The 144179-nt window shown below is 38.4% G+C and overlaps 2 protein-coding genes and 1 pseudogene across 3 annotated transcripts; 1 reads left to right on the top strand and 2 right to left on the bottom strand.

Moving 5' to 3' along the window:
- Nucleotides 1-39777: 39777 nt before the first annotated feature.
- On the bottom strand, nucleotides 39778-93826 carry TRMT11 (tRNA methyltransferase 11 homolog). Of its 2 annotated transcripts, XM_008007146.3 has the most exons (13): nucleotides 93709-93826; nucleotides 85496-85561; nucleotides 83268-83341; nucleotides 80988-81069; nucleotides 80807-80899; nucleotides 80440-80574; nucleotides 79527-79683; nucleotides 70713-70793; nucleotides 67779-67943; nucleotides 66389-66461; nucleotides 66140-66271; nucleotides 57616-57736; nucleotides 39778-40349 (listed from the first exon to the last, which is right to left on the bottom strand). In XM_008007146.3, exons 1-13 carry the CDS (start codon nucleotides 93778-93780, stop codon nucleotides 40218-40220), a joined length of 1383 nt encoding a protein of 460 aa, XP_008005337.3. In that variant the 5' UTR covers nucleotides 93781-93826; the 3' UTR covers nucleotides 39778-40217. The 2 variants fall into 2 exon arrangements, with proteins under 2 accessions (XP_008005337.3, XP_072878543.1); XM_073022442.1 differs by lacking the exons at nucleotides 80988-81069; nucleotides 85496-85561; nucleotides 93709-93826 and having other exon boundaries at nucleotides 83268-83281.
- Nucleotides 93827-100023: 6197 nt separating this feature from the next.
- On the bottom strand, nucleotides 100024-128150 carry HINT3 (histidine triad nucleotide binding protein 3). The gene is made up of 5 exons (XM_008007148.3): nucleotides 127775-128150; nucleotides 113373-113490; nucleotides 107551-107620; nucleotides 104920-105046; nucleotides 100024-102213 (listed from the first exon to the last, which is right to left on the bottom strand). Exons 1-5 carry the CDS (start codon nucleotides 127973-127975, stop codon nucleotides 102181-102183), a joined length of 549 nt encoding a protein of 182 aa, XP_008005339.1. The 5' UTR covers nucleotides 127976-128150; the 3' UTR covers nucleotides 100024-102180.
- Nucleotides 128151-134091: 5941 nt separating this feature from the next.
- Nucleotides 134092-134433, top strand: LOC140713215 (small integral membrane protein 26-like; annotated as a pseudogene).
- The last annotated feature ends 9746 nt before the right edge of the window (nucleotides 134434-144179 follow it).

Here is a 144179-nt window from a genome sequence, read left to right as displayed (position 1 = left end):
TTGAGGAATCGCCACATTGTCTTCCACAATGGTTGAACTAGTTTACAGTTCCACCAACAGTGTAAAAGTGTTCCTATTTCTCCACATCCTCTCCAGCACCTGTTGTTCCCTGACTTTTTAATGATCATCATTCTAACTGGTGTGAGATTGTATCTCATTGTAGTTTTGATTTGCCTTTCTCTGATGTCCAGTGATGATGAGCATTTTTTCATGTGTCTGTTGGCTGCATAAATGTCTTCTTTAGAGAAGTGTATGTTCATAGTTTTCATCCACTTTTTGATGGGGTTGTTTGATTTTTTTATTGTAAATTTGTTTAAGTTCCTTGTAGATTCTGGATATTAGCCCTTTGTCAGATGGGTAGATTGCAAAAATTTTCTCCCATTCTGTAGGCTGCCTGTTCACTCTGATGGTAGTTTCTTTTGTTATGCAGAAGTTCTTTAGTTTAATAAGATCCCATTTGTCAATTCCGGATTTTGTTGCCATTGCTTTTGGTATTTTAGACATGAAGTCCTTGCCCATGCCTATTTCCTGAATAGTATTGCCTAGGTTTTCTTGTAGGGTTTTTATGGATTTAGGTCTAACATTTAAGTATTTAATCCATCTTGATTTAATTTTTGTATAAGGTGTAAGGAAGGGATCCAGTTTCAGCTAGCCAGTCTTCCCAGTACCATTTATTAAATAGGAATCCTTTCCCCATTTCTTGTTTTTGTCAGGTTTGTCAAAGATCAGATGGTTGTAGGTGTGTGGTATTATTTCTGAGGCCTCTGTTCTTTTCCATTGGTCTATATATCTGTTTTGGTACCAGTACCATGCTGTTTTGGTTACTGTAGCCTTGTAGTATAGTCTGAAGTCAGGTAGCATGATGTCTCCAGCTTTGTTCTTTTGACTTAGGATTGTCTTGGCAATGCAGGCTCGTTTCTGGTTCCATATGAACTTTAAAGTAGTTTTTTCCAATTCTGTGAAGAAAGTCATTGGTAACTTAATGGAGATGGCATTGAATCTATAAATTACCTTGGGCAGTATGGCCATTTTCACGATATTGATTCTTCCTATCCATGAGCATGGAATGTTCTTCCATTTGTGTGCGTCCTGCTTTATTTCATTGAGCAGTGGTCTGTAGTTCTCCTTGAAGAGGTCCTTCACCTCCCTTGTATGTTTGATTCCTAGGTATTTTATTCTCTTTGAAGCAATTGTGAATGGGAGTTCACTCATGATTTTGCTCTCTGCCTGTTATTGGTGTATAGGAGTGCTTGTGATTTTTGCACATTGATTTTGTATCCTGAGACTTTGCTGAAGTTGCTTATCAGCTTAAGGAGATTTTGGGCTGAGATGATGGGGTTTTCTAAATATACAATCATGTCATCTGCTAACAGGGACAAACTGACTTCCACTTTTCCTAATTGAATACCGTTTTTTCTTTCTCCAGCTTCATTTCCCTGGCCAGAACTTCCAACACTATGTTGAGTAGGAGTGGTGAGAGAGGGCATCCCTGTCTTGTGCCAGTTTTCAAAGGGAATGCTTCCAGTTTTTACCCATTCAGTATGATATTGGCTTTGGGCTTGTCATAAATAGCTCATATTATTTTGAGATACGTCCCATCAATACCAAATTTATTGAGAGTTTTTAGCATGAAGGGCTGTTGAATTTTGTCAAAGGTCTTTTCTGCATCTATTAAGGTAATCATGTAGTTTTTGTCTTTGGTTCTGTTTGTATGCTGGATTACGTTTATTGATTTGCGAATGTTGAACCAGCCTTGCATCCCAGGGATGAAGCCCACTTGATCATGGTGGATAAGCTTTTTGATGTGCTGCTGGTTTTGGTTTGCCAGTATTTTATTGAGGATTTTTGCATCAAAGTTCATCAGGAACATTGGTCTAAAATTCTCTTTTTTTGTTGTGTCTCTGCCAGGCTTTGGTATCAGGATGATGCTGGCCTCATAAAATGAGTTAGGGAGGATTCCCTCTTTTTCAATTCAATGGAATACTTTCAGAAGGAATGGTACCAGCTCCTCTTTGTAGCTCTGGTTGAATTCGGCTGTGAATCTGTCTGGCCCTGGGTGTTTTTTGGTTGGTAGGCTATTAATTATTGCCTCAATTTCAGAGCCTGTCATTGGTCTTTTCAGGGATTCAACTTCTTCCTGGTTTAGTCTTGGGAGTGTGTATGTGTCCAGGAATTTATCCATTTCTTCTAGATTTTCTAGTTTATTTGCGTAGATGTGCTTATAGTATTCTCTGATGGTAGTTTGTATTTCTGTGGGATTGGTGGTGATATCCCCTTTATCATTTTTTATTGCATCTATTTGATTCTTCTCTCTTTTCTTTATTAATCTTGCTAGTGGTCTATCAATTTTGTTGATATTTTCAAAAACCAGCTCCTGGATTCATTGATTTTGTGAAGGGTTTTCTGTGTCTCTATCTCCTTCATTTCTGCTCTCATCTTAGTTATTCCTTGCCTTCTGCTAGTTTTTTAATTTGATTGCTCTTGCTTCTCTAGTTCTTTTAATTGTGATGTTAGGGTGTCAAATTTAGATCTTTCCTGCTTTCTGTTGTGGGTATGTAGTGCTCTAAATTTCCCTCTACACAGTGCTTTAAATGTGTCCCAGAGATTCTGGTATGTTGTGTCTTTGTTCTCATTGGTTTCAAAGAACATCTTTATTTCTGCCTTCATTTTGTTGTGTACCCAGGAGTTATTCAGGAGCAGGTTGTTAAATTTCCATGCAGTTGAGCGATTTTGAGTGAGTTTCTTAATCCTGAGTTCTAGTTTGATTGCACTGTGGTCTTAGAGACAGTTTGTTATAATTTCTGTTCTTTTACATTTGCTGAGGAGTGCTTTACTTCCAACTATATGGTCAGTTTTGGAATAAGTGAGATGTGGTGCTCAGAAGAAACGTATATTCTGTTGATTTGGGGTGCAGAGTTCAGTAGATGTCTATTAGGTCTGCTTGCTGCAGAGCTGAGTTCAATTCCTGGATATCCTTGTTAACTTTCCATCTCATTGATCTGTCTAATGTTGACCGTGGGTGTTAAAGTCTCCCATTATTATTGTGTGGGAGTCTAAGTCTCTTTTTAGTTCTCCAAGGACTTGCTTTATGAATCTGGGTGCTCCTGTATTGAGTGCATATATATTTAGGCTAGTTAGCTCTTCTTGTTGGATTGATCCCTTTACGATTATGTAATGGCCTTCTTTGTCTCTTTTGATCTTTGTTGGTTTAAAGACTGTTTTATCAGAGACTAGGATTTCAACCCCTGCTTTTTTTTTTGTTTTCCATTTGCTTGGTAGATCTTCCTCCATCCCTTTATTTTGAACCTATGTGTATCTCTGCACGTGAGATGGGTCTCCTGAATGTAGCACAATGATGGGTCTTGACTCTTTATCCAATTTGCCAGTCTGTGTCTTTTAATTGGAGCATTTAGCCCATTTACATTTAAGGTTAATATTGTTATGTGTGAATTTTATCCTGTCATTATTATGTTAGCTGGTTATTTTGCTTGTTAGTTGATGCAGTTTCTTCCTAGCATTGATGGTCTTTACAATTTGGCATGTTTTTGCAGTGGTTGGTACCAGTTGTTCCTCTCCACTTTTAGTGCTTCCTTCAGGAACTCTTGTAAGGCAGGCCTGGTGGTGACAAAATCTCTCAACATTTTCTTTGTCTGTAAAGGATTTTATTTCTCCTTCACTTATGAAGCTTAGTTTGGCTGGATATGAAATTCTGGGTTGAAAATTCTTTTCTTTAAGAATGTTGAATATTGGCCCCCACTCTCTTCTGGTTTGAGTTTCTGCCGAGAGATCCGCTGTTAGTCTGATGGGCTTCCCTTTGTGGGTAACCCGACCTTTCTCTCTGGCTGCCCTTAACATTTTTTCCTTCATTTCAACTTTGGTTAATCTGACAATTATGTGTCTTGGAGTTACTCTTCTCCAGCAGTATCTTTGTGGCGTTCTCTGTATTTCCTGAATTTGAATGTTGGCCTGCCTTGCTAGGTTGGGGAAGTTCTCCTGAATAATATCCTGATGCCATTCTCCCTGTCACTTTCAGGTATGCCCATCAGACATAGATTTGGTCTTTTTACATAGTCCCATATTTCTTGGAGACTTTGTTCATTTCTTTTTACTCTTTTTTCTCTAAACTTCTCGCTTCATTTCATTCATTTGATCTTCAATCACTGATACCCTTTCTTCCACTTGATCAAATCGGCTACTGAAGCTTGTGCATGCATCACGTCGTTCTTGTGCCATGGTTTTCAGCTACATCAGGTCATTTAAGGACTTCTCTACACTGTTTATTCAGTTAGCCATTCATCTAATCTTTTTTCAAGGTTTTTAGCTTCTTTGCGATGGGTTGGAACACCCTCCTTTAGCTCGGAGAAGTTTGTTTTTACCGATCATCTGAAGCCTTCTTCTCTCAACTCATCAAAGTCATTCTTCTTCCAGTTTTGTTCCGTTGCTAGCAAGGAGCTGCGTTCCTTTGGAGGAGAAGAGGTTCTCTGATTTTTAGAATTTTCAGCTTTTCTACTCTGGTTTCTCCCCATCTTTGTGGTTTTATCTACCTTTGGTCTTTGATGATGGTGACATACAGATGGGGTTTTGGTGTGGATGCCCTTTCTGTTTGTTAGTTTTCCTTCTAACAGTCAGAACCCTCAGCTGCAGGTCTGTTCGAGTTTGCCAGAGGTCCACTCCAGACCCTGTTTGCCTGGGTATCACCAGCAGAGGCTGTAGAACAGCAAATATTGCAGAACAGCAGATGTTGTTGCCTGATCCTTCCTCTGGAAACTTCGTCTCAGAGAGGCACCTGACTGTATGAGGTGTCAGTCAACCCCTACTAGGAGGTGTCTCCCAGTTAGGTCCTCAGGGGTCAGGGACCCACTTGAGGAGGCAGTCTGTCTGTTCTCAGATCTCAAACTCCTTGCTGAGAGAACCACTACTCTCTTCAAAGCTGTCAGACAGGGACGTTTAAGTCTGCAGAAGTTTCTGCTGCCTTTTGTTCAGCTATGGCCTGCCCCCAGAGGTGGGGTCTACAGAAGCAGGTAGGCCTCCTTGAGCTGTGGTGGGCTCCACCCAGTTTGAGCTTCCCATCTGCTTTGTTTACCTACTCAAGCCTCAGCAATGGTGGGTGCCCCTCCCCCAGCATTGCTGCCACCCTGCAGTTCAATCTCAGACTGCTGTGCTAGCAGTGAGCAAGGCTCCATGGGCATAGGACCCTCTTAGTCAGGCGTAGGATATAATCTGCTGGTGTGCTATTTGCTAAGGCCGTTGGAAAAGTGCAGTATTAGGGTGGGAGTGTCCCAATTTCCCAGGCACCATCTGTCACAGCTTCCCTTTGCTAGGAAAGGGAATTCCCTGACCCCTTGCATTTCCCAGATGAGGCAATGCCCCACCCTGCTCCATGGGCTGCACCCACTGTCTGACAAGCCCCAGTGAGATGAACCTGGTACCTCAGTGGGAAATGCAGAAATCATCTGTCTTCTGCGTCGCTCACGCTGGGAGCTGCAGACTGGAGCTGTTCCTATTCAGCCATCTTGGAACCTCCTAGCCTCCCTTGTTTTAAAAGGATTTCTGGGTAGTTTATGAAACATACGAAACAAAGAAGAATGGTATAAATTAAGAGTAACAGAAGAATGGTGTAAATTAAGAGTAAGTGATAAGAGAGGCATACTATTTAAAGCAAAACACAGGTACAACAGAGTTTACATACTATTATGCCAATTTATTTATAACTCTTTTATTCTTTCTTGTTTTTTAATACAAAGTCTCACTCTGTTGCCCAAGTTAAAGTGCCACAGTGCAATGTCAGCTCACTGCAGCCTCAACCACCTGGGCTCAGCCTCGTGGGTAGCTGGGACTACAGGTGCACACCACCATACCTGTATGCCAATTTACTTAAATAGAGAGATGCATATATGCATAGAAGACTGTAAAAATATTCTGGATTTGTTTGGTTTGGTTTTTGCTTTTGCTTTTTTATAGCTTCCAAATATTCTAAGATAAATATGCATTATTTTACAACCAGAAAGTCTTTTTTATAAAGTAGGTGAGAAAGGAATAGGAACATATGTGCACACATACAAAGGCAAAAATCTCAAAACCATATTCTATAAAGTTAGATACACTTTTGATAGATAAGTCACAAATATAGTCCACACTGCCTAACAGCTACTGTAAAAGAGAAACTTGATTAGCTATGTGTTTCATATTGTTCACTATTAAAAGAAATTATTTGTTAAGGAGAAATACTGATATTCCTAATATTAATATCCAAAATAATCTCCTGGAGTGATATGGTTTGGCTATGCCCCCACTCGGATCTCATCAGGAATTGTAGTTTCCATAATCCCCACGTGTCATGGGAGGGACCTGGTGGGAGGTCATTTAGTCATGGAGGTGGTTACCATCATGCTGTTCTCGTGATAGTGAGTGAGTTCTCACGAGATCTGATGGTTTTATAAGGGGCTTTACCCCCTTTGCTGGGCACTTCTCCGTGCTGCCACCATGAGAAGAAGGAGGTGTTTGCTTCCCCTTCTGCCACGATTGTAAGTTTTTTGAGGCCTCCCCAGCCATGCTGAACTGTAAGTCAATTAAACATATTTCCTTTATAAATTATCCAGGCTTGGGTATGTCTTTATTTGCAGTGTGAGAACAGACTAATACACAGAGTCCTCCCTAAGACAATGAAAAATAATATAACATAAGAATAATAAAAGTATCTTGGCTTACTATATAACTAGTCAACTTTTTGATATCCAGAGACTGTAATAGAAGACTAAAAAAAAAACTGGGAACAATTTTATGTTCATGTCACATGAATTGTTTGTTTACTAGGTAAAATCCCTGACACTTAAAAATTGAAAATGGAATTATCAATATGTATTTGGCATGCTGCATTCAATGATTCAGACTGTATTTTCCAAGAGAAGAGAATTCAGTAGTCTCTCTCTTTTTGGTAGTCTCTGATTGTAGTAGTCATAAGGAGAGCACTCATTCTCCTGGGCTCAGGGTGGACAATGCTCCCTTTGTAGTGGTACTCAACTTGGGCTCAGTGTATGTGCTAAGCTGCATGTCCAATCGCATGTGACACCTAGCCATCGATACCTACAGGAAAAATGCCTTCCACAGGGCATTGAGATAGAAAGTTGCTCCTAGAAATCTTGGTCAGGGGATCACTAAAACTCAAGTAGGATCTTCCATAATCTGAATCCCAAATAGTCTATCATCTCATGTAACTTTTGTGAAGATTAAAGAAGACAAATATTTGTTTTCCAACTCTGTTGAAATCCTAAGACACACTGCTATGGACTGAATGTTTTTGTCCCCCAACCAAAATCCATATCTTAAAGTCTATATTCCAAATGTGATGGTATTTGGGAGGTAATTAGATCATGAGGGTGCAACATTCATGAATGGAATTAGTGTCCTCATAAGAAGAAACGTAAGAGAGAAGATTTCTGCTCTCTGCCATGTGAGGACACAATAAGACACATCTGCAAGACAGGAAGTGGGTTGTCACCATAAACCAGATTTACTGGCACCTAGATCTTGGACTTTCCAGCCTCAGAACTGTGAGAAATAAATTTGTGTTATTTAAGCTACCCAGTATGTGATATTCTGTTATAGCAGCCTGAATTGAACTAAGATACTCATATAAAATGTAATTGTTCTGATTATTTTTATATACTCAATATACGCTATTTTACAGATGCATTCTTGGTATCAAGTTTAAGTTGCAATATTTCAACTCAGTAAGCATTTTTTGAACACCTACCATACTCAAGACATTCTGTTAAGTGCTGTTGAATCCAAAGATAGGAACACAAGCATGGGATTTGCAGAAATAACAGGGATTTCCTTTCATAATACAAGTGCTGAAAGAAAATATCAAGCCACAATATGCTGTGCTCAATGTTGGGGCTTTTACATTCATATGAGGATCAGACTCAGAAGCATGTGTTCTATGACCTTATGCTAAAGGGCAGCATTAGTTCAACTTCAGAGCTCCCCAGAAATAGAAAATTCCCACCAACATTTCAGGAAAAGCATATCCTACTCAAACTGGAAGGAACACTGAGTAAATATTTTTATCAGCTGGGATCCTAGTAGATGCTGTTGACTGTATCACAATGGTTCTCAGTGGTTTCTAAACCTGCTCTGAACTGGGTGCAAGTGATTCGAGGAGACAGAGCCACGAAGTGCTCAATCACACAGCTGGTTAGCACTGAGCTTAGATTGAAGTCAGACTCTCAAAATTTGGTGGCAGAGGCATCAGCATCATCTGAGAACTTGTCAGAAATGCAAATCTCTGGCTCCATCCAAGACCTATTAACTCTGATACTCTGAGCTGGGGCATAGCTATCTGTGTTGTAAAAAACTCTCCAGATGATTCTGATCCATGTTTAAGTTTGAGTATCATTGATATACCATGACATGGAAGAGATTTTAACTGAGACTTGATTTTCTGAAACTGTTCTGACAGTACAACTCAACGCTAAAGGACAATTATAGTGTGACTTCTAATCCCACATTCTTCCTCCCAATTCTTGGAAGAGTTCACTTTAGCTTCTGAGGAAAAAAAAAAAGCAAAAGCAAACCCATTTACTCTCTCACTGATCATCATGCCAGCTTTTATTCTTAGATCCAGGCCTGCATTGAATTATCTAAAAAGATCTCAAAGATCTTTAATATTCCACCAACACATGGGAAAATAAACCACTGACAATGTGTCAATGCCTTTTTTTTTTTTTTGCTTTGCTTTTCTCTGATTGAATCTGATTGAGTTACTGAAAACAATTTATAGCTTTTATAATCCCAAGCTCTGTGGACTTACAGGAGATCTACTAAAAATGTTATAAGCTCAAAGCAATTTGGTAAACAAAAAAAAAAGAATAAAAAGAATTCAAGTTAGGACATGAATGCCAATGGCCCAAGTGGTTTATGATTAAAACATGACGTCGACTTTTCATGCTTTTTACAGCTAATTAGAAAGATTTATCAGCATCCAAAAGAAGCACCCCCATCCCCCGAGGAAACAGGGCTGCACGCAGTGATTAATGATAACCAGTTTTCACTGAGAATGGAAAACTACTGCACTCCAAAGGCTCATGTGTAGAAGGAGAAGAACTGTTACTTCTGAAGGAAAGAATTGATCAGAGTTGAGGGCGTAAGAAGGACGTATGTGACGCTCACTTGCTCCCTTCTTCCACATGTTCTTCATGACCAGCTCAGGTCCCATCAACTCTGAAAAGCCTCCCTCACTGGCCTTTTCTTTCCTTCTCTTACAATCAAAATTACTGTGGCCTTCCAGGCACAGTGTGATGCTGAATTAGCGTAGCGGTTGGAAGTCAGACCCGTCTGACTCTTCACTTGGTAAGTGTGTGCTGTTAGGTAAGCTCTTAATCTCTCTAAACTTCAGTTTCCCCATCTGTAAAAATATAGTGAATACTACTACTAACATCATAGAATTATTATTTTCAGAATTAAATGAGATAACTTATGTAAGTTGCTTGGCACATTGTTGCAGTAAATGCTGAAAACATCGTGCTATTATATTGTCATTATTGCTCACATTTGGTTTATGTAGGATGGTGTCACTAACTAGATGTATGTTTCTGGAGAATAAGCAGTGGCTCTGTGACTTTTTGATAGGAAAGAAAGGCAAAAGAAGAGAGGGAAGGAGAGAAACCATTCAAAACTCTCCCACTAACTGGATGATTCCTGGAATTCTGCTTGTAGAGTTTTATTTCTTCATTTCGGGTTTCTGATCTCATGAGTCTATCTGATTTTGCAAACATTTCTCCCTTAGGATGAATGTAAAATCTGAGAGTCATTTTTATTCAAATTTGGAGAAAGAGAAATGTGTGAGAGTACCAGGTATATGGGAGGGGACAAAAAGAAAGACAATAAGAGAAGAGGGTGTCTGTGCTGCAAAGTCAAGTCTGGCACACTGCTGAAGTTCTCTGAACGCTCACCACTCACAGCAAACTGGAAACCACTATAGGAACCAACTTGTCTCTTGATGCTGATATGGGAGTCCCAGAGAGAAAGCCGAAAAGTGAAAATTCCTTGGTTCTCTGATGGGAAGCACACTTCAAGCACTGTCTCCAGATACTTATCTCTTTCCTGCATTTAGTTTCTATCCAGAGAAATCAGAAAAGGAAAGGTAGCCCGTGGCTACTACTTAATGTGTCATTTGTATGTTTGGTTTTATTTTGATTCATGTCATTCTGCTTTCACAGGACCCTCTAACTGCTCCAAACTCTCCCCGGGCGACCAGTTGGAAAGTAGCCATATCTTAACTCTTCTATTTGACCCTTCAAAAGTAAGGGTGATTTTAAAGGACATTTCTGCTGACAGATTCTCATTTGTTTCAATAAACCTAGAAAAAAAGAAAAAAAAAAAACCTTCATCTACAGAAACCAAAGGTATCACTACTGTCAACCTCTCACATATGTCCACTGTTACTGCCTTCAAAAACAAAACGAAAAGTGTTCCTTCAAAGTCTCCAATAACCAGAGAAGAGGATGCCTCTGAAGACTGGCAAGTCCCAGATGACAGGGTCTGGAAACAGAGACACTCTGCTGGCAGCAGCAACTGGAGAGGCGCCAACACAATGCTGTTAACAAAGGGGAGTTAGGATAACATGCAGCTTCTCAGTTTGATGACTGTTTCCAAGTGTATGGCTCGGACAAGGGTCTGACAGCAAAACCAGGCATAATTCAGTATTGGAGTTTTGTTGTTTTGTTTGAGAAGTTGACTTCATATAAAAAAAAAAAAAAAAGCAAGAAAGAAAAAAAGAAAAGAAAACTAGATAGAAATCAGAGACACCAGAATGATTATTGCTTTGGGGATATTTTCAGAATTTGCCCAGAAACAGTAAAGAGAATGCAAGGCACAATCAATAGACATTTGTTCTGGTGGTGTTCACAGCTTTGTCTCCTTGGCATCATGGACAACACGGCAAAGCCAAAAGAATCTCCTTTCCCTGATCACAAACTCCAAAGCCATTGGTCTACTGCTGCTGTAGCATGTGGTCCAACATTTATAGCCTGGTTCAGCTGTGTGCTTAGTCAAGCACAGCCTTACAGGTGGTTAGGGCAAAGCCAGAGAAGGGGATGAGGTCAGATATTTACTGAGCATCTTCTGTGGCTTGATATTGTTTGGGGCTCTTAGATATCCTTCATTCCTTCAATCATCATGGAACCAAAATGATTGGATTTCCTCAGCTTCAAGGTGTATATCTAGGTACCCTAACTTATAAAGACTCCAAGTTCTGACTTTCCAAATTAGCAGACTCTTGGCTTTGCCCAGACACATGCCTTCTCATGTATCCAAGAATCCCCAGATATCCTGATTCACCTGAATTAGTTGTGGCCTATCGGATAGGGCAGAAACACAGATGGTTCTCAAGCCTGGACAACTCCACAACCGCTGGCCCAAAGGTTAGTTCCTACAGAAACCAATGCCAGAGTGCTGTTACAACCATCATTTCTAGAGTGCACCTGAACTTGGTAGACCTGGCATATCGTAACTCACTAAGTAAGAAGAAATAATCTTTTTGAGATTCACTTAGTAAAAATGGAAAGAAAAAAAGATGGATACAGAAAGTCAAAATTCTAATGTATTTTTGTGAGACTTGGTTTTAAAATTTATAGAAAAATGCAAAGAGTTAAGAATAGTCAATATGCTCTTGAATGAAAAGGAAAAATAAGAAAAGGTAGGATGACTTGCTTAGACAGATATCAAATATCAAATCACATCTAAAGTTACAACGATTAAAACAATGTGGTATTGGCACAAATATGTACTATTATATTGATGGAATAAGAAACAAAGCCTTAAAACAGACCCATGCATAAACTGATACTGATTTATGCCAAAGATAACACTGCCAAGCAGTGGGGCATGGATGATGTTGACATCCCTATCTCACACCACACACTAAAATCACCTCCAAATGAACCACAGATCTAAACAAACCTGAAAGGCAAAAATAACAAACTTCCTAGAAGATAACATAGGAGATTATATATAACTTAATGATCTGAGTCAAGAGAATACAGTATTTCTTAAAAAAAACACAGAAAGCTTCTCACTGTAAAGGAAAAATAATGTTTAACTGCCACAAAAATGAAAACTTCTACTTATCAGACAGTATTATTAAGTGAGTAAGAAGCTATAATACAAGTAAAAGAAAGGCTCATATGCAGAATATTTTTAAAAAACTCTTATGAAACAATAAAAAATGATGGACAATCCAACAGAAAAATGAGCCAAAGACTTTAAAAGATACATCACATAAGAAGAAATCCAAATGATCTGTACACATGGGAAGAGGTTCTCATCCTCATTAGGAGTCAGAAAAATAAAAATTATAAGCAGTAAGTGATGATTACACAATTCTGTGGATATGCTAAAAACTAACATGCTAAAGAGCTGTACATTTCAAATGCGTGAATTGTATGGCATGGAAACAATATCTTATCCAAGCTATTATTCTTAAAAAACACAAGCAAAAGTAGTTTACACCTACTCAAATGAATAAAATTTAAGGATTGTGTCAGTGAGAATGTGGAGCAATTCAAACTCTTAACCACTCCTGATGGGAGTGTAAATTGGTATAACCACTTTGGAAAATAATTTGGCAAAATCCGTTAAAGTAGAAAATAGAGATACTTTATGATCTAACAAGTAAATTCTGAGATATCAACCCAACCAAATGCATATATACGTTCACCAGGAAACATGTAAAAGAATGTTTACAGCAATATTATTCATGGATGCCAAAAACTAGAGAACTGTAAATGTCCATCATCCCTAAAATGGATAAAAATCTTAAGCTACAGTATAGTCACACAGTAAAATCCCACACAACAAAGAACATGAACAAACTTCAGCTAGAAGCAACAATATAAATAACTCTTCAAAATTGTTGAGCAAAATAAGCAGCCAAAATCTGTTTGAAGACGCCATCTTAAGTGGTAAAACTATACAGGTAAGCAATGAAGGATTATCTAAAAGTCAAGATATTGCTTACCCGTAGAAGGCACAGAGGTGATTCTGAAGTAGAACTTTGGCAATACTGTGTTCCATTTCTTGATCTAAGTGGTGATTACATGAGGTTAACTTTGTGACAATTTATTGAGCAATAGACACATTTTATGCATTTTACTGGCAAAACAACTTTTGTTTTGTTTTGTTTTTGAGACGGAGTTTCACTCTGTCACCCAAGTTGGAGTGCAATGGCACGATCTCAGCAGCAATTATCCTGCCTCAGCCTCCTGAATAGCTGTGATTACAGGCACACACCACCACAGCTGGCTAACTTTTGTATTTTTATTAGAGACAGGGTTGCACCATGTTGGTCAGGCTGGTCTCGAACTCCTGACTTCATGATTCGCCTGCCTCAGCCTACAAAAGTGCTGGGATTACAGACGTGAGCTTCCTTGCCCGGCCCTTTTTTTTTTTTTCTTTTTTTTTTTTTTTATTAGTCATGAATGAAGTTGGTCAGTTGCCCAGCATTGCAGCCATTAAGCAATTCACCCTTGTTTTTCACTGTGGCTAAAAACCAGACACCAAGGTCCTGGCTGGCTGGGTGGATGGCACTGCCCCAAGCCTCATCATCAATTAGCCATGTGACTTGTCCACTGCCCAGCCCTCAGGACAAGTCTAACAATTCACCTACGGCTTACTAGCATCCCTAGGCAAACGAATGGAGTATTCTGACTGCAGGATTGTAACTCAGTCCATGTTACAGACTATATAATTGTGTCTCCCCAAAATTTATGTTAAAACCCCAGCCCCAAAGGGATGGTTTCAGAGGTGCAGCTTTTGAGAGTTAATTAGGTTTAAATGAGATCATGAGGGTGGGGCACCCATGATAGGATTAGTGTCCCTATGAGAAGAGAAACAGGTTAGAGCTCCCTCTCCCATCTCCCCTCTCGACCTACATACATGCACCAAGAAAGGCCATATGAGGACATAACAAAGAGTGCTCTTCCCAAGAACTCAGCCATGCTGGCACAGTGATCTTGCACATCCAGCTTCTAGAACTGTGAGGAATGGGTGTTTGTCATTTACGTCACTTAGTCCATAGTATTCTGTTACGGCAGCCTAAACTGACTGACAGTTCATGTAAGGCCACACCCAAAGGGCCTGGACTTGTGATTCACTCACAGCCAGGCACAGACAGAATGAGTTACTCACAGCCAGGCACAGACAGGATGAGTTCTAACCCCACAGCATCCAGCCACACCCTGGCCTACAGGCAGAGGTCAGCTTTCGTCCCGGCCCTCAAAGTGAGTTTCTTCCAGAGGGCTTCCTTGTTCCCCTACTTTCACAATCCAGCTTTAATCATTGCTCCCTCCAACCATCAAACAAGGGAAACGGTGGTGTGCCTTTCCCTAAGAAGCCTCTGCTCCCATGTAAATGCAAATAGCTATGCAGGCACCCAGGACATTCCCAACTTTGTCTAGCAGCATTTGAGCTCCGTTTTTCTATAGTCTGAGCATCTGTCTCAGCAACTGTCCTTTTATGATCATGATAAATTCATGATAGGTACTATTATTTTCATTGTACATGTGAAGGACAACTTCAGTCTACAGTCATACCACCCTGAACGCTGCCAATCTCATCTGAAGGACAATGTTAGAGAAACACAGCAACTTGCCCAATACTATACAGCTAAAGAATAATAATAATAGAATTTCTGTTATTAATATTATATCTATTGAGTACTTGCTATGTATCAGGCACTGTCTTAAACACTTCGCAAGTATTCATTTTATAATTCTTCCCACAATCCTAGGAGATAAGTACTTCTATTACTCCCGTTTCACAATTAAGCAAATTGAGGCACAGAGAAACTGTCATTTTCTCAAGATCGTAATAATTAATGAATGAAGGAGTCAATAAATGAACCAAGGTTGCTTAACCACAAACTTTAGCCGATGGTTCCCCAGAATTAAAGGGTAGGTTATTGGGTATGGAAGTTTGAAATCTCCAGATGTACCAAAAGCAGGTCACTACCAGTGAGTGAAACACAAACAGGGGGGTATCGTACATGCTGCCTGAAGGCGTGGTTCTCTGTGGTCGCCTCTCAGCTGCCACTCCAGCCCTGCCTTGTCGTCGTGGCAGGAGTTCTCTAGCAGTGGACCCGTGATAGAAAAACAAGATTATTTGACCAATTATCTTCTCTCCTTTACACTACTCTAGCTAACATTTTCCCTTTTTAGTAGGTAGACTTGTCGGACTATGTACCTAACAATAAAAGAAAAAATTTCATACTCAGTTCTCTGGGGTTTTTAGCTCTCCTTTTCATAGGCAAATGGTTCACATTTTGTGAGTGAGATATTATCCAGTGGTTTCTATCTTTAGAAACGACCCTTCCCTCTTCTTTCTCCTTCTGTATTGTCTCAGTCCTCTCATGTGAGAGGTGGCTCTATACACCTCTGCTGATAAGGACTCAGCTGTGAATGGAAATGCTCCTAGACTCAAAGCAGGATCACCAGCTCGGCCTGGGGAATCAGCTAAAGTAAAAGCAGTTCTGTTCTAGTATTAAGTAATTACAGCTAATTATAATTTTTAATGATCCTTGCTCCACACCAGAAGGTTCTAACTAAACAAACATAAAACAAGTCTGCTCAACAAATGATTAAGAGGTGGAACATAAGACAAAAACCACCTCTGGGTGGAGCAAATTATCACAGATTTTTAAAGTAAACATTGACCTTAGGATAAATCTGCAGCCTAAGAGCTGGCTCCTTCCTCTTCTGTGAACCTGGGCCTAACTTACATGAATCTTTTTGGCCCGCAGAAACCGTGTGTCTGACCTGGTATTTGATCTCAAAATAGAATTTGCACTTTATGGTTTGGGAGTTTTGATCTTGCCATAAATTGTCATGGTTATTAAATACAGTTTCAAAATTGTCTCTAATCTTTCATGGTTTTTTTTTTTTAAATCTTGGAGGCAAATTAATTTTTTCCTGTGAGACTGCCCTTCCAGCTTCAGAATGCAAGTCAGTCAGGAAATGTGATCTAATAGCTCCTGCCTTGCTTACCCCTACACAGCCTCAATCCAGGAGCCCACTGCTCTTGGCTACCCTGGCAGCTGTGTATTATATTTGTTGGAATCTTATTTTGAGAATAGAAGGTACTAATCCTTCTGGAGCTGTTTACAAGGACTTAAAGGGGTCCACAGAGCTGCGGTTTAATCCAGGGCATCAGTCAGCTCACAGGCAGATTTTCAGAGACACCCGGGCTGCCCTCAGACACACCAGAGGTCAAGGGTCACAAATTGTTGCCTGGGCCCTTTCTCCCTCCCCGCCACGCCCACCTTGGCTCATGAGTCAGCACCAACAGTCAGACCTCACCACCATCTTCTCCCTCCCTCCCCCAATGCCCACAAGCCCACCATTCTCCTAACTTCTTCTCGCCAAAGGTTGCCAACCTCTAGCTCCTTCTAATCCACTGACTGAAGGAACCCTGCAATGGCAGCTTCAGGAATGTAAGATGCCAAATCATATTGTAGGACACAACCACATCAGTGACATGGCCTTGCTCCTCCTGTGGTCCTTTCTCGGCCCACCTCCCTGTTTTGATCCAACATCCCATGCCTCACTCTTACTCCTAGATCTCCGACCCCAGTTCCACCCTGAAGACATATTTCAAGCCTCAGACCCAGAAGGCTCGGAGCCTCCCTGATTTCTACCCTGGGCTGTAAAAGCTTTTGCTCACCGATTGTTTATTTTTCCTTGGCTCAGAGTGATTTACAAAGTCATTAGGAATGACAACTTCTGTCTAGAGACCCTTGCCTCTCAAAGCATGGCCCATGAATCAGCAGCAGCTGGCTTCACCTCCAAGCATGATGGAAACAGAGAATCTCAGGCTTCACCTCAGACCCATCTGTAGTTTCACAAGATCCCCAGGGGATTCGTCTGCACATTAACATTTGAGAAGCTCTGGTCTAGAAAGCAGAAATGTCTGTGGTAACACGAAGTTTAATTTATCCTTTTAAAAAAAAAATCTCCAACTGTAAGATCTCTTTACAAAATCAAACAGAACGGTTACAGAAATGTTTTCTTAATTTAAGTTCCATTGAATTTGGTTAATTAAAAATAAAAGCTAATAAGACTTTTCTACATTCTTAGGGAAATTTAGTCTTTCTGTACTACTCTGCATGGTACAACATGGTATGGTCTGGATAGCTAAACCTTAACATATCTTCTCATATTAACTGATGCACAAAGCCCACTGAGTCTTTAGTTTATTTTTAACCAAAAATAGCCTTTTCTTTTTTTCATGTTAAAAAAGCAAAATGTATCTGATAGTAAAATCATAAAATACATATCACTAGAATGAAATAAACAAGTCAATAAAATAAAATAAACAAAACTACCCAGAGATAACTATAAGACATTGGAATACTTTCACTTATATGTAACATTATTATAAATAGATTATAAAATGTGATTGCATGATATATACCCTTTATTATTTATTTATTATGAAACACATCCAGTAAATATTAATTTATATTGTTTAATGGTTGAAGAGTACTGATGATACAGGATATTAAATCAGCCAGTGTTTCACCAGAATCCATTGCCATCCTTTCCCAAAGGTATTTTGAAAATAGGATAGGAGCTATATGTTAGTTGTTCTTGAGGCTTGATTCAATTTATTTTTTATAAGGCAGTATTATTTATTCATTTAACAAATTTGTATCAGCTTCAGTCCTTCATGCTCACTAATAAAAAATAAACACATTTATGGGAAAGATGTGTGAATTTTTATGCAGCTCTATGAATGATAAAGCTAAAAACCTGTCAACTAAGTAATATCTTTTGACAGTCATTAAGTGGATTGGCCTGTATTAACATTGCTGTTTTCCATATGATAGATTGATAAGTTATTCATGTGTTCTTTTTTGTTTTGGGGCCAATTTTCAACTCACTTAGATGTTCTAAGAGCACCTGAAGACCCAAGTCCTAGGTTTAAAAGCTAAAACAAAACCACACCAAAGTTAAGTTTGAAGTTGCCACAAAAGTGTGCTACCCATATCCTGATGATTATTAATCAATATTAGTCTTTTCACAGATATATACATATTACAATAAAGTACCTCAAGGTAAAGGAGAAAACCTGTAAATAAAATCTGAACAATCACAAAGTGTAAAGTTGTAGTGATTCAAAAGTGCCCTCCCTCTGCCTTAAGAACAAAATTGGTATTTTTCCACAACATGAACTATATTTCGATTCCTTTGCTCAGCTAGGATTCTTTGGTTTGAATCAACAGAATGAGATCCTGGCTATCTCAGGCAAATAAAAATGAAAAATATTGGCCAGGCATGGTGGCTCACACCTGTAATTGCAGTACTTTGGGAGACCAAGGTGGATGGATCTCTTGAGGCCAGGAGTTAGAGACAGGTCTGGGCAACATAGTAAAACCTCATCTCTCCCAAAAAAAATAGAAAATACAAAAATTAGTCAAATGTGGCAGCATGCACCTGTAGTCCCAGCTATTCAAGAGACTGAGGTGGGATCCCTTGAGCTAAGGAAGTGGAGGTTGCAATGAGTTGTGATGACGCCACTGCCCTCCAGCCTGGGTGAGGGAGGGAGATCCTATCTCAAAACTGAAAAAGACTGGATATAGGGTAGCATAAAGGAAAAGCTGAAGAGCCAGGTCTTGGGCAGGATGGTCATCTGGAAGCTCTGGGATCGAGCAGGAAATGGTCCTTTCAGCTAGTATGACAGAGCAGATGAGCTTCAGTCTCATCAGAGGGTGTCCAGTTGATCTCACTGTGGAGGGGCCATCAGAGGAGAGAGGACTGTATGTGACAGCTCCACCAGCCTGCAGGCTTCTGACGAGGAAGGTGCCATTACCAAATGAAGGAGAAATAGGTATCTGGGCAGATAACAGCAACAGTCAGTATTTTCTAATGTCAGATTGAACTGTTTACAGGTATTAATAGAAAAAAAAAAAAAATTGACTGATCCTTAGTTCATTCTGAGAACTGTCACGCAAGTAGAAAGTAAGGAAGCCTGCGAATTTAAAACAACAATTTACTGAGAGGCATGATAAATGATTTCAGAGAAAGTAGGACATTTTACTTTAAATAAACAAATAATTCACCTAAATAACACAAGTTTAAGAACTATATTAATGACTTTATCTTCTTCTATTTATATTAATGACTATCTTCTTCTCCGCCAGCAGACAACAGCTGCAGCATGTGTGGTATCTTGTTTTGAGTTGGGAACCATATTTCCCAGATTGCAACATCCATAGAAATCACCCAGGCATCTTGTTAAAATAAAGGTCCTGCTTTGGCAGGTCTGACATGGGGCCTGAGATCCTGCATTCCTAACAAGTTCTGGGGCTTCCGATGTGCTGGTCCATAGCCAACACTTTGAATAGCCAAGTACAGGAGTACTGAGACTCTGTAGGGATCCGTGATTCTCCCCTTCTGTTATGCGGGCCCTCTTTTAGCCACTGTACTTCTCACCAGCACTTCCAGTTCCTAGAAACCACTTGCCTGTTGGCAACTCTTAGAAAGATTTGGTGGGAAAGGAAGTTGAAACTGCCCACTCCAATAAGTTTTGTGGATTTCACTCATGCCAGTGATCCCATGTCCCCAAGCTCAGAAACTACATAAACAATCCTTTTGTTCTCTGATCTGAAAGCAAACAACAAGTAGTCTACGTTGTGTTCTCAAAATGCTGCAAGACTCAGAAATCTAATATAGTGACTTACCCCAAGCCCTTCAAATGGGGCACTGTTCTGTCATCAGGGTTGGGGGATTCATTTCCCAATCAAAAGAAAAAAGAAGAAACTTTGAAATTCAGCTATTGTGTGCCTTCTGGACAGAGCCCAGGCCTTGTCCTCACCTCCAGCAGTGACTAGCCACATCCTGTGAGCAGGGCCAACCCAGACTCTCTGGGTGCTGTGACGCCCTTTGATCTGCATTGTGTCACAGACACACTGAGTGATGGAGCCATTCGTGAATGGACTATTCTCTCTGGAGAGAGGGCAGCGTCAACAGGGCTCTTAGACTACACTTGGTCTGAGTTGCCTGAAGGAGAGGTGGGGGTACTTCACGGCCCCTCTGGTCTTTCACTTCTCTGGTGGACAGCTTGAGCCAAAGAGCCCGTGATAAGATAAAATTTAAAGAGAAACAGCGGATGTCAGATTCTGAGGCTAAACATTATTTTTAGAGACTGTAATAGAGTAGCTAACACTTATGAGAAAACATTCCTCAATGTTGACATTTGAGATCTTGACCTAAAATTCTGAATTGAAAAAGTCTAATAAAAATCCTGCAACCAGGCCCACTGCATGAAGAAAGGAAGAATAAAACAGAACCTGCTCATGAAGAGGAAAAGTTCCTGGGCTTTTCAGGTAAATCCATGGAGTTTAAATACTCTTTCTCTGGTCTTTGATGGTTCTTGACAGTTCATGTTCACTAGAATGCTGGAGCATGGCAGACTAGTGACAACATCATGGTCTGCAGAAACAGTTCTTGCCCACATTTCCATTGACCATGACTTTTATCCTTCTTTTCCTCCAGATAAATTTTCTGAGTATTTCCTCAGAGCTCTTTTTGGACATGGCAACATGCAGTTCCATGCCAATGAAAGCCTCAGGGTTTTGTGAAGGAGGATTTAATTTCATTCAACCAGACACTATGATTAGACATTGAGATGAATGGGCCAGGGTCTTTATCCTAGGAAAATGTACTTACTGTCTAGAGGAGACGAAAGCTAATTGCTATTGATAGTCGAGTAAAATGGTCAGAAGCACAGATCTCATCAGTTGGATGTAGGTTCAAATCCCACCTCCATATTACTCACTATTAAACAGCTCAAGTTGCTTTAAGCTTTGTGAATTTCCATTTCTTCATCTACAAAATTGATATAATAATCCCTAGGACATAAAATGGTTATGAAGATTAAAGGTCACATAAAATGTACTTATCACACAATGTCAGATACTTAGCATTTACTAGTAATTATTAATATAAGGACTACAGCTAAGTGAGTCTCTCACTCACAGCCTTTGCCTTGTGTCCATGAACTGCTTTTCTTGCTATTCATGTTTTTGTCCTGTTTATAAAAGCTGCCACAGATACTCCTTTTAGCCAAATAATGCCCAGTCCAAAATATATCAGGAGAGTAAGGAGGACCACCCTGAATAGTGTGATTTGCTCTTGGCATGCACCAACTCTGGGATCTTTCAGGGTCCAAAATCTTAGAGAGGATGGAAACTCCGAAATTAGTAACTAACCCAATTTATAGTAAAGCTATTATTTGTTCCAACTCCTGGGCATCGACAGGGAGACTACGTGTCCCAATAAAGAGTAGAGGTAGGCTGGGTGCAGTGGCTCATGCCTGTTATCCAAGCACTTTGGGAGGCCAAGACAGGTAGATCACTTGAGGCCAGGATTTTGAGACCAGCCTGGGTAACACAGCAAGAACCTGTCTCTTCAAAACAAAAAAGAGAGAGATAAGTAGAGAGACAGAGAGAGAGAAGAGGTGCAAGGAACAATTCATTCTTCAATTCAGTCTCCAGGGGAATACAAGAGAATAACCTCAAAACTCAAGGCAGGCTCTTAGGGCTCTCTGAGGTATAATAACACAATCTGGCCAGTTCAGTCATCTCTGTGGGCCCTATCCTTTTGAAATACCACTGGGGTTTTATGTGTCCAGGAATTTATCCATTTCTTCTACATTTTGTAGTTTATTTGCATAGAGATGCTTATAGTATTCTCAGATGGTAGTTTGTATTTCTGTGGGATCAGTGGTGATATCCTCTTTATCATTTTTTATTGTGTCTATTTGATTCTTCTCTCTTTTCGTCTTATTAGTCTGGCTAGTGATCTATTTTGTTAATGTTTTCCAAAAAACAGCTCCTGGATTCACTGATTTTTTGAAGGGTTTTTCGTGTCCCTATCTCCTTCAGTTCTTACACTGTTGGTGGTAGTGTAAATTAGTTCAACCATTGTGGAAGACAATGTGGCGATTCCTCAAGGATCTAGAACTAGAAATACCAGCAATTCCATTACTGGGTATATACCCAAAGGATTATAAATCATTCTACTATAAAGACACATGCACATATGTTTATTGTAGCACTGTTCACAATAGCAAAGACTTGGAACAAACCCAAATGCCCATCAATGACAGACTGGATAAAGGAAATGTGGCACATACACAGCATGGAATACTATGCAGCCACAAAAAAGGAAGAGTTCATGTCCTTTGCAGGGACATGGATGAAGCTGGAAATCGTCATTCTCAGCAAACTAACACAGGAACAGAAAATCAAACACCGTATGTTCTCACTCATAAGTGGGAGATGAACAATAAGAACACATGGACACAGGGAGGGGAACAGCACACACTGGGGCCTGTCAGGGGGGTGGGGGACTAGGGGAGGGATAGCATTAGGAGAAATACCTAAAGTAGATGTCAGGTTGATGGGTACAACAAACCACTATGGCACGTGTATACCTATGTAATAATGCTGCACATTCTGTACATGTATCCTGGAACTTATATAATTGAAAAAAGAAAGAAAGAAAGAAAAAAAGAAATACCCCTGGGGAGATGGAGCTCTCTAGCTAAGCCCTTCGATCTTTGCCAGCCCTTTAGCAAAGCTGCTCTAATAGAAAGACTCTGAAGACCAAGGCAATGAAGAGGTTATCTCTTAGGCCATTAGGTCTTGACCTAGGTTCCTTGAGCCCCAGTGCTGTCAAAATGCTAAAACCAACTCACAGGCGGATGCTGGGTTTGACAGCAGTGGGGTAGATGACACATTTTCTGTGTTTTCCTGAAGACTAATTACTGCCTAGGCAGAAGCATTTTAACTATTTTAATGGTTTCCAAACATATTACAAAGCTCCTGGTCTCAGTGAATTTTAAGCAACTTACTTAACCAAGCCTGTTTGGTTCATTGGACAGAACGATTTCTCCTTAAATTACAGAATTACAGTATTCAGAGCTCTGATTTGTATTCTACACTGACCAAAAAGCCACTAATCCCTTCCAATCAATGGGGTACTCGAAGTTTCTCTAGACATCCCCTAATAGGGCAGCTAATAGAATCAGTGCCTCCACCCACATATCCCACCATAATTCATCAACATCGATTCTTCAAAAAGTACTGGTTTTTCCCTAATACAGGAGATAAGTAGCTCAAAGATAACCTAAGACATAAGAATTCAATTCAATTCCTGGCATCAGAAAATCAAGACAACCATAGACACCATCAGATTACTTCTTGCCACAGAGGACTGGGTGAGAGGAAAGAGGAAGAGAGGAGAGTTGCAAAGGCTTGCCAACTGTGAACACTCTCCCAGAAATCCTGCAGCTTTGCTCAGGCTGCCTTGTAAAAGAAAGATAATGCTCAAGACAGGTTTATTATTTGTTGAGACTCTGCAAATAAATAATCGTCACTTAAAAAAGGAAGAAACATACAAAAGACATAGGCTTAGGGTTCCTTTTATAAAATTGCACCAGAGTTCGCTGAACAGAAGGACATTGATCCCTTCCATAATTACTGCACCAAGAAAGCCTCAGTGGGCCCAACCCAGAGCTCCTATCTCACTAGACACAGCTTTGGGGCCAGGTGCAGGCACACAGAAGTGAAAGCCACGTTATCACCATTCTTCACTTCCTATCTTCTGTGGATAAAGAAGGGCTCCAGCCCTTAGCTATCAGGCCAGTTCCCCTTCACACATGCACATTTAACTGCACATCAGAGTCTGCATTCCTTCCCAAGCAAAACTTCCTCTGAAGTAAATGGCAAACTTTGCCTCAAGGAGGATGGTGACATCAGTCCTGAAGTAATAGCCTTACAGCAGTCTGTATTTTCTCCCAACTCTCACGCCTGGCCCATATCTTTACTTGATGGGAAACCACTCTACAAACAAGAAAGGAGTTGAGTAGCCCAGGAAATAAGCTTCAGCTGACCCCAAAGGTGGTTGATCAGGAGGCTGCAAAGGAGGTCACATTCTTTGCTTAGGTATGCACCTAAGAGAGGCTACCGCTTCTGGCTAGGTGATGGGAGAATTCAAGAGAGGATCTGAAAACTGGCAGAAAATAAATCTACCTTTTATCCTTCCCTATTGGCCCAATAACCTCCCCACATCTCAGCAGTGGAAGTTTTGAAATCAAATAAAAGCTCTTCTTGGGCAACATCTTGAACAATTTGACTCCTTACCATGATTCAACTCCTCCCCTAACGGATTTAGTTTTAGGCTCTGTGTTTTCTCTTCCTTAGTCTTTATAACCCTTATAAACTTTTCTAAATGCATTCATACAAATCATCCCAACAGTTCTCATTCCAAGAGAGATAGCTAAGGAAAGGTTATTATTCTTATGTTAACAGTGCGAAATAAGACACTGATGAATTCAGAGCTGTCCTGGGAGGGCTGGGATGGGCCGTCTTACTCCTGGTTCTTTGCTTTTGCCATTGTTCCACATGGGTGCTTCACTGGTGGCTTCACATTGGGACTTTCTTGTATTGTTTGACGTTGAGTTAAGCCATCTGTGACAGTGATTGTCTCAAGGCAGGGAGCTGGTGTCCGAGGGACCCACAGGAAGGAGAAGAAGAAAGAGGGAAACTTTTCTTTGGGTATATGCTTTTGAGCTGTTTTGAATTTTAAACCATGTAAATTTATTGCTTATTCAAAAATTTGAAATAAAAAGCTTTAAAAAATGGACTGTAGAACTTTATAGAACACTGAGGAAGCATGAAAAAGATGGCTGTAGAACTTTATGGGAGGAAACATAAACACTTAAAGAAACGGGTTTCGTCATACAAAGAAATCATAAATACTAAAGGGAAAAAACGTCAATTCCTTTATGATCAGATGTTGCACCCCACAAAACCTCTCCTGCCCTTCCCAATCTCACCCAGTACCTCATCCAGAAAACAGTGTATTGAGTCGTATAGTCTTGTTTTCTGTGTAATTTTTTTTTAAGTGCCAGAATTTGGGACTCAGAATAAATATGGCTTCTTAACAATTTAACAAAAATTAGTTTAACCAAGAACTGTGTACAACTTTTCAACATAAGACACGTATCTTTTATTCATCCGATGTTCATGGTGGTTGCTGGCTGGCATAAGCCAGGCACACAGTAAATGGCGAAGGAGAAGTAGGCAGGGAGTGTTAGAGAAAACCAGGCGGGCCACAAGCAAGGGCTAGCCTTTCCTCTCATCCTCATTAGTAATGGGTTTTTAAAAGGTCATCAAGGCCAGGCACAGTGGCTCATGCCTGTAATTGTAGCACTTTGGGAGGCAGAGGCAAGGGGATCAGTTCAGCCCAGGAGTTCACCATCAGCCTGGACAACATGGAGAAACTCTATCTCTACAAAACATATAAAAATTAGACGAGTGAAGTGGCATGTGCCTATAGTCCCAGCTTCTCAGGAGGCTGAGGTGGGAGGACTGCTTAAACCCAGGAGGTTGCGGCTGCAGTGAGCCAAGATTGCACCACTGCACTACCACCTGGGCTATAGAGCCAGACCCTCTCTCAAAAAACAACAATGTTCGTAAGCATATGGTGACTCAAAAAGGTTGGTTGCTCTTGGTAAGCATCTTCAAGGAAAGATGGGAAAGAGAAGTGTTGGGAGTTCTGAGCTGTTTTCTTTTGGGGGGCACCCTGTGTCTTAGAAGACAGCACAGTGGGCTCCAAGGTGAAATTCTGAAATGGGCAACAGTGCTTGAGTCACAAACCATTTTTTATTTACGACAGATTCCTTGAGGTTGATCAGTAAAATATCCTTTATGTATATCACCAGATTTTAAAATCATGACACTTCAACAGCTCATTTATCTTGGAGTGGAGAAGCAGCTCCCTGAAACTGTGTTTGTATTTTGCCTTGGAGATAAGGACAAACATGAGCTGGCAACCCACAATCTTTATTTTCATCAGCTTGCTCTTCTGCAGGCCTACACCGTCAGCACTGTGTGAAGAGCGAAATCAATAAAAATCATCTCCCTCTGTGCAGGAGGCCAACAGGAGACTGTTTCTTGGCTCTGGAGCAAGGATCTGTCAGTCAGGGTCAGGGAGGTTTCTGCTGTATTTATCTGGGAAATCTCTTACCATAGTGTAACTGGGCACCTAAGGGGACTCGATAGATGCGGAAATGGAAGATTTGTGGTGGCAGTGCCTTAATTCAGGCAGCCTCAGCTATGTAACCTACCCAACTCAGAAGAGAGCATTAACTGAGACCTAGAACCAAGGCAGAAACAGACCCTGGAGCAAAGGCAAAGCCACAAACTCCTCCTCCACAGGCACCCTTTTTCAAGGAACTCAAGCACTTCAGCCAAGGACACCATTCTGAAAGAAATTCAAACTTCCCAAAGAGCCTTGGCATTACCAAAGGGGAGAGAAGGTCACAGGGAGTGGGCTTCTCCAGGATCAAGTGCAGATTCTGCAGCAGGGCGTACGAGTCCTTTAGGATCTGGCTCTCCTGACCTGCCCAGCTTCATTTCTCCTCTTCGGCTAACACATTTAGCTCCTGGCACAGTAACTACTTGAACCGTTACCCAAATATGCTCTTCCAGTGCTATTCCCTCTGCCTGGAATACCCCTTCCCAACCTCACCCCCTGACATGATCAAGCAACTTCCACTTCTTTAGGGTTTTACTTAGACGTCATCTTCTCTCAGACTTCTTCCTTGACCCAGTCCTCTCTCACACGTGTTTTTAAATGTAGGTTTTATTATTATTCAGGTATGGTGAGATCAATAGATCAGAAGATAATTGTCACTGAAAAGACAGTTTGTCCCTTGAAGCTCCCAAGGGAAGAGGGTACACCACGCCATGCAGGGCCATGTGGGGAAGCACCAGGGTTGTTCAGGAGGTAGAGGGGAGGGGAAAATGTGGACAAGAGCCTTTGTTGTGGTTTCCAGAGAAAGGAACAGGTGAGGCAGGATAAGCAGGCATAGGATTAGCCAGTTTGAATAATTTCAGCAGGCTCTGGAGTATAGCGGTTTTTCCTAAGTTACCTGATACCTGGCCCGAAAGTGATTAGGTCTGAGAAATAGTGACCCAAAGCGTGAAAGCTGTATAAAAGAGGAAACAGAGTGAGTGGACTCTGGACTGGTTAGTTTGTATAAAAGACACACTTGAAGGAAGGTGAAACCTTTATCTCTAGGAATTGACTGGTTCTGTTCTCTCCAGGATCAACAAAGTCCCAGATGTCAAAATATCAGAAACACATGGTTAATATACTATGACTGTTAGAAGTGGCTAGGTGCTCCTCTTAGACTCACCCTGGGCTTGCCCTGTGGAAAAACGGATCACACTATTTTAATTGACTACTTACCTCTTTGTTTCATACCACCGCCATCCTCCAGACCATGAGCTCATTGAGGACAGGACTACGTCTTGTTCCTTGATGAGAGGCAAAAAAGCACATAGAGATGAACTTGATAGACTTCAAGGTCTAGCCCTAGGTTCCAATGCATCAGGTGACATCCCCTGCCATAGAAGCAAGTCTTCTGGGCCATTTACCCCAGCAGAAATGGGTCAGGTCTTCCCCAGAAACCTGATTCTTCACATAGCACCATGCTGCCCTTCTCATTTCCTTAGGAATCCACTTAGGATCATGAAAGATCTTCTCTTTGGGTTCAGAAAGCCAGACTGGAGGCAAAAACATGGTTCTTCTGTTTTCAGGTTCTTGGTCTGTTTCTCCAAAACTAAGAAAGAAAACAAGCTAACAAATGCAAGATCAAAAACTAAATCTTTGTTCATTTATTTTGGTCCAAAAGATAAGACTGTATATTTAAATGTCATAAGACCTCATGACTTTCCTGGCAGCATTTCTGTGTGAAGCTTTTAACCAGTCAGTTGAATCTAAATTAGTACGAGCTTCAGAAAAGGCTTTCGGCTGGTCCACAGCTGGAAAGACATTGTCATGAGCTCCGCCAAATGCATAAGGATATATAAAGAGGGGGGCAGAGGGAAATTGGGATTTTTTTTTTTTTTTTGGCCAGGTATTTTTTAATAAATTAAAAAACAAATGAAACCTCAGATTTAATTAAAATTTTCCCCATATTCTGGCTGACTCTGTAATTTTATGATGCTGCCCGAAAGCTATTATGTAGTTACTTAATAAGAGAAAGGAAGGGGAAGTATTTTTAATTTTAAAGGATGAGAGGAGAGGAAAACCCTTTGGGTTATTCTTTTTCTGTGTCCAGAGCCCAAACAGTGGTGGCCTGTGTATTTCTTTAGCAGGTTTTTCTTAGCGACAACTAACAACAGCTTACAGTTTCTTTATGTCCTCACTCTGCAATGTAACACACTAATTTATACAGCAAAGGTAGCACGTCCACCCATCCAGTTCAGGCAGAAGCACATCACCCAAAGCCAGTGTTGTTCTCAGCAGCTTCAGGTGGCACAATGGAGAAATTTCATCTCATTAATTCTAGTATAAATTTCTTGTAATAAACTTAGAATTGCCTGATTCAGTCTCAAGAGTATCGGGTCATGTCAATGCTCTTTGCCACATATATATATCACGCTGGGGGGAAAATGGCACAGAAGGAATCTTAGAGCTGTACAATGTATCTTGACTCAGTGGGGTTTTTTTGTTTGTTTGTTTTTGTTTTGTTTTTTTTTTTTGTCCCATACAGGGATCTTCCGCTTCTCGCGTAAGTAATCATTGCCTGACTTTGCTCTTGGATACGCAAAAGCCTGCTATGCAGTTCTTCATGCTTGTACCATAGGCTCCTCTTGTTCAGGATGTCCAAACCTAAACTCATCCTTTTCCCATTATCATCTATTTCAGTTTGCACCCACCCAGTGCCCTAGTTGGAATCTCAGATATCATCCCTGACTCCTCATCTGGTTCTCAACTACCAGGACCTACCTGCTCACTCACCTTCTAAATATTTCTCCATTCAATCCCTACCACCACCGCTGTCTAACCTGGATGACCACATCAATCTTCTGATCAGCATTCCAGATTGTATTCATATCTCCCTCCATTCCAAGCCACTATAATCACAGTGATGCCTGACCAAGTCTGATAATATAGTGTCCCCAGCAAAAATTCAGGGTAGGGGGAGTGGGTAGTATGCCCAAGGTAATCAAACAGAAATGCAAATCCCTTCCTGCCTTACTCTCTGACTTTACATTGTCGATCCTCAGTGCACACTTCAGTGACCATGAACTGCATGCGGTTTCCCCACATACCATGCTCTCTATTCCTTTGCTCTGTCCTCTACCTCTCTATTCCTTTGCTATGTCCTCCCGGATCTTTCCCCCGCTTAACCTGGCTAACTACTACCTACCCTTCAAAACTCATTTCAGGGATGTGCTGTAGGGATGTCCCTGTGTAATTATTCATTAAACTGCACTTATGCTTTATGCACTCTTTGCTGTAAATAATGTATCTCACAATAAAGTTATTAAACCCGATATAAAAACTTCAAAAGGCAATTCAGGAAACACCTCCTCTTGGAACAACCTCCCACATCCCCAGACCCAGGGCAGGCTGGATTCCTTGCCTGCATGTTCCCACAGGGCCCCCTATATCTCACTGCACTTGATGCCTTGCTAGGATTATTTATCTCTACAACTACTGAAGGTTCCAAGCTTCTTCAGGGTAGGGATTATCATTTCTTATCTTTGACCCTGTAGTGCCTAGCATATCAATGTGGACAAAATATCTGTTGAATGAATGAATAGATGAGTATCGTGTCTTCCATCTGTCTCTGTGGTCTATTCCCACTGTTGGTTCAGATTCTCACGTGGACTATTTATTTACCTCCTGACCTATGTCAAGCACATCCTGCATTCCATTGCCAAAATCACGTTTTTTGTTTTTGAGACCACATCTTACTCTGTTGCCCACACTGGAGTACAGTGGCACAATCATAGTTTACTGTAACCTCGAACTCCTGGGATCAAGTGATCGTCCCACCTCAACCTCCTGAGTAGCTAGCACTACAGGCATGTGCCACCACACCTGGCCAATTTTATTTTTGTAATTACAGGGCCTCACTATGTTGCCCAGGCTGGTCTCATAATCCTGGCCCCAAGTGATCCTCCTGCCTCAGCCTCTCAAAGCTCTGAGGATACAGGTGTGAGCCACTGCAACCAACACCCCAAATCACCTTTCTGAAATCAGTCCCTATTCTCAAATCTTTAGTCCCATGACAACTTTCTACTGTCTATTTTTTTTTTTTTTTTTTTTTTTTTTTTTTTTGAGATGAAATCTTGCTCTGTTGTCCAGGCTGGAGTGCAGTGGTGCAATCTCGGCTCACTGCAACCTCCGCCTCCCAGATTCAAGCGATTCTCCTGCCTCAGCCTCCCCAGTAACTGGGACTACAGGCGTGTGCCACCACACCCAGCTAATTTTTGTATTTTTAGCAGAGACGGTGTTTCACTATGTTGGCCAGGCTAGTCTCAAACTCCTGACCTCAAGTGATGTGCCTACCTCCACCTCCCAAAGTGCTGGAATTACAGGCATGATGAGCCACCATGTCCAGTCTGTCTATAATTATTAATACAATTTCTTTAGACTGACATTCAAGGTCTTTAGCAACATGACCCCAGCCTACTTTCTTCAAAGTCCTCTCCCACCATCATACACATGAACCCTTCCCTCTAGTCTAGTTAGTACCTATCATCTTCTGAACTTGACTCATGCATTCTCACATCTGAACTTTCCTCACACTATTCACACACAACCCCAATCTGAAATGTTCTTCTTTCCTCTCTCCACTTAACTGAATTTTTAAAAAGTGTGTAATGTTCTGGCTTAAGCACCACACCTTCTGTGAAATCTTTATTAAATATTCTACTCTGAAGAAAATTCTCATCCTTCCAAACTCCATTGAGGCTTCTCCTGGGTACTTAATTCATTCTGCCTTGTGTTAACTATCTTTTTATGTGTAGGTCTCATCACCCCAACCAGTCTGTAAATTCCTTTGTCATTATTTAAATCCATGCATGAAACTCCCACAGACATCAACCAATCACCAAGACAAGTCTTAGAACATGTATTACAGGAAAAATAGAGTAACACATACAACTAATACAGAGGAACAACAAATGACATTAAAATAGAAAAAAAATTAACACTCTTGGAATCTATAGAAAAATGTAAAGAGAAAGAAAATTGAAGATAATAGGTCAACTAGAATATTTACTTGCCTGCTTCAACATCAATAATAAAGCATACTAGGTAAAGTGATCCTTTTCAACCGATTGTTACAACTCTCTCGGGTGCTGGTTTTGGAAAATCTTCTCGGCCTGAGACTCAAACTATTAATCACCAATTGTCTGAATTAAAACCATCAATTAAAAGATTTACGCATCCCACAAAGGACAGAAGACTGCCCTGTTGAGAGGTAACTTTTGAGCAATGTGCTGAGCCTTTCTGTGAAGGTTTGGCAAAGGGTTGCCAGAGAAAATACAGAACAAATGTAGAGCAAATTTCCAAAGCTCACAAATTCCAGATGCCTGTGGATGGTAGGAAGTATGGAAAGTCTGTCAAATGTCTTGACTGTAGCCCATGACCGAGTGGCTTTAGCAATAAAAGGTGTATCGTTGTCATATGAAATGATCCAGAAAGCCAAACACATGACAAAGATTAGTTTCAAGGGCCAAAGTGGTGTGGCTGGAGTCAAATGATTGCACTGGAACAGCAACCCTGTAACCTGAGAAAGTGTCAATAGCATTGATGAACAACCAGTAGCTCTAAAGAGGGGTGGCGGAAGGTCTGAGGTAATCAATCTGCCAGGAGCAGTGGAGACAACACCCCATGCAGTGTGTGCTTCCTTACCAAGAGGCAACAAGGTCAACTTTTGGCAGGAGTCACAAGTCTAGCACCAAATGGTAGCCTTTGCATCAGAAACATCGAGTACTTTACTTATACCCTGTCTATAACAGTGGATGTGTTGCCATGTCCAGTACAATAAGGGATCCAGGCAGCAATGATGGCAATTGGGGTGGTGCTAGCTAACCGAGTGATTCTAGCTGGTCTCTTCAGAGAATGAGACTTTACAATGGATGTCAATATGAATGACCCCAACAGTTCTATTAGCCACCACAATTTGTTTTCACTGTTTGAAGTCCCTAAAGAAGGATGTCTTCAATTTGCAAATCTGTAGTTTTCCAAGTGGCAGATCAAACCATAGGTCTTTAGCAACAACCTAACAGTCAGTAAAAACATTACAAGGCTCCTCAAGGAGGGTATTGGTCAGAGCTTTGAGAATGGCCTTGAATTCTACTTAATGACCAGATCAACTACATCCATTTTCAGTTCTGCTACCTGGCACTGAGGTTGAACAGCCATAGCAGTCCATTGAAATGGCACTGATTTTCAGCTAGCCAATCTGTCAGTGAAAAAAGCAACAGGCATTTCGAGGCATCTCCTAAATGCCACCTAAATATATTTTTAAATCCCCTACATGTAACCTTTATGAAATGAGGGTGCTGAGCCAGGGGCTTTGTTTCAGGCAATGGAATAGGCAATAAAGTTTTCCCCAAAGGATTAGCTGCCACTTTTTCATGTAAATCCAAGATGCCATTGGGGCTAGGTCTGTTGCATTAATGATTATTGCATATAACGATTTTCTATGACAAGCAAGGCTAGTTGGACCCTTTCCACTTTAGTAGTCATGAGGTCTGTTTGATCTACTCCAAAAAGGGAACGGCAGACTGGATGGCTCAAGTGTTCAGTTTTGATAGAAGCCCAGTAGTGAAACAGGAGAGTTGCCTGACTCCTTCATGGAACTTGCGACAGGGGTATGGCTCAAACCCCTTATGGGAAGGGGAGCACGCAGACAGGCAGATGCAGGAGCTGGGGCGAGTGCTTTTGGGCTCCAGCCCCACAGTAGCATCTAGGGGTGTGTTACAATTAATGGTCTTTTAGCAGTTGCCGTCTGTGGACAGCTAAGTGTTAAACCAGCTCAGTGGAGAGTCAGGGTGACAGTCTTTTACACCCTGCCCTCTTGATACCCAGGTCCTTGTCCAGCATGCAAGAAGAATCAGGTCACACACAAACTTGAAGGATGGTGAATGTGGGGCTTTAATTGAGTGGTGGAGGTGGCTGTCAGTGGGGTGGATGGGGAGCTGTAAAGGGGATGGAGTGGGAAGATGATCTTCCCCTGGAGTTCAGCCATCCTGCAAAAATCTTCTCTCCAATCGTCTCCAGCCAAACTCCTCTTGACGTTCAGATGCTGCTTCTCTTCTTCTCTGCCACTCTTCTGCTTGTGGAGCCTGGAGTTTAGGGTTTATATGGGTACAGGATAAGGGGGAATGGCAGGCCAAAAGGCAACATTTGGGCACAAAAACAGGAATGCCTGTTCCCAATTAGGGCCGCGGGTTTCCGGGCTTGAGGGTGGGGCCTTTGTCAGGGCACTGCCCTCTTCTACCCAGAATTTCCCTGCCCTCTGTCCATATCAGTAGTAGCTAATACTTAGTTGTTTTTCAGAAGGCATGTACCTTGCCAGCCATGTCAAGGAGTCCAGGCATCCAAAACTCCAAGGGCATCTCTGGATGAAGGGTGTCTCCTTTTACCAGGGTCTCCAATCAGCAAAGTAATCAGTTACGGGATATTCTGTAGCTCAAAGGTATCATTAGGTTTGTGTAGCCTCAAAGATACCAGTACCTATCTAAACGGGGCTCTTTCTTGTTGGGCTCTAGCACTTATGGGGCAGAAAAGTTCAAGCATATAACATGTCATTTTCTGCTATACATTCAGATGCAAAAAGAACAGTGCATTGAATTGGTTCAACACGCTATACCCACAAAGTCATGTTAACTTTCCTTTCCTATTATGAACTTTGCCCAAACCCTATCAGTTGAAACTGAGTGGACCCTTCCCCCGCAGGACTGTGTAAGATGGTGAACTGGGCACCTGTGTTTAACACAGCCATAAAAGTGTGCACCCCTTTCTCCTATAAAGTCCCCCAGCATATTCAGATGGGTACTTGTGGTGGTTGGTCCTCCTTTGAGATAAGAAGTCCTGGGCCCCATCCCTAACCATCTTTCTCCTTAAAGCAGCTGAGGTCAGGTTAGAAGGTGAGGGAGAAACGAGGGAACATGGGGTTGGGGTGGGAGGTTCCATGCCAGTATGCAAGGCTTTACATCTACTTTTAGTATTGAGTAGTATAGCAGCTGCTTGGAGCTCAAATAAATGAAATTCCAATGATTTTGGTCCCCAAAACAAAGCAAAATCTGACAATGTTTTGGCACTGGGGAGCCTTTGACTCAGCAACCATGGACACATGGTCTTCAGACTGAAGCCACTGGGTTTGTGTCCTTTACCTGACTCTAGCTTGACTTACATTGACATTTTTCTTTTTTTAGGAGTTCATCTCAATTAACAGCATCTTCACCATTACCAAGAAATATCTCTTAAGTTCTGGCCTAGTTTTAACATAAAAGGTAGAGCACTTTTCCAAGGTTGGGGGGCCAACTGCAAGAATTTATCTAGAATTCTCTGGGTCAGTTTTTCGTTCTTCAGTAGGTCACCTTCATCAGCATAGTAAACTCAATTCAGGGCAGTAAAAGATCAAATACTAGTTAATGCCTCTCTATCCTTTCTAACAGGAGTTTGTCTCAGGGATGTATCCCTGAGATGCCAACGCTCTCTGAAAGCAACCAAGACCCACCGGAAACAAAAATCCTTTATTTTCTCTGAATGGATGTTAAGTCTGGCATGACAGACTGCCAGGAAGAGCTGAGCCATAAAATAGGCCCCTTGTTGCCCTTGTTCCTTAACAACCATGATGTGCCCTGTCACCATATGTCCCAAGCAAAACAACCAAAGTTCTAATGATTCACCTATTGTCTAAGGAGGTACACCCTTCAGCCCACCCAGGATATATCTTAGTACTAATTTTTACAGTGGGGTGGACTTGAAGCTAACTGGCAAACTAGTGAGGAAACACCTCTCCCCATGCCCAGAAAAGGGTCAGCAAAAAACAAGAAACCATTTGGGTAGCTATCACTGGACCTACTTTCTGATACTTGGCCTGCAACCACTGTCCCATTTGCTCCTCATTAACAGGCAATGAAGTTGAGGACCATGTATCATCAGGTTGATCATGAAATTTGGTCAACATGCTTGCTAACAATTACTAAGGACTTCCTATGAATCCTATTAATGAGCCCCAAAGCCCTCCTCCTCTTCCAGAAAGCTATGTGTCTGTCAGCATCCCATCCTCATGACCAAAAACCATCAAGAACTGTGAAGGGTCTGAGATTTTGCTCTATTGCAAGCGCCTGCCATATTCATCGATACTGTTAAAAGACATACCCGTAGGTCACATACAAAGAACTTTATTACTTATGGTACAGTAAGCAGGGCATGATAATCCTTTTTTTTTTTTTTTTTTTTTTTTTTGAGATGGAGTCTCGCTCTGTCACCCAGGCTGGAGTACAGTGGTGTAATCTCAGCTCACTGCAATCTCCACCTTCCAGGTTCAAGCAATTCTCACGTCTCAGCCTCCGGAGTAGCTGGGATTACAGGCGTGTACCACACCACGCCTGGGTAATTTTTGTATTTTTAGTAGAGATGGGGTTTTGCCATGTTGGCCAGGCTGATCTCGAACTCCTGACCTCAGGTGATCCATCTGCCTCGGCCTCCCAAAGTGCTGGGATTACAGGCATGAACCAGTGCCTGCCCTGATAATCAGCATTTTAAAAATCAGTTATTCCTTATACCCAAGTGCCAGAAGAGTGACCAGATTAGACCCAGATAGGTGCCTGCACTTACAGTAGGTTTTATTACAAAGAAGAAATCTTAAGCTTAGGGAACCCAATCTTTTATAATGGGCAGTAAGCATGCCTTTACTCTGAAGGGAAGACACTATCTTCCGAGGTTGTACATAAACTTAAACCTCTGCTCTGGAAGTTAAAAGGGAGGGGGAGACAGGGGAGAGAAAGACACTATATCTTCCAAGATTGTTCACTATACAAATATCCTCAAAAAGACAGTACAAGATACAAGAAGTCTGTGCCTTCCTTAGAAAGACATATAGAAATGCAAGAGATCTATGGAGAATTGCTTCTCAATTGGTATAAATTGTAGAAAAATGGAAAAATGCAAAGGCCATTTTGCTCTTTGTGCAGAATTCACTCCAACTTGTGGTGAGATACTCCAAGATTTATACACAAACATTAGGGGACTCTTAAAGATTTTTAAAACTCACCAATAACAACTCTGCCCATCTTGACCCACTTCCCCAACTTACAACACATTACTTTGGCAGTCCATCAAAGCACAACTCCAATATCATAAGTACCATTTACATTTTCAATTTTAATTTTCTCCTCAGCCTTTTCCTTTTCTTTTAATTTGACTAACTTCACACATAAGCCCAGCTAATCTTTACTGCTGCACATTAGCCAAAATGGAGTTCTTCCGATAAATCCTCAGGAGAGCGCCAGGGAAGCTTGATTAAAGGAGAGATTTTTAAAGTCATAGAGGTCAAAACAGGTTCCTTTTGAGGCAATTCATTTTGGCATGACTGCAACATGATTATCTTAGTAAGAACTTTCAAATTTTAAAACAAAAATATACTAACCACATCCTAATATCACAAGAAATAGGGCTAACAGTTACATAAGGGAAGCTGACTTATCTTAACATTCATCTGCTAAGCCCTATATTGTTCCATGACCCAGGCTTAAGAGACTGCCATTACAATTAAACCTCCATCCCCCAAAGAGCCCTGTCTACAACGGCTTATAAAGGAAAGGACAAGAGCCAAATTCCAGGTTGGCCTCAGTTATGTCTAAATGTCAACTTGCTTATCCCACACAGTGAAACATATGAACATTGTAAGGCAGATCTCTTTTGAGGGAAAAGGGTCAGATTCCCTAGTTTTTCACCCCAAAGGATAGACAGGAATGTGCTGGTCTCTATGATTCTGTGACCAGATAGAATCACAGTATGTTTACCATTCCATTATAATTCTTTACACTCTAGATGTTATGCTCTCAAACCACTCTGTTTTAGAGAAGATCTCAATGTTTTAGTAAAGTACAAACACCATCAGTCTGCTGTTATTGTCTCCATGTGTATGTTCTGGATTAAGGCACTTTTTTTTGTTTGGATTACAAACCACATTACTTGATAAATATCTGAGAAAAATGGGAGTGGGTGAGTTGGAAATCAAAGTAGATTTCACTTATTCTATGAATACAATCCTTCTAAGAACAAAGATTCTTGCAAGTGTTTAGTTTTCTAAATAACTTTATAATGGAACAGAACCATAACCCAGCAAAAAGAGCCAAGGTTCTTATTTTGGTATAATTTATTCTGTTTTGGTCAAGCAGGTCAACAATAAGGTCATCAATTGCCTTGGCAACACTTACCTCCATTTCCACCACTGCAATGCATTAATGAGTTTATTTATGCCTTGCTTTATCTACGAAGCATTTTTTTCCTATTAGAACTATTAACATGAGCTTAGTTCCACTGTGCTTTTTCAAGGGAGATTTATTACAATGGGATGGAAAATAAGATCATTTCCCAAAAAAGTCACCTTCAGTTTTCAACAGAGAAACATTATGTTTTATTCCATATCTCTTTGGATAAGGAATATTTGATAATATTTCCAGCATAAGATGTCAGCAGTTCTTCTAACACCAAACGACTAAGAACTTTTATTCAAGAACCAGAGTTGCTTATATTGGCATCTATGTAACACAACCTCAACATCTAATTTCCCGGTGTTGAAAAAAAGTCAAATCCCTGCTTCTTTAATTTACGAGTATAAAACATATTACCTTAAAAGCTATTTCTATGTCTCAAACTTTTAAAGCACAATTCCAACCCAATAAAATAAACACACCCACTACAATGCCTCCTGTGATGTTAACACATACTCTACTTTCCCCTACGAAACTTGAAATAAGGTTATTGTTGTTTTGTTTTGTTTTTACTTATAATTGCCAGTCTTCTTAAATATGTAGGGAATCTCAATATTTGAGTGAGTTTTCTCAACAAGGAAATAGTGGCAATACTGACTTACCTCCCAGAGCTTAAACAGTTTGAAAATATTTTATTGCTCAATCCTTGTATTTAAAGAGTTAGTCATAAGGAAGTCAGTGGCAAGCTGGCCCAAAGCTGGGTCACCCTGGGCAGGAAGTGGCTTTAAAAAGTTTAAAATCTGCTGGCCACTTCGTCTAAACACAAAGACCACCTACTCCACTATTCCCTCCCAGCTATCACAGCAAAAAGTACTCACCAGAATAGACAGGAAGAAGGCACTTCTGAGGAAACACCACCAAGGTAACCGTCTGGATTTTATGGATATTTAATATACGCCAGGAACAAAATTACAGATTTTGTCATATTATAAACATTAAAATAGGCCAGTCCACAGACCACCTGGAATTCCTTCACAGATTATACTGTAAATCCAGACTACAGGACCATCTGAAATGCAGGCAATTTGCTAGGTGATATTGTTGCTGTAAGCACATGAGGAATACAGTGGTAACATAGAAAACCAGAACAATCCGGGAAATGATCTGCTGTAACTTACGCTGAAAGTAATAAGATCCTAACGCCAAAAAATAAAACTCTCTCTTTAAGAGGGCTTGAGACCTATGCTCTAAAACCAAAATTAGTTTGGAAGTAACCAGGTTTCTTTTTTATTTATAAGTACCAACTAAACAGATTATACTCTGAGCCTAGTGACATTTCAGGAATGGGAAAGTGAACTTCCTGATTAATAAGAAAATAAGCCTCATAATAGGAATTATAGTTTAGAAGACCTCAATTAGTAATAACAAATAATTTCAAATATTTTTTAAAGTGCTGGATAATTTTTAAGGATAATGTGACTAAAATTAATATTGCAACTTCCCAGAACTATTTGGACTAATTTATGTGACCACCCAAAAAAGGGGCTAAACTAAAATCTCATATTCCAAATTGAGTCAGTGACGAAGTTTCAAACTCACCCCCCATGTAATCTCGAAACATTTTAAATAAGATGGTTTATAACAGAAATACTGAAAATAAATCATCCTTGAATACTTTTAGATTTCCCCCCAGTGTACCACAAATCACATCCAGAAACCCAAACAAAATAATCAGTGAAATGTTTGAGATCTGCTGCTGAAATCCCGAGCTGCAAGACAAGAAAAGGAGAAAGACCAAAGCAGATAGCCTGATGTCTCTTTACTTGGGCAGCACTGAGCTTTCAGAGGTCCTAAGTAGTGCACATTAATACTCTGAGTCCATAAAAGTCAGCAGTAACACTAAAATAATAATAATAATAAATAATATAGGCTCTGGTTAGAGAGAGAAGATCCGTTTACTGCCACCCTGCTGAGGTACATTTGACCACCAAAGGCAAGAAAGCTATTAGCATCCTGAATTAATGGGTATAGTGGTTTTCAAGCAAGATATTTTCATGATGGACACAATGTGGACTCAGCAAAGTTTCTCCTTCAAGAAAAATATAGCTTCTATTTCAAAGGGCACTGATTAGGCTTAATACTATTAGGGAACCATCAAGCATTTGTGTTGTTGTTACTGCTTTTAACTATCAGTTACTTTCTAAACCAAAAATTGTGGGTAGTCAACTTGACCAACAGTCACTGGTTAGGAATGCAGGAGCAAATCCAAGGTACAAAAGAGCTTCGAATGTAGACAGGCCTTAAGGAGCTTGGAATCTTTTTAGGTTGTCAGGTCTTAGCCTTTCTTATCATCACTATTAGCACTGTTATTACTTCCTTGTCTGGAATTTCTAAATAAAAATTTATTTCCTTCATCACATCCCCCCTGAAGACAACTAGATATGACACAATTTCAGAAATTCTCAATATGGTTTATTAGTGGCAATGTAAATCAATGACCATCAAAAACCAAATAAACATATCTACCAAATGAATACATTCTTAATTACTATTAATTGCTTATAATATATCCAGCAGATGTTTTAAAAGTCAACAATATTAACTCCCTTTGTAGATTAATTGTAAAAAAATAACTGTTTTGAGTCCATCTCCATCAGTACTTGGAAGTACAAATATACATTAAATAAGATTATAAAGACTGTAATACATACAACAAAAAAGTCTATAAAACAAAGATAACTTTAAAAGCATTGCCCAATTTACTTTGTAGCTTTTCTATATAAAATATTTTAAAACAGTACATATTTTCTGGATCATACATGAAAGTTCACATCCAGATGTCTTTCTAAATCAAATTCTTACTCTCTCTTTATTGTCAAAATCTTAATTTTCATTCCTGGGTGGATTTTTCTTCCTTGGCAATTCTTTTTGTTACCCCACTAAAATATTTCTCACGGAAGGAATTATGACCTTGGTATGGCAGAAAATGATCACTTAGCAGATGTGAATACTGGTCCCGATTCTGTTTGGTTGGAAAACACAAAATGTAAAAATTATTTCTTTAGTTAGCTTATACCAAAGCAGTTGTTTACCTTAAGCAAAATCTCACTCTCTAGTGCTATTTATTTTCCTTCACTACTTGAATTAGAAATATACCATCACTTTACATCCTTATCATGCTTGGATATCCAAAGTGTTTTCATTTACCTCATGAAAGCCTCACAAAAGCCCTCCGAACAGAGGACAAATTTCTTTCTTTCTTTCTTTCTTTTACCTCAGGGCAAAAAGAATGGTTCCAGGTAACAAAGTCAAGGCTATAACTTTCTTCTGATTCCAAGTTCAGCACATGCTGAAGTCATCTGTGCCTATGGATAAAAATTACTAAACAAGGAAGCTTCTACTCAAGAAAAAGTTGGGAACCAACAAAATAATACATTTGTGTGAGGTCATACAGACACACAAAATTGTCTGGGGGTATTTCCATATTCAGTTAATGAAATAAACAATTCATGGAAACTTTAAGTGAACATAGTAGATGAAGATACAGGCTAAACAAGAGATTTCCACACTTGTAGACTTCACAGACAAGTAAGGACTACTGCTCAGACTGACATCTAATGGTAATATCAACCTGGGTGAAAATGTCAAACATATTTTGGCTTAGAAAATTGAGGTTCCTGGCAGGAAACACTGGCTTCTCATCCAACTATAAAAAATATCTAATTAGACATAAAATCTCATTTCCCATGTACTTCTATAAATTCATATTCAATTACACCTAGATTAATGTGATTTTGAAGACAAGTGTGGAGACTTAAATGGAAAATATGATTTTTTATCCTGATTTCAGTATCAAAATGGTAGCTAAAAATATAAAAATATATCTGGAATATAACAATCCTCAAAATATTTGTTCATTTTTGCAAAAATATTTTTGCCTGTATAAAATGAGTACCTGCATTTTTCCATCATACCTAGCATTAATAAAAATCCAGGTTTAGCCAAAATAATGTTGGCACGTTTGTTCATTCAGAAACTATTTTTGCCATATGTGTTTTTAAAATCACACCAAAAACTCAATTATTACAAATTAAACATGCCCAGATTTCCTGATTCATCAAACAGAAATAGGTAGCTACTGAAATTGTATGGCACCTAAGTATATTACAGTTCCAAATTCCTGCAAGCACATGAAAACATGTCAAAGGTTACTATTAATAACTTCAGGCTACATACAATCCCCAAAAAGATCAATTTTAGAGCGTCAACGTGTAGGTATACAACTAAAGATGCCAAATGAAAGGTAACATTTGCTGGGTGTTTTGTATGGACCAAAAACAATACTACATGCTTTATATGTACTACCTAATAAAACTTGTCAGTTCTAAGAAATAAGTAAAAGATTAGTACCATTTTACAGATGAGGAATTATTTAAGAGTACAGGCCCAAGATAATACACCTGGTAAGTGGCGGAGCTAGGCTCTGAACACAGATCTGTTTGACTCTAAAGACTGCACCCTTAACTACAAGGTAATGAGGTTTTCTCCAAAAGAGCTACATTTTTCCCCAACTTATGAAGCAGAAGGAGCTCTGAGAATATAGGTGATGGACTGAGGCCATGACAGCTGAGCTGCCCACCAAGAAAGGAGTAGAACTGGATAAGAGGTCTTACTAATGAAGGCCTATTAACTAAGGATATATTTCAATGGCACAGACTTTTCATATCAAGAGGAGGTATAAGAACCACAGGGAAGCTGAAGGATAACAAAACCCTGAAAGAACAGGTGACTCCACAGATGGACTCAAGTCTGGTCCACATAATCAGGACTGTGCCAGGACAACAGCAACACAGAACAATGTTCCACCATTTAATGTCAACTACTTCAACTTTTATCAAAAGTCCTACTGAAGTCCATCAATTATTCCTCCAGGTATTCGAAATCTGTCCTTATGTCAGTAAGATCACTAAGAAAACTTGACCACCTCCTGAGCTATGTTAGCTTAATCCTGGCAGAAGATTTTTCTTTGGTTTTATTTTAAAGCTATGTCCAGTTGCTGTCATCTTTTTGGCTACTATGTTGATCCTCACAATTCTTGGCATTGTTCCCCATCCAGTCATCAAAATCAGAAACCTGGGTCAAATCCCTCTTCTCAGATTTGGTCAGTCCTAAAATCTTAGCTTGTATATCCTAAACATCTCAAATCCACTTCTCTCCACTCATATCTCCAATATTTAATCTAGGCCTCCCTCATCCTTGCCTCTTTTCCCTAAATGGCCAGCTGCCCTGCCTTCAGCGGTTCCTTCTCTAGTGTATTCTCCATACTGAGACCAAATCTAATTTATTAAAATGCAAATTTAATATGCCAACCACTTGGCTAAAATCTAATAAGTTCAAATTGTCCATAATTCTCAGACTTTTCCCTTGATATTTGGTACTTACATTCAATTACCTATCACTTTGCAGAATGACATCTCACTTTCTTCTGTACAAGGGGAATCAGAATACAGTCAGGCAATAAAGGACTTCCCTGCTCTGCCCTTGTGTCCACTACTCTCATGGCCCCTCTAGGCCATGCAAGATCACCTCCCTCTCCCCCTTGAACTGCCTGTGGATTACTTCATGGAATATTCTATAACTGCAGTAGTAAGGAGACTAAGGTAGGACAGAAACATGACTCCAGCAAACTGACCCAGGCTCAGTTACTAGCATACCTAGCTGACCTAAGCTGTGGTTATGCAGCTCACAAGAGGGAGGCAGAAGACAAAGCCCAAAGCACAACGGAAGATGGGCTTCCTCCATGGACCAAAGGAAGGGCTTAATAAAATAGTTTGTCTTTGACCAGAGGGATAGAAATAGGGCAACTATTGGTAATAAAGTCAGAGAATATAAAGATCAGAGTCAGAGACTGGGAATGAACAGCAAAAGCCTGAAAAATCCAAAAGTAATGATTAAAATGTATGCTAACAATTATTGAGAAAACATTTACTACTTAAGACATTCTTTATTGTAATAGTTTAGACCTCTCAGAATAAAGGCAAAATAAGCCCTTAAAAGACCATCTGTTCTATTCAGTGCTATGGGGACACAGTGGCAAAGACATACATGCTACTGAAGAAGCTGGGAAAGATCATTACCCTTAGAAATGCAACTCCTTGGGGGGAAATCCTATTTTCTTATTTCCCAGGTAGTAGAGCAGAATCAGTGTGAAGTGTATGTTTGCGTTCTGTGCTAAAATGCCCCCTTTCTAGAAGACCAAATGACTCCTGATTGCAAAACACAATATCATTTATAACAGAAACTCTGGAAAACCCAAAAGCTCCAAATCCCTTATGCAGCCAGAGACTTGGCAGGCGCCAGTCTATTACCCAGCAGCACAAGTCCTGCTTCTAGTAAGACATTCCAAGGACTTTGGCTACTGTTTTCACTCCAGTGGAAAGACCATAGTTCATAAAACGTTTCTCACAAAACACTCAGTATGTCTATGGTCCAACACATGTCACATATAATCATACATATAAATACCACATACCTATGAACAATACACATTTAAAATACACCCAGACCATATGAAATAAACTATACACAGCATTCAGAACTTATATTACCTTAATGCTAAAAAAAAAATGGCAAACTCATTTTTGTTTTCTCTTTTCTCTCTACCTCTCTTTCATCCTATCTTCAGTTTAGTTTGCCAGGGCTTACATCTGAGATGATGATACTCAACTCCACATATTTTTCATCACCTTTTCATGACTCTTCTCTATTCACATTCCCTGCACATCTCAACCAGGAATATCTGCAAGCTTTTTTTTCAGCACAGTATCTCAAAGGCCAAAGTGCTTACTTAAAAGGAGAAGAGTATCCTCAGCAAATACAATCTTTGATCTCCCCCATTAACTCAAGTTCACCCCAGTGTTTGACTTTTGGTTTTGCTAACATTTCCAAATCTGTCTACCACTATTCATTGTGATATCATCTACGTATTATAAAACCCGCGTTCTGCCAATGTTTAGTAAGCAAAACATATTTGATGGAAAAATAAAAACACACAAGAATTAGGAAATGGCAAGAGAGAAGATTATGGTGATAAAACGACTACACTTTCCAAATTTCTTAACCACTGGTAGTAATTAAGATGATATGAATAAAATATTAAGACTATTGATTATACTATTATCATTTTTTATAATCAGAAGAGTTTCTGTAGGTAAATTTGTGTTAGCCATAAATGGCTACATAAGGAAGATACACAGCATTCAGCCCTATCATTGATCCTTTTAAGACAATCAGCAATCGTAAACATTGTAAGAAATATACAAGTTATGATGCAAGAAAGGAAGATACATTTCCTACCAACTATGTGTTAATTATTTAATTTTCTGTATCTTTTTGCAGAAGAGTATCATCTAAATTTTGCAGATAGGGACACAAGGAGGCTAAAGAGTTTAAACAATCTACCACAAATCACACAGCTGGTAAGTAGCATTGCCAGAATTGTAGCCTAAATCAGACTTCAAAACTCATGTTTTTCCCATTATGATTCTCTTTTTTTTTTTCAGTAGAAATTACATCAAAACAATGGCTAAAGAGTTAATTTCCCACATGGCAGATTAGTGGGTCATTCAAAATAGAGTTTGACATTTAGAGGACATTCCTCACTGAACAGCAACATTATGGTAGCACATATTTCAGATCTAAACTTTTAGGCAGGACTCCTTTAACCACTGTCCCACCCAGCCAATTTCCTGCCCTATCAGTACTGCTAATTCTAAACATAAACCACTCGAGGAATTTTAACACACTTGCCAAAGAAACCAAAGGCAGGCTTACAAATCGGTAGTTTACTTTTATGTGTACACTACCCTCTACTGGCTGGAGCATAGTAACCCTTCTTTGGAGTACTTCCTGATGTGAACTGAAATAGCTTACAGCACAGGAGACCATACATCTGCCAGGAGCACCCTGTTGTGATAGCTGTTTGTGAGTCCCGGATTGCTGTAAACATCTAGAGTCCCACAGTCCCAACATGAACAGGCTGGCCTTTTCCTCAGGGAATGTTAGCATTTATTCACACCATTTCATTTTTAAAGAATGATGGAGAAATAGACGACTACATATTCACCTCAGCGATTCTAACGTGTAACACTGTCTCAGTGTCCAACCTAAAATTCCAAATTACTCTCTAGAACAAGAAAGAAAAAGTATATAAACGTGACCTTATTCAAGTCAATCTTTACGTTTACAACTATACATCAAAAACACTGCATTAAAAAGAACAAAAAATGATGCTAAAAGTATTTCAGCCACTTGTAATAAATTTTAATCTAATGGGGAATTCATTCTCAAGAAAATAAATCAAGCTGTATGTTCTGTAGTCATATTTGAAACTGATGCTTTAAACGCAACTCATGACCCTCTGGATTATACCGTGAGAATGCATATATATAAAAAGTTTTTTCAAACTGACCATCATAAACTGCTCAGACTTCCAAGATACGAAAGATTCTTCATTGAGAATTCCACTTATATAAAACTATCCTCCTAATTACTGCCTTCTCCCAGGAATTTGCTATTCTCTTTTATCACCTCCTTCTTAAATAAAGGGAAGGTGTTATAATTTTCCACAATATGTCAATTCAGCTGCTTTATTGGTTTGCTTCTCATGAGAAATGAGGCCTAGGAATCATAGGATTAAAATGTTTTTGTCCTACTGATTTCTGAAGAGTAATATCAGGGTAATGATAAAATTCAATGTATTTTCTAACAGAAAACTTTTGGCTTGCCATAACTATCTGTTCGTACTCTTCCTTCAAATGGATGATTTAAATACCACTGATATGATTGTTTTTATACTAGAATGGCCCAGAGTAATCACTTAAAAGTTACTATTCTTTCCATACATATTTATTGCATGGTGAGCAAAAGAGTCAAGGTCTGTGAATTCACAGAGCTTGTATAGAGGTGGGAGAGACAGACGTTAAACAATATACATCCAGACATATACTTACAAACTGTGATTAAACACTGGGAAGAAAAGAGTGCAGTAAGAATAAAAGGAAACACCTACTCAGAAGGGGTGAAGGGAAAGGACAAGAAAGGCTTCTCTAAGGAAGTGAAATTTATCTGAAACCTAAAGGATGAATTAAATTTACTCATATGAAAAGAGGGGAAGAAAACATTCTAGGAAGAGGAAACGCAGTGTGTGTGAGAAGACTCTGAGACTAACAGGAGGTAAATCCATTCTGGGACCTGAAAGAAGACGACCAGGGTGGATAATAACTGGCAAGCAAAAGGGAAGGTGGCACAAGATGAGACTGGACAGGTCAGAAGTAGATCAGGCTGACATAAAGGTTATGTAAAGGATTCTGAATTTTATTCTAAATTCCACAGAAAGCCACTGATGAGATTTAAGCAGAGGAGTTTACTTATCTATTTATATTCTGAAAGGTATTCTGGCCACCATGTAGGACATGGAATGGAGGAAGAAACTGCAGAAGCACAAAAATCAGTAGAAGATTATTATAGCGGCCTAAGAAAGCAGCACTGCACCATGGTCCTGGGAGTAGGGGTGGGGAATAAAAACATACAAGAAAGCAATCATCTGCTCAGTTGTCCCAAGCCAGATTTCTGAAATATCACCCTTAGCTCATCTCCCTCACCCCAATTATCCAATTAGTCACCAAGTCCTGCCACATCTACCTCCCCCCAAATTCTCAATTCCACCATTCTAGCTTCCTTGGTTCATACCCTCATCATCTTTGCCTGACTACGCCAGGAACCTCCTCAGTGGTATCACAGGTATCCTTCCACAGCTCAAATTTACTAACATAGTGAAGCTCGGAGGCCCTTCACAGAACACAGAGCTTCTGCCGCTTTCCAAACATCCCTCATGGGCTTGCCCTTTTACCAACAGGATAAACTTGAAACTCTACGGCAGGTAAGGTCCCTCAACACTGGGCTTTCCTCTCTTTAGACTTCCAGGTTATCTCCAGCTGTTCCTCCCCCACTGCTCAGTACTTCCAGCTCCGCTGAAGTCCAGAGTTCCCCACACGTACCACAATGCCTCTCATTCTGTACCTTGCTTAAATTTTTGGCTTTCCAACCAAATTCCCCACCTCTCTTGCCTCAAAAGCACCATCTCCTTAGGTAGGTGCTTTTCTATGTTCACACAACACCTCTCACAGATCACTACAGAACACAAGATGCTATGTTGGAATATGGTTTGAGTGGCCATTTCTCCTGATGTGCAAGTTTTCTAAGGATAAGAAGCCTTAGTCTGTTCAGCCCCAAGACCTGACACAAATGGTCTCATAAACACATGTCGCGTGATGAAAACTATGGCCTTCCACTCAAGGAAGCGGTAATTAAGTAAGAGAAATAAAGTATACAAAAATAGGAAAAGTACATGAATGCAAAAATTGTTAAGCGAATGGCTTTTTTTTCCCTATTTCTCATAGTACCTTTTCTAAAAGTTCACCTGTCCTCAATTCTTACATTAGTATCTGCTTATTTATCCTCAGGAAAAAAACAACAACAAAAAAGTGCATCCTTCTTTACAGAGCAAACAGCAGTTATCAGATATGAATTTCCTCATCATCCTCCTTGCCTCAATCACCATGCCCATCCTCTACTACAAACTGGCTCCTACTCACTTCATTGTGAAGTCTCATCTCCTGTACCACTCCCTATCAACATAATGATAAAGACAAAATTCTCTCCTGGTGTCCCTTCATTGCCAAGAGTTAATGTAATAGAATTCCTGAAACTTCAGTTAAAATATCTAACGATGATCATCAATTTATAAAATCACTATTCTTTAAAAATAAGATACGTCCACTTTCTAGAGGATGAAGTTGCAGAGCTCTATAGTCATTCAGCAGAAAACCAAATGGCTTCTATTTTAATTGTAGGTCAGGTTTAAGCTGTCCTTTTACTCACTGACAGTTCCTGATAATGAGATAATGATTTCTTCTACCTCACTAGTATTAACCTTAAGTCATTTATAGTCTCAAAATGACAGTAGTTTATACAAAACAGCAGTTTCATTGCAAACGCTTGAATACAAACGGCTTATGAAATTTATTCTATGATAAGTGAAAACCAGTGATGCTGTCACCATAGTGAAAGCCACCAAACTGGTAGTATTCATCTAATTTTGTGGGGAAAACCTTTTCAGATTCATGGAACCAGTTAAAGCTACGATATACATTCTTAAGTAAGGTGTGAGGAAGAAGGCAAAGAGATGGAAGAGAAAAACAATGGGTCGGTTTATTTTCTTGTAATCAGCAGAGAGTGAAATGAAATTTAAATGACAGTGCTGAATATAATGGGGCTCAGTTCAGCTTCAGGGTAATTACCCACGTCCGGCTTTTGTTTAAAAATCCTGCTCTCCTTATCAAAGCTTCCCACTGTTCTACATCTGGTACTGGACAGTAGCTATAGAAACCACTTGTGCTAAAGTTATACAACTATAAACAGCACTAGGCCATTTCCAAACCAAGGACAAGCAGGTCAAAAGTCTGGCATCCAATACTATCAAGAGAAACCTCTAGTATTATTCTTAATGAGAACAAGGTACCATTGGAAATCTTCATCCTTGAATTAGGTATTTACATATAATCTATACTTTTTAAAAATTTCACTACATGATAGTAAGTTACCTAAAATCTATGAAAATATTTTAATACATATTAAAATCTTCATATCTAGAGTGTTCAAAATGAGTGACAATGATTAAACTTTGACATCTGGCACTCAATACGTAATTTCAATAATTATAAAAAAAGCATTGGGGATATTAGTCCTTATCATGACAACACAGAAGTATTAACACTTTCTACATGCTATCTGCTAGAATCTATACTTTATAAAATTCAAAACTTTATCTCAAATGATAAAAGAATACAAAGTCAACACACTAGATAAACATTTAATGACCGCTTATTAGTTACTGTATCTAATATTTCATTAAAACTAAAAATCTTGTTTAACACCTTCTTGAGTAGCAGACCAAAACATGTGCAGGCATGCACATATATATGCTGTCACTTTAATGTAGACTATCCTCTCCTAGGTGAGTTTTTAAAATTTCCATAATCCATTAAAATAAAAATTAATAAAAACGAATATGCATTTATACAAAGATCAAAACCAAGCAAAACTATATTGCTTAGGGATGAATTCAATAGTGGCAATATTACAAAAGAAAAGCAAGATAATGATTACCATAAAAGTCAGAATAGTGGCTACATTGCAGAGGGAGGTATTTATGATTAACAATGGCCACAAAAGGGGGGTTCTTCTGGAGTGCTGCATTATTTTATAACCTTGACCTTGGTGGCAGGTACATGGACATTCACTTTATAATTACTAAATTGTACATTTATGTCTTATGTAAAAAATACACATTAAAAATCTCAGGGTTAGATTCTTAGAAGATCATAAAGTGGAAAGAGGAAGTTAAGTTTACATGTGAATTTGAAAAACATCAGAAAGATCTAAGTTAAATAACCATATGATAAATAAGAAAAATATAAAAATATACAATGAGGAAAAAATACAAAAATATACATGAGAAACTTCCCATTTCTCTAAATCATTCATACCTTGGAATCCCTGAGTTATATTTATGTTTTCAACTGACCTATGCCAAAGATTCTTTTAGCACTAGTACTTTAAAAACTGTTTTATTGGCATAGTTTAAAAACATGCTGGAACCATAAAGACATATGTTCTCTCAGTCTTCAGAGAACTGCTTATTTCTGCAAATAAAATAGTTCTCTCTAAACAGGACCATAAGATGCAGGATCCAGATACCTTAAATGCCTGCTTTCCTGGAGCTAGTGGGGAAGATAGTTGGCTTTTTCATGGTTTATCAGAAACAATAGTTTAAAACTATTATGATAGCATTAACTTAACAAAAAACCCCGTTTAACAAGATCATTTTATTTGCATAAGTATACAAGAAAAATGACCCTCCACGATGTAAACTTAAGAAAAAGTACCAGCAACAGCAAAAGAAAATTCATTTGCAACTAAGTGGACCAAATGAACCTGAAAACTGAATTCAGGCAGCATGATATGCAGCATCACCAGGCTGCTGTCTGCTTCTCCGAGTCTTTTTTAAGCACCTCAAGTTAAGTCACAATTTATAAATAATGCAAATTGGTTCCCTTCTGACTTGCTATGCAAAATGATTTTTGAAAAGACTCTCTCTCTCTTTCTCTCAGATATACACACATACTTTGATGGTGGTAAGTATTGGATTGTATGAAGACCTAGACTGAGTTTATGTCCAATATGTCTTTAGTGTCACCATGCCTTGTTTTTCTCACTAATAAATGAGGTTATTACCTTTATCTATCTTACCCTTTGTTTTAAATGCTTCATACCTAATCTCTAATCTTTTATACTTCTAATCAAAAGGGAACACACAGTTTTGGGAAGAGATAGGCAAAAATCACAAAGTATTTCAGAAGGAAAAGTCAATCAGAAGAGACACACTTTAATTCAAATAGCTGCAAAAGAAAAACACAGTAACAACATTAATCCTGAGAAAGGATAATGTATAAAGAAAATAGGCATCAGCATTATGCCAGCAAAACACCCGAGTTTATGATCAGTAACACTACTATCATTCTAATATGTAAACTATTTATCATAAAGACTAATTTCTTCCACTTCAAGCCATCTATAAGTCATTTTCTGAAGTGACCTCAGTGTCTATTATCTCCTTTGTTTAAAAAAAATACTGTTATAAAGTTAATGGTTCTTTTGTCCTTCATAGCTTCAAAATCTTTCAGTCCTTTAGTTAAAACCCTCAGTTTTGGCGACACTCCATTCTGATTAATGCATTCATCAGCTTCATGTTACTGGACTCTTTCATTCAATCCAAAATAAAAAATTACATAAACTGTCATCAGCTGCCACTGTGACCTTCCAGTATTCCTCTTTTAAATAACCTAAACTATATGATGTAGCTATACAAAAAAAAAGACAACTGATTTATACATTATAACTTTAGTCTAAATTAATAGCCATATAATATCTTGAATTAAACGTACCCAAACTTCAATACTTCTCAAACCACTAGGAATATAAGGTAGCGTGTCAGGTAAATAAACCACAAAATAAATAGGGCACATGACGGCCCACTTAATGTAATGGTAATCTAAACTAATTTTTTATATTTAATCATGTATCTATTACAGAGTAGACTATAAAAGTTGCATGAATTTTTAAAACAGATTTCAAGGAAACCTTGAAAAGGCGACCCTGGATACTCTTTTCATCTGTTCAAGTAGATTCTATAGAGAAGGTTGAGAGAGTATTGTTTCAGGTGACTGTCATTGAAAACGTAACTATTACACCTCGGTCTGTTGTGGACAACTCTGGAGATCAGCATTTTTATCCTATACATTTCACATAAGAAAAATGTTTTATAGAAGTAACCACTGTGACTACAACCACATATAGCAGCATCAACTACATGTTAAGTGGGACAGCAAGATCTAGTAAAACAAACTGCCAGGCGTGGTGGCTCACGCCTGTAATCCTAGCATTTTTGGGAGGCCGAGGCTGGCGGTTCACCAGGTCAGGAAATCGAGACCATCCTGGCTAACAGGGTGAAACCCAATCTCTACTAAAAATACAAAAACGAAATCTGCCGGGCGTGGTGGCGGGCGCCTGTAGTCCCGGCTACTCTGGAGGCTGCGGCAGGAGAGTGGTGTGAACCCGGCCGGCGTACCTTGCAGTGAGCCGAGACCAAGCCCCTGCGCTCCAACCTGGGCAAAAGAGCAAGACTCCGTCTCAAAAAAAACAAAACAAAATAAAACAAAAAAACACACATTCCACCATGGCCCCAAAAGTAACACTAGCTATACAGCAGGACAAGGAAAGACTATCTTTAAAAACAAACTAGTAATATGTCACTCAAGAATATTTACCTTTTAGAGCCCGGCGCAATGGCTCATGCCTGTAATCCCAGCACTTTGGGAAGCTGAGGTCGGTGGATCACGAGGTTAGGAGATCGAGACCATCCTGGCCAACATGGTGAAACCCCGTCTCTACTAAAAATACAAAAATTAGCTGGGTGTGGTGGCACGCGCCTGCAGTCCCAGCTACTTGGGAGGCTGAGGCAGGAGAATCGCTCAAACCCGGAAGGCGGAGGTCGCAGTGAGCCGAGACTGCGCCACTACACTCCAGCCTGGCAACAGAGTGAGACTCCATCTCAAAAAAATAAATAAAAATAAAAAATAAAAAGAATATTTACTTTCTAATGTTGGCATATTCCAAAGGTAGAAATATGCTTCAGTAGAGAGGCAACAAGATGTAGAAAAAAGGACACAGAATTTCAAGTACAAAGAGGAGTTTTGGTCTCAGCTCTGCCACTTAACTATTTAAGCAAACTGGGATAGTCCCAGGCTACTCTCTCTCATTTCTAAAATGGTGACATTAATAAAGTCAAGTGGATAGGGAAGTTTTGTAAACAATAATGCATTATAAAAGTGTTACTCATCATTCACTTGGCTTTCAGAATATATCAACAAGGAATAATGAAAAAACCTGGCCCTTCTTATCAGGCAATTTCAAAATTTTAATACAGTTGTCAAGAATTTTCTTCTTTACTACTTATGTGCCATAAGCAAGTCTGAAAAGTACGGCCAATAATATAAAACTTCAAAATTTTATAGAATATCAATATTCCTTAGACAATTTTTGTTGTAACTTACATTTACACTTTTAAAAGAATAGGGAGAATACTTCATAACAACATACCAAGTGGGCCAAAAGTTATACTGAAGTTAAACCTAACAAGTGACAAATCAAAAATGAAGAGACACAGTATACAAAACTGTAAAAATCTAAAACTAATAGTCTTCCATTGCCAAAATCAACAATGCTGAACAAGCCCAAGAATAATTTGTTAGACGTGTGTGAGAACTGTTTGACAATTTTATGTCACCACTTGCATTATAAAGGACTGAGATCTTGCTGCAATTATATACACTCCTCTCCACACAAACAAAAGGTAGAAATGAAGTAATTAATTAAAAAACAAACATGATTAATTTAACATGACAAAGTATTTTCAGTTACAATAAACATCATACTAGTAAAAATTCACTAGTTAAATTTGATCTTATATAGGGAAGACCATTTCAAAAAATTACTTGCGGCTTCTCCTTGTTTGTTTTTTAAATCAATTTGAAAAGAAGAAAGTAAAATGATAAAAAGAAAACCCAACAAAAATGAGCATTGCCTTTACAGGTTTAAAAATACCAAAGGTGAGTACCCTCATTTATCATTTTAACATAGGACAAAAATCCTCAAAAGCCCAGCTTTCCTTGAGTCTCAAATAAATTTGCTTAGGGAAATATTATAAATCTAGGAAAAAATATCAGACTTTCTTAAACAAATAAAACTCAGCGGAAAGCAAGCATAAAAATTAGTCTACAATGGATCTTAATTTTTAAATTTTTCCATTAAAATAGAATGGCTGATTTATTATGCAGCTCCATGAATTATTAAAGAGTCTTCACAGCTTCGTCCTCCTATTTCTTTGGAATACTATTTATGGAGGCCACACAATAAAGAATGCTAATGCCATTTACTTTTCTTTCTAATAGCACGACTTAAAACTGCAAAATCTACAAGTAATACTTGCTTTTTACATGTATTATTCATGTGCCTGGCACATAAATGTTAGTTACTATTATATTACTAACTCGAATGATTCTATTAAATGCTATGATTTCTAAGAGCTGTAATGTTACCATCTGAATTATCAAAATGCCTTACATCCTTTAAAATACCAAAAGACAAATATATACATGAGAAGTAAGTGACTAGGAGAGGAGGAAAAAAAGCATCCTCTAACATACAACAGACTCCTCTTATTCAATGTGATGGACATTGGTAAACGTTAGTATAATGGAATGAATATTCTGTTCTACCCTAAAATTCATACGTTGAGTCCCTAACCCTCAATATGACTGTATTTGAAGACAGGGCCTTTCAGGAAGTAATTACACATAAATGAAATCTTAAAAGTGGGGCCTTAATCCAATAGGACTCTCATTCTTTTAAGAAGAGGAAGACAGATGAGACTGGAGGATGGCTTGAGCCCTGGAGTTTGAGGTTACAGTAAGGTATAATAGTGCCACTGTATTCTAGTCTGGGTGATGGAGTGAGACACTGTCTAAATCCAAAACAAAAAGAAGAGGAAGAGACACTGGAAGTGCAGATGCATAAAGGAAAGGCCTTGTAAGAACAGCGAGACAGTGAACACCTGCAAGAAGCTAAGTCTGCTGACACCTTAATCTTGAATTTCCAGTCTCCAGAACTGTGAGAAAATAAATTTCTGTTAAGTCGCCCAGTCTGTGGTATTTGGTTATGGCAGCCCGAGCACACTAATACAATTAGCTAATTGGATAAACGAAATAAAAGCAGGAAGAAATTAAAAGGCTTTGTAAACATATTAAACTTACTTTAACTTAAAAAACAATATTCATTTGTATATGTTCATACAGAATCAAGAACTATAAATAATTCTAGTTTTGGCTTCTATAAAATGATGCAAGAGCTTACAAAGCAATCTGGGTGCAAAAACCTAGATTGCAGTTACTTTTTTCAAAGTCATTCCCAATTCAAGTCTTTTTTTTTTTTTAGCAACTCACTTTGTTCTTTCTAAAGCATTAACTTAGTTTTTACAGAAATTACAATTGTATTCTTACACAAATATTTCACTGGTCTAACTAGTATTTAAGTAGATTACATAATTACTGTAACAAATATAATTGGCATAAACAGCTCTGAGAATACCACAATAGACTCGTTAAATAAATCAGCTGATAGAAGCAGAAGTACTATATATAAATATAGTAGAGATCAAGTGACTCACCAGCTGAAAGTATTCAACATACAACATATTATTGCATTGGGCAGTGTGGTTTTTATTTTGTTGTTGTTGTTTGTTTGTTTTGAGAAGGAGTCTCGCTCTGTCTCCAGGCTGGAGTGCAGTGACACAATCTCGGCTCACTGCAACCTCCACCTCCCGGTTCAAGCGATTCTCCTGCCTCAGCCTCCCGAGTCACTGGGACTACAGGTGTGTTCCACCATGCCCAGCTAATTTTTGTATTTTTAGTAGAGACAGGGTTTCACTATGTTGGCCAGGCTGGTCTTGTACTCCTGGCCTCGAGATCCGCCCACCTCGGCCTCCCAAAGTGCTGGGATTACAGACGAGAGCCAACGCACCCGGCCCAGGCAGTGTTTTACAGAAGGAATGGCCAGTATTGGTTAATCAACAGAATTTGAAATGGACGTTAGATAAGAGGGCTTCTACTGTATGCCCAAATAAATGTTACTCATTTAAAATTTTCATTCTGGAAGGCTGTAATGATGCCAATTTGGAAACTATTTATAGAATTTCTGAATCTGTAATGTTTTAAATGTTTAATGGTTTAATGGCAAATCATCATCCTTGAAATAGAATTTGATTTCCAAAAACAACTTTAAATCATTAGTCTGGTATAAAATAAGAGCAGCAAAGTCCAGTAAAATCATTTTAAGAAAAGCAAGGTGTTACTATAAAACAAAATAACTGATTAATAAAAAAAAAAACTTCTTTAAAGGCAAATCTTAAAGGTAAGTTTCAAGAATATGCTGAAAAATTATGACAGAAATAGAATGAGTACAAAGATTCCACTCCAAGGATGTCATTTGAATATAAACTTCTAGTATTTTTGTTTTAAAAATGACTGCCATACATTTTCATTTTAATTACACCACATATATCTATACATCCGTATGTTTATATGTAGGTACACAGATACCTATATATACAGATAGTAGATACCAATCAACTACTTATATAGATGTATAGGTTAGCTTTCTGAAATGCCCTGATATTGGAGCCTGATTACAGAAGATAGTTTATGTCACAATGAAAATTCTGAACATTTTTCAGTAATAAAAAAATATTTTGCATAAGGTAGTGACATAATGAATGCAGTGTTTTAGGAAGATGCATTTAACATATAAACTAGAGGTATGAAGGAGATCATTTAGGAGACTGTGAACACAAACCAGGTGTATGGTAATAAGGGTCTAAATTAGAGACAGCAAATGGAAATAAAAAGGATGAAAACAATGATATAATATATGCAAACGGCACCATACAAATATTAGTTTTCATTACTATGAAATAATCCGTAAGATAGGAACTACATAAAAACAAGTCAAATGCAGGCTACAGATGGGTATGAAAATCTTCAGGCTGGGGCAGTGGCTCACGCCTGTAATCGCAGCACTTTGGGAGGCCAAAGCACGCAGATCAAGAACTCAGGAGTTCAAGACCAGCCTGGCCAAGACGGTGAAACCCTGTCTCTACTAAATATACCAAAAAAAAAAAAAAAATTAGCCAGGCATAGTGGCAGGCACCTGTAATCCCAGCTACTCAGGAGGCTGAGGCAGGAGAATCGCTTGAAACCAGAAGGTGGAGGATGCAGTGAGCCAAGACTGCCTGGGTGAAAGAGGGAAACTCCGTCTCAAAAAAAAAAAAAAAAAAAAAAGTAAAGAGGAATCTTCACAGTACCACCTTTCTTCTGCTTACCCTAAAGGTCCAAAGCAAGAATGGGGGTCATCCAAGTTTCCAGTGAAATTAAGAGAGCTTTGGTTGTCAATCGACAGAAGTACAGCCCAAAGAGCTTTTGTAGATTTAATTAAGCTCCATTATGAGGCACTATTCATGTCAACTCTCGTCTGGGCATGAAATAACAAACGTTTCGTTCTTTCTTGAGCTTAAATGAATTTTGTATGTAAGAGAGAGAAAGAGAGACAGAGAATGTGTTGGGCCCTAACAAACTGGGGACATTTACTTTCTCTCTTTATTTATAAAGCAACATATTCTCTTCATTACAGTCTGCAATCAAGTAGGTTCTGCTTTTGGAGAAAAATGGTAACTAGGACATTGCTAATTAGATAACAGTTGTCTAAGAATGCTGTTTTATAACTGACTTAGCAACAAGGATGTCAAATAAAGCCTGAGAAGTGAGGGTCAACGTCTATTTGAACTCTACTCAATGTCTATGTCTATATCCAACTCCTACCCTTCAATCCCAACTGGATGCCACAAATCTCTTCAATTTCTGCCTCTTGCTAAATTCATCTGTAATTTTTAAAATATCACGGAATAACATTTCCAAACTCTATCACAGGAAAACTATTTAGAAACAACTACGTTTGATTCTTTCAGAATTTATCCCAAAAATACTAAAGCAATTTACCTCAAATTTCTGCACCTTTTCCATTGTGATCAAGCGCCTTGATGTGTGACTGGAAAGCTTCTGCTCGCAGTTGCTAATGAGTTTCAGGCAAGGGTGCCAAGGCACCATCTCTTCAGTGTACCTGAAGGAAGAACAGCGGACTGTTAGGAACACTCACATGTGTGGCCCACAAAGAATCATGGGGATCGTCCAATGTAGTGTGAGATGTTCTTCCACTATATGCTCTTTTTCCCCACATATGCTAACTATCCACATGATCCATAACTATCTGTAAGCAAAGTAGCTTAATTTTATCATATCCCAAAAATGCAGTTAAATGTTTTACCTGTAGAATAAGAGAGAAATATTGTAAGTACGTTTTGTTGAAGAACGCCAAACATTTAAACCACAAAAGTACAAGGTGATTCCACCCTACAGAATTCCACAGAGTAGACAAAAATACACTCAAGAACATCCCTCGACATTCACGAAAGACGGACCATCTGTAGATTTTTATAAATTCCCAAAGTGTATAATCCCCTACAGCATATACTTTCCCCTCTAAAATGAAGTGCCCCTGCAAAATTTTAATAACATCTTGAGACCTTTATTACGTTTGTATATATAGAACTAAAGGTATTTGTAAAATTATTCAAATAAACTACAACTAAAATAAACACTACAGATTATATCAGTCTTCTGGTCATATGAACCAGGAAATAAAACAAAAATATGCCAATGAGTGGTGGAGACTGCTGCTGTACAGCACATGTCCTACATGGACAAAGATGATGACAACGTCTAGAAAGCAGGACAGCCAATAGCAGGAGTTCAGAATCTGGCATCTGACAGGTTAGCATAAATCTTGGCCAAAGAAATAGGTAACAGAAGTGAGAGAAACAGCTATGGAACACAATGTGAAAGAACAGCAAGGGAGGGGACTCACTAGGCATTGGTACTTTTAAGAACACTGTGTTGCCAGGATTTATGTTTCCTTTGCAATTTTTTATGCCTTTTTGGATGGTGTCTGCACACATTTATTATACAGATAATCTTAAAGGTCTGATTCAAAATAGCAAAGGTGCTGATTAGTTTTTCATGTGAAGGACCACAATCTCAGCTACCTGTTTTAATGCATCAACACTGTTTTCCCCACCACTCTTTCACGAACTTTTCTAGGTCCCACTGACCTTCAACGAGCTCTCCCTATTACCTCAATCATATGCTCAAACCCATCATCACCCACTTTCCAAGCATCATTCATAATGCACTTCACTTTATTATCAGTGGAAAGAATTATCTTGAAGTCATTCTCTGACTTCTTCCTAGAGCTTTCCAACAAGTAATGAGCACTTCAGATTTCACCTAATCTAGTAATTCTTTTATGTTCACTACGTAGCCAGAAATGTTGTACTTATAAACACTGACATCAAATTTTGAATCTTTATGCAATGCATTTATGACATGAAAAAATATTTTTTTTTTTCTTTTTCAGAGACAGGATCTTGCTCTGTTGCCCAGGCTGGAGTACAGTAGAAAGAATATATTCTACACCATGGTTGAGACTAAAATAATAAGTGCTAACAGAGAGAAGATATAGCCTTAACCTTACGCTTACAAACCATAGGATCTATAGATGCTGGAAACAGTGTGTGTCAAACTAAGTAATATACTATTTTTTAAAGGAAAAAAATCTTTTACTTCCTGGTGGACTGACTTAAAGTATTTGTTTATTAAAGTGTCACTTAAATATGCACAAGCATAAATTCGATATAAATTCTTCATGCTTATATCCCTAATATAACTATAAAACCCAAAAAGCAAATTTATCAATCCAATCCCAAAGTACAAAACCAATACAATTTTAATTAACATCTATGGCATGAATGATGCTAAACTGCTGAAATAAGTTGCTGCATTTGGTTTAACAGCAGAAAAACATATTTGCATGTTTCATATTATCTTTTTTGACTCAATCTTAATTCATTTTTAACAATTATTCTATTAATGAGCCAATCAATTTAACAATATACTCCCAAAGTACCACACTAAAAAGATTAAAAATAGCAGTTAAAAAATTATTCAGCTGGGTGTGGTGGCTCACACCTGCAATCCTAGAGCTTTGGGAGGCCAAGGCGGGTGGGTCACCTGAGGTCAGGAGTTCGAGACAGCCTGGCCAACATGGTGAAACCCTGTCTCTGCTAAAAATACAAAATTAGCCAAGCATGGTGGCACATGCCTGTAATCCCAGCTACTTGGGAGGCTGAAGCAGGAGAATCGCTCAAACCTGGGAGGTGGAGGTTGTAGTGAGCCGAGATCACACCACTGCACTATAGCCTGGGCAACAAGAGCAAAACTCTGTGATACGATACGATACGATACGATACTTCACTGTATATTTACCAATATATTTCATTCCAGTGGAATGCTGGCAAATGGTTAAGTAGAAGGCATAAATCTGTATTTTGCCTGGGCCATTATGACAGTACCAAATCCTATCTTAACTCTCCGTTTTTATTAATATCCCCCTACAATCCAAGTTATCTATTTAAAAGCTAAATCATCCTTAACAGGTAAATCCACAGAGATTGACAAGTGGTGCCAGAGGTGGTAATTGCTAATGTCTATGGGGTACTTCTCGGGGGTGAAGAAAATGTTCTGGAATTACCTAGTGGTGATGGTCGCACAACTTTGTGGATAAACTAAAACCATGAAGCTGTATATGTTAAGAGGGTGAGTTTCATGGTATGCAAATTCTATTTCAATTTTTTTTAAAAAAACAAAAATAATTGTGTACATAGGCCCCTAGATTTTCCACGAATCAATATTGACTGTCACTCATTTTCCTGTGAATCTTCATGCTTCAACTGCTTTCCAAATGTTACTAGAATTTCAGCTTCCATTTGAGAAACAGATTTTGCAAAGATTGAACATTTACTAAAAACAGCTTAAAAATCAGTTCTTCCAATGTAAATCAAAACCACACTGAGATACCATTTCACACCAGTTAGAATGGCAATCATTAAAAAGTCAGGAAACAACAGGTGCTGGAGAGGATGTGGAGAAACAGGAACACTTTTACACTGTTGGTGGGATTGTAAACTAGTTCAACCATTGTGGAAAAGTGTGGCGATTCCTCAAGGATCTAGAACTAGAAATACCATTTGACCCAGCCATCCCATTACTGGGGATATAACCAAAGGATTATAAGTCATGCTGCTATAAAGACACATGCACATGCATGTTTATTGCGGCACCATTCACAATAGCAAAGACTTGGAATCAACCCAAATGTCCATCAGTGACAGACTGGATTAAGAAAATGTGGCACATATACACCATGGAATACTACGCAGCCATAAAAAAGGATGAGTTCGTGTCCTTTGTAGGGACATGGATGCAGCTGGAAACCATCATTCTCAGCAAACTATCGCAAGAACAGAAAACCAAATACCGCATGTTCTTACTCATAGGTGGGAATTGAACAATGAGAACACTTGGACACAGGAAGGGGAACATCACATACCAGGTCCTATTGTGGGGAGGGGGGGAAGGGGGAGGGATAGCATTAGGAGACATACCTAATGTAAATGACGAGTTAATGGGTGCAGGACACCAACATGGCACATGTATACATATGTAACAAACCTGCACGTCGTGCACATGTACCCTAGAACTTAAAGTATAAGAGAAAAAAAAAATCACTTCTTCCTCTTTCCTAAGAGATGAAAAACAAGTTCTCTTCACTGATTATAGGCACTGCAAAGTTCATCTTACTACAATCAAAATTTATCTCCAAGTCCTACTTTGGGGCACATTATTAGCTTCTCACCTTTTCAAAAATTTTTTATTAATGAATTAAAATTATATACATTTGGGGGGTACAATGTGCTATTTTAATATAAGTATGTCATCATGTCATCACTAACACTAGCAGCTGGATTTCAGTAAAGGTGATCTTTTATAAAGAAACACTATTTCTAATCACTTCAGGAGTTATCTGTGTACAATGAAATTAGATAAAGCTAAATGCATATACGGAGCCTGGGCAAACAGCTACACTCACTCAGTAGCACACTGACTCCTATGACATCAAACATACCTGGATTGTATGTATACACACTGGATTGCCCTGTACACATGATTGTAACACAGATAATCTGGGTCATTTGTAAGTAGTCAAAATTGTAAATAATAAACTCACAAATACCAACAGTCTACAGTAATTTTATGTGTTAAGTCTCTATAAGCAGTAAAAACAAGCTACTATGAGAGCACAGAGGAAGGACTGATTAATTCTGCTGAGAAGTATCTGAGAAAGTGTCACAGAAGTGTTGACAATTAAGCCAGGACTAGAAAAAATGACTAGAATTTTACCCGTTGAGGAAAGAAGAAAGGGCATCTCAAACAGTAGGGTCAGAATAAATAAAGGTGAAAAGACATAAAATGCACAGAGTATCTTGATGCTGGCAAAAAGTCTGATATACTGGAGTAGGGAGAGTCTAGACTAGAAGGAAAAAGAACAGCAGAAGTTTCTGAGTAGCAGTTTCTTTACTGCAATTTAAATTGTCAAACACTGAGAAAATCCTTTTCAATCATTAGCTCTCACAATTTTCCATATACAACTAAGCTTTTAGGCAGTATTTTGCTTTTATGTCTTATACTTTTCAATCAATCCTGGGTTAAAGTAATACCTGAACTTGGTTATAATGTGTAACTTGAATCATATAACAGGGTTTGGCTGAGAGTAAATTAATTCAGTAATAGAACTAACAGCCTACATCCACCACACCAAAAATACAAAAGTCTTAAAATTAAACTACACTAAGGTATAACTGTAAATTGAATTCCTTTTTATTCCTGGTCCAATATAAAGCTACATTTTCAATATAACATAGTTAAACTAATTCTAAACTGCTTAATTCAGAAGAATATTATTTCAAACTTTTACAGGTGACTGTAGACTCAAATTCATCTTGACACTGTGTTATTTTCAAAACAGTAAAGAATTTTCAAAAGAGTAAAGACCTTGAAAATGAAAACAGTTCATTTTTCTCGCATAAACTCAATACAAATTTAGTTCATTATTAATAATTAGTAAGATCGCTTTAGGCTTAAAGAGAGAAGACACTATTGAGATCTAATAATGAACATCAGGGGATCTGAAAATAACTCTCTTCAGGGGCCAGAAACTCTGGGAAATAAATGCCACCATAGTCTTCCCACGTGTGTTAGCCCCATAACTAGAAGAAATCTATCCATTGATAAAACATCTAAGACAAAAAAAAAAAATCACTAAAACATGTCTCCCTTTTCCCTTTCTAAAACATCGCTTTGGTTATATGGAAATCTTCCCTCGTCTAAAATTACTAAATTAGAGAAGTCACTGAAGAAATATCCAGTGGCCACTTTTTAAAGTCTTTAGAAACACATTCAGTTTAAAGAACCTCCAATATTACTTTTTATAAAGGAATAAAAGAACTCCAGAATAAATTATTAACCACATATGATTTCGATTATAATTAAATCATAAACTACAAAACAGTGAACAGTCAGATATGCTAAAAAGGAAGGAATTACATAAAAAACTACTGAGGATATTTCAAAAGGACAGAAGAGCCAGCTCAAAGAAACTTCCTCTGGTCAAATCTGTGACAATTTGAGCAACAAAATACTACTAATAATAAATTACAACCCAATGAATAATACAGGAATCCATGACTCCATACCACTATAAATAATTAATGAAGTAAATGGGGCAGAAAGAAAAGCTCTTTCTTACAGAATACCAACTTCCAAATGCAGAAGAAATTATGGAATAGAAGAATCATTTGGCAACCACCACAACAGTGGCTGTCAACATCGAGTCATCAATCTGAGTAGTGGTTTGATGAAAAACAAGATATTCGTGTAATCTTGTTATTTCCCCATAAAATACAAATCAAAGAAGAAAATGATGATTCAGAGAGGAGAAATCTGTCAGAAAAGAGCCTGACCAGACAATCAAAGTTAACATTACCAGGAGGAGTGGCTTTGTGTGCCCTATGATGTGCTGCAAAGATCATGTCTACAGTATTCCTACCAAGAAAGCATGACCTCAGTCTGGTCATAGAATAAATATCAGATGGCCCCGGTTGAGAGTCAACCCTCAGAATATAAGCCAGGTCTTCTACAAAACTTCCAAGGATACAAAAGATATGGAAAGACAGAAAATATTCTGGACCAGAGAAGACCAAAAAAGATAGGATAGATGATTACAGCACAGTTTCCTACATGGATTGCAACTGGTAAAATTTGAATGGGGTCTATGATCTGGATGGAATACTGTTATCAATGCTAACTTCCAGACTTGGAGGGTTGATCATCGTTAGATAGGAATGTTCTTGTTTCTGAAAATAACAATGACATATACAGAGTAAGAGGGCACCATACCAATGACTTCTCAAATGGTTTCAAAAAGATTAGTGATAACAGATATGTGCAGGAGTCAGGGGAGGTAGATATATGTTAATATTGGGAAAATCTGGATAAGGGTAGAGATGGGAGTTTTCTGTATTGTATTTGAAACTTCTGTAAGTTTGAAATTAATTCACAGTAATTTTTTTTTTTTTTACTTTTAGCCCTACAACTTGAATTAAACAAAAAGCAAGTAGCTTGGTGCTGGAATTCAGTTTGTCTAAGGTAGGAACCCTTTCTACAAAGACATGAACAAATATAGTCTTATCTGAAAATATTAATAAAACTTCACCTATCATTTCATGTACTAAGTATACGAGATCTGGCAGGATGTTGAATTAAGTGAATACAGCACTGGGAATAAGGAAACAAATTAGCTAGCTGGCTTTTAATTTTAGATAGATCATTTCACTCCTTGGAATTAAGTTTCCTCATTTCTAAAACAGGTTAAATGAGATTACCATTAGCAACAAAACAAACTCAGTGTTGAGGGGTCTGGGCACAAATGTATTCTCTCTTACCAGCTGATAATGAAATGCATAACCAAACTGAGGCCATGGTAGTTTTAAATACAGCATTTGTAAAACAAACAACAAGAAACAGCTGAGGGTCCCAAATGCTGAGGGACTACCGATCTTTGTAGAAAAAGACAGTTACCACTGTATAATTATGTATAGTAAATATAGGAATTGGCCAGACACAGCGGCTCATGCCTATATTCCTTTGGGAGACCAAGGTGGATCACTTCAGGTCAGGAGTTCAAGACCAGCCTGGCCAACACAGTGAAACCCAGTCTCTATTAAAAATACAAAACTTCGCAGGGCGTGGTGGCGTGCACCGATAATCCCAGCTACTCAGAAGGCTGAGGTGGAAGAATCGCTTGAACCCAGGAGGTGGACGTTGCAGTGAGATGAGATCGTGCCACTGTACTCCAGTCTGGGTGGCAAAACGAAATCCTCTCTCAAAAAATAAATAAAATAAAATAAAATACAAATATAGGAATTAAAATAATTGTATTAAAAATATATCTATGGCAGATTGAAGAAATAACCTACTGGGCTTGGCAATACCTTTCAAATTTAAAGATTCCATCTTGTTCAAACATCTTGTCTTTTACTATTTATATATATAGCTTTATTTATATTTAATAGTTACTGAATAACAAAACTCAAAGCAATAATGCTGAACATAATCAGGGCTTTAAATATATGCACAGCTCTTATTTTGGTCTTAGCTTTTGATTTATTGTATTTAAGATAATCATAATAGCCAATATATATTAAAGCTAGCATTAGAAGGTAGTAGATGCATGAATCCTTTAGCTAAGCGGTTGAAAATTACCTCGAAAGACTGGCAAAAGAGCTATAAAACAGCTGTGATCAACAGGTATTGAGCTAAGTGTAGGGTACAATAAAGGTTGGCAAAACTTTTTCTATAAAGGGCCAGAGAGTAAATATTTCAGATTTTGTGGGTCACATACTGTATGTTTCTGTCACATACTATTTTGTGTGGATATTTTTTAACAACCTTTAAAAATCAAAAAACCAGTCCTAGCTCAAGAACCTTACAAACACAGGCTGAGGACCATATCTGGTCCATAGGCCATGGTTTGCCCCCTGATATAAAATAACAAGGTCAAAACAATTCAGTTGATGAAAAGAAGGAGGCTGAGTACAGTGGCTCACCCTTATAATCACAACACTTTGGGAGGCTGAGGCAGGTGAACTCCTTGGATTCCATCTCTACAAAAAAATTAAAAAAAAAAAAAATAGCTGAGCATGGTGACGTATGCCTGTAGTCCCAGATACTCAGGAGGCTGAGGTGGGAGGATCACTTGAGCCTGGGAGGTCAAGGCTGCAGTGAGTCATGATCGCACCACTGCACTCCAGCCTGGGTGACAGAGCAAGACCTTGTCTCAATAAATAAATAAATAAAAAGACTATTTTATACACACTTTAAGGCAAACAAAGGCTATTACAAATTAAATACAAAGATGCACCAAATGCAAGAAGAGATAAAGAAAAATTTATAGTAGATATGCAAATATTGTAAGAAAAATGACATTAAAAATAAAATTAAGATTACATACTCTGGCGTATACACCGGTAACCAATAGACTAGTCTTCCACCCAACACGAGGGTCTCAGCTGCGAAGTTTAACAGGTCAAGAAACATATCACTCAGATGATAACTCAAGGAAACAGGAACATGGCTTCCTGGACTACACAAAAGAAACAAAATTTCAAAATCAGTGAACAATTTTAAGAATGCTAAGTTATCCAGGAAGCTACATGCTTCCTCTCAAAGTAGTAACACATCACATTTAAGTTTCACTTACCATTTTTCTATTCCCTTTGGTATCTCCTTCTGTGAACCTGTTCTTCTTGTAGATTCTCTGATACCATATGGAGCTACACAGAAAACAAAGGTAACACAGATAGTCAAAAGTCACCAAATCACTGATCAAGGACAAAGAGCCATGTTGCCTTCAAACGTGACACCCTGAGAAGAACACAGCATCACCGATGCACAAATCCAACTGAAAATGTACAACATAAAGACTTGGGGGAGGAGCAACTGTCTTCTTAAAATATGTCAATGTCATAAAAGTCATTGAGAAAAGCTGTGGAAGTGTTACAAATTAGAGGCCTAAAAGGTATCATTACTAAATGCAATACCTGACCCTAGAGTAGATGCTGTCCTAGAGGGAAAATATATGCCATAAAAGCTATTACTGAGTCAATTGGCAAAACTGAATGGCAAACTGTAGATGAAAGTATTTTATCAATTTACTGAAATTGATAACTGTATTTTTACCAAGAGGCTATCTTTATTCTTAGTAAATACACATTGAAGTATAGGAGTAAAAGGCCACAATGTATACCACTTACTCTCAAATTGATCAGAAAAAAAAAACATGTATTTTATATAAGTAAACACAGTGGGAGAGCAAATAATAAAGTAAACTGTTACCTTTTAAAAATCACCAAATTTTCATAAAGTATATTCATACTGAAACCATAATGCCTTGATAATTTTTCTTTTGTTACATTTGAAAAATATCTAAGTTAGCAAAGAACTAAAGAGAGCTGAGACAGAAGGGCTCAATTTTGCCACTATTTACAGATTTACTGTCAAATACTATATAGAAAAGGTAGACCTATTCTTAGATAGGCTGCCTAAAAAACTCACGACCTCATGAGGCATGGGAAAATAGATTTTCATGCACATTCCTGAAGCTCAGTGGGTTCACAGGCCCAGCGGTTCCAGAGAACCCCAAATTTCTTGTAATGCTAGAAAGGAGATGCCAGTGAAAACAGGCAGTACAAAAACACAAATGCTTACACATAGAGAAATGTGTGATATCCGAAACTCTGTTCTTCAAAATTTGACACCATAATTTGAGCTCCAGTTGGTATAATAACCAATTATAGTCAATACAAAAACAAATACTAAATATATGCCTCAAAAAAATAAGCTGAAGGGAAAAATGGGTGACAAGTTGATATAAAAGTGGATGGCAAGTCAATATATTTGTTTAGAAAAACAAAACAGTAAACCCTTAACAATGTAGTTAAGTATGTAATCCACTCTACCTTCCTAAGTTTCTCCTTGCAAGATGAGGAAGCTGGGGGTGGATGGGAGAAACACTGACAAGCTGGCATTTTGTGCATGTATTGGTAACTTTTACTAAGACTACTCCTACTTTTGTATAAAAATAAACTTACGATCAGTAATGATTGCATCAAAATATGTGCCCTTCCTCCAGGAAGGTTTAGATGCATCTGAAACCAGGACATCAAGGTAATACTTCTCTAAACCATACTGACGAAGATTGGCCCTAATGTTTTCATCTGGTCCTCTCCATTTCTGGTTTTTCCTAGTAGCCTTTCCTGAAAGGAAAGAAAAAAGAAGACAGAAAGTATTAAATAGAGTATTCTTATTTTCTGTCATGTAGAAAAAGTAATGTTTTAACTCATTGAAACCTACATTTATTCAAAATTTGCTTTCATTTAAAATCTTGATTTTATGTATACAAGTAGTTACTTTAATTTCAACAGTAAAATGTACTCATGTCTAACTTATCTTGCTCTGTCAACTTTCAAGTAAAACTGCCTTAAAACATTCATTCGATATTTTCAAGTATGAAGATTTTTGTAGTAAGAGTGAGTTGAAGAGAATATGGTTCCTTTCTTCCAGCAGTAAACAGTCCTGTGTAGAGATAGTATGAATCAGATAAATGAAACAGAAATGAAGAGAGCGAACTTGGGAAATGCCGCAGTTGTGACCATGCAGAAGGGAGGCAAAATGGAGACGTTGCTAGTGAAAGTTAAAGTAGGAGTGGATGGAAGGCTGAAGAAGCTCGTAAGCTCCTTGTTTAGGAGACATGATAGTTTAGGATGATGACACCAGTAATTAATATCGGAGAAACCAGGAAGAAAAACAAGCTTAAGAAAAAAGATGAGATTCATTTGAGATATATCAATCTTGGTGTACTTCGTGGTACCTGCAGAACGTTCAGAAAAAGATACGCAGTTGGAGACATGCAGCAGGTAGCTGAAGGCCAGAATATACAGACTTGGGAGTTATCCGTATATAATCTTAAACAGACTCCATAAGGCTGAATAACATTCTTTTTGTTCACTTAGGAGGTAGTTACATGTTTGCTCTATAATTATTCTTATAAAATCAAAAGAACAACAACATGATTCTGAAAAACATGCATTGTGACGAGAGAAGTGGTCAAAAATAGGTAGATGCCTGGAAAAAAACAATAAATAAACAAAAATCAAAGAAAATTGCAGGGCCTCAAGTAGACTGAGAAGAAACAAAAAAGTGAAAGTACCACCTGCCGAGACCCATGTCAAGGAAACCAAGAGCGGCTGTATGAAGGTCAACACTGTCAAATGCTATCTGTGGCCTTTGTAAGTGTTTTCAGCAGAATTGATAGGCACAGAAGCTGGAAAATAATGGCCAGAAGAAAGTGAAAGATGAAGAAGAGGAGACAACAAGTTATAGTAGTTTTTCAAGAAGCATTTTGGCAAACAGAAGAGGAAAACAAAGTGGTAGCTAGAGAGCCTCTACAGATTTGCTAAAAAAGTTTTGTACTTTTAAAACAGGAGAAACTTGAGAATATTTTAGGATAAAGTAAGAGTTCAGAACAATAGGAAACAGAGGCATACCTAACAGTACCTTGGATAAGCTCTAAGGAAACTCTACCTCAATCAGAATTCTACTCCAGCAGACTGAAGGTTACAACGTAAGTTTCCAAATATAACTTTAATAAATAAAAATTCAAGTAAATTATATAAGATAATTTCCTTAAAAGAAATATACTGCTTCTACTAAAAGCAAATTGGAATAATTCTTAGTACTTTTTAAAACAAATGTCAGATAAAGAATATCTTTTTCTTGGTAGCCCATTTATACCTAATAAATTATAACTCATTTTCCTAATAAGTGTTACTAAATTCTTTACAGTCAAGGTAGGGAAAAAAACAGGTCATCAGTACAAGATATCAAATTACTTCCTCAAAAGAAAATAAAGCATAATAAATGTTCACCAATACAGTAACTTACAATGGGTGAGGAAAAGGAAAAGAGTATTACAAGGGCTGATCCCAGTTACTATAAAGAAATACCAACATAAACACAAACCATCTCAAAATCATCTATCAAATGACATGTTTAATAACATTAAGCTATAAGGAAATATTTTTTCAGTTTGATTCAATTCCATCTAATCACACATCATTATTGAAGCTTCTAGAGTTTAAAATATTTCCATAATTACCTGAAAGGTAAAGCAAATGACTGTTTCAAGTACCCTCAGTTCAAGGCAGATTCTTTAAAGTTACTTTAAAGAGGTTTTGGTCAGTTATGAAATTAGAAACATAAATAGTACCTCAAAGACTAGTTATCAATCCAGTATACACTCAATGTATGATTAGTGAATAATTTTGGTGATAATCTTTAAATGAGTAGTGATAACCTTAACCAAATATGTTTCATTATCATGCATTATTTATTAATTATAACTAATAAATTATAGCTCTAGACTGGTCACTGGATAATCACTTTCCTGCACTTCCTTAAAACCCTCTGAGAGCAGGACTTTTTCTCATTCGTCTTCGTGTTCCCCCAGGAAATCACTCTGCACACACTGGATTACTTCATAAAAGTAGATACCCAAGGAAGTCTTATAAAAACAAGTAAAATTATATCACAATTTTGTATGTGAAGATTAAAATAATGCCATCTAAAACTACAGTTGACCCTCGAGCAACATGGGGGGTTAGGGGTGCCAACTCCTCACACAGTCAAAAATATGCATATATCTTTTGACTCCCCCAAAACTTAACTACTAATAGCCACCTGTTGTACTTACTTTACTTAGTAAAAATAGATTTACTATTCATGAAGTGGAAGCGGATCATCATAAAGGGCTTCATCCTCATCATCTTCATGCTGAGTAGGCTGAGGAGGAAGAGGAAGTGGAGGGATTGGTCTTGTTATTTCAGGAGTGGCAGAGATGGAAAGAAATCTGAGTATAAGTGGGCCTGTTCAACTCAAACTTGTGTTCTTCCAGGGTCAACGGTATTTTTAAAGGTACATTTGGTACCACAGCAATGACTATAACACTGTCTATAATCTCTACTCACCCAAGCCATGAACTGTGTTGTAGTCTATGTCTGTCCCATATACATATGCACCAAAATGAGCAGATGCTATCAGGAGGCCACCTGAAAAATCACACAATTTTGACCTGTTAACCAGCAAGTCCCAAACTCCTGTTCATTCCTATTTAACTTCATCCAGTCTTAGAAACTAGCTGCAGGCAGAGTATCCTAGAATGACATTGGTCATAACATATTTAGTAAGACTCAGGACTGAAAAAACAAACCCCTAAGCTATATTCACTAAACTGGTTATGAAATTAATGTATACCTTGGCATCATTATTTTAAACAGCACTATTTTATTATTATTTTTTTTTTTGGTCAAAATAATGTATATTGAGACATTTTCATCTTATTTTGAGAGCTGTACACAAAAGCATTTTGCTCCTTTCTTAAAAATGAGCATATAAGACTGTTTACACAAAGAGCTGGCAATAAATAACATTAGTTCTTACAGAAATTAAAAGGTTAGGACATATTTTAATTTTTGTAAGAACTATCTATTTTAATATAGTTACTCCTCTAACCAATCAAGTAATTATCTCGTTTTAAACTGTAAAATAAATTTCTCAATAACAGTTATCAAACATGCACAAAGTAATTAATAAACTTTTTATTAGTGCTGTGACCAAAGAAAGAACAACTGTCCCAATACAATCTGACTAGTCAAAGTAATGTGACAGATGTGACCAGCTCATGCATGAAGAGAAATCTTAATAAAGGTTAAATAATGAAACTCTTTAAAATAAAAGGTAATAGTATTTTAAATTAAGAAAAAAATTGTACAAAATTAAACTTTTAATAATTGTACTTTTAATTAAACTTCATTTTTTTTAATCATTCGAATTAAAACACTTTTAGTGCTTGGGTAAGTTTAGTGCTAGCTATACTCTAGGAAGGCCTGCTAGTCAAGCTGAAATCATAAATATATTCTTAGACCACAAAATACGCACAGACTTGGACAAGGGTAAAGAAAACTAGGGCTCTTTCCCTTATATCCTTTTGAGATGTAATCTCTGCAACTAAGATGGGTAGTGCCTCTGGAGGGTCAAGATCCATAAATTAATGGTGTTCCTTCCATAGCCATTTAAAAGAGTCTGGTAGCATGGAGTTAAAAATACTTTGTTCATGAAAATATAATAACTGACTAGTTCCTATTGGAACCCATGAAGAAGAGAAAAGAAAGACTAAAAGTACAGCAGAAACCAAAACCTAGGTCCTCTCATACTAACTACAAAAAGCATTTATGTGAGAGGGACGGTTAAAAAGTCCTTGTAATTCTTACTCTGGAAATGGAACACTCCATATTTAGAAAAGGCAGCATAAGTGATGACTTGGAATATTCACAAAGTCACTTCACCCAAATTACAAGGAATTACTACAATTCTGCCAATTAAGGCAGATACTCACCTAGAAGAACTAGTTGTCAAGGGGAACAGAAAAGCTTTCCTGTGCTTCCTTAAACAGAACCTTATCCATTTGGTTACAGTGAATTTTGAGAAGACCCAATCTACAAGTACACTGCTGAAAGGAGATGAATAATCTGTTAGACTGCATCTGATACTTAACTTCGTGCCTTTTAAGCTTTTATTTTTTTAAAATAAAATCATAATAAATTAGCTTATCTGAACTGGTCACTGGGTAATCATTGGTAGTCATCTAGTTGTTCTTTTGATTAAATTGAAGCACTTCTTACATTTAGTTATACCTCAGTTTGAGTTTTTTGAGGGGGTCTTTTGGCAGAAAAAGGGGTGCTAAAAAAAGTGAAGTGTCAAGGAGGCAAGTAACATGACTCACCCATTTCTTTTTATGTTACCAAAAGTAAAAATACTGCATATGTGTTCTATGCTAGCAACTCGGTGTTTCAATTTCTCATTACTTAAATAGTAATGAGCACTTTAAGGGTAGGGTGATATCTTACAAGCAAAATAATACAATAAGAATCGAATTTATTCCACGATATAAAAACTAATTCATGATTTTCATCTTTAGAGAACGGGAAAGCTTTGCAAATGTGGAGAAATGAGAGACCGGGTTTTGGTTTTGCTGAGAGAAAAAAAGAAAAATGGCAATATTATTGCGTCTATTTTATCTTTTTTTAAAAAAAGAATTCTACTTAAATAAACTAAACTAGCAGGCTGAGCAAAAGAACATGGCTAGGCAATGGGATTCCTACTAGACAAACCATGAGATTCCAGGAAAAGGGGACTACAAAGGGTAATCAGAAAAAATGGGAAAGAGAATACTATACAAACCTACAGAGATCCATTATCTCACTCTCCTAACCTTCTCTTTTTCTCCCCATTTTCTCTTCCCAGAACCAGGATAGCCAGTTCCCTAACACCTGGTTTCTGTGTCCACTATTTTGCAACGATAAAACTTCAAAAGGAGCTACACTCCTTTCCCTTTGACCTACGGGTCATCTGAAGGTAGACGTGGCCAAGGAGTATACATTAGTCTCCTGGGTGAATTCTCATCACTGGAAGAGCTGACTCACTTGACAGAGGGGATGAGAGGGAATCAGATCTATTGCTGCAGAGCTCTGTGCTACCTAAAGCAACTGGCATACACTTGCACATATTATTTTAATTACAAACAACAAATTAGACACTTATAATTTTATATTTCAATTCCCTTGCCTGTTGCTATAACCTGCCAACAGTTGCAAATTATTAGTGTCTTGGAAATTAGCCAAAAAGAGTACTAGAAAATGAGTTTATGGTCAAACTCTTTATCATCACCATTTAATATTAGCTACATCTAACATCTTTCACCAAAAAGGCATCTAAAGTCTTATCAAAATAATAATTAAAAAGTAATAATGATAACCATTACAGTTCACTGAATGTCTACCATGTGTCAGGTGACTTCCTAGAAATATTATATATACATATAGACTCACTTAATCCTCACAATATAATAGTATTACCATTTTACAAATGACAGAAGTGAAATCCAGATAAGTTAAGAATCTCGCCCAGAGTCACATACTAATTGGCAAAAAGATTTAAACTTTGTTCTATTTATTCTTTTCTTTATATTATACTACCTCCTTGGGGATTAGCACCAATTGAAGTAAAAACATATTCACTCACCAATTAGATAAACAAAAGCAAAATATGCTACTAAATAAATTATATTAAGTAAAGAAGCTACACACTCTGTTAATAATAGGAGTGTTATATATGCCATTCACAAGTCTTGTACTGTATCACAGACAGGGCTGTGCCATTAATAGTTATTCAATAAATTCATGCTGATCATTCCTTTAGCCAAACTTACATGAGAATAGTAGCACTTCCTAACAACTAAGAGCTGACACAATGCTATGTCTCTTCCCCTTTAGGAAAGTAGAGACACACACAAAATTTAAAAAAAAAAAAAATTACTGAAATGAAAACAAATGTATTTGTTAAAACAGAAAGAAAAGTGTGTTTCTGCCGCCCATAATGTCATTCGAAACAGCAGTAGCAAACAGTCTAAAAGAAACAAGGAGAAGTATTTAGGCATGAAAAGATTATTTTTCTCCTTTCAGTCTCCCAGAAGCTTTCTGCCCTACTCTATATCCCTGAGAAAAATCACAAACCATGAGTAGTAAGTGGGCAATACATTTGGGAAACTACATACATTTCAATTTTGTACTTTTAAAATAAGAAGGGGATTAGACATGTGAATTTTTTTTAAAAGCTATTTAAAAGGCAACCAAAAGAAAAATATCAACAATTTGTGTTTTGTGAAAACTATGGCCATGGAGGAGGGCACAGAGCTACATATTTCTCCAGTCCTTCAGAAGGTACTACCCATTGATGAGGCAAAAGGCCCAAGAGAGGACAAACTGTGCTTAAGACTTGTGTCTATTCACAATTATTGGTTATTATGTTTCAAAAGTGCCAAAAATTGACTGATGTCCTAAAGCTATACTTAAACTGCAAACACAAATTATGAAAATATATTTTAGCAGTACATTTGCAAAGATTCTCCTCTCATTTCCTATTAATTGTCCTATATGAATAGTCAGACGTTCCCAATATACTACCCACTGTGAGGAGCTGCCCTTAAGCAAACAGGGGCAGGTCTCCTTGACCCTCGACATACTACGAATGGTCCATATATTGACAGCTCTGAAGATAATTTCAAAATCTAGCCTCATCTACTCAACAAAAAAATATTACCCATACTGGCAACCATATTTTTTAACTCTGTGGTCTAGTCTATGTATGTATATATATTAATCATTTTGTACATGTATATATCTAAAAGAATTATTCTCAATTGACAGAAAAAGTTTTTAAAGTCCAAGAATGAGATTAAGAATAAAAGCTTTAGCATTTGGAAAAAGATAAATTAAATCCATTCTTCACATCATACGAGAGAATAATCTCCAAATGAACCAGAGATCTAAAACGAAAAAATGTAAAACTAAAAAAGTACTAGAAGAAAACACAAATGAATTCCTGTATAACTTGAGTGTGGGGAAAGCTTTTGCATGGCAAAAATCAATGAGTAGCAAAGTCAAAAGATAAATGACAAGCTAAGGGAAAATACTGCAACATACGTCACAGAAACAGAGCGGGAGTGTGAGGGGGTTGTATCCCAAGCTTACAAAGGACCTTGAAAAATAAGGGGGAAAGAGACCAAAACTGCTATCAAAAAATGGGCAAAAGACAAAAAAAGACAAATCAAAAAAAGTCATAATGGCCCTTAAAATATAAAAAGTTGTGACACTTCATGCATAACCATAAAAATATAAAGTAACACTACACTGAGATACCATTTTTCACCCAACAGAACAGGCAAAACTTCAAAAGCTTGAAAATATACTCTGCTGGTGAGATTGTGGAAAAACAGGGACTCTCCTACAACTGTTGGTAGGAATCCAAAATAGTATAATGGAGACAAATTTGGCAACATCTAATGAAACTGCATATGCATACACTCTTCAACCCAGAAATCCTATTTGTAAGAATTTACCCTAGGACAGGCAGGTCCAATCTTTTGGCTTTCCTGGGCCACATTGGAAGAAGAATTGTCTTGGGCTGTACATAAAATACACTAAGACTAATGATGGCTGATGAGCTTTAAAAAAATTGCAAAAATTCTCATACTGTTTTAAGAAACTTTACAAGTTTGTGTCAGGCCACATTCAAAGCCATCTGGGCCGCATGTTGTCCGTGGGCTGCAGGTTGGACAAGCTTGCCCTAGAGCTACATCTCCAACATTACAAAGGTTAGTCATTACAAGCATTATTTGTAACTGTAAAATACTGAAAACAACCAATGTCCAACTATAGGAGATTGTTTGAATAAATTAGAGTACATACACTCGTGGAGCAAAACTAAAAAAGAATAAAGATAAGCTCCATGAACTGACAGGAAGTGATTTCCAGGAAATACCATTAAGTGAAAAAAGCAAAGTTAAAACCAACATACACAGTATGATACCTTTTGTGTAAGAAAGTACCGAAAATAAGAAAATGTATATATATCTGCTTATCATTACAAAATAAAAGCACAGGAAGAATCAACTAGAAAACAATGAAGTTAGTCACCTAGGATAGGTGTGAGAACAGGCTGGAAGTGTTATAAAAGTAAAGTGACACCTCTCTGAGTACCACTTCTTGTGTAGTTCTGACTTCTGGAAGCAAGTTCATCTTATACATATTTGAAAATAAAAGTAAATCAACAAGGAGTAGGGGATGGGAGATAAAAACTTAAAACAGAGGGCAAACTGGAACAAATGAACCCAAATGAATTTTAAATGAAAAGGGAAAAAGCAGGCACAGTATTTGACTTTACTGCCCCTTACGGTAAGTAACCGAAAACACATCCTGAACTCTTATTCACAGGATTTTTTAAAGTGGCATAAGCAAAACAACTGTGAAACCATTTCAGATATAGAAATGAGAAAAAGATTTTTCTTTTTGTTGTGTTGATGTAGATAGGAACCAGGGTTCTCACTGTGGTAGAAGGTGCATATAAACACAGAATAGGGTAGTCAAAACGAAATCTGTAAGGACTGACTGCAATTTGTAGTATATGTGCAAATACACAGTGTCTAAAATATGTATATGCCCGTGTATGTGCATACACACAGTATATAAGAATATATACATGTATATTTACACATGCACTTACATGCATATTGTGTATATATGCACATATATTTTCTACTTTGTCCACTGAAAGGATCTATAATCCAGATTTCATCTCCCTGCTGAAAGAAACAAAAATTCCTTGGAGAAATGACTGATACCAGAGCTTCAACAAATAGAAGAGAAAGGAAGGAAGTACTCCAAAGAAAAAAGGATATGAACATGTCACAAAGACAGATTCAATGTGAAAGAGCTCTCAGTGGGCAAATCACAATTTGAGGAATAAAAGTAATTGATTTTAAAAAGTAATTTTTAAAAAAAGTAATTTTTTTAAAAAAGTATTTTATTAAAAAAAAGTAATTTTATTTAAAAAATAAAAGAAAATTAAGAAATATAATGAATTACAGACCATCGGGGTTAAAAAGAAGAACCCACTAGTTCATATTCATAACAAATAGAAAAACAAATACATGGAAGAGAGGAAAGGGCTTTTGCTTACAGCAGAATAATGAACATTGACTTGTAACTGCGGAGGGAGCGCTGGAGTTGGAAAATCAAACCTTTGAAACCATCAAAATAAAGACTGGTTCAGGAAAGAATACTCAATGGCTACTAAACCTGATGACCTGAATGGTGAGAGGAAATTTGGATAAGGAATAGAATACTACATGGTCTTAATGTGTCTCTCCACAGATTGCTTAATAGCAAGAAAAAAATAAAATAAAATAAAACCACCAGTAATTCTGTTTATGATTATGAATGGAAAAAATCAAACACAACCTAGACCAGATGATCAAAATTACCAATACCAATGCAGGGCAGAATGCCATCATGCACACAGCCCTGAGAAGGCCACGAAAATCACTGATATAGTGGTCCAGCTGGGAATGTATAACCTAATCCTAATCTTGAGGAGACATCAAACAACCCAAAATGAGAAAAAATTTAGATAAAAAATAAAGGGAAGACAAATAGCATCTTGAAAAGTGCAAATTTCACAAAAGAAAAAAAACTTTGGCTGTGTTCCAAATCAAAGAAATATTAACAACAAAATATAATACCTGATCCTAGCCCGGAAGGGGGAAAGGATGCTGTCAAAAATATTAATATTACTGGGCCAACTGGCAAGACTGGAATATGAACATCAAAGTACTATATTAATACATCCATTAACATTGAAAACAGTACTGTGGTTATGTAGGAGAATATATCCTTATTCTTGAGAAATAATTACTTGAAGGGTAAAGGGATGTGATGGATACAACTTTCAAATGATGCAGGAAAGAAAATATTATGTTAAATATAAACAAATAGAACAAATGATAAAGCAAATGAGGCCAAATGTTAACAACAGCTTAAACTAAGTTAAGGATACATGGATGTTCTTTGTTCTACTTTCATTCTTGTAGCTTTTCTGAAAGTTTGATATTATTTCCAGTAAAAAGTTTAAAATTTGGGGTGAGTTACTTAGGATAATGAGAGTGGGTAAGAAAAGAATATACAGTATGCTGAGCGTAGGTGATATGGAGAAACTGGCAGAGAAGAAAGACTCACCAGTGAATTAACTCAACAATAAACAGAGAAAGTCATTCCATCAATTAGAAATTGATTCACCTTAATACTACTTCTTCCTAAGCATATGTGATCATATTCCTTAAGTTAGTACATGGTGTAATCACTGGTTGGCAGATCCTAATGCAGAGAGAGGCAGCTCGAAGTTAAGGGCATGAGCTCTGGAGTTGGACTGCTTGAGTTTGAATCCTATGAAACCAATATACTGTATAACCTTGGCCAGTTCACTTCACCTTTCTCTCTGCCATAATTTCCTCAAGCAAATTTTTAAAGTATCTCCATGTTAGTTGTTGTAAGAATTAAACTAGATAGTAGCATCAGAGTGCAAACTATAGTACCTGATACATTTACTATTCAATAAATGTTAGCTCTGCATCACCACTGCCCAAGGGGAAAGATGGCTACAGGGATAGGCTCCAACCACAAACTGAGCCATAATGAGTTTGGCCAAACACATATAAATACAAGTATTTGCTGGGTATGGGCAAGATCAAGCAAAATTGAGTGGAAGTAGGAAAAAGTCTACACAGAGTCAGATGAAGTAAACTTGAAGTTTTAGGACTTCCATAAAAAATTATCCCAATCATGTGCACAAAAAACCAAGGTCACTGCCAGAGCGACCAGGCTATCTAGCCCATTGATACTTTGACACTTTTCTTATTTTCACACTTACCTATAAACCTCCACAAACCAACTCAAAGATGGGATATATTAACTATTTTTCTCCATCCACATATACAGTTATGAATTTAAACATGGATGAATACATTTTTTTGATCTTGTCATTCAAGTCTTTCTTTCACCAAGAGTTTTCCCATTTAAATAAACTATACAGCTTTACAACATTTCTACAATGTGTGCTATTGAAAGTTTTTCTGCTACAAAAAAATTAGACGGATGCTCCCCCCAAGTAGTTTATCTGGAATAAAACCCATACAATTCTATCAGCATCATCTTTGAAGTGGCAAAGTGTTAAATACTAGCTATTATACAAGTACGTGGTTGTCTCTTGGCCATTATCCAAACACAATTAAATGATGATCCATTTACTCTTTTAGCAAAAATATTACCATGACCTTCATTAATATAAATAAGCAACATCTCTACACTAGCATAAAAGTTAAATAAAAATACCTGTTCCAACAAACGGATCAAAGACAATATCATTTTCTTTCACTTTTCCATGGTTAGCCATAATGAATGACAAACCAGCATCCATACTTGTATTTCCAATAAAGTGTCTCTTTTTGACACTGTATGACTCAATAAGTTCTCTCTGTCCATCTGCAATCTAAATCAGAGATATTTCTCATGTTAGTACAGCCATACAGAACGGACTTAAGATAATCACTCATAATAAGACCATTGTATTTTGCTGATAAGAACTTCTTTCCACTTATTATTGCTCCAATTTCTTTAAAATAATGTAACTGAGGTAGTTATGAACAAAACCTTCTATTGCTTAATGTCATTCCATTTATTTTGTCTTTTCAAAACAAGTATGAACTGCATTTGAATGCAATTATTCCAGAGGTAGGTGTTAAGGTATACCCATTTCTTTGTTCTCCTACGTAACAATAATCTCTACCATAAGTCACAGCTTCCACTCACAGATTCCAATCACCCACTTAAAGCCTCAGAGAAGTCGGCAGAACTGCTTTCCAGTAATTCCATTTCTTTTGGAATGGAAGGCCCAGATTGGAAATCTCCACAAATGAGATTCCTCAACTACCACAGCACTCTGTGTTTTCTCTGCTTTATTAAAACAAACAAACAAACAAAAAAGCCCAGATGTTCTGGGAAGTCTTGCTTTAACATCTCCAGGTATACCACCTCCTCCCTATATCTAACAAGCCTCTTGCACTTCATTTAAGAATCTCTGGGAAAACACAAAACAAAACATAATCACATACTCCTCACCAATTTTAATCCATTCAGTAGTTCTGACCTTTAGCTGCTTTAAATTTCTACATATGAGTCAACAAAAGGCCTAATATGTAGCTTTCAAAAAAACAAACTGACATAGGTAGAAAGAACATTTGCTCACCCATCTACCAAAATAAATATTATGTGGATTCTCAGGGATGCGGTTTGGGTCCAAACCATAATCCTCCAAAACAGAGAATACATGTTGCGGTTTCTTTAAATTCACTTTTCCTTCAAATGGCAGAAATTCAAGTGCCTAAAAAACAAAAGAAATGCTAATGTCTTATAATAATTTACTATGAAAAATGGTACTTATCTAATAACATTACCTTGTAAGCCTGGAGTCAACATTAAATAAAACATGAAAAGCACTTAGCACACAATGTGGTACAAAATAAACATTTCACAGACATTAGGTATTCCTATATATCAACAATAGCTAGACTGCATTCATCATGTAGGGTTTTTGTTTTGCTAAATTTACTTACATCTATTCGCTTGATTTTCTCTTCTTGTGTCAATGTCTTATTAAAAGTGTGAATCTTTATTTTGTATGTAGAGTCCGAATGTAGAAATGGAACCTAAAATAAAAGGAAATCAGTTTTTTGAGCATTTTAATTCTACAGAATCTGCATGCATGCCTATGTAAAACCACATTTTACTACGCACCATCTTCTCCACAGGGTAATTTTTAAGAGAACTGTACAGCTCCTCAGGAGATTGTCCATGACCCCATAGTTCAAATATAGACCTAGGAAATAAATGATTGGTACTAACCTCAGTAAAGAACTTAGTTCACACAGTAATACGTACAGTCATTTTACTAGTTCTTTATGCACACTCCACTGATTATTGCCTATGTTTTGCAAAGTATAAATGAAAATTATGTATCCTGGAAACAAATATAACTTAAGCCCAAACCACACACAGAAGTTAAACTTGACATGGAAAGAAGGATTTTCAATAATTCAGGATATTTTCTAAGTTTTCACATTTTTAGTCTAGAACAAATGATACAGTAAAATCAGTTATTTTAGATAAATGTGTAAAAAGCTGCAGAAAAGTCAATTATTCCCAATGTCTTCTCCATAATACAAAAAGACTAATGACCAAATAAAAATGTTATTAACATTTAGCTGGCCAGGCATAGTGGTTAATGCCTGTAATCCCAGCACTTTGGGAGGCCAAGGTGGGTGGATCACTGGAGCCCAGGAGTTCAAGACCAGCCTGGGCAACATAGCAAAACCTTGTCTCTACAAAAAAGGGAAAAAATTGGCCAGGCATGGTGGCACACACCTGTAGCCCCAGCTACTCGGGAGGCTGAGGTAGGAGGATCACCTGAGCCCTGGAATTTGAGACTAATATGAGCCAAGATCATGTCACCACACTCCAGCTTGGGCAACAGAGTGAGACTCTGTCATGCATGCGCATGCGCACACAGGGACACACACACACACGGACACACACACACACACACACACACAATTTCAGTAACTAAGTTACCCAAAATGTTGAGATCTAATAAGGTATATTCCTAGGTACTTGTTATATTTTTCACCTTTTTGTCGCATGCTCAAAATATTTCATGTTAATAATAAATTAAATTTCAATCTCCTCCTACCACAGAAAAATCTAAGTTGGTTTGAATCTATGCTTTTATAAAAGTCTATCTTCATTCTGATACAGTTAAATTGTAAATTTTTTGCTTTGCAAACGATTTCTTCCTTTTCTATTGAATTTACAGAGAAAAGGCTTCTACAATATTAATCTCACTTAGCTATCACTTAAGGTATACCTCAGCTACACAAAATATATAGATAATAAAAAGCACTTAAAAATTATTTTATACAATTGTTAATTGTATAACTGTTATAAAAATTGTATAAGTGTTCATTGTTATTAATCAAATATATTAATTAGAAGATAAGAGTTTTGAAAGAAGCATACAAGTTCTTAGTACTCCAGTGGCTATTTTAAACCCAACAAGCAATTATTCAAAAAGAGTTTTTTAAAAGTTATGTTTCTGTTTTCTAGTCATTTTTATTTCATAATAAGGCCTGTTAACAAGTTTCACTGTAAAAGATTAAAGGCTGCAGGTAGTTCTCAATAGGATGAAGTTAACTAAATATAGGGTTGTATCCAATTCCATAATACAACAATTACATATGATATAAAACATTGCTAACCATGTTAATAAAGCTAGATATATGTAAATTCTTATTTGCACTGTATTAGCAAATATAATTTCTAAGGAAAAGAAAGTTTTCAGCAATCTGCCAAAATGTTCAGGAAGAAAAACTAGCTTAAAGATAACACAATCTGTTTGATCTTTAAGATGCTAGTTAAAAATACAGTTTAATTTTCAAATCTGATGGCAGAAAATTTTCCAATAGTACAAAGAAAAAAGAAATGAAAGAAAAGTGGATGCCAATGATAAAATCTAGAAACACTGAGGATAAACAATGAACAGCATCATTACATTCATTCATATCAAGATTTGATACTCATAATTCTTTTCTCTACCAACTGAAACAGTAAAACATATCTCATGGCATTCCTCAATTTTTGTTACCTTACACTTCACTAATCTGCTCATCCAATTAAAAACCATCTATGAAAAAAGCATTTTTGGATTTTCAGCACTTTGGTTATAATTATATGTGGCAACTATCCTGTGTAAGAACATAGTGTTTATATATCATACTATATTCCCACATAATATGGAAGTTTAAAAAAATTATTCGAAAACATGTCTACATTTCCCCAGAGATTCTTGGTTTCGGCAGGTAAATTTCCTCTGGTCCCCCACTGCCACCGAGTGGTAGTTGTTTGTAACTGCAAGCTAAACTGAGCCTCCACACTACTTTATGCCAATATAGCAAAAAATAGGACTGAGTAGTTACGAGAAGTACCAGTATATTCATGCAGGAGAACATAAGTTTCTCTTACTTGGCACACACTGTCCGTTTCATCAAATTTCTTGCAATATCTTCAGAGGGAATGCTAAGAATCCAAAATGGTGACTGAAAAAAATAACAATATGCAACTTAATTCTAAGTGGCTACATGGCATCATATGCTTTTATTCAAGAAGTCAATAAGGAGAAGTGCCTATTTGCTACTTTCATGTAAGAATATCTGATCTGACTGTAACCAAAATAAAAATCGTTCCAATAGTAAAAGAGTAAATTAGAGTGATATAGTAAAAACATTTTTATAATGACCCTATAAATGATATCCTCAAATTAAACATTAATTTTGTATCTGCCCTTTTATGTAGCTTTCCTAAAGGAATTAATGCATATTATATCCCAAAGTGTAATCTTGAAATTCATCATGGCTAATCATCCCTTATAATACAGCTATTTTAGTTTTAATTTCTAAGTAATGTATTTCTTAGTTACTAAATGAGACCTTTTTCTAGGTAATTGTGGCCATCTGAGGGTGAAGGAGGGGCCCTTTGAAACAACTATGATGGAAAATCATGAGTTACATTATTAAATTCTCATTAACTTTTACTATTTTACATTTTGTCTCCGGGAAAAAAGCTCCAAGTGCATGAGGGGTGTTTTTCCAATCCTCTACCCAACACCCAAGATTATAAGCCCTGGTAAACTGCACCCAGATAACCTCTTGCCAGAATACAGCAAAATCCAAAAGGATCCTGACCTCATTTCATCACCCTTAGCCAATTATATCCGCATTCTCCTTCCTTTCCTCCTGCCCTCAATAACTGAAAGTCATTCAGGAATAAAAGTCCAACACTACAGGACTTTCAACTGAAGCGCTTTCATCTTTTGCAAGAAATCTTTCCTGTCACACCGAGCTTTTTTCTTTTTTCTTCAGTTTTTAAGTTCAGGGATACCTGTGCAGGATGTGCAGGTTTGTTACATAGGTAAATGTGTGCCATGGTGGTTTGCTGCACAGATCATCCCATCGCCTAGGTATTAAGCCCAGCATCCATTAGTTATTCTTCCTGATGCTCTCCCTCCCCAGATTCTACCACCCCCAACAGGCTCCAGTGTGTGTTGTTTCCCTGGACATGCCCATATGTTCTTATCATTCAGCTCCCACTTGTAAGTGAGAACACGTGGTGTTTGGTTTTCTGTTCCTGCATTAGTTTGCTGAGGATAATGGCTTCCAGCTCCATCTATGTCCCTGCAAAGGACATGATTTTGTTCCTTTTTATGGCTGCACAGTATGCATGATCTCATTCCTTTCTATGGCTCCCATAGTGTATATGTACATTGTCATTATCCAGTCTATCGCTGATGGCATTTAGGTTGATTCCATGCTTTGCTATTGTGAATTGTGCTGCAATGAACATGCACACGCATGTATCTTTATAATAGAATGACTTATATTACTTTGGGTATATACCCCATCTTTTTTCTTCCAATATTTACCCCACCCAACAGAAAAATTCAAACTAATCCAAACAGGAAAAAAATGTTCATCTTAGTATTACTTTTATTTAGAAAATTTTTAAAGCAACCTGAATAAAATGAAATGGTTAGATTAATTATGGTAGAGCTAGTCAATGAAAAATATTATGTAACTATGTTAGAGATAAAGGCCAAGTAACAACTTATGCCTATATTGACATTATCAGGTGAGAAACACAGGCTGCAGAACTAGAATTACAATAGGGGAAAAAAAAGTACATGAACAAAAGAAGACTGGAAGGCAGCATCCCCAAATTATGAGTCATGTCAGGGAGGAACTACAAATTATTTTTTGTATTTTCCAAACTTCTGTCATACACTGATAAACTACAGTATTATGCAAAATACAAAGCTCATATATTCACAATCTCATACAATGCACAATTTCAAATTTTAAAATGATTCTCAATATAAGCCCAATATTCTGCTAAATTCTAAATTCAAATTCTAAACACAACTCACCAACGGGGCACAGCCCTTTTTTAAGTGAAAGGACAGATACAAATTATGACGCAACTGTTGATTAAAAATTTAAAACAAATAAAATACTAGAAATAAATCTAAATTACTTAAAAAAACCACAGTGTTTCCCAAAATATCCTCTTTATTCCACTGCCTCTCGAAACAGATACAAGTAACCACACAAATATAAATTTAAGATATGCACTTCTCTTCAAACCTAAGGCTCTATTTCTAAGTATACTCCATACGGTCTAATGAAAATTTAACTTACCTTTCCATAAGTTTCTTGACTGCTGGCGAACTGACCTCCAAAAAGCGAAAGCAAAGACTTTATTTCCTGTATTGAAAATATGATAGAGAAAAGACATTTTAACAAAAGGAACTAAAACTGTACTAAGGGAGACAGGTATTATATGACTAAAAAATAAAGAGTAGGCTGATGATCTAACTGAGGCATTTAAGCTTCAACATCAGACAATTACAATTTAGGGTTCAGAAAAAATCTAATAGTAAAAACCACGGGTAAGTAATTTCTGAGAAATTTTAGACAACAGAAGAGTTACCAAACACTTGATCAGAAAATTCCCTGATTTTGAAAAGGAAGAAAACAGATTACACAAACTGCAGATTAGTAAAACTGATAATTGGTGAATAAAGTCAAAATGAAAATCAGACAGATGATTTGAAGACGTTTGAAAAGGAAAAAATAATCAGCCAGGGCATACCACTAGGTATTCATTAAGCACAAGTAACTAAGTTAATCTCATCTTCTTTCTGCATAAAGTTACAGAACTAGAAAGAGAACCAACATAATAGATACTTTAAAAGCATCATTCATGCAAAGTTGAAATCCGTCCAGATAGTGTTTATATTCTTTGAAGCAATCACTTTGTACTGATAAACCCAAATAATTATACAAATTTTATAATTCATATGACTAACAAGTTATCTCCTTAAATCACATAAAACAGGTAGAATCACACTCCTCTGTATAGGTCTTACGGAGGATGGAACCTAATGAGAGGAAAGTGTCCCACTGCTGGCTGCCCACTAACCCCCTTCCTCCCAACCAGAAGGAAGAGCCTTTAACACCAAGCCCACCGTAAGGTACAGCCATCAAAAGGGAAAATATACCCAGATCAGGAAGGCCCCCTCGCCCCCAAGATCAAAAAGAAGGAGAAGTTCAAGCTACTAGCGCCATTTCTATTTTTTGTCTATGCAACAAATCATTTTTTTTTTTAAATTCAGTGTTAGAAGGGGCTGAATTCAGTTCAATCAGATGGATCGACCAAGAACTATCACAGACTACTGATAAATCAGTGAAGGCAGCCCAAAGGTTATTTTGCAACAAAGAAAACACAAATCTGAATAGGAGACATCATGAGACTTAGAAGTCAAATAGACCATAATCTGATTTTCAGCTCTTCCAAATACTAGCGATGTGGCTTTATACAAGAATCTTAAATCCTCCAACTTTTAGTTCCCTCATATGTAAAACAGGAATCATAGCTACCTCATCACGTTAGGTGAACTACAAAGAGAGAAGCACAGAACATAGGCGGTTATTAAGGGAATCAAAATGATGAAGACCCTGACAACTGTCCTAGAAGTCCAGTGGCTCAAGAAGTCAACCGAGACTGATAGAGTTATAGCACTTAAAAGAAAAAAATAAAGTCATAGATTAAGTTACTTGATCTTGCATGATTGTTGTTTGTTCTGTATTAAAGCATATTGTAAAGTCAGCTTTACATTTAAAACATCCAACTACAACCAAGTTAAAACACCAAAGTTTGCTGCTCCTGGAATATACTGTTAAAAAGCTGCAACAGGCTAAAACACAAAGATTCTAAGAGTTAGGTGGGGAAAAAAAAAAAGAGAGACTAAAGCTTTATGGCACAGCATTATCTCTACTACCCAAAACTTAAGCAGCCACCTAAAACTGAGAATAAATATGATAACCCAAGTTTCAAATTGAAAAGCAAAACATGTTTACACTACTTCATCAACCTAATTGGAAAAAGCAAAACACAAAATGTTAATTAATCTTATGGCAAATTCAACTTTCCAGTTGAGACTCTTTCTACATTAGGAATAAAAAAGAATTTATATTGAACATTGGATATAAAAATGTAGCAAGATCTGGGGCATGTGTGATGCATTAATTCCATGAGCTTTTCTGTTATTTCAGCTACTTGCTTTTTCATCCATTTAAAAGGTTGCTTCAGAACAAGCAATAAAGTGCAGGAGTTTGAACTTCAGTAAACATTACTTAGTACAATAAGAACTACATTAAGTAGCTGCCAACTATAATTGGCCCTGATTAATTCTATCAGAGGCAAAACTGGACCTGATCTCTCATTTTAATTCATAAAGGCAGCCATTCATTATAGCGTCCTTGCTTATCAGTTCTAATGCAGTAGATGGGCCCAAAAGTATAGACTGTCCTTTGGATTGCCTTTCCCAGAAGAGATTCTATATCACTGATTTTAATATTTCAAGCAGCCAGGTGTGGTGGCTCCACCTGCAATCCCAGCACTTTGGGAGGCTGAGGCAAAGAGATAACATGAGACCAGGAGTCCAAGACCAACCCTGGCAACACAGTGAGACTCCCCCACACCCACCCCACCCTGCCCCCTCGCACCAACCCTCAGCCTCTGATCAACACCTGGTCTCTACAAAATTAAAAATAAAAAAATTAGCCGGGCATAGTGGTATACCTGTAGTCCCAGCTACTCAGGAAGCTAAGGTGGGAGGATGGCTTGAACTTGGGTCTTTGAGGCTGCAGTGAGCCACGGTCATGCCACTGCACTCTACCCTAGACAACAGAGAGAGAACTGTCTCCAAAAAAATTTTTTTTTTTTTATTTGAGACGGAGTCTTGCACTGTCACCCAGGCTGGAGTGCAATGATGTGATCTCGGCTCACTGCAACCTCCACCTCCCAGGTTCACGGGATTCTCCTGCCTCAGCCTCCCAAGTTGCTGGGATTACAGGCACACACCACCACACCCAGCTACTTTTTTGTATTTTTAGTAGAGATAAGGTTTTACTATGTTGGCCAGACTGGTCTCGAACTCCTGACCTTGTGATCCGCCCACCTCAGCCTCCCAAAGTGCTGGAATTACAGGTGAGAGCCACTGCGCCTGACCCGCCCCCGCAAAAAAATTTTTTAAGCAACTAATATGTGCAAGTCCCTGAGCTATGTAAAAATACACACACATTTATCTTAGGGAAATTAAAGTCTAGTAGAACTAACGAAACTACCTCACAACTGAAATGTAAAGTGTAAAAAACAGTACATGTTCTTAAACAGGTAAAAGCAAAAAAGCATTAGAGTACAAGAGAGTAAAAGATTATTTCAGTTTGAGAAGGAAAATTTCATGGAAACTGCCTTAATCCCTGATAAAAATCTAACCCAAGGACAGAGGAATTCAACTTCCAGGGATGGCAAAAGAGGTAATTCAGATTAAGCCTCCTGTTGAAAAGAACTAGAAAAGTTGGCCATCTAATTGAAGGCACAGAAAGATAACAAAATTACCAAACCAACATCCAGGAGAGGACAAAAATTCCAAGGTGGAGCCGCTTTTTCCCTGAGATATTTACAAATCCAATAACAGCTGCAAGAATGAACAGCCCTTCTGAGTGCCCATAGAAAGGGAAAAAAAGAGAAAGGGCCACCCAGGGGGAGAAAAGGATACTTGATGAACCACCTAATTTGCACTAGCATGTCAAAAAGCTACACTCTGAGTACATGGGAATCAGAACATGAACAGGGCTTAACGCTTGAAAATGAGTTAAATCCATCCTAGATTCCTCATGCTCCTACGTGTTCCTATCTTCTTCAAGAGGATGTACATCATCCCAGCCCTCAAATTATGTTTTCAAATAAATTTTCAAATACAACATCTGGCATATATTTAAAAAACAGCCCAGCACACTATATTAAAGAGAACCAAAAGAAACAATAGAAACAGACCCACAGGATCCCTTTTATCATATACTTTAACATAACTATGCTTTCTATATTGAAGGGGATTCAAGAAAAAAATAAGAATTTTGGCAGAGGAGGAAAAACTACAAAAAGGAAACTGGATCTGAAAAAGAAACATGTAAAACATATAAAGCTAAAAGAAATAAATATGTGATTTATTTAGATGAATACTATGTAAAAATCAATAAAGAATGGGAAAGACCCAAACCAGACTAAAGGAAACACAGAGAGCAAAGGTGAAAGCAGGAATTTAGGGAATAATGAGTCAGTTTTGGCAGCGCTAAGGACTAGGTGGGAAGTGACAGCACAAAGGAAAGAACCACACAGTGGTGGACCCTGAATGCCTGACTAAAGATTTTCATCTTAAGAAGAATGAAGGTGTAAAACAGAACAGAATTTTTGGAAGAATAAACTGGCACAAGGGTAATAACGCTGACTAAGAAGAATTTACAATGGAAAGAACAAGTAAAAATCACCAAGTACTAAGGTTGTTATGCTGGAGACCACAGTCTAACCACTCCACTGGCACTGCATTGCCTTACTTTACACACAATCTTGAGCCTCTCTAGTTCTAGTCCAGTATTCTCTAAGTGGTATCTTTTCTCTGGTACTTCAGAATTATCTTTCTAAAACACAAATGATCTTGTCACTTCCTGGCTTAAAATGAAAAATGGTCAGTGGCTACCCATTAAATCTAAAAATCCAAACCCCTGGCTGGGCGCGGTGGCTCATGCCTGTAATCCCAGCACTTTGGAGGCTGAGGCGGGTGGATCACAAAGTCAAGAGATCGAGACTATCCTGGCCAACATGGAGAAACCCTGTCTCTACTAAAAATACAAAAATTAGCTGGGCGTGGTGGCGCACACCAGTAGTCCCAGCTACTTGGGAGGTTGAGGCAGGAGAATCACTTGAATGGGGAGTCGGAGCTTTCAGTGAGCAGAGATCGCGCCAATGCACTCCAGCCTGGCAACAGAGCGAGGCTCCGTCTCAAAAAAAAAAAAAAAAAAAAAAAATCCAAACTCCTTAGAATGGTGTCAAAACATTTGCAAATCTAGATCTTACCACCTCTCTGGTCTCAATGCCCACTACTTCAACCTCCCTCCCCAAGTCTTCCAAATTATCATAACCAATCACACCTCTGTGCCTTTAAGCCTATTTCTGTTTCTCACAGAAGGGGACTTTCCAATCCTCTTCACCAACAGAACATGTCCTCTGTCAATTAAGACTTAATTAAAAATTTATTTCCTCCACAAAACTCAAAACATTAATACTGAATCAATGCCACACTCTTCCTTCGTGACTCCTAAGGCCAATGAGTTAAACACAACTGAAGAAAATCACAGAATCTTAGCATGATTACAGATATACGACTTTCACCTTCAGCTGGTTTTCAGCATTGCTCTAATACCCATGCTCTTTTCCACTTAATCATTTTACTTTTCCTTGTCAACTCTCCCCTTTGCTCTCAATGACTATTTCAAGTTTTACTATTTGTCTCAATTTCCACATTCAACTACTGGCCCATCATCTCTCAAGAAATAACTTCCACTCATTCATTACTTACAAAACAGGCCCTCAGGCAACTACTCCACACCCACATAACTTTCATTGTCCAATCTCCCCTCCTACTGAAAAGAGAACCCCTCCCACCATGCCCTTTTATCCCTTCTCTTCCCATCAGCCTACAAATACACTTAAGCTCAATCTCATTCTCTCCATGGGGAGAATCCTCCTTTCACCCTAGGTCCTCCTCAAACTGTTAACCAATTTCTTACTTTCCCTCATGCTCCAGCTAAGGGCACTGAGTCTATCCTATCTCCCCTTCCTCACTTTCCCGTGACTACTAAACCAAGCCACCTGGCTTCTCCTACTAAAACTCAACATATCGGCTTTAGGAAAATTCACCAATTAATTATCTTCTAATTGGGACTATGAATGAACACTTTTTCACTCTTTTCTCACTAAAAAACAACTGCATTCGACATTATCCATTTGTCCCTGCTTCCTAAAATTTTACCCTTCTGATTTCTGCAGTCTCACACCTTCTGGCACTTGCCCATCTTCCTCATGGCCTCCTCCGACTTTCCCTTAATATCAATGCTTCCAAGTGTGGGGAAAAGAAAGATCAGACTGTTACTGTGTCTATATAGAAAGAAGTAGACATAAGAGACTCCATTTTGCTCTGTATTTGAGATGCTGTTAATCTGTGACCCTACCCCCAACCTTGTCCTTGCAAGAGACATGTGCTGTAGTGACTCAAGGTTTAAAGGATTTTGGGCTGTGCAGGGTGTGCTTTGTTAAACAAGTGCCTGAAGGCGGCTTGCTGGTTAAAAGTCATCACCATTCTCTTAATCTCAAGTACCCAGGGACACGTACACTCCCAAAGGTCGCAGGGACCTCTGCCTAGGAAAGCTAGGTATTGTCCAAGGTTTCTCCCCATGTGATAGTCTGAAATATGGCCTCGTGGGAAGGGAAAGACCTGATTGTCCCCCAGCCTGACACCCATGAAGGGTCTGTGCTGAGGAGGACCAGTACAAGAGGAAAGAAGGCCTCTTGGCGGTTGTTGGCAGTTGAGAGATAGAGAAAAGCATCTGTCTCCGGCCCGTCCCTGGGCAATGGAACATCTCAGTATAAAATCCGATTGTATGTTCTGTTTACTGAGAAAGGAGAAAACCGCCTTAGGGCAAAAGGCTGGACTTGCTAGCGCAATGCTGCTCTTTATGCACTAAAAAGGTTTATGGAGATGTTTACATATGCATATCAAGGCACAGCACTTTTCCTCAAACTTATTCATGTCACAGAGAACTTTATTCATATCTTACTGCTGACTTTCTTCCTATAATGATCCTATTATCCTGGCACTTCCTTTTCTTTAAGATGGTAAAGATAATTATCAATAAATACTAAGGGAACTCAGAGACCGGTGCCGGCGTGGGTCCTCTGTATGCTGAGCACCGGTCCCCTGGGCCCACTTCCTCTTTCTCTATACTTTGTCTCTGTGTCTCATTTCTTTTCTCAAGTCTCTCGTTCCACCTAATGAGAAACGCCCACAGGTGTGGAGGGGTAGGCCACCCCTTCACCAAGCATCTATACTTGGCCCACTATTCTTTTGACCTTACCCTTTGAGTAATTTCATCCCCCCTCCTAGTCTTCATATGAAGAAGACTCCCAAATATTTATCACTAGTCTAGATCACTCTTCCATACTCTATGCATATTCATATATCCACTGCCTCTTGGTCATCTCAGGTTGATGTTACACGAGCACATCAAACTCAGTGTAAACAACATTTAAATCTTACATCTGCCTATGTTCTCTATATTAAATGGAGACACTCCTACCTATATACACCCCAGAAGTCATACCTGACTGGTGCCCCTTTCCCACATATTCAATCAATCCAGACCTAATTACTGTATGGTCAAAATATTTTCCCAGTCTATCCCATCCTCTTACCCCTTGCTGTAGGTCAGACCTTCTTACTCTATTAACAAGACTATTCCGACAGATTCCTAACTAGTCTCTGGCTCAAGTCTTACTCTTTTCAAATCCATCCTCCATAGTGTTGTCAAACTGATTTAATTTTGTGGTCACTTTTTTACTTAAGGCTCTTCAATAAATCCCCCTTCCAAGCTCCAGGGTTTTCAAGGCTTTCATTTTCTTGCCCCTTTCTACTTCCCCTGCCCTCTTTTTACCACTCTCGGTCACATAACTAGTGATCCAGTAATAATGAACAGCTTGTAATTCTAATTTACTGATTTCTCCCCTTGGTCCTCTAACTCCTATTCATGCTTTATTTCAAGTGTCATCTCCTCTGGAAGCCCTCTTAAAGGCCAACATCCCCAACCCCTCAAGTAGATTAGACTTCCCTTCCATGTCCTCTCATATTTCCATGTGCATCTATCACTGCACTTACCAACGCTATTTTGTCATTCAACGCTTATGTGTCTGCTCTGCCTTTAAACAGTAAGCTCCTAGAGGGCAGAGGTTGTTTACATCATCGTTATATGCCCAGTGTACGCATCTTCGACTACATGCATTCTGAAACGTTTCTTGAATAAATAAAACACTCTTCTCAAGTGCTCCATTATCTAATCCCTACCACCATCCCCTCCACTGAGCTTGATCCGCAGATTCCGATACTTAAAACACTAGCCTGAGCATTTGCTAGATCTCTCTATCCTCCGCTAGACAAAGAGCTCCAGGAGTGAGAGGACCGGTCATATTCACCTGCCTAACTCGGGTACTTGGTACACGGGCAAACGAATGAATGAAAACGTTTAAGCAGGCCAAGGGGTTTGGTCTCGGACTTCTCTCACACACACCCTCCGCCAAGCTCACCCCGCCCGAAGACTGGGGACACGTGACCCGCGCTGACCAGCACAGACCCCCGAATCCCAGCCTCCTGGGACTATGCAAATCACCTCCACCCACACACCCACTCCACTCCAGCGTCCTCTTCCGTCGGAAGTTGCGGAGGACTTTACAGACTCACCGGCAGGCGGAACTCCAGGTGCTCCTGCGCCATGAGCAGCAGATACCTGTTAAGGGTACACGACGGCGCCATTGCAGCTGCCCACCGTGCGCCTGCGCGGCCCGCGCTAGGTCCCACCTCTTTCTCTCTCCCAAAACGGAGACAGAGCCTGAAGGGCCGGAAGCGGAAGCTCGGCGAGGCAGGCGCTATCTCGATGTTTCTCGCGCTCCGAGTCCGAAACCCCGGCCCTGTGGGAGGGGCTTCCTCATCTGCGAGTGCCTAGTGGTTGGGGGTCTCCCAGCGCTAGTAGCTGGGGCATGGACCTGCGTGGTTTTCTGGAGCGGCGTATGATAGTAAGACAGTATATTTCCCAGTGATTTTTCCGCTTGGAGTGTACTTCCAGGTTTCTCTACAGCCGTTCAAAACCCGTTCTTCAAAACAGGACTGAAATTTCACCATTTGCTTGTAAATTTCACCATTTCCTTGTAGACTTGTCTAACCAGCACAGTCTTCGGGAACTGATTTAGCTGGACCAGTCATTTAACACTTAGTATACTTTTAGTATTTATGTAACAACTTTTCGAGAGCACATGCCTTATAAGCCAACTAGGAAAAACTCTTGAGGTCTGAGATAATCTCTTATGGTTCACTCTATTCTTAACAAAAACCAAAATAATATCTTCCTCAAAGTAGGCAATAATTATTAGGTTGTGTTATTTGTTAGACTCAGGACTAAATCCACAGACAACCATAAATTAAAATTTGGAGAAAGTTCACACTGGCACAGGTTTCATAGCAGATAGTTTATAAAATATATTTTAATTGCATATTCCATGTATATATGTGACTTTTTTTTAAGACAGTCTTGCTCTGTCACCCAGGTGAGTGCAGTGGCGCAATCATAGCTCACTGTAACCTTGAACTCCTGGGCTCAGGGGATACTCCCACCCTAGTCTACCAAAGTGCTACAATTACAGGCTCAAGACTTCACTCCAGGCTGTTTCTGCTTTTGAGAGTACTGAGCCCGTTGCCCCATTGAGAGCTATTTCTTTTCCATTCCTCTGCGGTATTGCACAACGTACAAAAGAGTATGTATCTGGCATATCCCCAGCAGCATGTGCCAGAAAAGTAGTTGATGCGTAGTGATAGTGATTAAGAACATAGGCTGTGGTGTCAATGTTAGACCTCACTTCCACCATTTACCATCAATGTGCTCTTAACCTCTCCGAGCCCGAGTTTTCTTTTAAAAATGGAAAAACACACTGCCTCCTGCAAAGGATTGTTACAAGGATTAAGTGAAATAATGTTCATAAAGTGTTGAATATAACATCTGGCATATTGAATGGGGTCAATAAGTGGCACTTGACATTTTTCTTAAGAAAATCACATGAGAATTTTTGTTAGCAAGAGATCTGTTTTTGTTAGAAATACGTCTCAAATTCACTTGTGCTAAGTGACTCTCAGAAGCATAGATGTCTCTTGACCCCAAAACTTCATAAAAGGGGATAAAAGTACTTTGAGGCAAGAAAAAAAAAGTCTTTTACTATTTGAGAAGAGAAACCAAGGTTGGGACAGAAAACCAATGAGATGTTGGGAGAATGATGTGCAGTACTTGATATGCCCCATCCCCAGAACTTGTCAAATCTTCAGCAAAATTGATATGGAATTTTGATGGAGCAACTTTATAGAGAATATCAAAGAATTGCTGATTTTCATGCCTGGATTAATATAATGCTATATAGAGACAACAAATGAGACTACGAGGCCTAGAGAACCCAAATGGAATCAAGTGTCACTGATTTTTAACCCAGCTCCTTTGTGCTACGGTTCAGGACTAAATCTATACTAAATCTCCACTTCAAAAATCAGCAGGAGAGTATTTACATCATGAATCTAAATTGTTGGATACCTGGTTGTAGAAGTAGAGGTTAACCTTGCACAGGCCGCTAGAGTTAGTGTGGAACAACTGTGACATCAATTAAACTGCCTTTGAGGAACTCACAGCCATACCTGTTCAAAGTTTTTAAGCTTGCAGGAGTGGTCAAGAAGCAGCAGGAGAGTAAGGATTTTTTTTTTTTTTTTTTTTTTTTTACTATAAGGAGCAAGGAGGTTCATAGTCTGACTTCTTGGAACTGACCCAAAGTTCCATCCATGTTCCATCTTCTAGGGCAGACCTCTTAGAACCTGGCTCCTTCTGTGAGACAGCTATTGTGCAAATATTAAAGACTATGGTATAGGCTGCCTGTCACTAAAAAAATCAGAGGACATTCCTGGGAAGTAAGGATCAGAAATTGGACAGGGGAATTTTGAGTTTTGGTTTTAATATGCCACTTAAGCATTGAGGCTAGTAGACACACTCAGAGAAATGAATAGAAAGTTAACAGGTCCCAGCAGCAGAGGTCATATGTAATATCAAAACTGCCCATGCATCTATCTCAGGCTGCATATCTAACACTTGAAAAGGATCTAGGTATCACAAAGAACTATAGGGATTTGCACACCAATAAGAGGGAGAAAAGTTCTCTTCATATGTATTAAGACTATGAGTTTTGCAATTAGTAAAAAGAGGCTTCTGAATGGTTTGGAGAATAAGATTTTATTGGAATAAGTTACATAAGAATTGCACAAATTTTATCGTAGCGGAGCATTACTGAGGTTTGAATTTCTTGATGTCCCAGAGGGGTCTCCCCTCTTGTCAATCTTAATGAAGGTAATTTAGGAAAAGAGAGAAATAATACTGCCTACTCTAAGGAAACAAGCCTGTATGAGTTGAAATTCTGAGGCACCAATTCAGACTTAAGTAGCTGGAGTTGATTTAAGTATGACTCAGCTACTTGAGGTCAAATTTCCAACAAGATCCCCAGAAGCAGAGAAATGTAGATCCCATCCTCTTTCTAAAGACTCCCCGAAACAAACTTGAAGCCCTAGTTACAAACTGTGCCCTCTAATTTGCTACCTGGAAAGCAGGTTCTATGCATAAAAAAAATGTGAAGGGAAACAGGCTGGAGACTCAATTTGAATGGGATGCCATTTATTACTTCCCTTGGCAGAACGTGTGAACCAGAGGTAACAAAGGTTACAGCACATTTACCTCATTTGAGCCATATCTTTTATCCTCCCTTCCTTCTTTAAATCAGAAGCAATCATGATTTCTAAACAAAGAAAGACTTCTGGCAAGTCATTTAAAGTAGGTATGCCTGTCATCTTCTACATGCTTGTTAAATCACACAGATTCTTGTTTAAGCACAATTCCCAGTAATCTCTATCTCTTGTTCCTATTTGCTTCTCATGAGTAGGAAAATTATTGTATTTAGTATAGATAGTCTCAGGTCCCAAAAAAGAGATTTTCTTGAGAGTCTACCATTAACAAGGCCCAAAGGGGAATTATGCTTAATCCTATAGGGCACAGATTCTCAAACTTAACTGAACATTGTAATTACCTGCGGAGTTTTTAAAAAATACCGAGGCCCGGAATCTATCCCCCCAGATTCAAATTTTATTCGGCTGGGGTGTGGCCTTGACATAAAGATTTTTAAAAGCTCTCCAGTTGTTGATTTTATGTGCAGCCAAATTTAAGCACTACTTATGGCAGGAGTTGTCAAAGTGTCGTCCTAGGACAGACAGCATCAATATCATCTGGAAGTCATTTAGAAATACAGAATCCTCCCCCACTCCCAAACCTGCTGAATCAGAAATTCTGGGAGTAGGTCTAGGAGTGTGTTACAAAGAAGCCCAGCACGTGGTTCTGAAGCAATGAAAGTTTAAGAGTAACTGCCTAAGGAAAAAGAGGATGGATTGACGGGCTATGAATCCCAGGAGGCTCAGGTACCACAGGTAAATAGCATGTTTTATTGTCTTCTAACTTGCCTTTGAGGAGCGAATTTATGTGATAAAGTTGCAAAGTGTTTCAAATATTTTTCTCAGAGGAAGATGTAACAAGAAGAAAATCATCTTCTTTTATTAGCTGGATTGATAACTAATTTTTTCTTTTTTTTTTTTTTTTTTTTTTTGAGATGGAGTCTCGCTTCATCGCCAGGCTGGAGTGCAGTGGCATAATCTCGGCTTGCTGCAACCTCTGCCTCCTGGGCTCAAGTGATTCTCCTGCCTCCTGAGTAGCTGGGACTACAGGTGGCCACCACAATGCCTGGCTAATTTTTTGTATTTTTAGTAGAGACAGGGTTTCACCATATTGGCCAGGACGGTCTTGATCTCTTGACCTCATGATCCACCTACCTCAGCGTCCCAAAGTGCTGAGATTACTGGCGTGAGCCACCATGCCCGGCCAATAACTAATCTTGAGAGAATCTCTTTAGCTGAGAAAATATCTAGAATAATCCTACTTAAGTTAGGTGATTTCCTATGGGTTATGTATGTTGGGTAGAACTAGGGCTTCAGAGAAAGTTAAAACATGTCTAATGAGAAAGTAAAAGAAATGTGTTCCAAAAGCAAGGAGTGAAGTAAAGGAAGACAATAAGGAAGATGGCTGGAGCTATATAGCCCTGTAAAAATTTGGCTATTAAATTCTTGAACTACCTAGTGTGGGTGAATTCTCTGGAAACTGAAGACATTTCACAACTGAGTTATATATTGATCATGGATACTGACCTGAAGGACATAATGCCAGGAAGGTCCACCTAACTTCTAGGTTATACCCTTGATTTTTGGATTGAAAGTTGCCTGAAATGAGGGTCTTCAATCAGATTTTGGTTTATTATGGAAACATTTTAAGGAACTCAAGAGATTAAAACAGATTTACTTACCAGGAATATGAGTCAGTCACTAGACTAAGGCAATGGGGATGCAAAGACAAATTTTTAAAAAAATCCCCCCGCCACAAAACAGCTCAAAATCCAGTAGCAAGAAATATCCTACTACATCTTGGCTAGATTGTATAGGTCTGTTCTAGGAAGATAAACAAAATACCATGAAATGAAGCTGAAGAAACAGTATTGCCGAGATTAGGGATGAGAAGTTTCAGTGAAGACTTCATGGATTAGGAAACATTTGAACTTGGACTTTAATGGGAACAGATTTTCAAAGGTGTGCCCAGTTTAGTTGTAGTAGTAAAAATGACTAGCACTTTGGTATAAGTGTAGGAAACAAAGCTGAAAAGGCTGATACATTATCTTCAGGGTAAATGGTGAAATTTTCATAAGAAAATTGCATGATCAATTTAGTAATTTAGTCAGTAATTTAGGAAGAACTCTGATGAGGCTGTTAGAAAGAGAGCATCTGGAGGCATGAAATCCAGTCAAGAGTTTCTAGCAACATTCAAGGAAAGAGAAAATGAGTATCAGCAAAGGCAGAGACACCGGGCACTGAAAAGAAAACTGGTTTCTGTTTCAGAGCCTTTCAAGGGGACAACCCCGCGCCAAAACTTTTTGTGTGTATCTGAGGGCAGTGTTTAGGATCTGTGGGTCTGACAGAACACTCAAGCATACATGTTCTGTTTGTTGAATGTGTAAATGGGTTGAGAGGAGACGATAGGGTGGGAAAGGACAAAAGCAGGGAGATAGTGAGGAAGCTACTCCTGCAATCTACATAAGAGATGATGATAACTTGGCCAAGGTGATAGCAGTGATGAGAAGTGGTCAAATTCTGAATATATTTTGAAGGTACTGCCAAAAAGGTTTGTTAATAGGTTAGATATGAAATGTGAGAGACAGGACTCAAGCATGACTCCAAGATTTTCGCCCTGAGCAACGGAAAGATTGGAGTTGCCATTAATGAAGATGGGGAAAACTAAAAGGAACAGGTTGGGAAGGAGGAACATTTTAAGCCTGAGATGTCTATTTCATATGAATAGAAAATACTATACTTAAAAGATATTTGGCTTAAGGATTGGTTTAATTAATGCATGATTGTTCATTGTGAATCCATCTCTACTTTTGTGATTTTAAATAAATAATCATGTAATGAGGATCTCATTCTCCTCAATCAGAAGTGGACTTAGATATTTTCATTAAGTTGATTTCAGCTGAGTCAGATCTGTTTGTATTTATATTGCAAGGATAAGAGCTGATTCATAAATAGATGAATCAACAAGTATTAGTTTCATTTTAGTGACTGGAGTATTTGTACCTAGTACATACTAAAAAATTAAAGTTGTGGGCACCAACTTTTACAAATGACTTTTTCATAGCAAAATCTAGAAGTATGTAAGTTATAAGTGTTACAATAATAAAGGCTGTGCCCTTAACCTTGGATTCTTTATATGAAAGAGGTGTGTTTACATCACTACAGTATACCTTTCATACACTGATCAGCCAATTTATAAAACATCTTTCATTTGAATTTGTGTTTTTAGTACTACTTAAAAAGTCCAGACAGGCAAAATTTGACAGTATTTTTCCATTTTTATTTCATTTTCTTCTAGCAGTTTGAAATAGCTCATTATACAATTCCACAAATAGTATCACAACATGCATAAACAATGCTCTTGATACCACTTCAAACATTTTTAATACAGGTTATGAATTAGCCTTGTTTTGAACTAGTGTTATAGATGGCTAGGGAGTTTCCAAATATTTAGACTACTGAAAAAGCTAAATGGATATTAATTGTAGTAATTTGATTATTATTAATCTTTATAAGTAAATGAGAACCTCTACTAAAAATGTGTTTCCAAGGATTTTTAACAAATAGGTTTATATGAGAGCATATAAACCTATAAAAGTTGAATCAATTGGCTACCCACATTTTTGAAGAGGTCCATAAAGCATTTGAGAATTCCTTAAATATTTTACCTATTATTGTTATAATGTTGTCAATTATATCCCTGCAAGTTCCCATAGTAAAATAATCAACGATTGCAGTTGTTGAAAATTCTTTCCCTGAAGCTTGTTATAGTCTAACTGATTTATGGAAACTTGTAACTGTTAATCTATGTAAGTGCTCAGTGAACTATATCACAAAACAGTGATTAAAAAAAAAAATCTCTATAAATCTACTTTTGAGAGCCCATAACCCCTACTTCCACATCCTTTCTCCACCTTTAGTAAATAAGATGAAATCTGAACATTAACATCCATTGTAAAGTAAGTAATAGTGGAAGCAGAACTCAAGGAAAGTACTTATGGGTTTCTCAGCCTAACCAGTCACTGTCTACCTGCCTAACACTCAGTCTTGAATACTCAGTTCTACTACCCCCCACTCTCAGAAGTGTTTATCCCTTCACAGCCTCTTCTGGCCTCTTCTAGCAATTGCAGGCTGAATGTCTTCTATTTCTTTATTTCCTGATCCTGGCAATATCGGGTACACATTAAATGTTCAACAAATGTTTGCTGAATGAATAAATTAATGAACAAATAAAACAGTACTGATTCCACATGTTATAACTGTTAATAAGTAATTTGTTACTTAAAACTATGTTTAATATCATGCCCCCTCTAAAAAAGAAAGAAAACTAGTACCTCAGTCTATTTTCAACAATATGTTAATCCTCATGTTCATTTATTCATATTCATATGCATGGTAATATTATATATTGGCACAATGTAGGATTAACTTGCAGCACCTACTCTTCATTCATATTCACTACTGTGCCTGTAGGTTAGCACCAAAAAAACAATTTCTAACAAAATATACCTCATGAAATGATATATCAATAGTATTAATATTGTGTTATCAATTTTTCTCATCTAAGCCTATCTCTACTTTCAAATCAGGCCTTTTTCATTATAAAAGCAAAGTTTAACCTCTAATTTCTCTTTGATACAAAAACATGCCATAAATATGCAACATTTTCTGCTAGTTTTATTAAGAGAACCACTTTACGTTTCTTCCCCCTTTATGTTGTTAGAGGCAAAATTCCATTATACTGAATTCTAATAGCCAATTTGATAGTTATTGTAAATTCACTGATAGAAATTATATACATTATGTAGCTTTCAGGATAGATTTATTAAAAAGATGCAAGGCTTCAAAAAGTGAAAACTGGCATCTGAAATTTGAGGAAAACGCGGCACATATATCATTCCTTCCCTCAGCAAGATCAGAGATCATTGTGTAGTATGGTATTTTTTATTTTGAAAATTTATGTGTAAAACTATAGAACTGTCAAGAAATAGCTAAGTTCTTTTTCTCCTTCACAGTAATAAAGGTTCCAATAAAGTACTTTCTATAGTAGTTTATTCTTCACATAAATAAATCACTACAGTAATTGACTACTTACTGAGAAGTGAAAATATTTTAATTTAAAAAAATACAGAGCCCTTCTTGATTAACAGAATTTGTCTTAAACAGGATTTTATCTATAATATCATATATATAAAATCCTTATACAAGTAACCATTGAAACAAGTCAGTAACAAAATACTGATATAACTGTATCAAAGATCTCAGGAAACAGACATTCAGAAAAGATTTAAGGTCACTAAGTAACAGCCTCTCATAAAACCCAACAAATCTTAAAATTGCAATTAGACTTAAAAGGGACCTAAACATCACTTTGTGCTGAACCAAGATTAGAAAAATCTTCCACTCTTGACATTTTCATGTTCTTAGTTTTTCAATCAAGTGATCAGCCTGTAATTTAAAAAAAAATACTTTTTAATTCTAGATATCATAGTCTCTATCAAATAATTCTACTGGTATCCCTATTATAATATGCCACATTAGAAGAGTTGAGTACTACATATTCTGTTCCTAAAAATATCTTACAAAAATCTCTCAGTATAATATAATATCTATATACAATTATTCTACATTGTATATAAATAGGCAGATTGTTGCCTACATTGCAAATTCATTAATAAGTTTCAAGAAGAAAAGGAAAATAAATATAACACTAAAGTTTTAAAAAGTAAAGTAAGACCTGAAATGCATATTACTAAGTGAAAGAAGCCAATCTGAAAAGGCTACATACTGTAGGATTCCAACCATATGACATTCTGTAAAAAGCAAAACTATGGAGACAATAAAAAGATCAGTGGTTGCCAGGAGTTCAAGGGGAAGGAGGGATGAATAGGCAGCATACAGAGGATTTTTAGAGCAGTGAAACTATTAGGTATGATGCTATAATGGTGGATACATGTCCTTATACATTTATCAAAACCCGCAGAATGTAAAACCAAGAGTCAACTCAAAAGTAAACTATGAACTGTGGTGATAACAATTTATCAATGGGGTTCATCGATTGTAACAAATTTACCACTGTGGTGTAGGATGTGATAGTGAGGAAACTGTACATGTGGAGGGGTAGGGGGTGCATGGGAACTCTCTGTAGTTTCTACTCAATTTTGCTGTGAACTTAAATCAGCTCTAAAACATGAAGTCTATTTTTTAAAAAAGGTAAACTAAAGTCTGTGAGTTACATCATTTCAGTGTTTTTCTCAATCACACTATATAATCTGGATCATTATATAAGATTTTGAAATTAACTTCAATCTCTTTATCTTGATTTTTTTCAAAGTCTCATAAGATATTCTAACAAAGTCAGATTTAAGAAGAGTTCAGATTCTCAGGATGAACCAACAACATATCTTATAATTTTATACATTGATGTTTTCCAAGTAAAAAAGTCTTTCCTGTAAGAAAATACAGTCAAAACATTACAAAAATGTATTTTCATTCATCTTTTATTATAAAGGTAAAGCTCTTATAGAAAATTAGAAATACAAATAGGGTAAAAAAAAAACCTTTTCTATTACACAAACTTTGTTTAAAAAAAAAAAAAAAAACCCAGCTGTCCAGCAGAATATTCCACTTTTTAAAATTTCAAATACATACACACATATACATACATATATATGTGTCTTACATATTATTTAATTTTTTATTATTTTTTGAGACAAGGTCTCACTCCATCACCCAGGCTGGAGTGCACTGGCATGATCACTCACTATAGCCTCAACATTCTGGACCCAAGCGATCCTCCTATCTTAGCCTCCCAAGTAGCTGAGACTGTAGGTGGTACAGGCATGCACCACCATACCCAGCTAATTTTTGTATTTTTATATTATTTAAATGAAATCATCTGGGCAACAAGTTAAAAACAGGGATAATATGTTTGAAATATGAAGTTTCTAGAAATCAGACACTTTTTAAATTTTTCTGTACTATGACTAGAATAATACCATTCATTAACTAATGATAAATAAATACTATTGGATGATTATTCAGATATGGCAACTATAGATCACTTTATCATCATGGACACATAAAATAACACCCTGGTAAATTAGTGGTCAATTGGCCTTAGAGGGACTCCAGAGCCACTTAATAACTAAGGTATATAAACAGACCACAGGTGTATGAACAGCTGAATTCTACTCCACTTTTGCTTTAGCAAAGCAGAATGCTGTAATTTTTTAGACTTAAAGCTTTAGGTTGGGCACAGTGGCTCACACCTGTAATCCCAGCACTTTGGGACACCGAGGCGGGTGGATCACGAGGTCAGGAGAAAGAGACCAGCCTGGCCAACATGGTGAAACCCCATCTCTAATAAAAATACAAAAATTAGCTGGGCATGGTGGCACGCGCCTGTAGTCCCAGCTACTTGGGAGGCTGAGGCAAGAGAATCGCTTGAACCCAGGAGGTGGAGGTTGCAGTGAGCCAAGATTGCACCACTGCACTCCAGCCTGGTGACAGAGTGAGACTCTGTCTCAAAAAAAAAAACAACAAAAAAAACACCTTCGGCCGAAGATCTGGTAAGTGATGCTACTACTAAAACTCTTTTCTAAGGAGTTTGAACTATCAAAAAACACAAAAACCAAATTTCTACAATGTTGATGATATAATAGAGGTAGCAGGTAACATTTCCTGACTACTTACTATTTGCAAGGTACTGTTTTAAGTGTCTTACACATAAGTTATCTTATCAACTCTCTTATCAACCCTAAGTGTAGGGACTATTACCTATATGCAGGTAACAGATAAAGACCTTGAGCCTTAAAAAATGTAAGTAACTTTTACATGAACCCTCAAGCAAGCACTGCAGTCAGAATTTGAATCCAGATCTGACTCCAAAGTCAGAACCCTGAATACCATGGTTCTTCTACATCGTATCCGCTACTTGCAATGGGGAAGACTTAGCCATAGCTTCTCTACAGACTGATGATCTTGAAACTCCCCCAAATTAAAAATATTATTTTGGATATGTGCAAGCAGTATGTTAAAACAGGCAATCAAGCCTATGAGAGCTGTAAGTACCTACTGTTGAGAAGAAAAAACTACAACGAAAAGGATATTTTAAATGTTTTTGTATGCTGCTGACATAACAAGAATACTCACTGTGATAAACCAATAGGAATTGACTCTATAAACCAACTTGGATAAGAAGCCAAGCTGATCCACTGGTGCCAGAACATGAAGGTGCAAGTGGGAAATGGAACAGAATGGTGGCATATGAAAACCCATCCTAAAATAGAAAGGAAAGAGATGATTGACAAACCAGTTTTAAAATAGTTTAAAGTCATTTTTCAGGTGGAAACACATAAATTTTAACGAGATCCAAAACAAGTTCCTAAGGTAAATAGACTGTCACAAATCTCATTGTTTCTTTTTATGCACTTCTGAGGATTCACACACTTCCTCTTCTTTTCATGTTGAAGTTCGTAGTAACATAAGCTCCTCATCAAGGAAGGCCTTAACAGCATATTATGCCTTAGTATAATCTTTATGATATCTGAGTTGGCATAATGTCATATCACTTCAGTCTTTATCATCTTAAGCTTTCATTCACTTAAAATACGCCCTTGCAATGAATTGTTTAAAACATCACTGGACAATCAAGTAGTTGTGTTCATTTATTCAATACATAGCCAGTAGATGGCACACTTTTTCCTTTAATAAAGTACTCAGACATTTCCTACCAAACCAACAATATTTCAGCAGTGAGATTAATTATGTCATCACAAAAAACTTTCATCATCACCCAGGTTTCTTGGTTAATACTTAAAATAAGTTAGATGATAATGATAATTATGTGCTTTCTAAAAGATACACGAGAATTCCTTTAAATGGTTACAAAGTTTTTTAAATATGATTTAAACTCTTAGAAATAAGCTTACAAAAAGTTTTGCAAGTCCACCTATGTTCAGCAGAGCAAGAAACACCTGTAACAATAATCAAAGCCCAGAAATATTTGTCTGTTCAAGGTATCAGTGAGTGGAAGTGTGGAAAGGAGGCATAGGAGAAGTGCTATACTGCAGCAGTGATCCTCTGGGACTACCAATGTGGAGTCAGATATGCAGTACATACTTTGAAATTTCCACCACTACCTAGAAGAGGAGACTAGGTTTTCTTTCTGCCAAACAGTCATATAATGTAGAATCAAGTAATCTAGTAGCTTGAAGCAACTCAAAGTTTCACTCAATCTTTTCATCTTAAAGATGGCGAAGCCATGATCCAGAAAGTTTAAAATATTCCCAAGGTCACAAAGTTAGACAGTCATGAAGCTGGAGTTGAGACTCAGGGCTCTCGAATCTTTGTCCAATGTTCATTCTTCTAATAAGCATCCTATGACTGTGAAGGAAATGTGTGGCTTCTGGCCAAAGGGTCTCAAACACCATCTGTTCCTTATCATTATCACACTTGGTAATGCTTAACAGTTTTTGGAGGATTTTTCACGCAGAGAATCTCATTTGCACCTACCAGCAGGCAGAGCAGGTATTATCTTGGAGAGGCTAAATGGCATGTCTAAACTAACACAGATATTATAAGTAGCGTACACCACAAGTAGCATGGATGGCATTGGAATTCAAGTCTATTCTGAATTCTAGGTTGAAAGTGTTAGAAGTAATCTCCATTATACCTGCTTGGGTCACAGAAGCAAAATCAGAAATCTTTTAAAAAGAAAAACATTACTTAGATAAATTAAAACATTTGAAAAGGCCCGGCACAGTGGCTCATGCCTGTAATCCTAGCACTTTGAGAGGGTGAGGCGGGCGGATCACTTGACGTCAGGAGTTCGAGACCAGCCTGGCCAACATAGCAAAACCCTGTCTCTACTATAAAAAAAATGCAAAAAGTAACCAGGCGTGGTGGCATGCGCCTATAATCCCAGCTACGTGGAAGGCTGAGGCAAGAGAATCACTTAAACCCGAGAGGCGGAGGTTGCAGTGAGCCGAGATCACACCACTGCACTCCAGCCTAGGGGATAGTGCAAGACTCTGTCTCAAAAAAAAAAGTTGAAAAATTGAACATCATGTGCTTACGCCAGAGTTCAGCAGACAAATTCAAGTTAAATTCACATTAGAATTATAATCATGTGCTTTTTAAATCATATAAAATTTTCCTAAGAAAATTCAACTTGCACACAATTTTATAGGAATGCACATATGGAACAAAGAAAAGCAGACTTGCTGGGTGTGGAGACTCACACCTGTAACCCCAGAACTTTGTGAGGCTGAGGCAGGAGGATCACTTGAGCCCAGGAGTTTGAGACAAGCCTGGCAACATAGGGAGACCCTGTCTCTACATAAAAAATTTTAAAAGTAGCCGGGTGTGGTAGTACTCGCCTGTGGTCCCAGCTACTTTGGAGGCTTAGGTAGAAGGATACTGTAGTCTGGGAGGTCAAGGCTGCAATGAGCCATGCTCACGCCACTGCACTCTAGTCTGGGCAACAGAGTGAGATCCTGTCTCAAAAAAATTTTTTTTAAAAGTAGACTAGTAACTGTTTTACCTACTCACTGCTCATATAGACTTGTCTGTCAAAACTACAAGTGGAAATTATTGGAAGATATTGAGACACAAGAGGAAGTTTTATTACGTTTATACTACCGATGAACTATATTCTCACTTTCAGGAAAACTACATTTAAACCACAAACTGCCACCTCTGTTTCCATTTTCCACGGAGAAATAACATTTCGAAAAAAGTCAATAATGTATAATATTGGTTTCCATCTGGAAGTATACACACCTCACATTCGTGAAGTCAGTGAAATTATTTCTTTCAAGAATGGTTTTTCCAACAGTTACCATGTTCTCAACTGTAAAACAGAAAAGACACAACATTACACTAGAGGAGACATTAAGTTCACAAATTGCCACTGACCTCCACTCTTGTCCTATCAAATGTTTAAATGTTTACCCACATTTAAAGACACATTCAGGCCAGGCACAGTGGCTCACCCCTGTAATCCCAACACTTTGGGAGACTGAGGCAGGAGGATCGCTTGAGCCTAAGAGTTTGAGACCAGCCTGGGCAAAAAGGCAAGACCTTGTCTCTAAAAAACATTTTTTAAAAAGTAGCTGGGTGGCCAGGCACAGTGGTCTATGCCTGTAATCCCAGCACTTTGGGAGGCCAAGGCAGGCGGATCACAAGGTCAGGAGATCGAGACCATCCTGGCCAACATGGTGAAACCCTGACTCAACTAAAATACAAAAAATTAGGCGGGCATGGTGGTGCATACCTGTAGTCCAAGCTACTCGGGAGGCTGAGGCAAGAGAATTGCTTGAACCTGGGAGGCAGAGATTGCAGTGAGCCAAGATCATGCCACCACACTCCAGCCTGGAGACAGAGCGAAACTCTGTCTCAAAAAAAAAAAAAAAAAAAAAAAAAAATGGTAGCCAGGCATGATGGTGCACACCTATGGTCCTAGCTACTCAAGAGGTGGAGGCAGAAGGATTTCTTGAGCCCAGGAGGTCGAGGCTGCAGTAAGCTATGATTGTGCCACTGCACTCAGGTCTAAGTAACAGAGTGAGACCCTGTCTCAAAAATAAATAAATAAAATAAAAAATAAAGACACTCAGTAGCTTTAAGTCACTGAGAAGTTTGCTTATCAACAACTGAAATAAAGTTTGAAATTGAGCCCCAGTGCAACATCACTATCACAAAATCTCACAGATAGGTAGACTTTAGGACAGCAGGCTATTTAGGACATCTGATCATATGAGGACTCATTCTCATCAGGAAGACCAAGTAATTAAACAGAAATTGTTTGATTTAATAAGACAAGAAAATTTTGAATTTGTCTTTGAGCCCAAATTAAGGATATGGTATCCGTTGCAGTCAGCCTATCCTTGACTAGCCAAAACTTTGTATAACGACTCTGGCTTCCAAATTCCATCTCCTTTATCATCTTTCTTTTCTTAGTGTTTTATGGCCTTCAGGTGGGAATAAACCCCTCCACCAGAAAAATTTTGGTAACCTGGGATCTTCAAAGCACAATGCCAAATATTAGGTCTCCATAGTTTCTAAATGGTGTAATCCTTGAAAGACGAAGAAGTAAAAACATCTACGGAGGATAGCTGATATATTGAGACTTACAAAATTATTGTTAATGTTTACTTCTCTAAGTCAGGTGTGAGCTGGGAGACTGCCAGTCTTCCAAGACTAGGCCAGCTAGTACCATAGAGTCCAAAAAAAGCTCCAAATTACTTTAAGCCAGAGTATATCTTTTTTTGGAATTTGTTCTTTTCCTAATTTAACTCTATTGCCTTTAGAGAACATATTTTTTTTTTTTTATTATTGTACTTTATGTTCTAGGGTACATGTGCACAATGTGCAGGTTTGTTACATATGTATACAAGTGCCATGTTGGTGTGCTGCACCCATTAACTCGTCATTTACATTAGGTATATCTCCTAATGCTATCCCTCCCCTCTCCCCCGACCCCACAACAGGCCCTGGTGTGTGATGTTCCCCTTCCTGTGTCCAAGTGTTTTCATTGTTCAATTCCCACCTATGAGTGAGAACGTGCAGTGTTTGGTTTTCTGTTCTTGTGATAGTTTGCTGAGAATGATGGTTTCCAGCTGCATCCATGTCCCTACAAAGGACACGAACTCATCCTTTTTTATGGCTGCATAGTATTCCATGGTGTATATATGCCACACTTTCTTGATCCAGTCTGTCATTGATGGACATTTGGGTTGATTCCAAGTCTTTGCTATTGTGAATAGTGCCGGATTAAACATGCATGTGCATGTGTCTTTATAGCAGCATGATTTATAATCCTTTGGGGATATACCCAGTAATGGTACATATTTATAAGATTTCAATCATTTGATATGTATTGAGTTGTATTTTATTGCTCGGAATATGGTCAACTTTGGTGAACATATGCTTTTTAAAAAATGTACGCTATATTTAAGTGGAGTTCTATAAATGTCAATTATAGTCATATTCCTTGATAGTGTTCTTGAACTCTTCCATATGCTTATTATTTCCTCAACTTTATCAATTATATAAAAATTATTAATTTGCAACAACTTTTAGTATGGAAATATTCAAATATAACACAAAAGCAAAGAAGAAAATGTAATGGAATCCCAAATACCTACCAGCTGCTTCAAAATTAGCAACATTTGATTTGTAACAGTTATAAAAACTAGTTATAACAGCCTCTATTGTCCACTTCTGCTGAATATAAATTGAAAAATTCCTAAAAAGCTAAACTGTGAAATCTAAGAAATAACTATAAGAATGAAAATTAAAACTTTTAATAAGAAAGATGAAATGTTTCAATCAGGTAAATCTAAATTGGACCTAATTGTTATAAGCTCAAATGCTGCCCTGTAGTTATAAATCATATATGTTCTCAAATGTACTGATAGAACTTCAAATGACTAAGGAACTTTGCTATATTCAGAATCAACGGTTTAAAAATTGTTAGTTAATTCACTAGCCTAAATATTAATGAACTACACATCAAGGTTTTCCATCAAAGTGGTTTCTTACCTTTTAAAAATCTAGCCCAACTGATCTATCATGTAGGCTACCTTAAAATACTGATCAAACTAATCCCAGAACCTCATGACAAAGCCTTTCTAGATTTCAGAAGTCCTAGCCAGAGCAATCAGGCAAGAGAAAGAAATAAAAGGCATCCAAATAGGAAAAGGAGTCAAACTATCTCTCCTCACCAACAATCTGAGTCTATACCTAGAAAACACTGAAGACTCCACCAATAGGCTCTTGGAACTGATAAATGACTTTAGTAAAGTTTTGGGATACAAATTCAATGTGCAAAAATCAGTAGCATTTCCAAATACAAATGACATTCAAACTGAGAGTCTCAAATCAAGAACACAATCCCATTTACAATAGCCACACACACACACAAAAATACCTAGGAATACAGCTAGTCAAGGAGGTGAAAGATCTGTACAAGGAGAACTACAAAATGCTACTGAAAGAAATCATAGATGATACAAACAAATGAAAAAACATTCTATGCTCGTGGACTGCAAGAATCAGTATTGTTAAAAAAGGCCATACTGCCCAAAGCAATCTACGGATTCAACACTACCAACATCATTTTTTACACAACTAGGGAAAACTATTCTACAATTCATACGGAACTAAAAAACCCAAGTAGCCAAGACAATCCTAAGCAAAAAGAGCAATGCTTGAGGCATCACATTACCCAACTTCAAACTATACTATAAGTCTATGTAACCAAAACAGCATGAGAGTGGTACAAAAACAGACACATAGACCAACAGAACATAAGAGAGAACCCAGAAATAAAGCCACACACCTACAGCCATCTGATCTTCAACAAAGTTGACAAAAATAAGCAATGGGAAAATACGCCACATTCAGTTAAATGGTGTTGGGATAGCTGGTTATCTATATGGAGAAGAATAAAACTGGGCCCCTACATTTCACCATATACAAATACTAACACAAGATGGATTAAAGATTTAAATCTAGGACCTCAAACTATAAGAATCCTAGAAGAAACCCCAGGAAATACCATTCTGGACATCAGCCTTGGGAAATAATTTATGACTAAGTCCTCAAGAGCAATTGCAATAAAAACACAAATTGACAAGTGGGACCAAATTGAAGAGCTTCTGCACAGCAAAAGAAACTATCAACAGAGTAAACAGATAACCTACATAATGGGAAAAAGTATTTGCAAACTATGCATGTGACAAAGGTGCAATATCCCAAATCTGTAAATAGTTATTAAACAATTAAACAATCAAAAAACACCATGAAATAATGGGCAAAAGACATAAACAGACACTTCTCAAAAGAAGACATATAAGAGGACAACAAATATATGAAAAAAATGCTCCATATCACTAATCATCAGGAAATGCAAATCAAACCCACAATAAGATACTATTTCAACACCAATCAGAATGGCTATTTTTAAAAAGTAAAAAACAGATGCTGGTGATGCGGAGGAGAAAACATAACACTTACACACCGCTGATGAGACTGTAAATTAGTTCAGCCACTGTGGAAAGCAGTTTGGAGATTCCTCAAAAAAAATAAAATAGAACTACCATTCGACCCAGCAATCCCATTACTGGGTATATATCCAAAAGAAAACAAATTATTCTACCAAAAAGACATATGCACTTGTATGTGAGTCACAGCACTATTCACAATAGCAAAGGCATGGAATCAACCTAGGTGCCCATCAGCAGTAGGCTAGATAAAGAAAATGTGGTACATATATACCATGTAATACTATGCAGCTATAAAAAAGAATGAAGTAATCTCCTTTGCAGCAGCATGGATGCAGCTGGTGGCCATTATCCTAAGTGAATTACACAGGAACAGAAAACCAAACATTCCGTGTTCCCACTTATAAGGAGAGGTTAAACACTGGGTACTCATGGACAAAAAGATGGCAACAAAAGACACTGGGGACTACTAAAAGTGGGAGAGAAAAATGGGGGCAAGAGGTGAAAACTTAACTGTTGGGTACTATGCTCACTACCTGGGTGACAGATCATTTGTATCCCAAACCGCAGCACCACACAATATATCCATGTAATAAACCTGCTCATGTACCCCCAAATCTAAAATAAAAGTTGAAATTATCTTTTTTAAAGGCAGATTTGAAGTGAGCTTAGAAATGTCTTAGAAAATGATAGGTGACAAGTCACAGAAGGCATGAGTAGGAAAATGAGCAATCATCCTCAATAGACAAGATTCAGAATCTCCTTTTCAGAAGCTAGAAGTTCATCACTAAAAACTCATAATTAAATATTGGTGCTAATTTATCTTCACAGGAGACTATAAGGCAGGTATCAACATGATGTCACCATAAGGCAATATGAGCTCATTTGTCATATCGTAACTTGTTTGTTTATAATTTTTCATAGCACCTTTCATTTCAGAGTCAAGAAAGTCCATCATTTAAAAAGTCATAAAAATAGGCCAGGCACGGTGGCTCAAACCTGTAATCCCAGCACTTTGGGAGGCCTAGGTGGGTGGATCACCTGAGGTCAGGAGTTCAAGACCAGCCTGGCCAACATGGTGAAACCCCGTCTCTACTAAAAATACAAAAATTAGCCAGGCATTGTGGCGCATGCCTGTAATCCCAGCTACTTGGAAAGCTGAGGCAGGAGAATTACTTGAACCTAGGAGGCGGAGGCTGCAGTGAGCCCAGATCGCACCACTGCACTCCAGCCTAGGCGACTGAACAAGATTCTGTCTCAGAAAAAAAAAAAAATAAAATAAAATAAAATAAAAATAAAAATATATCTTTTGGACAGTTTAAATGTTAAATAGCATGATGTCTAGTATATGCTTCAAAATCACTGTGGGAAAAGGTTAATATATTTTTTTAAATTGTCCACGAGTTCCTAAATGTGGAAGCTGCATAATGAATACATGAGTATTGTACTATTTTTTAATGAATTTAAAATTCTTTATAGTGAAAATTTCAAAAACTCATAGTGCTCCTTTTTCACAGTACTTTTCTTTTTAATCTTCACTGCCATCACTGATACCAACTGAAGATGATATAAACATGAAGAATACTGCCATTATCTTACCCAGTCCTACTTGATCTTTCCTTAGAGTTCTGCAGTTTCCAATATGCTTCTTTGGCACCACAAGATAATGATGAGTTGCTGCTGGTTTGATATCTTTGAAGCAAATTAGGTCCTCATTCTAAAGGAAAAAACATTTGCTAGTAAATTTTTAAAAAGAATTTCTTAATGCTGTTCTGGCATGACTTAAATATCATTAATCTCAGTCTGACAGGGAAATGATACATACATCACACCTAATCCCCACTGGGCAATTTTATAATTATGCATTAAGTTCATAACAGTTCCTTCATGAGATGCTCATTTATCCCAGAGAATAAAAAAGACACATAAAGTCAATTTTGGAGAAACAATTACGAGTAAAGTTTACTAAAACTTCATTACCAATAATCTCAGAGTTTATTACTTCATTATACATTTCTCTATCCCTACCCTAAAGTTTTTCACTCTTGATACATATTTTTTAAGGTTTGGCTACAGAATCACAGCAAGATAGATAAATTCCTTTCTACATTTAATTTTTTTCCCAACGTAGCATTTTCCTCAACTATAAAAAGAACATCAGCTAGCATTTACATGTCCAGGGACTGCATTTTTTAAACATTTTTTAAAGCAATTATATCCAAATACTTTTTTACTTGCCACTTTACAGTATTAAAAGGACCGAAATGCTGAAACAAATTCCAGTATATTGTACTAATTTATGGGCCCACTACAATACATGTATGGCATCAGTTTTCTGGTTTACATTGCTCCACACAGTAATCTACAGAAAAAAGAAAAGGAGAGGAAGAAGAGCATGTTTCAACCCATTAACATTTGAATTTCAAATTTTCCTAAGAGAAAATCTATATTCGCTAAATAACCATATTAAGTATCTGATAGTGAATATCTTATTAAGTATCTTATACTGATTTTAATTAATTTATAATTATAAGCACTTTATAGTAAATAAAAATTAATTAAAATCAGTATAAGCAGAGTTTCCCTTTAAAAAAATCCATGAACGCAATGCTGCTCAACAGTTCTCCATTCCAAGAGCCAAAATTCAATTCAAACAAGTGCATCATATCCATTCCAGTAATCCTGGTTATCCTAAGATAACAAACATAACAATTATATATCAATTTAATCCAATTCTATCATTTTTATTATGGTTTTTCTGTCTAATATTAAAATTAAAAATTGATATCCATGGTATGTTTTAGAAAAGGATAAGGTCAAGAACTATAATGTTTTTGATTGTTTAAAATTTTCTTTTTTTCCTTTCATTGAGATAGGGTCTCTCTCTGTAGCCCAGGCTAGAATGCAGTGGCACAATCATGGCTCACTGCAGCCTCGATCTCCTGAGCTCAGTTGATCCTCCCACCTCAGCCTCCCAAGTAGCTGGGACTAAAGATGCACATCACCATGCCAGGCTACATATATATATATTTCTAGAGATGGAGTCTCCCTATGTTGTCCAGGCAGGTCTCAAACTCCTGGACGCAAGCAATCCTCCTGCCTCAGTCTCCCAAAGTGCTGGGATTACCATTATTTCTTTAATACTTCCAGCTCAGAAACAATTAAAATTGAGGGTTAAATCTAGTACAAGAAAATTGCCACAATCGTACTTCCCAGATTGATTCATAACACAACAATGTTATATATCTTTATTTCCCCTCAATTATGGCATTAATTTTTCAAATTCCAGAGGCAATTCTTTCTGGTACAGAATACAACCTGGTTAGAATTAGTTTGAGATGATGTAGCTGTAGTCTACCTCACAGCAGGAATAACACTTCTTTAGATTAATAGAACTAGCAAGTGCCAGTCTAATGGCTAGTAGGAGAAAAGCTAAAGAGGTTCCTAACCGGTACCAGCCAATGCAAAAACATGCCAAAATGGAAAGACCATCGAGGCTAGGAAGAAACTGCATCAACTAACGAGCAAAATAACCAGTTAATATCATAATGGCAGGATCAAGTTCACATATAACAATATTAACCTTAAATGTAAATGGACTAAATGCTCCAATTAAAAGACACAGACTGGCAAACTGGATAAAGAGTCAAGACCCATCAGTCTGCTGTATTCAGGAGACCCATCTCACGTGCAGAGACATACATAGGTTCAAAATAAAGGGATGGAGGAAGATTTACCAAGCAAATGGAGAACAAAAAAAAAGCAGGGGTTGCAATGCTAGTCTCTGATAAAACAGACTTTAAACCATCAAAGATCAAAAGAGACAAAGAAGGCCATTACATAATGGTAAAGGGATCAATTCAACAGGAAGAGCTAACTATCCTAAATATATATGCACCCAATACAGGAGCACCCAGATTTATAAAGCAAGTCGTTAGAGACTTACAAAGAGACTTAGACTCCCATACAATAATAATGGGAGACTTCAACACTCCACTGTCAACATTAGACAGATCAACGAGACAGAAAGTTAACAAGGATATCCAGGAATTGAACTCATCTCTGCAGCAAGCAGACCTAATAGACATCTATAGAACTCTCCACCCCAAATCAACAGAATATACATTCTTCTCAGCACCACATCGCACTTACTCCAAAATTGACCACATAATTGGAAGTAAAGCACTCCTCAGCAAATGTACAAGAACAGAAATTATAACAAACTGTCTCTCAGACCACAGTGCAATCAAACTAGAACTCAGGACTAAGAAACTCAATCAAAACTGCTCAACTACATGGAAACTGAACAACCTGCTCCTGAATGACTACTGGGTACATAACGAAATGAAGGCAGAAATAAAGATGTTCTTTGAAACCAATGAGAACAAAGATACAACATACCAGAATCTCTGGGACACATTTAAAGCAGTGTGTAGAGGGAAATTTATAGCACTAAATGCCCACAAGAGAAAGCAGGAAAGATCTAAAATTGACACTCTAACATCGCAGTTAAAATAACTAGAGAAGCAAGAGCAAACACATTCGAAAGCTAGCAGAAGGCAAGAAATAACTAAGATCAGAGCAGAACTGAAGGAGATAGAAACACAAAAAACCCTCCAAAAAATCAATGAATCCAGGAGTTGGTTTTTTGAAAAGATCAACAAAATTGACAGACCGCTAGCAAGACTAATAAAGAAGAAAAGAGAGAAGAATCAAATTGACACAATAAAAAATGATAAAGGGGATATCACCACCGACCCCACAGAAATACAAACCACCATCAGAGAATACTATAAACACCTCTATGCAAATAAACTGGAAAATCTAGAAGAAATGGATAATTTCCTGGACACTTACACTCTCCCAAGACTAAACCAGGAAGAAGTTGAATCCCTGAATAGACCAATAGCAGGCTCTGAAATTGAGGCAATAATTAATAGCCTACCAACCAAAAAAAGTCCACGACCAGATGGATTCACAGCTGAATTCTACCAGAGGTACAACGAGGAGCTGGTACCATTCCTTCTGAAACTATTCCATTCAATAGAAAAAGAGGGAATCCTCCCTAATTCATTTTATGAGGCCAACATCATCCTGATACCAAAGCCTGGCAGAGATACAACAAAAAAAGAGAATTTTAGACCAATATCCCTGATGAACATCGATGCAAAAATCCTCAATAAAATACTGGCAAACCGGATTCAGCAACACATCAAAAAGCTTATCCACCATGATGAAGTGGGCTTCATCCCTGGGATGCAAGGCTGGTTCAACATTCGCAAATCAATAAACATAATCCAGCATATAAACAGAACCAAAGACAAGAACCACATCATTATCTCAATGGATGCAGAAAAGGCTTTTGACAAAATTCAACAGCCCTTCATGCTAAAAACGCTCAATAAATTCGGTATTGATGGAACGTACCTCAAAATAATAAGAGCTATTTATGACAAACCCACAGCCAATATCATACTGAATGGGCAAAAACTGGAAGCATTCCCTTTGAAAACTGGCACAAGACAGGGATGCCCTCTCTCACCACTCCTATTCAACATAGTGTTGGAAGTTCTGGCTAGGGCAATCAGGCAAGAGAAAGAAATCAAGGGGATTCACTTAGGAAAAGAAGAAGTCAAATTGTCCCTGTTTGCAGATGACATGATTGTATATTTAGAAAACCCCATTGTCTCAGCCCCAAATCTCCTTAAGCTGATAAGCAACTTCAGCAAAGTCTCAGGATACAAAATTAATGTGCAAAAATCACAAGCATTCTTATACACCAGTAACAGACAAACGGAGAGCCAAATCAGGAATGAAATTCCATTCACAATCGCTTCAAAGAGAATAAAACACCTAGGAATCCAACTTACAAGGGATGTAAAGGACCTCTTCAAGGAGAACTACAAACCACTGCTCAGTGAAATAAAAGAGGACACAAACAAATGGAAGAACATACCATGCTCATGGATAGGAAGAATCAATATCGTGAAAATGGGCATACTGCCCATGGTAATTTATAGATTCAATGCCATCCCCATCAAGCTACCAATGAGCTTCTTCACAGAATTGGAAAGAAACTGCTTTAAAGTTCATATGGAAACAAAAAAGAGCCCGCATCTCCAAGACAATCCTAAGTCAAAAGAACAAAGCTGGAGGCATCACGCTACCTGACTTCAAACTATACTACAAGGCTACAGTAACCAAAACAGCATGGTACTGGTACCAAAACAGAGATATAGACCAATGGAACAGAACAGAGTCCTCAGAAATAATACCACACATCTACAGCCATCTGATCTTTGACAAACCTGACAAAAACAAGAAATGGGGAAAGGATTCCCTATTTAATAAATGGTGCTGGGAAAATTGGCTAGCCATAAGTAGAAAGCTGAAACTGGATCCTTTCCTTACTCCTTATACGAAAATTAATTCAAGATGGATTAGAGACTTAAATGTTAGACCTAATACCATAAAAACCCTAGAGGAAAACCTAGGTAGTACCATTCAGGACATAGGCATGGGCAAAGACTTCATGTCTAAAACACCAAAAGCAACGGCAGCAACAGCAAAAATTGACAAATGGGATCTCATTAAACTAAAGAGCTTCTGCACAGCAAAAGAAACTACCATCAGAGTGAACAGGCAATCTACAGAATGGGAGAAAATTTTTGCAATCTACTCATCTGACAAAGGGCTAATATCCAGAACCTACAAAGAACTCAAACAAATTTACAAGAAAAAAACAAACAACCCCATCAAAAAGTGGGCAAAGGATATGAACAGACATTTCTCAAAAGAAGACATTCATACAGCCAACAGACACATGAAAAAATGCTCATCATCACTGGCCATCAGAGAAATGCAAATCAAAACCACAATGAGATACCATCTCACACTAGTTAGAATGGCGATCATTCAAAAGTCAGGAAACAACAGGTGCTGGAGAGGATGTGGAGAAACAGGAACACTTTTACACTGTTGGTGGGATTGTAAACTAGTTCAACCATTATGGAAAACAGTATGGCGATTCCTCAAGGACCTAGAACTAGATGTACCATATGACCCAGCCATCCCATTACTGAGTATATACCCAAAGGATTATAAATTATGCTGCTATAAAGACACATGCACACGTATGTTTATCACAGCACTATTCACAATAGCAAAGACTTGGAATCAACCCAAATGTCCATCAGTGACAGATTGGATTAAGAAAATGTGGCACATATACACCATGGAATACTATGCAGCCATAAAAAAGGATGAGTTTGTGTCCTTTGTAGGGACATGGATGCAGCTGGAAACCATCATTCTTAGCAAACTATCACAAGAACAGAAAACCAAACACCGCATGTTCTCACTCATAGGTGGGAACTGAACAATGAGATCACTTGGACTCGGGAAGGCGAACATCACACACCGGGGCCTATCATGGGGAGGGGGTAGGGGGGAGGGACTGCATTGGGAGTTATACCTGATACAAATGACGAGTCGATGGGTGCTGACGAGTTGATGGGTGCAGCACAGCAACATGGCACAAGTATACATATGTAACAAACCTCCACGTTATGCACATGTACCCTAGAACTTAAAGTATAATAATAATAATAATAATAATAATAATAATAATAATAAAAAGAGGTTCCTAAAAATCTGCTGTATCATACTGCATAACTTAGCCATAAGAATGAACCAAAATGCTTAGTTTTGTCTTCCAACCCCTATATTGAAAGGTTTTGGTTACTAACTCTCATATACCAATAATTTATTTTCCCAATTTTAATTAATTAATTACCCAATCCCAATCCTAATAAAAACTACCAATCAACATGACTCTCATCACCAGGAATAGATAAAATTCCTCTCAAAAATAAAGAAACTTGATGTTTTAGTTAGCCTGCACCCTGACTAAATTAGATTTTCATGAAGCTTTCTGAAATATTGAAACTAGCTCTGATGTCACCCTTTGTCCCATTCCTACTGCTGATCCAGACATCATTTACATAGTTCATCTTAAGAAAAATGATCCTCCTATTCCACAGATACACTGGCAAAATATGAAATGATATGTGTGTGTATGTGTGTGTGTGTGTGTGTATATATATATATATATAAACTATTCTTTGCAGCATAATTCATGATAGCAAAGGACTGAAAAATAAACCAAACGTTCATAATGCATCTGGGAGACTGGTTTAATAAATTATGGCAAATCCACACAATGGAGTATTGTGTGGCTCTAAAAACAAATGAGGAAGATTTTCATATACATATTAAATAATTTCCAAAACATATTCAAGCTTTCTTTAAAAATACCAAAGAGCAGAAGAGTGGTTAAGCTATCTTTTGTGTGTAAGAAAGACAAATACAAATACAGATATGTGAATACCTATTTACTCACAATGGAAGGATAAACAAAAAAGTTTTTAAAAGTTTCTTATGGAGAAAGAGAACATGGTAGAGACGATAAGAGAACAGATGCTAGATTTCTCCAAATGTACCTTGCTTTACAATTTGGACTCTGAAAACATGTAAATATTTAACATGTATACTTCACACTTCACAAGAAAAAAAAAGCAATCCCTAAAAATAAAAAACAAACAACAATAAATGAACCTAACTGTATGTCATTTTGGTAGCACAATCATTCCATTCAAAGAAAAGAATGATTTCAAGTGACTTAAAAATACAGTATTTTGACTATCCATCCCTAATGACATCCACTAAAAGAGCATTTTTATTTCTGCACTGAATTTGGATCATAGGAAAGCTCCTCAAGTGTGGAGCATGCCATATTCATCTTTGAACTCCAAGTGAATAACAAAGTACACCTGCCAAACTGCTGAATAAATAAATGACAGATGCTTCATAGAAGATCAAGTTACAGATACACCCTCCTCTATCCCTTAAAAAATGGTGTGTCATTTGGGTTTTCAGGTATTTTTCCAGGAACAGAGATAGGTTTTCTATGATCTTTCAGTTTCTCTTTGCAAAACCCCTTCTTAAATTGGAATTGTGGCCATTTTTGAATTAGATCAGTGTGTCTCAACCTTTTCTCATTATCACCTCCCTAAGGAGCCTTTATAGATGTTTTCTGATTGCCCCCTCCCATGATGTTTTAATGTCACAGATACACTGTATATATGTTTATGTTCTGTATGGTATACCTATGCTTTACATATAAAAAGAATAAAAAATGTTTTTCCCCTGCCACCTCTGCTCTGCCCCAGGGAAGAACCAACTTTTATCTTTTTGGTAATACATGGATGAGAGGAAGAGCTAGCCTGTCCTGACTTCATTTTCACCACTGACTCTAATCATCAATTTAACCACAACAAATAACTGTTTCAGATTTCTTTAAATCTGAAAACCCAAATAGGGCAGATTGGCACTCAACCTCCATTCTAAATATTTGTGTTTTCTGTAATGCAGAACTAAAAAAGCTAAAAATCCCAGAGGGAATTTAGATCTTGCCAATCAAAAAGCCATGTTTTTGCTGCTTCTGTTATCAACCATCTTCCAAACTTGGCCAGCTCTAAGACTACAAAGACAGGTTTTTTCTTTTCTTTCTTTTATCTTTCTCCCCCTCCCCCTTTTGAATACCTTATCACTAGCTTCAAGGATATCAAGAATGGCAAGCCATCTATTTTTTTCTTGGGAAAAAACTGCCAGCATGGACCCAGCAGATCGAGTGTGGCTCTGAAGCCATGTTTCTCAACCAGAGATGGAAATACATAGATGCTCTTTTGATCATGGATACTGCTAGAATTTGGTGCACAGAGATCAGGGAGGCTAACCATCCTGCAACAGGAGAAATAGTCCCACAAAACAAAGTAGAGTTGTACGCAAAATGCCAATAGCATTCCCACTGGAAATACCACTTACAAGTAGCAGTCACACTGCTTCTTTATCTCTGAATCACAACTAAAGAAGCATCTTTCTGAGGTTAAAGTTCTAATGGCAGCCACCTGACTCCTGCCTTCCTCACTGTGTCAGGGAAAGCAGCTCTCCAATAAACAGTTCTGCAGTGCTGGTCTGGGTGTCACTCCTGAAGGATATTCTAGAACCTGCTCTACCAGCCCTTCTAAAGAGTTTTTTAAGCAAATGATTCCCTACATTAAATCAATTTCTGCTTTCAGTAACTAGAATTTTTTTTTTTCTTTCCAGCAACTGGACCCTGAGTGACATCTAAAGCAAATGCTAAAAGTAACATTTGAAAAAACATTTCAGTATCATGTCATCTAAGGTGCTAGGCAAAATTTGATTAAAGAATGGGGACAATGTTCAAGTTAAATTGACACTGAGTTACTTCCTCAGTATAGTTCCAAGCAAGGTAAATTCTAGTCCAGTGTTACTCAATTACTTTTTCATTATTGCTTATCTAATGAGCCTTTTAAGACTTTTTTCCCCAATCCCATCTCCATGAGATTTTAATACCACAGCTATACTCTCTGTTTACTCTATGTATATCTGTGCCTCATACATGAAACAGTAAGACATTGCCCCATCACCACCAAAAACCAATTTTCACCCCTTTGGGAGTGTCACTTGCCCCATTGAGAATGCATGGTTCAGCCTTTGCTTAGTTTTAAATCTGCAGTGTACAATTAGACAACACCATATGGAGGTTTATGGAGTGAAGACTCTTCTATAGCTTTTGCTGGAAAGGCTTGCCAGACTAACCCGTCATGATGCTGGTAACTCCAATTTTTCCAAATGGAAATTTTTCTCTTTTGTACTTAAATTACACTTTATATAAACCCAACAGTTTCTAAATGTTTACAATGAATATATTTGAATGAATATATGAATGTATGATATAAACCATCGAATTACGTTATATAATTATTCTTTTTAAAATGATTAATCTTTAATCTTTCATGAGTGAGCTCTTGTACATAAAGTCATCTTAAATTCAATCTGAAAAAGATAGACAACTTTTGGGAGCACTATTATACACATATATGTATCTTATGTTCTGTATTATATGGATATGTGTGTGACACATATATATATAGGTTTCCATTCATGATTCCTAGCTCATAACCCCCAATACCCTTGTTACAGTCTTTTTTTTAAATCATGTTGAGGCACTTTAGGCCTCAGAGACAGGCCTCAGAAAAAGAATCTCTCTCAATCTCTCTGACCTTCTCTTGCCCTCCCTTTACCTGCCCAAGTCAGGACTATAATCTTCCCTGACCTTTCTGATTGTGGATCATGAGACTCTCATTTCTGAAGGGATTCTGCCTCATATCCCGGAGGAAGGAAAGCTGCACACAGAGGCCAAGAAGAATCTGGACAGGCCTTGCTGGGTTTCTCCACTCAGTCTACCAGTATTAGATCATACCCTTTTTGTCCAGTCACATTAATACAGAATTGTCAGTCAGGCCTATCCAATGAAGACTCCATAAAAGGCCCAAGAGAACAGAATTTAGAGAGTTTCTGGATAGCTGAACTCATGGAGGCTCCTGGGAGAGGACACGCCTGAGGAGGACATGGAAGCTCTGCCCCCTTTTCCCCATACTTAGGGCTATTCATCTCTTCATCAGCATCCTTTGGAATATCCTCTATAATAAACCAGTAAACCTAAGTGTTTCCCTGAGTTCTGCAAGCCACTCTAGCAAGTTTTAGAACCCAAAGAGAAGGTCGTGGGATCCCCAACTTCAAGCTGGTCGGTCAGAAGTTCCAGAGGCCTGGACTTGCAACTGGTGGGAAGGGCAGGCCAGTTTTGGGGACTGAGTCTGCAACCTGTGGGATCTGATGCTATCACCAGGTAGATAGTATAAGAATTGCAATGGAGGACACCGAGCTGGTGTCTGCTGCAAAACTGATTGTTTGCTTGGTGTGTGTGGGAACACCTCCGTACATCTGGTCACAGAAGTGTTCTGTGTTGATTGCTGTTGAATGGGAAAACAAAAAAAGCAGTTTGTGTTTTTCTACTGACAATGGGCTATTGTATATATTCACCCTATTTCCCTAATTTAGGGTGTAAATTAGTCCAAAGTACTGATTATGTCTTATTTCCACCATGAAAATATCCCCAGGCTCTTCATGTTGTTTACTTTGTTCCTAACCAAGAAAAATTCTCACCTTGGATGTGATAGAAGTCTGGATCCCACCCCTTTTGATGACTATTTTTAGACAAAGCTTTCTAGAGCTACTACTTCTATTTTCCTTGAGTTTCATTATTGGAATTGCAGAATACAAAATTTAAAAGCACTTTCTAAGGATCTACTAAATATTGAACTCTGAGTTTGAAAATGCACTTTACCTCTCTTTAGCCTACTTTTATATTTAGTAAAATAAAGGGAGATTGAAGAGGCAGAACTAGGTCCCTCCTGACTCTATGGGTCAGTCCAACAGAGGTCTGCAAACAGACAACTGGTGTGCGTATTCTTTCTCCTTGTCAGGTGCTGTCTTTACTTCCTTCTATTCAGCATATATTCCATGGTCTACCACTTCAGCCACTTGCTTGCCATAACTTCTTCTTCTTTTTTTTTTTTCCCCAGTCTTGCTCTGTCACCCAGGCTGGAGTGCAGTGGCGCCATCTCAGCTCACTGCAACCTCCACCTCCCGGATTCAAGCAGTTCTCCTCCCTCTGCCTCCCAAGTAGCTGCGATTACAGGTGCCTGCCACCACACCCAGCTAATTTTTGTATTTTTAGTAGAGACGGGGTTTCACCATGTTGGCCAGGCTGGTCTCAAACTCCTGACCTCATGATCCGCCCACCTCAGCCTCCTAAAGTGCTGGGATTACAGGCGTGAGCCACTGCGCCGGGCTCCATAACTTCTTAACTGTGTCTTACTACACTTCTATAACACCCACATGGCAAAACCGCAACCCTAGGTCAATACAACTGCCTACCTTGTGTAATCCCAGCCTTAGGCTGCTGCTGTAAAGTGGGTAGAGAATCACACAACAGGTCAGACTGGTATGACCTGAAATTGAATGTCCTCAACCTCACATGACCTGAAATCGAATGTCCTCAACCTCACGTGACCCACTGTACAACAATCCTTGTTTCCCTAATTCTCTCTCCCAGCCTTCAGAGGAGCTACTTCAAAGCTTTTACTTGTAAATAACCATATAATTGCTCCTTCTCCTTTTTCAAGGCTTAACTCAAATGTCACCTGCTTAGTGCAGATTTTCCGGACTAAAATTTTTAAACTGCATCCCCTTCCTCTTTATTTTCTGCCACCTAATAATTTATAAATTGTACTTACTATTTTGAGTATTATCCTTTTCTGCAACTACGATGTAAGTGCCATAAGGGCAAGGAGTTTTGCATGTTTTGTTTACGGCTGTATCCCCATGCCTCCAACAGTACCTGGCACACAGACAGTGAGGAATGAGTTTCCTCTTTCCCAGGGGCAACGTTCTACCCCCAGGCCATTTTAAACCTCTCTCTATAGGCATCTTCCCAAGAGATTTGAACACACAAACGTCTTCACTGTTTTAAAAGCTTTCTCTTAATCCCCAACTTCTCCTGTAGCTACCACTACCTTTCTCTCCTCCCCTGGACTGCCAAATTCCTGCGAGAGTTGTCTGTATTTGCTGTTTTCACTCCTTCCTTTCCCAAGTTCTTCTCAATCAACTGCTATCTGCCTTTTGCTTTACCACTTCATAAAATTGCTCTCCTCAAGGTCAACGAACATCACTTTGGGGACACAATCAGTCCTGATCTGACTTGGCCTCTCTGCAAGGACATACGAGGGTCACCTAACCCAGATTTGAGGATGAAGGCAGGCTGATATTGCTGCTGACATTGCTGATAATTCCTTTCTTTTTCACATACTCCCTTCTCTTGGCCTTCTCAGCGTTCCATTTCTCTGTTCCTTCTCTCTTCCCTTTTCAGGTCCTCTTCCTCTGCCTGTCCCTTATGATGTTAGTGTTCTTTAGAGTTCTGTGTAGGCCTCCCCTTCACTTTTTAACCTCCTGGGTGACCTCATCACTTCCCTTCTTTTTCAGTTTCCATCTATAAACTGACAGTTCCTGTAATCTGGGTTAGAGATACAGATCCCTCTACAGAGCGCTAGACCATCCAACCATTTAAAAGACATCTCTAGTTAGATGGCTCAAACTCACCTCAAACTCCATGACTCCATAGCTGAACTCATCGTTTTGCTACTCCCCACCACTCCCCTGGCTATCTTTTATCCTCCTGTGTTCCTGATCTTAATGAAATGGTAGCACCACTACCAGTTTACCCTAGCCAGAAACCCAGAAATCATCTTTTACTTCCCCCTCTTTCGTTTCCTTATTCTCTTATATCTAAATCAAAGTTTCTAAACCTTGGCACTTCTGACATTTTGAGGACTGGATAAGTCTGTTTTATGTGTGTGTGTTGATGGCGGGGGGCTGGGGGATGGCTGTGCTGTCCTGTGCACTGTACCAAGTTAATAGCAACCCTGGCTTTTACCCATTATTTAGGTCCCAGATGCAACCCCCAGAAGTGCCAGAAGTTGTTACAATCAAAAGTATCTCAAGACATTGGAAAACATCCCCTGGGAGGGCAAAATTGCCCCCAGTTGAGAATCACTGACCTGTATCCATCAAGTCCTGCCTGTTTTACCTCCTGAATACTGTATCTCTTAAATTGATATACTTTTCATAATCTCTTCTACCACATTCTCATTTCAGGCCATCATCAGGGTAGATTACTCTAATAGCCTCCTAACAGGTCTCCACACCTCCGGACTGGTCTCCTCCAAATCAGTCTCCACAATGATCCCAGAATGACCTTTCAAAGATCAAACTCCTTCCTATAACTCCGCAACATCTTCCTCCTAGCCCACCATTAAACATTGTGAAGCTTCACTTTGCTCTAAAGACAAAATTCCTTCACATGAATTCCAACACACTTAATAATCTGGCCCCTTGTTTACCTCTCCAGTCTCATCTTTCATCCTCTCAAACTCTATGCACTAGACAATTTCTGTTCGCTTTTCTATCACACAAACTGAACCTCTCGGGGGGTCTCTCTACCTGGGACATTATTCTCTCCATTTCCTCATGTGATCAACTCCTACTTATTTCTTCAAGTCTCATTTCCTCTGGAAAGCCTTCCCTAATTCTTCAGATCTGGTTAGATGCTCCTCCCATAAGCTTACAAAATACTGTAACATCACCTGACCACAGCACGAGGCATCGTAATTGGCTACCTCCTCTGTATACACTCCGCCCTTTAGACTGTAAAATCTAGACACAGACTGTCCCTTATCTCGCTCAACAACCTCCAAAACAAGGTGCTTAGAAGGAATTCTATTTATTTTTTAAAAATAAAGGAATGTTGACTACAAAAGATACAATCTTTGGAGTTAATTCTCTCAAAAAGTTATTTCTATATGGACAAGTAAAACCAACAGAATAAAGTGTGTACCAGATTATCCATTTAAAAACATCTGGGCAAAGTCTTCATGCTCTGAAAATGTCCACGCATCCCAACTGACAGTGGAATTCTGAGGCAATTCAGTAATAGTTTGACCTAAGACCCACTGCCTCCAGCCTATTTTCTGTCAATCTAACAAATAGCTTTTCACAATTATCATTACCTATTTTCTACTAGTTTTCTCATGAGTATCGGTATTCGAGTGTGCAGGATTTAAAATCAGTATCTTGAAGGTGAGGGAGAATCCTTGTAATAAAAGCAGAGGCCACAAAACGTTATTTGTACCAAGTACCTGGGTACCTGCAAACACAGGCCAAAGCATTCGGCCCTGTCATTCACTCTGCCCCTCGGAACAGCAAAGATACCGCTGGAGCCACTGCCTGTCCGTCCCCTAGGAGTGCGTCTGTCATCAGCACCTGGACCCCGCAGAAAGGCCCGTAGTGGGCGTATCCCCAGCTCCCCGGGGCCCCATCCACACAGAGCAGCCATGCCTCGGCGAGCTGAGCAGCGATCGGGATCCTCTGCACCCGATCCACACCGGCTAGGCCTCCCTGCCAGAGCCCCAAGGGGCGGCGAGGTCCTCACCCACCCCCGGCCGCGCGTCGCCGCCCACCTCGCAGTACAGGAGTTCAGTGCCCGGGTCCTGCTGCCCCGCGATCCGGCAGAACACGCAGGTGCTGTCGTAATCCTTGGGCTCCGGTGACTTGGCAGCGGCTTCACGGGTCTCCACTGAGGAAACCGCAGATTCTGCAGTCGCCGAGGTCTTAGAGTCAGAGGCCAGGCCGGCGCTGCGGTTCACCTGTCCCTCCGCCATCGCACCCGCCCCTCGCGGCCTAGAGTCTCGGCCTCTCCAGGGTTACCGGGCCCGCGCAGGCTCCGCGTCCCGCACCTCCTCCTTTTTACCTCGAGGCGTCCCCCTTCGCCTGACGCTGGGCGGTGATCCAGGCTGAGGGGAGGGGGAAGGAGAAGCGGCGGGGAACTTCAAAGCCTGAAGCCGACTTCAAAACCAGCTGCCACTAGAGGGCGAGCGATGGCGCTGCCGAGAGTCGTCCTGACCCCTGCGCCTCGTTGGTAATGACGCACGACGTCTGCCAAGGCGCAGAGCGCGCCGCGGGTCGTGGTGACATCACCGAGGCGCGGGAGCGTCTGGCATAATGGAGCATGTTGGGTATTCTGGACAGGCTTTCTTGAAAGCCCATAGTATATAGCGTGTCCAAATATTGTATTACGCTGCCGTTTTTTAAAAAAATAGTTTTTTAAAGTTTCATTTTTAAAATTCGTAGGTGTTTAAAGAATGATCAAAATTCCTAAAGCCTTGTTTTCAACAAACATCATGTTTGCTGCATTTTCAGCCACGATAATTTGTAGTTTAACCTCAAAATGTCCAAAACTAACCTTTACATCTCTGTTGACTTTTTATTGTTGTTAACAGCACAGCTAGATCAAAATAGCGACCTTTTTTTTAATCTCACATTCCTCATGTACAAGTAAATGTGGAGTCCTATAGTTAATAGTCTGAAATATCCCAGAAATTCATTGTCAGTGCCTCATAATGCCTCACCTAGACCAACGCAATCACCTTCTAACTTATTTCTTGATTTTCCTGTCACTCAGACAAAACCTTCAGTAACTATGTGCTCAAAGAAAAAGTACTAGTTCCTTAGCTTGGTGTTCAAGGTGGACTCTGATTTGACCTCAGCTTTTCGTTTTGTGATACTTCGCACTTGCTGAGCATCTAAAACATGCCATATATTTCTTTAATTGTCAAACAACGCAAGGTTGGTTTTATAACCACCGCTCTAGAGATGAAGGAACAAACTCAGAGTTGCCCAGTCCCACACAGCTAATTAATAGTGACAAGAGTTTAAGATTAAGGTTTGTCTAACTCCAAAACCCACCAACCTTTTTGACATACAGCACTCCTTTTTTAACACCAAAAAATTTGTTGGACTAGCTCACTATATAGTTATACCCTTGGTATTTGCTGATTGAGAAAATACATAACAAACCAATTGGGAATTCAGTAATGATTTTTAATGGATTTGTACTGTAATAAAAAATTGGTTATATGTGTTTTGAATTGTTGTATATATACGTTCAAGACATTTTTCATTCCTTTTTGTAGTTGGCCAGTAGTTTGGGGAACCACTACAATAGCTTCACTGCCCCTCAGCAGCCCAAGGCAGAGTTCAGAATCAATACATTAGACCTATGCCAAATTTTACTATTCACAGTTTCCATGTCTGTATTGTACCTTCACATCACTCTGCTTTTATTCACACGGTTCCCTCCCAAATATTCTTGTTTCCATCTCCTCACTCCAAATTCTACCTTCCAAACCACCCCTCTAATGCTACCTCGCTCATGAAATTTTCTTTAGCCAAACTGAAATAAACACATCCTCTTGCAAATTCATGTAACAGGTTTTCAATATTTCTCCTGTAGGATTTGTCTCTTTGTGTCTTATAGCTATTTATGTACATATTTATCCTGCTAGAAATTATGTTTCTTGACAACAAGATTGGGTGTGTGAATCTTCCATAATGCCTAGTACAGTTGGAACAGGAATTAAAAGAAATTAAAGAATGTGTAAGCAAAAACTCAGTTGTATGTAAGAAAACCCAATTCCCCCTGAGGAAGAGAAAGAGGTGGAGTACTTTAAAAATTAACTGCCTGTTTTTCTGTCTGTGGCTAGTGAGCCTTATCTCTCCTTTTCCCAGGCATTGTGAAGACCCTGTTTCTCTGGCTGTGCAGCTGCAAGGTCACTAGACAGATAAACTCAAGTCATAAAACATGTTCTTCCTTGAAAAGTAAAAAATGATGTAATGCATGTCTCTATTAAATAACTGTCTTTGTTTCTTGCTTCTGTAATATGCTTCCCCCTGCATAGGTCTCCCCCACTCCCCAGGAAATGCTTAAAAGGTAACCTGACCCTTTGTTCAGGTCTCAGTCTTTTTGGATGTTAATCTGACTGGGCCAGTGCACCTAAATAAGAAGTCCTCCTCAACCCCTTGGTCTCTCTGGTTCCTGAATTATCCCGCAACACAGTGCTTTGCATGTAGGTAGACATTTAACAATTTTCTAGTGAAGAATGGTTAGGAGCAAGGTCACTGCATGAGAGTGTTCAGGTTTCACAGTGTGCAAGGGTACCACAGATAAGAGTGTGCTGATTCACATCATACACATATATTAACTTATGGAAAAGCACAGGCAGAACTGGAGATTCCAGGCTAAGTTCTGGAGCAGTGGAGAGCTGATTTGTATATAAACCCCCACTGGGTGCATATGGCCACACACATACACTTACGAGATCATTCACCTACATACTAGCACACGCACCTTCATAAGTTGCATCTCTTCTGACTGCACTCCTAGTGACACCTGAGATTGCTTATCTCACTTACCTGGGACTTTCCAGGGCTTGCATCTCATTCCTCAACTTTGAACCTGATGTCATTTCCCACCATGGAAGTGAGGGGAGCAACATGAAGTACTTGAAAATTGTGTAGACAATGTGTCCTGTGTGGAATCAGGCAAAAATACAGGCACTTGTATATACACAGGCAAGACTACTGCCAGTGGATGTTCTGGATAACCCTCCTGGGGAACAGCCATTCCGGTTCCATAACAATGTACTAACTTAAAATCTGCTTGTGAAATCAAGTGCTGTTTGCTAATTTCACAGGGGTACCATATGGGCTAGCAGGAGCCCTGCTTCAGAGCAGACTCTGGAGTCAGACTACTCTACAACTTACCATCTGTGAAAACTTGGGCTATGTTATTTTTCTTTCTCTGCTGAGACACAAATTATTTCTCTTCCTGTACTAAGGTTTTCTGTTCATTCATCTATAAAATGGGGATAATAATGATTCCTAATGCATGAACGTGTTGCATGTAGAATTGTCACAGATCCTTCAGGTGGCGCTTTGCCAGCCGGAAACCTCTGTGTTCAGCAGCCCCTCTGCTTGAGTTCTGCTCATGCCCATTGGGCTTGTTCCACCCACTCGGACCAGCAGGCTGCGCTCAGCTCATACAACAGGCCCGGATCCCACACTTGCCAAAGGCAAGGCAGGTGCAGAGCAGCGGGGGGTGTGTGAGGGAGCACGCAGTTTGTCCCCTACATACAGCCAGGCACACTGGCTGCTGTGGTGGGGCAGGCACCCGCACAGGTGCTGTCTCTGTATGAGGTAGCGGCTGGACCAGACATATCGCAAGCGGCTTCTGCTGCAGGCACCAGCATCTGGACGAGGGAAATGTGGTGATGCTGGAAAGCTCAGAGACGCCAGGAACCACAGAGCCCCAAAGAGGGTGTTACAGTATGTCACAGCCCTGGTTCAGGGAGCTCCAAGGTCTGGGCTGCAAGAAGGGCCACAGCTCTTCTCTCCTTCACATGTACTACAGCGCAGCAAGTGGGGGTTCATGTTCGAGGGTGGGGAGTGTGTTTCAGCTAATTTGTGTAAAAGCCATGGGTTTCACCTGGAGCTGGAATCCCAGGCCCAGTTGGCTTGTCACTGGCTTGAAGTTGAGGTTTCACCCGGGACCTGACCCTTCCCACCTGGGAACCTGTCTGCCTCCTGCCACCATGAGAATGACACATCAAATTACTTGTTTGAAAGTAATTTAGGATATGGATATAAATCTTATTGTTATCAGTAACAAACTCTAAGAGCCAACTTTGAACATTGCCCTGCTCTGGTCCATGACTCCTCGGCTGGCCCTGCCCCTCCACTGTTTCTTGTTGCGTGGGGTGGCCACCTGGCACCAGTGGAGGGCAGGATGGCTATAGTGTTACAGCTCTGGCACAGGGACGCCCAAGGTCTGGGCCCCCAGAAGGGTTGCTACGTTTTACTCCTGCAGCCAGTACCATGCCACTGCCTGCAGCTCAGCAAGCTGGCCAGGAAAGTGTTATAGCCCCTTTAGCTCCCACCCGTAGCTCAATGAACTGGTCAGGAAAGTGTTACAGCTCCTTTTGCTCCTGCCATTTGGTGGGTCACAAGTTCTTGTCCCACATCCGGAAAGAATGAGGTTAGATGGACAATGGGAGGGTGAGCAAGGTGGAGAAGAGCTTTATTGGGCAACTGAACAGCTCTCAGCAGAGAGATCTGTAGTGGGTAGCCCTCACTCCAGGCCATGGATTTCACCTGGAGCTGGAATCCCAGGCCCAGCTGGCTTGTCACTGGCTTGAAGTTGAGGTTTCACCCAGGACCCGCCCCTTCCCACCTAGGAACCTGTCTGCTTCCTACCACCATGAGAATGACACATCAAGTAATTTAGGATATGGATATAAATCTTATTGTTATCAGTAACAAACTCTAAGAGCCAACTTTGAACATTGCTTTTCCCATCACTCATGGATCTATTTTTCTGCTCCTCTTTGCAACAAAACTCCTCAAAAAAGGTATCTGTTTGCTTCTCAATCTGTCTTCTTTTCTCTCTCACACTGCCTCCTATCAGACTTTTAGTGCCACCACTTGGTCCAAACTACGGTTATCATCAGTGACTATATTACTAAATCTAATGGTCACTTCTCAGTCCTCATCTTTTCAGCAACAGTTGGTCATTTCCTCTCCCTTGACAAACTTTTCCCCTCTTGGTTTCCTGGACACCACACTTTTTTTTGTTTGCTTTCCTCCTACTTCACTGGCTGTTTCTTCTCAGATTCCTGTGCTACTTCCTCTTCTTCCAAACCTCTCTCATCATTTAAGGGTTTGGGTCCTAGGTTCTCTTCTCTTTAGCTACACTCACGATTTTGGTTGTCTCATGCAGTCCATGGCTTTAAATACCATATATTTGCAAATAACTCCCAAATTTAAATCTCTAATATAGACCTCTCCCCTGAACTTCAGACTCAAATATTCAACTGCCTACTCAACCACCCCATACCCATGTTTAATAAATGTTATAAATTGGCCTGAATGAGCTACTATGGGGAGAGCTCCTCTTTCACCCCACCAAAACCTGCTACCATCTCAGCTGAGGGAAACTCCATTCCTCCAACTGCTCAGGACAAAAACTTTGAAATCATTCCTGACACTTCTCTTTAGCTACTCTTAGCCAATCCATAAAGAAATTCTGTAAAGTATATTTAGACATTGCTGTTATCTCTACTATCACTTTTGACTGAGCTACCATCCCCTCTCACATGAATTATTTTGACAACCTCCTAATTAGTCTTACTACTTCCAACCTTACCCTCCAACCCACATTACTGTCTAGTCTCAGCATAGCAGCTAGGGTGATCATTTTAAAATGTAAACCAGATCCTTGAGTCCTGCTCATGCCCTTTGGGCTTGTTCATACACTGAGAATGGGGATGGCAGAGCCATCTTAGGGACATGGCCTTATGATGCTAGAAGCAATGCTGCACTTTAGTCATCTCTTAGTGTAGAGGTGTGGGCAGAGTTATTACATGCCGAAAGTTCTTTAGCTCTCAAGTCTTTGCTAAAATGTTTCTGTCTCAATCAGTTGAACTCGGACTACCCTTGCAACCTACACCCTCACTCTCACCCCAGGTACTCCCTTCCCCTTTAGCTGGCTCTGTGTTTTCCATCTCATGCATTAACTTCTACACATTTAAATATTTAGTATTATATAGTAATATGTATTACATATATTGAAGTCCTCATATTCAACTTACTAGGCTTATTCATTTTCATTATTGTCTGCTTCATTCCTATTGAATGTAATCTCAACAGGAATTTTTATCTGTTGTGTCTGTTGTGTTCATTGATGTATTTTCAGTGCCTATATGTAGAGTGTGAGATTCAAGGACAATTCCAACTTTCTTAATCTGAAAACTGGAAGGTTGAAGCTGCTAATTACCAAGATGGGGAACTCTGTGGGCAGAGCAGTTTGGGGGTTGAACAGGGAAGATCAGGCATTCTGTTTTGGGTATGTTAATTTGAGATGCTATATCATTCAGTTTAGGCTATGTCTCTTGCAGTAAACAACTCCAGGAGGATAGAGGCCCTCGCTGGCATCCCCACATATCAAAACCAGTTCACAGCCTGGTACTGGCAGATGTCCATGGTCGGCACCTGGACCTTGGTGGGCTCAATGTTTTACTTTGGCCATAAAAAGGAGAAGCCAACAGATGATGAAGTATAACAAAAGGATGTCTCAACAAGTGAAGTACCCAGTGAACTATCTGAATGCCCAAAAGGATTTTATGTGGAAAGGATGGTCACATATAAAGAAGATTTTGTCCCAGTTACTAAAAAGATCCTCAACTATTGGGAATCATGGACTAGTGGCCCTGGTGCAGAATCATGACTGACTGCTGAATTCTGAAAACCAGAACTTGGTTCAACATTTAAATTTGATAGCTGCCTTGATTCCTATTTTGTGAAAAGTGTATATATTTAATTTTGCTGTAAAACATAATCACTAATAATATGCAATAAATATTTTCTTGAAGGAAACTAAACAACTCCAAAAATCTTAATGCTTTACAGCAAAAAAGTTTATTTCTTGCTCACTCACATTTGTGTCCATTGCAGGCCTACTGTGTCTTTGTGAACTTTATCTCATGACCCAGGCTGAAGGAGCAGCCTCCATCTGGAATGTTTCTGGTGTCAGGGCAGAGCGAAGAAATAACACAATGGAGTCACATGATGGCTTTTAAGACTTCTTCTCAAAAACAACTTAAGTCACTTGCACTGCATGTCATTGACTAAAGCAAATCCCATGGCCAGCCCTGACATCAGCAGAACAGGGTAAATATAATGCTGGCACTGGACAAGGCAACACACATTATGAACAATAATACACTCCACTACAGATGCCTATTTGGTACATCTAAGTGACAATGTCATTAGTAATTGGACATATGAGCCTGAGGCTCAAGACAGAAGTCCAAACTGGAAATACACATTTTAGAATTTTCAGCATATAGTACAGTATTTACATTCATAAAATTAGAAGAGATCACCCGGGGGTAAGTAGAAGTAGAAAAGAGAAAAATTCCAAGGACCAAGCTTGGAGCACTGTAGCATTGTGAAATCAGAGAAATGAGAAATAGTCAGACATGAATGAGAAAAAGTGTCCTATGACACAGGAGAGCAAGGAGAGAATGGTGTCCTGAAGGCAAAGCAAACAGTGTTTCAAATAGGAAGGTGTGATCAACTATGCCAAAGGCCACTAAGAGTATGAGAAAGAAGAAGAATCAGAATTGAGCTAAGGCCATTGGAAAAGCTGATAAAAGTAGTTTTAGTGTTAGAGCTGGGGAGAAAGACTGATTCCTGTTGGTTTTAGAGAGAATGATAAAAAAGGAATTTAAGTCAGTAAGTCAATAACCAAAGAGATTATTCATAGGGAAAAAGAGAAGTTACACAAAAAATATCAGAGACTATGAGCAACACTGATAAAGGCCAGAATAAGTAGAAATGCTGGAGTGGCTGAGCAAAGTCACTGTTACCAACTCAAAGTAAATAAATTTCATTCTTGTTTACTTATTCAGGTGTCTACATTCCTTGAAACCTCAGGAAACTCAACTAACTTACCATTCTTTCCCCACCAGCTTTCTAACTCTACCTTTATCACATTTAAAAAATTTATACACTTGCTTCAGTTTGCAAACTGTATATCCTGATATGTTGATTCATCTATTAATGCATTGTTAAATTATTCCATTATTATATGCTGTTTACATCCTATACCTGGGACAGATGCTTTCTAGATGTTCCTGTCAGTTCCCAATACTTACTTGAATGTAAATTCCCTGTGGGTGGGATGTGGCCTTCTTTTTTTTTTTTTTTTTTTTTTTTTTTTGAGACGGAGTCTTGCTCTGTCGCCCGGGCTGGAGTGCAGTGGCCGGATCTCAGCTCACTGCAAGCTCCGCCTCCCGGGTTTACGCCATTCTCCTGCCTCAGCCTCCCGAGTAGCTGGGACTACAGGCGCCTGCCACCTCGCCCGGCTAGTTTTTTCTATTTTTTAGTGGAGACGGGGTTTCACCGCGTTAGCCAGGGTGGTCTCGATCTCCTGACCTCGTGATCCGCCCGTCTCGGCCTCCCAAAGTGCTGGGATTACAGGCTTGAGCCACCGCGCCCGGCCGTGGCCTTCTTTATCATAGCATCCAGCCTGGTATCTGGCACACAGTAGGCAGTGGAAAAATATTAATTGTGGGAATGGATAGATGGATTGTACATATTAGAAAATGGACAGTGAAATCTGATTTTCTCAATGGCATCATTAATGGCATAGCTACTGGTATTGTCCTTTCAAGTTCAACTTTTCTTTTTGTGGGTTTTTATTTCTCTCCCAGATGCTAAATGCATAATACTCTTCTTATTGCTGCTTCAAATACCAGTTAATATCAGAATTCTGGGTGGAGCTGTTCCTGGCAGGCTGTCATGAACCTAAGAGGCTGCCTTGGCACAGAGGCCCAACCTAACTGATGACCAATCCTTTCTCAAGAGCATTCCAGGGCATCTTCTCTCAGCAGGAAACTGCTGGCTGGGCCGTACCCTTAGAAGGGGATAGTGGACCCTTCTAGTACGAGAGATTAGCTCTTAAAGACAGTTGTGACAACTGGCCACCATTTCAGGGGGCAAAAAAAATTATATCTCTTCTTTATACCATGCACTCAGATATACTTCTGATGAAATTAACTATTTAAATGTAACAATTGAAACCAAAGAACTGTTATGGGTTTCTTTAAGATGTAAATGAATATTTACTTAGCCTTGGGGGTGGCAAGGAAAGGGCTTAAGTGCTCAAAATGGATTCCATTAAATAAATTACTGATTGATGTAAAATAAGATTTTTTAAAGTATCTAAAAATGCCAAAAATTGCATTGAAAGAAAAGTGGAAATTTGAGTGAAAATATTTGCAGCATGCATAAGAAATAGGATTAATAAACTAATATAGGAAGAGTTCTTACAAAACAATGAGGAAGATTTGAGGCCAGCACAGTGGCTCACATCTGCAATCCCAGCACTTTGGGAGGTTGAGGCAGGTAGATCACTTGAAGCCAGTAGTTTGAGACCAGCCTGGGAAACATGGTGAAATCCTATCTCTACTAAAAATACAAAAATTAGCTGGACATGGTGGTGCATTCCTGTAGTCCCAATTACTCAGGTGGCTGAGGCAGGAGAATTACGTGAACCTGGAAGGCAGAGGCTGCAATGAGCCAAGGTCATGCCACTGCACTCCAGCCTGGGCGACAGAGCAAGATCCTAGCTACAAAAAAAAAAAAAAAAAAAAAAAAAAAAGAGTTGAAAACTCCAGCAGAAAAAATAAGCAGCTTTTATGAAAGTAATTAATTAAAAGAAAAAGTACAATTTTAAAATGTGAAGAAAATATTCATCCTTGCTAGAAATTGAAGAAGTCTACATTAAATAACAATGAAATAAGCCTTTCCCCAATTAAATTGGCAAAAATTCCTTTATGTAATATAATTTGTATTGTGAGGGCACAGGAAAATAAACACTCTCCTACACAACTGACATGATGCACTCTACATTTCTGATGACATGAAGAAAGAGTTTCAGGAGGGAGGATAGGAGACCATTTATGGGAATTACAGAGCTCTATGAGGGTTAGAGACCTGGAAATGAGTGGTGTCCTGGGACTCTGACGCTTCCCGTGTAATTCACATGAACAAGGATAAAGGACATAATGGGAAAACTGAAGCTCTCAGAAGAGAACTTAAACTGACTCCCTCCAAAATGATGACTCATATACTTGGCCTTCCTGACTGATACCAAAGATAAACAGTCCATGCTCATATCAAAACTAATTCTTCCACTTACACGCTAGATCCCATTCCTTCTTGCTCACGCAAGAACACCACTTCAGAAATTCCCGTTATGTCCTACATCATCTATTTTATTATCTTTACGGGATCATTCTATCCACTTACAAACAAGCTATAATTTCTTCCACCCTAGAAAAATAAAATGAAACTTTCTTTTGAGCCTATTTTTCCCACCAAGACCTGTCCCATGTATTTGTTGCTCTTAGCAGGAAATCTTGAAATAAGTTTCCATACAAGCTCTCTCCAATTTCTTTCCTCCAGTTCTCTTGTAAACCTTCTCTTCTTTCAAACTTTCTCTCCACACCCACTGATCTTGGGAACCTCCACATTGCCCAATTTAATGGCCAATTCTCAGTCCTTTTCTTACCTGATTAGCAGCATTTGGCACATTTTAATAATCCCTGTCTCCTTAATACACCTTCTTCATATGTTTCCAGGTCACTGCATTCTCTTGTTTTCATTTTTTCTTCATAAGTTCTTTCCCTTCCCTTTGTATCTCCCCTCTAAACTCTTAGTGTTGGAATACTCCAGGGCTCAGTTCTTGGTCTTCTTCTCTATCTACAGTTGCTCCCTTAATTTTATCCAATCTCACTGCTCTAAATATCTATACGCCCATGACTCCTACACTTCTAACTCTTTATGCTTTTCTTCAAATCACAATCCAACTACAAGCTTGATATTTCCATTCAGGTGTCTGATAGATTGAACTGCTGATTTTTTTTTTTACTAGAAATCTCTTTTATTCACAGACTTCCAATGTTGTCTGATGACCACTTAATCTTTGCAGCTCTACAGCCTATGACTCCTCTGCTCAAAATTCCCATTCTTATCAGCAGGTTGATTAAGTAACTTGTGCAATGTCATCCTATTCGTCAGTGACAGAGCTGGAACCCAGAGCCAGGCAGTCTGATGGGAACTTGAATATGTTAAATAGGTTACAAAAGAGTGTGGCTAGTATGATTCCATGTTTATTAAATATAATTAAGTATTTATAAGAAAATGGCTGAAAAAATAGATTCACTCATGGTCTCTGGATGGACATATTATGGCTAGATGTTTTTCCTTCTCTTTTATCTCTACATTTTACTTATTCACCAATACTTTTGTCCTAAGTAAAACATCCTGATCAACTTTTTTTAAGATCCAGGATTCCAGATGAACTTCATTTCCTCTAATAATTCTCTGCGTTATAAATAATCCTATTCCATATATTTTTGAGTTGTTCATGACATGTCAGAAGATATAGGGCATTTTCATGCAGATTTCGTGGTATTTCTGGCAGAGGTGGACTCTTGAGCTGCTATGACCATATGCATGATACAATGTCATGTTTCTTTCCATTTTATAATGAGGATGTGGAAAGTGTGTTTGTGGGTTTGTCCTAATCTGATAAAATATCATCTTGATAATACGCATATCATTTTCTGCATCCTAAATAGAAATTTCCTGAGCACAAATACAAAGACCATTCCTGTCTTATATTTAGTAAATACCAATAAGTTTTTGCTCTTTCACCACTGTCTGAAGAGTATTAGATTTTCCCAAAGGTAAAAGAATAACAAGCATGAAAACATTTCTCCCTCCTTAAGAAAAACAATAAAAGAAAAACTTAAGGCTAAGGTGGCTGTTGCCTGGTACTAAATGTTGCATGTATATTGGCCTCCATATGTTGCAATGAGTGTGAAAGTCTCAGCAAAATAAGGGGAGGAAGGAGTGCTTGTGTGTGGGAAAAGAGAAATTTCCAGTTTCTGATTACTGAACTGCGTTACAGCTCTCTTTGAACAAATACTGGCCAGTGGCCCGACATTAAGGGAAGTCCCGATCTGTTGTTAAGTGGAAACAGTGTAAATTATTTCTAATGGAGAGAATGACAAAAGCAAAACTTTCCCATCCCTATTTCTTTGATAAATTGCTTTGTCTACAGAATATAATGCAGACATTTCTGTTTTTTATAATCTTAATCTTAAAAGCCATGTCCTTAAACAAAGCATTGAAAGTAATTTCTTTCTTTCTTTTTTTTTTTTAATCAGGAACAAGTCTACACCTGGACTTTGTATTTTTGATAAAGAATTCAGCATAAACAAAGTTTGATGTGACTAACACCATCATATTTCTAACTTACTTTTATCTGGCCTTTTACAAGTTTCTAAGGCACTTTCATATACACAAATTGATTCTCATGTCAACTCAGAGAAGAGGATATTATTATCCCTATTTTAGAAATGGAGAAAATAGGACACAGGAAGATGAATTTACTTGGTGGATGATAGATAGGTCTGTCTTGAAGGCCTTTTAGCAGCACCGGGGGGCATTTCTTATCTCCCCCAAAGCAGCAGGAAACAGCTACCATGTAAATCAGCATACCTCCGAACAGGAAACAGCTACCACGTAAATCAGCATACCTCTGACATCTTGAAGTTAATGTCAATTTTCTTGTCAAGCTCACACCTATATTTCCTCATCATCTCAAGGCCAATGTATCTTATCCACACTACTAACTCTTGTTCTTATTAGTTACCCTCAAGGTAAAAATTTCTCTTTACTCATACCCAAACTTTCCCATGCTTCTTTTCCCCAAACTTTTTTCTACTGTTAACCTCTTTTGAAGCTCTTTCCACTGTAAAAAACACAATTTTATTGTACTTACTCTAATCTATACCCTCAACCTCTTAGCAGAGCGATACCTTCACCTTCTTTCCTTAACTGAAACTTGGATTTCCTGCAAGAATATTATTTCCCTTGAGCTTTGACAAGCAAAAACTGCTTGTTCTCTCCTCCCAACATGCTGAGAGATTTGGAAGCAGGGCTGGCATTCTCCTAGCTTCTAATTGCCAGTTCCAGGTTATTCCATTCCTACCCAAGTACAATGGCGCGATCTCGGCTCATTGCAACCTCCACCTCTTGGGTTCAAGCAATTCTTCTGCCTCATCCTCCCAAGTAGCCGGGATTACAAATGTGCACCATCAAGCTTGGCTAATTTTATATTTTTAGTAGAGATGGAGTTTCATCAGGTGGGCCAGGCTGGTCTCGAACTCCTGACCTCAGGTGACCTTGGCTTCCCAAAGTACTGGAATTACAGGCATGAGCTACAGTGCCCAGCCCTCTGCCCTCTTTGGAGTCTTATGCTATAGCATGGAGCATAATCACCTTCATCTACCTGCTTCTAGATCACTCCCAGATTCACAGAGAGCTTCAGCATCTGGCTAACAAACACTGCCAAGCTCCTGCTGTTATCTTAGACAACTTCACTGTCCATGACTCACCGCTTCTCAAACACCTGGATTTCAACGCCCTTTGCCTCTATTCCTCTTTAACACAACTCACCTCTGTGGCAAATCCAAACTTTATAATCACCCAGATTATCTGGAAACCTGAACATCAATGACTGTTCACAGCTCTGTCAGCACTTGTCCTAGCAACTTTTGTACTCTCCTGACATGGTAGCAATTTCTATTCATGATCTTTCTCTCTTTAACTCTTCCAGCCACCCTCCCATCTGTACTTCCTTCTCTATCCAGCCTACTCTAGCGGCCCACCAATTCCCTGAATTCCTTCTGGGCGCCCACCACAGCTTCTCTCTTTCTGCTGTACTCCCAACTAACTTTCTATTTCCTGTAGTTATCCTGGTGGTTTAAGGCATAGACTGGGGGATCCAGTCTCCCTCAATTTGAAGCCAATTTCTACCACTTAGTAGTGATTCCACTTTGAATAAATCATTTAATTTTTTATGGCTTCCATTTTCCTTGGCTGGAAAATAGTAGTAGTACCTATTCATGACTAGCGCAAGTTATTATGAAGATTGAAGTAATATATGTAAAGTGCTTAGAATAGTACCTAGAACATAAGTGTTCAGTAAATGCTTACTCTTATGACAACTGAACTTCTTGATGCTACTTCCTTAAAAAAGTCATATAACCAAATTAATAAGTGCAAATATATGTCCAGATGTGCAAAGTAAAACATAAACTGACAAAAATCTTCTTTTTTCATTCCTCTCTCTATATATTGCCTGTTTAAGGAAGAATTTTGAGAAAATACCCTGGTAGGGCCTGAGACTGTCTGACACCATCATGTTAGCTGTTTGTCTTCCTTATCAAAAGTATATAAGATTAACAGACTGATGAATGTCTATTATTTTAAGGCAGGAATGGCAAGGACATTAGGTGACCTCTTCCAAGAAGACAGACTTTAAAAAACGGACAGCTTGGGCACAGTGGATCATGTCTGTAATCCCAGCACTTTGAAAGGCTAAGGCTGGTGGATTGCCTGAGCTCAGGAGTTCGAGACCAACCTGGGAAACATGGTGAAACCTTGTCTCTACCAAAAAACACAAAAAATTAGCCAGACATGGTGGTGCGTGCCTGTGGTCCCAGCTACTCAGGAGGCTGAGAGGTGGGAGGATCACTTGAGCCTGGGATACAGAGATTGCAGTGAGGCGAGATCACGCCACTGCACTCCAACCAGGGTGACAGAGTGAGACCCTGTCTCGCCAAAAACAAACAAACAACAAAAAAAACTCACCAGGCAGAAGACATGAAAAGAGATCTCACAAAAGAGAAAAAAAGAATGGCTAAGAAACACATTTAAAGATGCTCATTCTCATTAGTAATCAGAGAAATGCAAATTAAAGCCACAGTGAGATAACATTACACACGCTTGATATTGGCAAAAACTAAGTCTAACAATATCGAGTGTTGGACAAGATACTCTGATGGGCATATAAACGGTGCAATCACTTTGCAAAACATTGTGATGTTATTTACCTTACAAAGCCAAACATTCACACACCCCCAAAGCACAAAAGTGCAAGCAACCTTATCACTGACAGGAGAGTAGATAAATAGTGGTAGAGAAATATGTTCACATGAGAAATATCAAACACACACACACGTACACAAGGGACACATATCTACAGTAATGCCATGAATCTCAGAACAATCTTGAAGGGAAAGGAAATGAGTATGTTTCTAACAATGAAAGCTATATAATGTAATGACACTTTACATATATTAACCCATTTAATTCTCTGTTAGAGGTAGGTACTATTGCTCTCATTTTATAGATAAGGAAACTGAGGCAGAGAGAGCTCAAGTAACTTGTGCTAACAAGTGAAGGTGCCAAGATCTAGCTAACATTTCTTTCATGCATACACAGTACCAGCCACTGTACTGCTTTGCCTAGATTATCTGTTTCATGAAAGACGCTTTTTACAAAATATCTTTTTTTTTTTTTGCCAGCTATATCTTCCTAAATTAACATAACGAGTTAGGACTGGAGAATCCAGTTAATCATATGCCTTTGCACTCTTCTCCCAACTCTATCACCTACGTGCAAAATGAATTGAGAGTTTGAACTTCATTTAAGTAATCTTCTGAACCATTTTCCAAGCATGATTTTTGGAAACCCAGAATGTGACTCACTGCCAATGCCCTAACGCCCTGAGGCCCTGGAATTTTCCTTCAGTCTACATTTTTCAGAATGCTAATAACTTAATAAGAGACATGAAAATAAAGGAATTCTCCCCCAGGACAATCATCACCCAGAAATCTCCTTCCCAGCATTCTTTTACTTTCACCCTTAAAACCTTAAAGGAAGAACCAGCAGCTAGAAGGGGGATCATTCCTTCCAGCATCGCAGTGCTTCCTCTCAAGAATAATGCTGGTAAATTTGTAATTCAGCAGTGTATGTGGGGCAGGTGAGGAGAGCTGGGAATCCAAACCCTGTGTTTTAGTCCCAGCTCTGCCATTTAATTGTAGAATACTGGACAAATCCATTAACTTCCCTGGGGCTCGTTTCCCTCACGTCTGCACTTCCATTCTGTTAAACCTGACAAGCACTTCTTGAAAGCTTCCTAAGTGCCATGCACCCTGCCAGGCTTTGGGGCTATAAAGATGAATAAGACACAGTTGATCATAGAGGAGTTTTCCAGCCATTCAAGAGCTTTCTTTCTAGAGTACAGGACTGTGCATCATGGTAGCTAAGGTGGCTAAGCAGAATGTGGGTATCCAGGTGGTGGAAACATTATGAAAAGTGAACAATGCTAGCATACTGTTATAAGTAAGAGGTCAGCTCTGGGGCCCAATGTAACAGCTCTAGGGCCCAAAGTAACAGAGATATCCTCACTGTGACCCTCATTAACTTCGTGATATTAGGCAAGTTACCTACCCTTCTGAGGAATCAGTTTCCTTGTCTCTAAAACAGAGATAATAATTGTACTATCTTCGTTTTGCAGATCAAATAAGATAATGTATGTAAAAAGGA

The sequence above is a fragment of the Chlorocebus sabaeus genome, chromosome 13, assembly GCF_047675955.1.
Source record: "Chlorocebus sabaeus isolate Y175 chromosome 13, mChlSab1.0.hap1, whole genome shotgun sequence".
Lineage (NCBI taxonomy): Eukaryota > Metazoa > Chordata > Mammalia > Primates > Cercopithecidae > Chlorocebus > Chlorocebus sabaeus.
The sequence above is the reverse complement of the archived record's forward strand: the minus strand, read 5'-3'. Positions and strand labels throughout refer to the sequence as shown.

Bases quoted from the DNA above. Each gene is read 5' to 3' on its own strand.
- TRMT11 (XM_008007146.3), bottom strand. From the start codon at position 93,780: ATGGCGCCGTCGTGTACCCTTAACAGGTATCTGCTGCTCATGGCGCAG. The intron at 81,070-83,267 runs GTAAGAGAAACT...TTTATTTCCTAG, and splicing joins AAACGGACAGTGTGTGCCAA to GTCTATATTTGAACTATGGG. The intron at 67,944-70,712 runs GTGAGTAGAGAT...CTTTCCTTTCAG, and splicing joins CAACACAGTTCATGGCTTGG to GAAAGGCTACTAGGAAAAAC.
- HINT3 (XM_008007148.3), bottom strand. From the start codon at position 127,975: ATGGCGGAGGGACAGGTGAACCGCAGCGCCGGCCTGGCCTCTGACTCT. The intron at 113,491-127,774 runs GTGGGCGGCGAC...TTTTTCCTTTAG, and splicing joins CTGAACTCCTGTACTGCGAG to AATGAGGACCTAATTTGCTT. The intron at 105,047-107,550 runs GTGTGTATACTT...TTTCTATTTTAG, and splicing joins ACTGACTTCACGAATGTGAG to GATGGGTTTTCATATGCCAC.